At 48.2% G+C, this 109,126-nt stretch overlaps 6 protein-coding genes and 2 long non-coding RNA genes across 8 annotated transcripts; 4 read left to right on the top strand and 4 right to left on the bottom strand.

Moving 5' to 3' along the window:
• The first annotated feature begins 8,723 nt into the window (after positions 1-8,723).
• LOC150065176 (uncharacterized) lies at positions 8,724-9,518 on the top strand. The gene is made up of 3 exons (XR_016534913.1): positions 8,724-8,812; positions 9,023-9,106; positions 9,439-9,518. It is a non-coding gene; the product is annotated as an uncharacterized LOC150065176 (long non-coding RNA).
• Positions 9,519-9,523: 5 nt separating this feature from the next.
• On the top strand, positions 9,524-13,608 carry LOC150065175 (serine/threonine-protein kinase PAK 1-like; the record flags this gene model as incomplete). Its single annotated transcript, XM_090329027.1, has 4 exons — positions 9,524-9,655; positions 9,839-10,039; positions 11,249-11,363; positions 12,241-13,608. Coding segments are annotated over 4 exons (1,611 nt in total), but the record flags the coding sequence as incomplete, so codon positions are not given.
• A 23,374-nt stretch (positions 13,609-36,982) lies between these two features.
• Positions 36,983-39,344, bottom strand: LOC150065174 (serine/threonine-protein kinase PAK 1-like). The gene is made up of 2 exons (XM_090329738.1): positions 39,194-39,344; positions 36,983-38,313 (listed from the first exon to the last, which is right to left on the bottom strand). The coding sequence occupies exons 1-2, from the start codon at positions 39,312-39,314 to the stop codon at positions 37,151-37,153; spliced, it is 1,284 nt and encodes a 427-aa protein (XP_090185864.1). The 5' UTR covers positions 39,315-39,344; the 3' UTR covers positions 36,983-37,150.
• A 1,010-nt stretch (positions 39,345-40,354) lies between these two features.
• Positions 40,355-48,415, bottom strand: LOC150065173 (uncharacterized). Its single transcript, XM_090329323.1, has 13 exons — positions 48,296-48,415; positions 46,524-48,197; positions 45,652-45,867; positions 45,250-45,350; positions 44,766-44,850; positions 43,041-43,106; positions 42,496-42,582; positions 41,981-42,010; positions 41,730-41,851; positions 41,440-41,523; positions 40,891-41,107; positions 40,507-40,707; positions 40,355-40,414 (listed from the first exon to the last, which is right to left on the bottom strand). Exons 1-13 carry the CDS (start codon positions 48,413-48,415, stop codon positions 40,355-40,357), a joined length of 3,063 nt encoding a protein of 1,020 aa, XP_090185449.1.
• A 244-nt stretch (positions 48,416-48,659) lies between these two features.
• On the bottom strand, positions 48,660-51,936 carry LOC150065172 (ral guanine nucleotide dissociation stimulator-like). The gene is made up of 4 exons (XM_090329322.1): positions 51,787-51,936; positions 50,440-50,633; positions 49,848-49,943; positions 48,660-48,937 (listed from the first exon to the last, which is right to left on the bottom strand). Exons 1-4 carry the CDS (start codon positions 51,934-51,936, stop codon positions 48,661-48,663), a joined length of 717 nt encoding a protein of 238 aa, XP_090185448.1. The 3' UTR covers position 48,660.
• LOC150065169 (semaphorin-4D-like) lies at positions 51,519-108,404 on the top strand. The gene is made up of 22 exons (XM_090329737.1): positions 51,519-51,602; positions 52,337-52,435; positions 52,756-52,958; positions 54,484-54,597; positions 58,007-58,182; positions 58,265-58,421; positions 59,777-59,998; positions 60,936-61,051; positions 89,145-89,427; positions 91,334-91,479; positions 93,293-93,355; positions 94,978-95,076; positions 97,526-97,619; positions 98,779-98,892; positions 99,746-99,897; positions 102,031-102,206; positions 102,291-102,438; positions 103,711-103,933; positions 104,755-104,870; positions 106,210-106,382; positions 106,455-106,498; positions 108,050-108,404. Exons 9-22 carry the CDS (start codon positions 89,322-89,324, stop codon positions 108,364-108,366), a joined length of 1,971 nt encoding a protein of 656 aa, XP_090185863.1. The 5' UTR covers positions 51,519-51,602; positions 52,337-52,435; positions 52,756-52,958; positions 54,484-54,597; positions 58,007-58,182; positions 58,265-58,421; positions 59,777-59,998; positions 60,936-61,051; positions 89,145-89,321; the 3' UTR covers positions 108,367-108,404.
• LOC150065171 (semaphorin-4D-like) lies at positions 53,000-64,379 on the top strand. Its single transcript, XM_090329321.1, has 8 exons — positions 53,000-53,006; positions 55,445-55,596; positions 58,007-58,182; positions 58,265-58,421; positions 59,935-59,998; positions 60,936-61,051; positions 64,080-64,252; positions 64,328-64,379. The coding sequence occupies exons 1-8, from the start codon at positions 53,000-53,002 to the stop codon at positions 64,377-64,379; spliced, it is 897 nt and encodes a 298-aa protein (XP_090185447.1).
• LOC150065170 (uncharacterized) lies at positions 64,620-72,424 on the bottom strand. Its single transcript, XR_016534920.1, has 3 exons — positions 72,215-72,424; positions 65,244-65,424; positions 64,620-64,992 (listed from the first exon to the last, which is right to left on the bottom strand). It is a non-coding gene; the product is annotated as an uncharacterized LOC150065170 (long non-coding RNA).
• Positions 108,405-109,126: the final 722 nt, after the last annotated feature.

Below are 109,126 nucleotides of genomic sequence, written 5' to 3'. Positions count from 1 at the left end.
CCTGGTGCTTGCCCAGCTGCTGGACAACTCCACCTTCATCCACACCTTCTTCAACAGCTACAGAAGGTGTGCAGACACCCTTCAGGTCCTGGACCTGCTGTTTACAAGGTGAGTGCCAATTCCAACAGCACAGGATTCCTGAGCTGCAGTGGAAGCCTTGGCAGTGGAGCCTGCAACGTGGGCTGCTCACACAGACTTCCTCTTTGGCACTTGCCACTGCCTGAGGAGCAAAGCAGGGAAGTCCTCGGCTACCCTGGCACAGGCACACATGCTGCACTGTCCTGTCTAGGCCTGCAGGCTCTTCTCTCGGGCTGTGTATCTCTGAGGCCTCCAACAAAGCACTGTCCCTCTTCAAGAAGGCAACCCGTTTTCTCTGCATGACCTCGTCCACCTAGATAGAGACAGAGCAGGGCTGGCTGGGGCAAGTGCCAAGGCACCTGTACTCCTAAGCTCATCACCCAGGGGCTACTGTCCTCATGCATGGCACCAATGGGAAGTAGTGCTCATGGAGGGCCAATATGCAGGCAATGTGCTTGGTGGTACAAGAAGGGCAGACATGGACTGGCTGACCTGGGCTAGCCAGTGATGCTTCAAATCCTCAACAGGCTCAGGACTTTGGAAGCCCCCATGGGCTCCTCTGGACAGACTGACATCCTCCCGCATTCCAGCGAGGATGTCATCCCTCGAAACAAGCTCTACAAGTGAGTGAGTGTGATGAGATCTCCAGCTAGGGCATGCTCCACATTGGAGAAAAATCCATGGGTGTGTGTTTGTGTGTATGTGTGTGTTACTCTCGTGCTCATCTTTATGTGTGTCTGCATGGTTGCCAGTGTGTGCTTGATTTCGAGTGTGAAGGTCTGCGCGTGCACGTGGGCGCACTCGCGCCCACTCCTCTGTGTGTGTGTGCTGGAGTTGGGGCTGTGAGTGAGACATGGACCAATCAGGAGCTCTGAACACCTATGATTATCAAGGGAGTCATGGGATCTGGGCATCCTTGGCAGCAGAGGGAAAACCCCAGGCAAGGGCTACTCATATGAGGACCACTAGAGGCTGGGTCCACAGCTGAGCCCCAGGAGAAGGCATGCTCCCCACACACCTTACTAAGCAGGTTTGCTCAGCTCACCATGAGCTCCAAAAAAGGCCAAGACACATCTTTGCTTGGTCAGCGGGCCTGACATGCTGCTAGGGGTGTGAGGGAGAGCTCAGCGCCACGCTCAACGGTGTTCTGGAAGGCAGACAGCCCTGGTGAGCATGCTAGGAAATGAGGCAGCAGAGCTCCTGAGGACGTGTGTCACACCCCTCTACATATCAGGCCGGATAGCAAGCCATCTTGGAGTCTAGCATGGAGAGAGTGGCCCAGGGGGGAGAGGAGGAAGGCACTGGAAAGAGCAGAAGGGGCAAGAACTGCTCCCAGCATTTGGTCTTGGATCCCTCCTTGGAGTTCCTCTGCCGGCCTAGCTTAGGTTGGCTGGGCAGGGGTGGCACAGCTCAAAGGTGCCCCTGTTGGGATGTGCTGCTCTCTGAAAGGGCAGCCAACATCACAGGGGTGTGAGGATGACCCCGGGAGGGGCCGGCCTTCATTCACACTCTGCTTCCCACCCATTCGCCTTCAGGGCCATCTCCTGCCTCCTGAGCACCTGGCTGGACTACCACCCGCAGGACTTCTTGGCACCATCGCAGCATGCCTGCCTGCAGCGCCTGCGCGCACACCTGAGGCTCTACATGTGTGGCTCTGACCTGGAGCGCCGGGTCTCCCACATCATTGCACAGTTGGGGATCCGGGAGCCCAGCCAGACCGAGGCTGTGGGTGCGCAGCCTGGGACTGACCCACAGCCTGGGAAGGGGTGGAGGTCGCAGGGCACCACTGGGTGGTGGAGACCCCGGAAGTAGCCATGGGCTGGGAGCAAGAGAAGCCTGAAGCCTAGCGTGGGTGCTGGCTGCTTGAGCAATAGGCTAGGTGGAAGTTCCCAGGCGGGCAAAGCTCAGGGAGGAGGGGATTGTGGCGCTTCTCCAAGAGTCCCAAGCAAGCAGGCACGGAGAAGCTCTTGTGTCGTCCTGTCCTGCAGCTCCAGCAGCAGCCCGGCTGGCTGATGATGCCATACCATCTTGGGATCTGGACTCCCGGCCACCAGGGAATGCGTGCCCCAGCCCAGTGGGAGGAGCACCAGCAGGAGCCCAAGCAGAGGCCACTTCAACCTGCAAGATGGCCTGCAGGCCTGCGGGAGCAAAACCATCCTGTCAAGAGGAAGGGCCATGTGCCGGGCCAGCTCTGCTGCCCAGTCCTGAAGGGGCAAGAGCAGCCAGTGCTCAAGTGCCTCCAGCTCCCACTTTGGCTTTGGCACCCTGTGCCAAGGGAGCTGCGCTGCCCAGTGCTGAGCTGGAGCCCTCTTGGCCCTTGGCTCCGGAGCCAACTGGGGCAGGAGAGCCAGTGCCAGGTGGGGAGATGGAGCCATGCTCCAGCTTTCCTCCTCCTCCTCCTCTGCTCAGCAGCCAGGAAGAAGAAGCAGACGCCATTGCTGAAGAAGAGCCAGTAGACCCCTTGGCTGTGCTTCCAGGTCTTGAACAAGCAGCGTTCTGTGCTAAGCTGCAGTGGCTTCTGAGCTTGGCCCTGCTGCTCTGTGCCGTGGGAGCCCCAGCTGGGCTGCTCTCGCTGCTGGGAGCACTGACTCTGCTGCTCTGTGCCAGGACAGCACTAGGCTCTTGTGTCCAACCAGAGCCACACTCCAGCAGAGCTTCGGGGGGTGGTGCTGCTGGAGCAGCTGCCTGGAGTGCTGAGCGGGAGCCAGGTGCCAGCTGGGCTCCAGGTCTCAGCCCCAGACGACTAGCCATCGGTGCAGGGCTGCTAGTGTTTCTCATGCCAGCTCTGCTGCTGTTGCTCTTAGGAGGACCCACTGCGGTGCTTTCACTTCTAGGACTACTGACTCTGTTGCTCCGTGCAGTGAGAGCCTTGGGCTCCTGGGCCACATCCGTCCCATCTGCCTCCGTGGCTGCGGAGCACGGGGCTCAGGGAGCATCAGACTGGGGTACTGACAAGGCTTCTACCGGGGCCCCGGTCCCCGACCCCCGAGGACCAGCCTCCAGTGCAGACCTGGAGGTCTTTGTGACCGTCAGCATCTTCTTCTACCTGCTAGGAGCACCCTGGGTCGTGCTCTTTCTTGTTGTAGCACCGACGGTGGGGCTCTGTGTTGTGAGAGCTACAGCACCTGTGGCACCATCACAGGCCTCTGCCAGCTTGCGAGTGATGCTCAGTGCTGATGGAGCAGCCGCCTCCAGGGCTGCCACGGAGCCACCTGTCAGCTCGGCTCCACCTCTCACTTCTGGAGAAACAGCCTCCGATGAGCAGCCACATGTCATTCTGCCCTTGGCTGCTATGCTATCTCTGGCCCAGACACCGGCTCTGGCCCTCTGTGTGGGAACAGCACTCTTTGGGGTGCTCTATCTCTGGCGAGCGCCAGCCTCCAAATCCACATCATGGAGTGCTGCCATGGAGCCAGGCTCCACCAGGGCTTTGGAGCTCAGGCCAGGGGACACAGCAGAATGCAGGGATGACGGGGAGTCGAGTTGCAGCTTGACCCCGGTGCTCCTTCTCCAGGACGCACGGGCATCCCCTGCGGAGATGGAGACGTCTCGCCTCTCGGCTGTGGTGCTCCAGGCTGAGGAGGCAGCAGTCTCCACGGCGGCCGTGGAGACACCACACACCTTGGCTCTGCCTCTGAGTGCGCAGGGCACACTGGCTTCTGGGACTGAGCCAGAGCCTCCTGCCAACGTGGCTCTGATGCCCAGGGAAGAGAGGGCAGCTGCCAGCCTTCCTCACCTGCAGGCCTATTCCACCCTGGCCGTGGTGGTGGACAAGGCTCCCTCTGCTTCTGGGGAATCTGAGCCGAAGGACACATCACTTCCTGCCCAAGAAGCTTGCCATCCTCCTAGTGCCACCAGACAGGGTGGGCGCAGCCAAGAGTTGCCTCCTGCCTTGGCTGCCCTTCCTCACCGTGTGTCAAAGCAGCTCACGGCAATGGATGTGGTGAGGGGCTGGGCTGGGCTGGAAGTAGTGGAGGCGGGCTTCCCATCCCCAATGCCACCCTGTTTCCTTGCCCCGGCACCCGTGCGTTCTTGCCCCAGCTTGAGCCCTACCATATCTAGCCATTCCTCAAGTGCAATCTCTCAAGACGACATGACACCCCACTCCACTCCCAGGAACTTTGCACAATCAAGCTCGGGGGCAGAAAGTCAGGCAGCCAGGACTTTGGGTCACCCTCTTCTGTGAGGAGCCCAGAGCAGCCCCAGCACTTAGAACGCACACCCCTGACATGAAGGGCACCTGATGTGTTGCCACGCAGCCTAAGGGGCTGGCCATAGTTTGGGGTGGGTCCTATGCCAGCACTTATGCCAGAGACAGACGTGCGCTAGCTAGGACAGGGCCCAAGCAAGGTCCTGCCTGGCCAAGCATGCTTCAGGAAGGACTGAGAATATTTGGCATACCACGGCCCTCCCTCTCCCACCCTTGTATCCTGGCAGTCCCTGAGGGCTTAGGTGTGCTGGGGGATGGCACAGCACATCCAGGTACTCCCACAGGGTGGGGGGCCTGCTCCCTGTTCTGAGCTCAATCTTCTTGTGTGGGGGACAGGGATGCCGCTGTGGTTTGTGACCGAGCCTGGTGGCCCTGGCCCTCTTCCCCAGGCACTGTTGGAGAAGGCAGAGCCCAACAACTGCCGGGGCTGCATCTGGTCCCAGAGGCACAAGAAGGGCAATGAAAACTTGGCCCCCACCATCCGGGCCATAGTCACCCAATTTAACAACGTGGCGTCCTGCGTGATCACCACCTGCCTGGGCGACCACAGCATGGAAGCCCCAGACAGGGCTCGCCGAGTCGAGTTTTGGATTGAGGTGGCCGCGGTATGCTACACCATGTGCTGGCACTTGCCATTTCTCTCCCGGGCATCTGGGAATTGAGCTCAAAGCTCTCTGTGGAGCCCAGTCCCTCCCTGCCTAGCACATGCTTCCAGGGCCAGCCATCCCCAGCTCACTCACTGCCCATTCTTTGCACTGTCCTGCTCTCAGCTTCTGTGGGAGCCCAAATCCTGACTGGGTAGGCCTAGGGCCCTCTCCAAGCCCTGCCATTCCCAGCAACCCTCTCCTGTCCAAGACCAGAGGTGGCAGCAGTGCCAAGAAACACTCACACAATCTTCATCTTCAGGGTTGCCGAATCCTGAGGAACTTCTCCTCCCTCCATGCCATCATCTCTGCGCTGCAGAGTGCAGCCATCTTCCGACTCCACAACACATGGAGGCTGGTCTCCAGGTGAGCCCCTACCACAAAGGAGAAGCAGGCATCAAACTCACTGTGCTCCAGCCCCAAACAAACATTCAGGCTATGGACTTTGGATGGCGCACTCCTGGCTAACCCCAACTTAGGCAATCCTGCTCAGGCCTCTGGAAGCTCATGTCTGTCTTCCTCGAAACACACACACACACACACACACACACACACACACACACACACACACACACACACACCACTGTGTCCAGTAGAAGTAGAAAATGTAGCACTCTGCCAGCAAGAAGAACCTGCTCTTGCACCATGGGTCATTGGGGTTCAGCGAAATCATTTGTGGAGACGGGGGAGGCTTGATCCTCCACAAAATGGCGTCTACACACTCTCAATTCTCACCTTCTCTCTGGCCTCCCTGCAGGATTTCCCTGGTAACATTCCACAAGCTGGAAGCCATCACTTCGCATGAAAACAACTACAGCAAGAGCAGAGACCTGCTGGTGAAGGTAGGAGACTAAGAGGAGAAGCCACAGGCCAGAGGCCCGAGGGGAGGGGCTCACGCAGGAATCAGTACTGTCCTGAAAGGCTTTGTTCAACATCACTTGGGCTTCTCGTTGGAGAGGAAGGCCAAAGAGGAATGTGTGAGGCATTCATGCAGGTCAGGACATGTGGAGGCCTAGGAGGCCTCTGGGGACGGGATGTTGCTAGGAGCCCAATGGGGTCCAGGCATGCACAGGATTGTCTGTTTGGGGGACTCCCAATTACCCAGAGCTCTAGCATTAGGCTTGGGACCACATGTGCTATAAGCCCAAAGGAAAATGGCTGCCTCTCCCCAAACCATGTACCCCACTCTCCAGATGCCTCCCACTGACTCCAGCCCAATGGTTTAGGGGCACTGTCCACAAGAGGACAGCTCTACCCTGCTTCCTGTGGGGCTTCTGAGGATTCAAGAGCATGGAGGACTCACTGGGCTTGGTTGCACACATCCAGACCCACTGTGTCCATCTGGAGCCACTGTGTGGCTCTCAGCTCATCTACACAGATGCTGCTCATGCTCACATCACAGCTGAGAGGTACCTAGCACACAGCTGCAGCTGTGAAGGACCTGAGAAATACTCCAGGACAACCACCACTATCTCCCTAAGAACAGAGAGAGGACAAGTGAGGATGGCTGGTCACAACTAGCCTGGCAGTCAAATCAGAAAGATGGACCTCCAAAATGGGAAATGGAGTTGTAGCTCAAATGGCAAAACAGTAGCCTCAAAGTGCCAGTGTCAAGGCCCACACACAGTCGCCGAGTTCTGTAACTAGAAATGACTTGAGGAAACTAAGCCACCACCCTGTCATCTTTCATGACACTCTTGCCACTGCCTCCCAGAGAACAACCCCTTCCATACAACACTCATAGAAACTGACCTGGGCCCAAGGAATCTGCTCTCCAAGCTGCACAGAGGCAGACTTTCCTACCTGGGCCTTGAGGACAGGGTCAGCAGACAAAGGAAGTTTTCCCACTTCTCTGGAAACCTACCCTATTCAGCTGAGGAAAGCCAGGACTTTGAGGTCAGCAGGAAGGAGTCTGATATTGCATATTCCCACCTCCTCATACACAGAGCAAAGCTCCCTGACTGGACTCTGATCAGTCTCCTGCTCACTTCCTTGGCTGAATTTCAGGGCACTCGACAGGCCATTGCCGCTCTCACCACCTCTTCTTCCTCCTCCTCCTCCTCCTCCTCCTCCTCCTCCTCCTTCCCAGGACTTCAGTTTTCTCCTACTCCTCAGAGACACATAGCACACAGGCCACACCACCAAGACTGGGTTTGGAGTTGCCCAGAGGGGACAAGAAATGAATAGGCAGAGTTCTGAGAAGTCCCTGGTCCTTCATGTCAATCGGCACAACATCTTTGCTGGCAACCAGCAGGCAGGAGAAGCTGAGTCTCCCCACAGACATAGGGACATTCTCCAGATTAGGAAGCAGACAGAGGAAGCCACGCCCCCCAGGGAAATGCCACAGCACTCGGGGGGGGGGGGGCAAGAACAGAGCCTAAGCTAGATTTCACCTGCCAGTTGGTAGGAGCTGGGGTACAGCCCACAAACCATGACACTCCCAAGACAAAGACAATGAAAGGGAAAATCTCGCACACGCAACAGTTCTGCTCAATTCTGGCAGGAGACCTGCAAGTTTACCACCAAGGAGAAGCGCCTCAAAGGAAGTCCCAGGTGGCTGCAAACTATGGTGAGTGACTGGGATCTGGGCCACTTTGCCTGAGAGAGAAGACATACAGCCTAACCTTCCTCTGTGCCCCTTTGACCTCAGTCCAAAGGGTACCCAGGTAGAGGGGTGATTTGCAATCTTGAACACGCTCACCTCGCTGAGCTATCTGGCAGTGTGGAAGGGGGAACTGGACTCAGCTGAACCAGGGCTTGGCAGAGTCTGCAGGCGGGGTTGGTAGGCAGGGATGGGCCTGTAATATTTGAATTCTGCCTGTGGGGCAGGGGAGATTTTGTCGGGGGGTGGAGGGGCAGTTTGGAGTGGCAGCAATGGGGAATGTGCTCTGCACAGACCATGTCGCCAGTGCCCCCAGGACACTATGCTCTGGGAGACCCTGTGGGGCTGAGGGCTGGCCGAGAAGCCTTCGGGGATGGTGAAGGACTGGGCCCTGGATCTTGACCATCACACACCCAATACTACAGGTGCAGACCAAGGGCGTTGTTCCTTACTTGGGCATATTTCTAACGGACCTCATAATGCTTCACAGTGCCTATGAGGACGGCCACGATGTGAGTAGCCAGGGCCTCGCTGGGATCCTTGAGCCGCAACTTGAAGTTCTCCCAGACTCTGAGCTCTGGCATTCCTGGCAACCCAAGGCCATGCTCTGAGCTCAGTCCTCTCCCCCTCTGACCAGGGGCTTCCAGGGCCTGCCTAACCACTGAGCTGTGTGTATGCACAGAGCCCAGCTGGGACTTCAAGTCCCTCCACAGGAGATCCTGGGGCACAACTGAAGCCAGGCTTTCCTAAAACAAGCAAGCCCTGTACCCGGAAAGGTCTTTCTACCTCAACACACAGTGTCTGTCCTCAGACAGTAGTGTCAGATACCACAGCACCTGAACTCGGGTTCATTCACCCTGTTCCCCAGCCTCCGCCAAAAGTTCGTCCTACTCGTGTGTGTGCACGTGGGATGCCCAGGCTACAGGAGGCCCTGAGCCCAGGTCCAAAATGGACAGGGGCCCCTTTCAAACTGCATTCATTCCCTTCTGTCTTCTAGGAAAGAACAAGGATGATGAAATTGCTGAAGGTGAGCGGCAGCTGAACAGACAAGACAGGGAGGGTGGAGAGCACAGCTCTGCTCTGGAGGGGCCCAACCCACTGTGGCCAGCCCAACCCCCCCTAGCCCTAGCACTGCCCTTGTGCTCTCCCTCACCAGGAAGATGCAATCATCCAGCAGTTGAAGGTGCTGCAACACAGTTGCAGCTACTATAACATCCAAGTGGATGCCACTTTTCTTGCCTGGTTCAGGGGCCTGGAGCGGCTCAGTGAAGAGGCCAGGTGGGTTGGCAGACACTGCTCAAGGACAAGGGCTGGCTCTGGAGTGGGTGCTGGAGAGGCTGAGGTGTACACCTGGGTGCAGGGGAGCCAACAAACTCCTTGGAGGGACTCAGGAGGGGGGGGGTGGCCAGCAGGCTCTCAAGTCCAGGCCAACTATGGCAGTGGCATGAACAGGGCACTTGCTGACCTCAGCACCATGCCTTGTCTTAGCTACGAGCTCTCCTGTGCACTAGAGCCCCGCAAGCAGAGTAGCAATCCCAGCCTACCCAGACACAAGCTCTCAGGCAGCAAGAAGTAAGTGCATGGGCTGTGGGGGCAGGAGCCAGCAAGATGCTGGGCAGGGACTGGGGAGCCCCAGAGGCAGACGCTGACTTGTCCTTGCTGGGCTCAGAGGCAGCAGCTCTCTGGGACTCGCTGTGCTCCCCTTGCTTGTCTCTGCATCCATCCCTCCAACCCAAAGGGGGGTGGGGGGACCTTCGGGAAATGGGGATTGGAAGGATCCTACAAGGGAGCAGCAGGCAAGCAGGGTCGTGGGGAGCAGGGTCTGGGATGGTGTGGGGGAATTCCCTCCAGCAAGCCAGTCCTTCTCTGAATCCCCTTGCCCACAGCACTCACTTCCTTTTCAGTGCCGGCTCTCACTGCTCATATCAGGACCAGGCCCAGCCTGGCCCCAGCACAGGAAGCAGCAATCGGGACACAGCTGAAGTGCCCTCACGCAGCAGTGCGCACTGCCCTGGCCAGGCCCCAACCCAACCACACGCCAGCCTCCGGGGAGAATCCTGTCCACACCAGGAACAGGCGACACCCCGCATCTCCACTCCAGTCCTACCTGGCCAACTAGAGGTACATGTAAGGAGACCTGAAAGTGCAAGCTGCTCGCCTACACAAACCCGTGTGGGCACATTCACCCACACAGACAGACACGCACGCATGCATGTACACACTGTTTGGAAGGTCCCAGACATCCTTCCAGTCTCGGGCACCCGTCGGGTTTCCACCCCTGTCCTGATGTGGTTGTTTCTGCAGATCGGGGCCTGTGCCTCCCTGCCATCTTCAGGGACTGCACGCAGACACGTGACATGCAGCAGCCCAGCCTCTTCTTTGGCCTGCAGCACACCTGAGCCCAGCACAGCCAGCAGCCAGAGCTGGGCCTTAGGAGTGGGAAGCAGCGGCTCCCCACAGAGACTAGTTACCCAGAGGCATGGGGGAGACTCCTGTGTCATCAAGGTGAGCCTGCCTGAGCACACAGGAAATGTGCACAGAGGCATCCTGCTGAGTGGGGCACAGGGGCATTCCGCTGATGTGATGTCTCCCACAAGCCAGTGCACAGCCCTGGGCCCTTCTCCACGTCCTTACCCTTCCTTCCACAAGACAGATGACTTGGAGTGCACAGTAAGAAACCCACCATGCTATGCTGGAGGCATTGGACAGTGCCTAGGGCCCCTGCTGACAGGGAGGAGGGAGGAATGATGCTCCCTCACCAGGCAAGAATAAGAGCACACTTGGGACCCTGAGGAGTCCTGAAGCAAGAACAAGGGATAAAGCACAGGAAGTCCTTGGCTGCCTAAGGCACAGTCCACACCTGACCTTCTTCACTTTCCTGAGAGGAAGAGCTATCTAGAGCCTGGAGTCGGGAACAGGGCCTTCCCAGGCAATCTAGTCCATTTCCCTTAGACAACTGGCTGTCTCTCACACACAGGGAGGGAGCAGGGCTAGTAGGCTGCACAAAGAAATCCTGCGTGGTCAACCTACCAGAATCCACCTGGTGGCCTCACAACTAGTCAGGAGGGCAGGAGTCTGGCTGCTGACGACATGGAAACAGCACAATCTGGATTGTTTCCAAGTCAACTGGCCCAGCTTAGGAGAAGCCCCTTGCCTCTACCAAGTGCTCAAGTGAGCAGGAGTCCTGGCTCAACTCTGCTGCCTCATGCTTCCTCATCAAGAGTCCATACCACTCCACCCTGCCAGTCCTCTCCAAGCTACAATGACACTAGCCATCTTTACCAACAGTTGGGAAGCTGTGTCTTCCTTTCTGCTCAGCTCAGAGCCTCAGGAAAGGGAGACAAGGATCCAGGTTGTATCCTCTACCACTACCTCCTCCAGAGCACAGCAGGCCGGCTGGTAGGAGGAACTGGGGCCCTGGATCTGGGCCTCCTCCCTCTCTTGAGTTTCCATGAGTGTGTCTGATGAGTCCTCTTGAAATGCACACTTGATTCCTTAGCCCAGAGGCAAAAGAAATAAAGGGGTTCAGGCTGACAGGTGCTCAGATGGCACACTACTGAGGAGAGTGGGCAAGGCCCATCCTCATGGGGGAGTCCTCTGTTGTGCACTGCAAGGCTTCCAGAGAATCCTTGGACACTGACTTGAGGGAAGACACACACACACACACACACACTGGACACTGCACCTGATGATTTCTCTGCTATTTGGATGCAGGTGACCAAGCAGGAGAAGCTTAGTGACGACATCCTGGAGGCCACAGGGGAACACTGGCCGCGCCAGCACAGGCCCAAAGACTTGGAGCTGGTACAGGACGCTTCTGAGGAACTGAGTGAGTCCCATGCAGACAGCCAGGAAGGGAAATGACAGGAGGGGATGCAGGTGGGGGTCATGGCTCATCCGAAGTGCTGGGGGCAGCGGCACAAGGGTGGCCTTTGGGCACGCTAAGCCCAAAGTGGGTACTGCATGCCCAGGGGTTCAGTACTGCCCCTCTTCTGCTGGATATGCCAGCCCTTGCACAGTCCTGCCATGCCCTAACTTACCTGGAGAGGGAGCCGCCCCACAGAGATACCTCAAGTCGGAGGGCAGTGCTTACAGCTGCCAGCGGAGCAGCTGGCCGCTACCCTCACTACAATACACTTTTCTACATCATGCTCACATGGGAAACAGGGCTTCAGAAAAAAGAAATCACACAATGGAAAACAACTAGCCAAATCCCTTGATCTCTCTCAGCTGACCGGGGAAGAAAGATGCCCCGCCAGACCCCCAATAGCCAGTCTTATTCCACCAAACATCAGAGCAACAATCCATCCAGTGGCAGCCAACAGAAATACACTTGCATGACAAGATTTAGTGATGTGGACAGAGAATTCATAACAGAATCAAGCCCAGGTGCAGGCCCAGAATGAACTAGAGAGATCTCAGAGATCTCTGGAAAAGTTCAAACCACCTCTGTCACTGAGATTCACATCCCATTCAGTGCAGAGTACAAAATGTCTTAGGAGGAGGACAGACACATAGCCAGGTACAGACACAGAAACACAGACACACACGCAAAAATACAGACAAGGCACATCTCAGCCTCCTGAGTAGCTAGGATTACAGCATGAGCCACCATGCCCCAGTTACTGCCTTTTACTTTGCTGCTATGGTCTTGCTTGATTTTTCCCATCTGGACTGGTCACAGTCTTCCTATTTATGCTTTTCAGCTCAAATGAATGTGAAGACTGTGTCTGAGACCCCTGCGGGGCCTCTAGTTTTAGAAGATGAACATGATGATGACGATGCCTCTTCTCCAGTGATTGCTCCACATCCAGAGCACACAACGTCTATAGATACACCGACTGTGATTGAACCACTTCCTATCACTCCAACTCGGGCCGTGGCTACATCTCCCACTTCACCTACTGAGAATACCACCACTCCACCAGATCCATTGAACCGGCATATTGAGAAGCAGCAGAAGAAACCCAACATGTCTGATGAGGAGATCTTAGAGAAATTACGGAGCATAGTGAGTGTGGGTGATCCTAAGAAGAAGTATACGCGCTTTGAGAAGATTGGACACGGTGCTTTGGGAACTGTGTATACCGCCATGGATGTAGCCACAGGACAGGAGGTGGCCATTAAGCAGATGAATCTGCAGCAGCATCCGGAGAAAGGGCTGATTATTAATGAGATCCTGGTCATGAGGGAAAACAAGAACCCAAATATTGCAAACTACTTGGACAATTACCTTGTAGGAGATGAGCTATGGGTTGTCATGGAATACTTGGCTGGAGGTCCCTTGTCAGATGTGGTGACAGAAATCTGTATGGATGAAGGACAGATTGCTGCTGTGTGCCGTGAGTGTCTGCAGGCCCTAGAGTTCCTACATTCGAATCAAGTCATTCACAGAGACATCAAGAGCGACAATATACTGTTGGGAATGGATGGCTCTGTCAAGTTAACCGATTTTGGATTCTGTGCACAGATAACTCCAGAACAGAGCAAAAGGAGCACCATGGTGGGAACGCCATATTGGATGGCACCCGAGGTGGTAACGCGAAAGCCCTATGGACCCGAGGTTGACATCTGGTCCCTGGGCATCGTGGCTATTGAAATGATGGAAGGAGAGCCCCCATACTTCAATGAAAACCCTCTGAGGGCCTTGTGCCTCATTGCCACCAGTGGCACTCCAAAACTTCAGAACCCAGAGAAGGTGTCGCCTATCTTCCGGGACTTTTTAAACCACTGTCTCGAGATGGATGTGGAAAAGAGAGGCTCAGCTAAAGAGCTCCTGCAGCATCCGTTCCTCGAGGTTGCCAAGCCCCTCTCCTGCCTCATCCCATTGATTGCTGCAGCAAGGGAGGCAACCAAGAACAAGCACTGAGATGCTGCCCACCCCAGGGTCGGGGACATTCTCCCACGCCCTGAATTCTTAGTGTAAGAACGCGCCTGCATCTTGGGATTACGTCACGTAGCAACACGTGCCTGCTTGCAAACATCCTACCACCTGGCCTCTACCCCGAGCAAACATCCTACTACCCGACTCCCTACCCCAAGCAGTTCCTATACCCCACCCCCTCCTGCCTCTCCTGAAGAGGCATATAAACCCTGGTGTGAAAAATAAAATCTGCGGCTTAATCAGGACGCTTGTCTTGCTTTTATCTCTAATTAACTCTCTGAAAAAGGCCAAAATGGATCTGTAGATCAGGTGCTAGTCTTGACGGCACCTGAGCCCAGCACTGCTATGGCATGCGCAAAAGCAGGTGCGGATAGGCACACGGGCAAAGGCGCGGGCTCTTCCCTCAAGTTAACTATTTCAAAAAGGCCAAAATGAATCTGTAGCTCAAGTGGTAGTCCTGAACAACAACAAGAAAAAAATATTCAGGGACCGAACCCAGGCTTTGTACCATACGGCACCCGCACAAAGGCCTGTGTGCAAATGTGGGTGGGTAAAGGTGCTCAGGCCAAGGTGGGACCTCTTATCTCCAATTAACTATTTGAAATAGGCCAAAATGGATCTGGAGCTAAAGTGGGACTCTGACAACAAGAACAACTAAGTCCGTAACACTCCACCATGCCAGTCCTCTCTGAGCTACAGTGGACACTAGCCATCTTTATCAACAGTTGGGATGCTGTGTCTTCCTTACAGCCGCCAGTGGGCAAGATGGCCACAGCCATCTTGCTCACATGGGAGACAGGGCTTCAGCAACAATCTCACACTGGAAAATGACTTGCTTAGCAGCCCCAAATCCCTTGATCTGTCTCTCCTGACCAAGAAAGAAAGATGCCCCTTCAGACCCCCAATATCCTATCCTACTCCACCAAACAGAGCAACAATCCATCAAGTGGCAGCCAACAGAAATACACTTGCGTGACAAGCTTTAGGGTTGTGGACAGAGGCTTCACAACAGAATCAAGTCCAGGTGAAGGCCCAGGACGAACTAGAGAGAACTCAGAGATCTCTGGAAAAGTTCAAACCATCTCTGTCACTGGATTCACATCACAGGTAGTGCCGAGTAGAAAATGCCTTAGGAGGATGACAGACACAAAGCCAAACACACAAACACAGAAACACACACAAACTCAGACAGATGCACACACACAGACACACAGAAAGACACTCAGTAGCAGACATGGAAAGAGGGACATGGAGAGAGACAATCACATGGGCAGCAAAACGGAGAAAGAGAGACAGGCAGAGGAACAGATCATGGATTTCAGGAGTACAAGGGAAATGTACATGGAGTCAGTTGTGTAGTTGTGGATGTGCAGTTGTCTTATTTTTTTTTTGCCATTCCTGGGCTTGAGCTCAGAGCCTGAACACTGTCCTTGGACTTTCTCAAGGCTAGAGCTCTACCACTTGAGCCTCAGCCCCACTTCTGGCTGTTTTCTACATATGCAGTACTGAGGAATCAAACCTGGGTCTTCGTGCATGCTAGGCAAAGCACTCTACCACTAGGCCAAACTCTTGCCCCCCCACCACTGGTTTTTTAGTGGTTAATTAGAGATAAGAGTCTGGAGGGCTGGCTTTGAACCATGATCCTCAGATCTCAAACTCCTGAGCTAGGATTACAGGTGCCACTGTGCCCAGCTAATTTTTTGATGATGTTGGTTGTGGGGCTTAAACTCAGGGCCTGGGTGCAGTCTCTGAGCTTCTTTTTGCCCAAGGCTAGCTGTGTACTACTTGAGCTACAGAGCCACTCTCTCCCATGATTTGTTTTTTTTGCCAGTCCTAGAGTTTGAACTCAGGGCCGGAGCACTGCCCTTGGGGTTTCTCAAGTTTGGAGCTCTACCACTTGAGACACAACAACACTTTGGGCTTTTTCTATGTATGTGGTACCAAGGAATTGAACCTGGGTCTTTGTGCATACTAGATAGCATTTTACCAGTAGGCCAAATTCCCAGCCCCTTCCATGAATTTTTTTTAGCCCATTTCACTGTCTATTGGTGAATTATTTCATCTGTTCAGGACACATGGATTGTTATTACCTAGACAATGAGCTAGTTCATATGCTGTTTTTTTATCTGATTGTACCAGGTGTGTTCTTTTCCTTTCCTTTCTTCCATTTTTTCCCTTTTCCCCCCGTTCTTTCCTTTCTACCTTTTCTTCTTCTTCTTGCCTTCTCCCCGGTCCCAGTTAGGGAAATAAGAGCCAACATATAGACTCTACCATTAAACTGAATCTCCAATCATACCATCTTTTCTCCTCCTCCTCCTGCTCCTCCTCCTCCTCTTCCTCCTCCTCCTTCTTCTTCATCCTGGGGCTTGAACTCAGGGCCTGGGTACTGTCCTTGGACACTTTTTGCTCAAGGCTAGCACTCTGCCACTTGAGCCACAGCGCCACTTCCAGCTTTTTCTGTGTATGTGGTTCCGGGGAATCAAACCCAGGGTTTTGGGCATGCTAGGTAAGCACATTACCACTAGGCCCTGCTCCTGGCCCCACAAGTTCAATCTCTCTTCTAAGCTATGGTCTGTTTCCTGGAATGAAACCAAACAAACATATCTTTGTCAGGGACCTGGTTCTGGGGAAATCCTTAAAGTTAGAATAAGACTCAGCCCCTGACCTTTGACATTACAGCCTCCAAGATGGCAGGCTAACATTCTGGACCCCCTTCCTTCCTTCTTCTCTGGTCTTATCAGTTAACACATCCTCTGCCAGCTAGAGAAGCAGTTAGTACAGCTATCACTAAGGGTAGAGCGGGGGGAGGGGCTTCTCCAACTCCTGTGTTCATGAAGTCTCTCCTGTTTGTGCTCTTTTCCTTGTGGAGTGTGTGGTTTCTACCTCCTGAAAATTCCAACACATGGATTGGGAAAAATCCCCTACCATCCCTTCTTGTCTCTGTCCACTCTGGCTCATATTTGTGCTGAACACACAGAATTGAGGATAGATAGATAGATGCTTTTTTTTTTTTTTTTTTTTTGCAAGTCCTAGGGCTTGAACTCAGGGCCTGGCACTGTCCCTGAGCTTTTTTCCCCCCAGGGCTAGCACTTTACCACTGAGTCACAGTGCCATTTCCAACCTTTTCTGTTTAGGGTACTGAGGAATCGGACATGTAAGATCCACCCAGGAAGGCCCCCATAGAGCCCCCACCCTTCCCTTCAGCCCCTAGTGCATACACTTCCCCATCCCCTGTAAGCCTCCATCCGGTACCTGTGTTACCTAAGTAACTGGTACACCTGGAGACAGGTACCTTCCCTTTTTCACTTCCTAGACCACCCTGATCACATCTCCTCCCATCCATTCCCTACTCAAACTTGGAGCCAGGGGTCAGCCCTTTTCTGTGGACCTCCACTGTGGATGGACTTGCAGTTGGCTCTCTAATAAATTTCTGCCTGGACCATGTGGCAGTTTACTCTTGGCAAACCTTAACAGAACCCAGGGCTTCATGCATGTTAGGCAGGTACTCTATGGCTAAGCCGTTCCCAGCCTGAGGCTTGATTCTTAGAGGAAGGCCTCAGGCTTCAATAGGTTCCTCTAGTTTCCTCTTTGTCCCATTGACTTTGTACTTTTAACTCTACATCCATCTATCTACATCCAGCTCAAGGTTTTATTAAAAGAGCAGAATCTTCCCCCATAAGCCCCACTGTGAACTGCGAGTGAGGCTACAAAGGAAGTACAGCAAAACTCAGAAGAGGACACCAGTGGCTCATGCCTGTAATCCTAGATACTCAAGAGACTGAGGATCATCATGGTGCAAAGCCAGCCCAGACAGGGCAGTCCATGAGATTCTTACCTCCAATTAACCACCAAAAAGCAGGAAGTACAAGTATAGCTCAAATGGTAGAGTATCAGCCTGGGTAAAAGACATGAACAGTACCCAGGTCCTGAATTAAAATCCTGGGACCAGCCTGCCCTCGGCAAAAACAGACAAACAAACAAACATGCTGATGCAAGAGGTTCATGAGTTCAAGGTTAGTCTGGCCTACATACTAAGAATGACAAGAAACTCCAAAGATACATGTCCTGGGCTGAGGCTGACACTTGTTAGCTCCAAGTGGCCAGATGTACTTATCTTGGGGCCCTAGAACAGAGGCTTGATTCACTAATACCCCACCTTGCCATCTTTCCCAAACCAGATAAACTCATAAGGCAGGCACCAGTACAATACTGGGGCTCCCTTCCTGACCCTACTTGTGACCTATTTACCACCATTTTGTGCCTTTTGTCCCTAGTTACATTCAAAACACCTCTACTAGACAGTGTTAGCATTCTTTCAGACCCACGATAAATACTTGAGATTGTGAGCCAGGAGGGAGTCTCTAGATTTAACTGAAGGCTCCCCCTTGCAGGTTTTTACTCCTCCTAAACTTGTGCTGGTGTTGAGCTGTTCTTTTTGTCTACTCTTTCTCTTGATTTTTCTTTTTCCTTTTTCTGAACTTGTCCCTCAAAGGCATGAAACACAAGCTAAACTTCAGGCTCTGCCTTGAAAATCAGAGGAAGGAAGGAAGGAAGGAAGGAAGGAAGGAAGGAAGGAAGGGAGGGAGGGAGGGAGGGAGGGAGGGAGGGAGGGAGGGAGGGAGGGAGGGAGGGAGGGAGGGAGGCAAATGAACAGGCAAAAGATGGTGTGGTGACTCACGCCTGTAATCCTAGCTACTCAGGAGGCTGAGATCTGAGGATCAAGGTTCAAAGCCCTCCAGAGCAGTAAAGTCCAAGAGACATTTATCTCCAATTAATAACCAGAAAACCAGAAGTGGGGACTGTGGCTCAAGGGGTACGGTAGTAGACTTGAGCTGAAGAACTCAGGGACAATGCCCAGGCCCAGAGTTCAAGCCCCACAACCAAAAAAATGATGATCAAGTCCTGCCTATTCCTTCTTCATTCCTAACATTTAGTGCCAAAACCCAAGAGAGGAAAAGTGCCAGTAGTAACTGGGTCCTCTCCACTCACCTCCTGGTTGCGTCTCACCAGCTCTTTTACCTTCTTCTTCCAAAGCCTTTCTCCATCAGGAATGCAGAACCCTTTGAATTTACTTTGGGCTAAACAGCCTCCTAAATCACCTTGTGGCCTTTGCTTACATAAGTGGTGCATGTTCTCATAGATGGCCACCCTGAATGGCTTCAGATATTATTGGTCTCCTCTGTTAACCCCTATTCTCTCTACTCTACCTCATCCGATCTCTGGACTCTTGCTCTCCAAGCAAGAGGCTCTTGGCCATTTGATGATCAACTCCACTCATCACTTAAAAGCCTTCAGGACAAGGTAACCAGCCTGGTCTGTTTCAGGGGTGACCTGACACAGACCCAGGGACTCCAGGCTTAAGATGTTCAGGCTGACTGATTTATAGTCAAAGGAATTGACAATTTGTCTACTGAAATCTGTCTGCACTATCATGTACACAATGGCCACCACTGGCCTGAATTTGGAACCTTCCATTTTATGCTTATTTATTTAAACAATCCTCCAGTGAAATGGCAAGGGGTCAGAGGCCACTATACCCAAGTCCTCCTCTACCTCCACTCTAGAGACCCCTGCCCTATTTTGCCAATCAAGTTTTTCCCTGGCCTCCATTCCAAATGCCGCCCCGTCCCGCTGTCCTGCCCTGCTTACCAAGTTCTTTTCTGTAATAAGCCTTCTAGCCATCTCCTCTAGGAAGGGAACTTTCCTTGCCTTATAGCAATGTCTATCTCTCTCCCCCTTTGCCTCCCCCCCCACCCCCCGACAACCCCTGGTCCAGCAATTATTTACTATTACATCACTTCTATTCCTTCTGACATCCTTCCAATTGTGTCCTTGATACTGAGACAAGGCAAGTCCTGGGGATACCCTCTAGGTTCCCTCTGAAAGGCCAGCCCTCCTGGATCAGGGATTCCATAAGCCTAAGTCTTTTCCCCATCCTTGCTCTTGTAATACATTCTTCCTCTCTGCAGCTGGTCTGGATTCTCTAAGTGAAAACGGTCTGCTCCAAGCAAGCTTCTCTGTTGACCTTTGCCCTCTCTTCTCTCCTTTTTTCTCCATCCAAAAGCCCCATAATAGGGGCAGAAAGATAGACAGCATACGCAAAACAAACCTCTCCTTTTGCCTTCATATTCCATTTTCATATACATAAAAAGATTTGGCATGGGAAGAGATGCAAATCATATAGACCCTATATGAAGGACTGATTCCTGCCTCATTCCCTCAGGTCAAGCAAGACACCAGGCACACATGAATGGGCTTCACCACGTGCCTGTCTTCAGGCAGGTTATTCCAATCTAGGCCAGGCCAAAGACACTGGCCTTGGCCCCCAGGAGATAATAGCCCCCCATCCCTCGTGGCCCATTCTACTCTTGGCCTTTCTAAGCATTCCACCATGGGACCCAAAGAAACCATATCTGGGTTTTTTTCTTCTCTTTTTTTTGCAAGTCCTGGGGCTTGAACTCAGAGCCCGCGAGCTGTCCTTGGGCTTTCTCAAGGATAAAGGATAGAGCTCTACCACTTGAGCCACAGTACCACTTCCAGCTTTTGCTATGTATAGGTGGTACTAAGGAATTGAACCCAGGTCTTTGTGCATGCTAGGCAAGCATTCTACCACTAGGCCAAACTCCCAGCCCTTAGTTTTTAATTTTCTGCTTCCTTGTTAAACCCTATAAAAGCCCACCTCAAAATCCTCCTTACTGAACTCTATATAATCCCACCTTAAAATCCAGTCCCTCACACCTCTAATCCCATGGGAAGGTCCATGCCCCTCGCTGCTTTTCAATAAACAGTCCTCCCTGCTGATGATCAAGTCTAACCTACGATTTTTTCATTCTCCTCCATTTTCCTAACATATGATGCCAAAACCTGAGAAAGGAAAAAGTGCCAGGAGTAACAGGGTCCCTTTAGCCTGCTTCCTGGCCGCTTCTCACCAGTCTTTTTTACCTTTTCTTTTCAAGGCCTTTCTTCATCAGGAGCACAGAGACCTCTGAGCTCGCTCTGGGCTAAACAGCCACCTGAAACAATGGCCTTTACCTACCTAAGTCGGCATGCCCCATGGATGGCCACCATACATGCTCTTGGGGGGGGGGGTTGAACTCAAGGCCTGAGAGCTGTCCTTGGGCTTTCTCAAGGCTAGAGCTCTACCACTTGAGCCACAGCACCACTTCCGGCTTTTTGTTTGTGGTACTAAGGAATTGAACCCTGGTCTTCCTGCATGTTAGGCAAGCACTGTACCACTAGGCCAAACTCCCAGCCCTCACCATGCATGGTTTGAGGTATTATTGGTCCCTGCATAAACCCAGAAAAGGCCTTATCTCTCTCCTTCACTCTGTTCCCAGACTGTCCACCTCCAGGCAGGAAGTTCTTTGCCATTTGATGACCAATTCCATCCACCATCCAAAAGCCTTCCAGCTCAATCTATGGTGGAGGCAATCCACCATGGACCTGCAGACTCTGAGAGTCCCCCCTTTCTGTCTCTGGGGTCCCCATAGTCTCCTGCTGACACCCAAACCCTGGGGACACCTGGAACAGTGGGGCAGGCCCCTAATCCTACCAAATCTAAGGTCTCAGAATCAGCTTGTTGATTAAATCCCCACCCTGTGTCTCCACCTGTTTACAAAAATATGTTGTTCTTATTTCTCAATGCTGTATTTTTTTCCTCAGTTGCAACAGTGTTGTTGCACAGCTTCTGGAAACTGACTCTCCCCACAATTCCTGTAGCCCATGAAACCTTCACAAGACCTTCTTCTCAGAGCTGACTCTATCTCCCAAATTCCCATGATCCAGGTAATATGATCCATGACTGCTGTTTGGAAAATGGAGCATAGAAAAGGAACAGGCCAGACTTGATCATCAACAGGCGAGGACTATTTATTGAAGAATAGCTAGGGGCACAGACCTTCCCACAGGATTGAAGGTTGTGCTCATGACAGGATTTGGGGTGGGAGTAGATATGGTTTAACCAGGAAGCAGAAAATTAAAAACAGGTTATGGTCTCTTGGAGGCCCAGGGCAATATTCTTGGCCTGGCCAGTGGTGGAATGTTCCATGTGGGGTGTGGGAGCTATTGTCCCCTGCAAACCAAGGTCGGAATGACCCGCCTGTGGACAAGAACATGAGCATGTGCCTGGTGCTTTGCTTGACTCTGGGGAACAAGGCAGGACTCAATCCTTCAATTGCCCCCTAAATTTTTGTTTAGATTCCACTCAGACCTGTCCATTGCTGTTGCCTCCATTCGTACTTAGAGAAGACCAGCAGGTCTGTCCCCCAATAAAGCTTTGAGCTCATATTGGTCACTTGCCTCTCATTTCTTATACCAAATTTTCCAAATTGTCTCTCAAAGATATCCCATTGGCTTCCCCACATTCTAATCTTAAGACTCTTGCACTGACTGCCTCCACTCCACAGATTCCCCCCACACCCTCTTACACACCCCCGCGCATCCTGTTCTGTCTACCAAGTCCTTCTCTAACTTCTACACCAGAGGCCTCCACCAACTGCTTTCCTACCCTGCTCACCAAGTCCTTCTCTGCCATAAGCCTTCTAGCCATTTCCTCTAAGAAAAGGGAACTTTCCTTGCCTTGTAGCTGGAAGATTAGCCAGAAGGGTTCAGGCAGGAAAGAGTTTATTGGGAGGAGAGGATACTGCGGGCCTGCACAAGATGCAAGCATGTGGAGACAGAGAAGGAGAAAGCGAAAAGGAATAGAGAACAGACTTGTGTTGAGCTGGGTTATATAGGGAAAGGCAGGAGGTGGGACCAGAGTGGATGCAGAAATGATCTCAGAGCCTAGGGAATCTCTCATGGTCCGAGGGAAGTGTGGCCAGGATGGTTCAGGAAAACCTCAGAGGATGAGGAAGGGACCTCAGACTAGGATCCTTTGCTTACTCACAGTCAGGTGACTACAGTTAGGTGATTCTAGGCAAGTGAGGACCAAAATGAAGAAATGCTGTCCTCCCAGCAGACCTAACAGAGTGGATTCTCTAAGTGAAAACTGTCTGCTCTGAGCCTGGAAATAGTTAGACAAATAGAATACCCCCAAACAAACCTATCCTTTTTGCCTTTGGGGACTCACCACTAATCCATTCTTTTGCTTTTTCCGGAGCCTACTCACTTCAAAATCAGGGTATTTGGTTTCTCCCTTAAAACTCGTGAGGTTGGCCAGGAATTTGGCCTAGTGGTAGGGTACTTGCCTAGCATGCACAAAAACCCAGGTTCAATTCCTCGGTACCACATACATGGCAAAAAGCCAGAAATGGTGCTGTGGCTCAAGTGGTAGAGCTCTAGCCTTGAGAAAACTCAAGAACTGTGCTCAGGCTCCGAGCTCAAGCCCAAGACTGGCAAAAAAACCCCAAAAAACAAAAAACAAAAAACTCCTGAGGTTGCTATAAGCCCCTAGAAGAACTCCTCCCTCCCCCAATTTTCTGAAGGTCCTAAAGACATACACCCACCTAGGAAGAGACAAAGGCCACAAGGATCACATTTCATGTGATCTCTATTCTCCTTGTAATCTTTTTTTTGCCAACATTGTTTTAAGGTTTTCTGTTCTTATTATCAATGGTCATTTAAGAAGGGAGATTCTGTTAAATTCTGCTTGTTACAGGTGGGCGTGTTGGCTCATGCCTGTAATCCTAGATACTCAGGAAGCTGAGATCTGAGGATCAAGATTCAAAGCCAGCCCAGGCACAAAAAGACCTCAGACTCCAATTAACCTCTTGAGCCAAGCCCCACTTCCCATTTTCTAGAGGTTAATTGGAGATAAGAGTCTTGGGTCCTTTTGTGCCCAGGCTGGCTTTGAACCTTGAACCTCAGATCTCAGCCTCCTGAGTGGCTAGGATTACAGGCATGAGCCACCAGGCCCGGCTCCAATGAACGCCTTTTAATGTAAGCTGCCTTGAATACAGAATTAAAAGGACACCGACTCCTGCATTTTTGTTGCAAATTACTAAGGCTTAGTGACACATACATTGTCTTAGCCTCAGTATTCTAAGGGGTTATATGTAATTCAGAATAACTGTATTTCTGTTTGATCTCCTTGTGGCTTTAATCAGAAATAAAAAGCGTTATTTTTATTTATTTATTTTTTTGTGGCAAAGACTGCAGTTCAAAGCCAGCCTGAGTAGAGCAATCCTTGAGACTTCATCTCTTCATTAACTAGCCAGGCTGGAAGCATGACTAAACAATCAGCAAAATTCTAGAAGTGGTGATGTAGCAGATTCTGGAAATGGCACTGTGGCTCAAAATGGTGGAGCGCTAGACTTGAACAGAAGTGCTCAGGGACAGTGCCCAGGCCTTGAGTTCTAACCCCATAGAGATGCCAACTGGGAAAAGCCATCCCGGCAACAAGCACCTAGACCCCTGGGACAAAAGCCTAGTACTGGAGTAAGAGGAGATGGTGTTACTTCCTAAATGGAATTACTCTTTCAAAACTAACCAGAAGCCATGCTCAGTGGCACTTTCAGTACCTTAGTTGGACTGCATCCTTCCCTTAAAATGTCTACAGGTTAAAAATGCTAGCCACCCGTGGAGGCTCCCACCTGTAATCCCAGCTACTCAGGAGGCTGAGATCTGAGGATCGTGGTTCAAAGCCAGCCCTCAAGACTCTTATCTTCAATTAACCACTAGAAAATGGGAAGTGGGGCTGTGACTTAAGGGGTAGGGTGGTAGCCTTGAGCTGAAGAGCTCAGGGACAGTGCCCAGGCCCAGTGTTTAAGCCCCATGACCAACAAAAAATCTAACCAGAGCCAGGAGATCAAAAGAAAATAGTTAATGCCCATCCAATTATGCCCATTAATGCTCATCTAATATTCATATTTGTCATCCTTCTACCTAGACAGGAACTTACATTCTTGCCTTTGTTACTTGCTACTTACAGGAAATGATCAAGGCCTTTTACCAGGCCTTAACCAGCCCAACCCAGCCCTAGCTCCTGACTGGTTATGGGCTAATGCTCCAAATGGAACTTTTCTGGCTTGTGACCATGGTGTGTTCTATGTCATTCATATCAATCAGTCCTGCCCTGCTACCTTGTCAGCTATTTTCCTGATCCCATCATTTTAAAGTTTCTCTTTAATAGCCCTACCTCAGGACAAGTGGTTCCTTCTCTAGAAGGATAAAAGGAAGGACACAACTAAGGGAGGCATAAAAACAGGTCTCTCCCACCCCCTCAAGTCCTTCAACTATTATCCCTATCAATGTTTCTGTAAGTAAAAATCACCCCTGTCCCCTGTCCCACTGTCTCCTGCCAGTTTTGTAAGCTAACTCTCAACCATTCCTTCCCAATCATATCCCAACGTCTGTTATCTGTATTAGGGAGGGATCTGCTTTCTAAACTTAAAGTTTCTTTAGATATACCCCCTTTAAAATCTACTATTTTCTTCCTCCAAATGAAATAGGACTTGGATGAGCCCTCGTCCCCAGCGTAACTCTTTGCTTTCCCTGCCTTCCTGCCTTAAGTTAACCCCATAATTGGGGACACTTTGTGCCCTGTTGTGGCCTCTTACCACGAACCTGTCTTTAAAAGATCCCAGGACTTTCAAAGCCCAAGACAAATACCCAGTTCCCCCCACCACCCACTGAGGGCTAAAATCTATTCTCCATCTTCTCTCTGCCTCTCTTTTAACTCCTATGCATTCTCACCGTAACACCCCAATCCTAGGAATCAAAAACCAAATGGCTCCTATTGCTTAGTTCAAGACCTCTGTAAAATGAACCAAGCAATTGTTCCAACATGTCCTATACATCCTTCTCCCCCAGGTTCCCTCCAATTCCTCATAGTTTTCCTTCTTTGACCTAAAAGATGCTTTCTTCACTATCCCGATACACCCCTCTTCTAGGCCACTTTTTTCCTTTACCTGGGAATACCTGGATACCCTCCAGGTGCAGCAACTAACCTGGACAGTGTTCCCCAAGGACGTCTCGACCGCCCATATTATTTCTCCAATACTTTTCTATGAGACCTCTCCTCACTAAATCTCTCCTCATATCTCCTCCAAATGTAGATGATCTCTACAGCCAAATACACTACTCTCCCTCACCTCTTGGGGTTACACACCCTCCAAGGACAAAGCTTAGATATGCCAAAAAATCAGTTACATATTTGTGACTAATTGTTTCCCGACAGAGCCAAGCAATAACTCCCCATAGGGTCCATGAGCTCCTTAATTATCAATTAGCCCAATCCAAAAGACATTTCCTGGCCCTCGTTGGCCTTTCAAATTTTTCTGTATATGGATCCCCAACTTCTCCCTCATAGCCCACCTTCTACTACCCTACCAAGTAAGGAGTCCCTCAATGAGCCCTGCCTGTCCCCTGACTCTCGACTTCTCTCAGCTTTAACTCTTATCTGTCCAAGGCCTCTACCCTCTCTGTCCCCAACTTTAACAAACCCTTTTTTTTTCTTTTCTTACACACAAAGGGCAGGCCTTAGCTATTCTGTCAAAAAGGAGGAGAAATCTTTTAGTCCTTGGCATACCTATCCAAGCTTTCTTGTCTGCCTCAACCCAAGAATATGAATCTCCACTTCATTCCTGCTCTAAAACCCTAGATCTTTCTCTAAATCTGTTCTCCCATATCTCAGACCTGCCTATCCCAGGAGCCCCTGACTGCTTTATTGATGGCAGTAATTAGATGTTCCCCTTATACAACAGGATATGCCATTATTCAAGGAAATCCAGAGGAGCCTGGAATAGTCCCAACTTTCACCTACCAGAAAACTTTCTGTCTGCTCCAATCCTGGAAGCAGTTAGACCTCAAACAAAACTTTTCCTTTTCTCCTTCTTGAGTCCACTCAACTCATAATCTGAATTCTGAATCTCTCCCTTAAGGCAAACTCCTTGAGGAGGCTACAGAAGAAGAAATCCCTCTCTCTAAGCTCTTCCCTATCTTTATCCAGTTGCTCAAACATTCACTTTCAGTGCCACATCCTCCATTTTCCTAACACCCTCTCTCAGTCCTCTACAGGCTTTGGAAACTAACACCAAGAAGGAGATAAGGACACATGGCCTGGGTTTTTCTGAACCCCCACCCCTCTGCAGCCAGATTACTTTTCCTTTTGCTCTTCTAGATGTTAAGATCAAAGCCTTATACTAGTTTGCCTCATGATCAAATTATTTTAAAGATTTTTGTTCCAGTTATGACTGTTGCTTAAGCATGAAAATTGTTAAAATCTGTGAGGGAGCTAGGAGGGCTTGGCTTCAGAAATGCAAATGTCACAGCCCCTTCTTCATCTCCTGATGGGCATACCCTGGGTCCTGGAGACAGGGACAAGCATTGAACTTGGCTCTTAGGCTGCTGGACCGTCTGTCAAGTGCCTGGGACTGATCCTGCCCCCTGACCTTATCCTAGTTGAACCTCTTAACAGCCCAGGTGCCAGGACACCATGCCATTTGTCTCCATGTTCATACATTTGCCTACATGCTTGTGTCCTCCTGTCAACCATGGCATCCCACTTCAGCTTCTCATTGGAGCCAAAATGGTTGGTTGGTACTGTTTTTGTTATTTCCTTCCTCTCTAAAGGATTCCAGGATTCCATCCTTACCCACTGGCTGGTGACCTTGGTGGGAAGGCTGCGTAGTGGGGACAGAAACTCCTACAGGAAAGGCATGCCCCTTGTGAAATTCCAGGGCCCTGTGGTTGTTTCTGCCACTCTTGACAGCCACCTTGCCAACACCAGACATGCTATCTAAACATGTTTTTGGAGTTACTCAAAAATCTTTTGAAAGTAAATCTCTGTTTCTCTGTCCTATTTTATATTTATATATATTTTTTTCGGGGGGGGGAATCTGGAAATCAATCCCTCTAGAAATTAGAGGTGGGGGTAGCAGATCTATTCCAGACTACCTTTCTTCCTCCCATGCTGAGTGGAAGTGGCTCACTCAGTGACATATAGAGTTAAGTGATACGGTTGTGTTGGGGGGTCCCACTCCTGGTGGGAGAGGCCCCATCTCAGCCCACTTATGGGGAACATCAGAACAGAACATCACAACAGAACATCAGGCAGGCAGGCAAGCTGCCTGGTGGGCTAAGAGATCAGTTTCAGTCAAAAACTCCCCTCCTCCAACTAATTCATATGCTAAAATGTTTTGCTAACACCAGCAAACCCTAAAAAGATAAGACTGCTCTGTTCCTAACCAACTGTGATATAGCTGGTTCACCAGCAGTACACCAGCTTGTGAACGCCAGTGCACGCAGAGAAGGCAACTGGGAGATTTCAAATGTCTTAAACCAATCTCTGTAGAAAATTACAGGCAACCCTGCAGGAGATGTGACAATCCATCCAAGAGATACTGGAAGATGCTACTGCAGCCTAACCGAGATCCAGCCCATCTCTTCTGCCTAGACCATCCTGACTTCCTCCACTGTGGTAAAAGTGGATTCCTGCCTGGCTCCATTACATACGACTAAAGGCTTCTGACTCAGGATGGGGACACAACTCAGATAGATCCACTGAAGCTGGGACTTTTACATCATCCTGACTCTTTGCCCTCTTAGCTGGTATTCATGTCTGTTCTCTTTCACCTATGGATAATGGTAATCCTCACAAGTTAGATCAAGAGGGCTGTGTGAGCAAAGGAAATAATGCGATTTTATTTCTATGCTATTTTACAATCAAATACATTTTGGTAAATAGCAACATTTGCTGAATATGCCAAGTAGCTCACTGTGCCAAGTTTGGATTTCTGGCACAGCACTCGTGTTTATAACTCTTGCAGTAAGAAACTGTCAGTATAGTCAAAAATCCTACTCAGTTGCTGTTTATCTCTACTGAATTTTGTCATTGCAAAACTCGTTAACAAGTACTTGTTGATCAATCCTTAGCAAGTTGCAGGTAAGCTCTATTCCTATTGGTCTCCTTGTTTAATTGGAAATATAACAGGGCTTCTATGGCAAAGACTCCTTTGATTGCCAGCCATCCTGGGCAGAGAAAAATCTCTCTATAAAACTCCATCTCAGGGCCGGGAGTTTGGCCTAGTGGTAGAGTGCTTGCCTAGCCTGCACAGAGAGCCTGGTTCAATTCCTGGGTACCACATACATAGGAAAAAGCCAAAAGTGGTGCTGTGGCTCCAGTGGTAGAGCTCTAGCCTTGAGAAAGTCCAAGGACAGTGCTCAGGCCCTGAGCTCAAGCCCAGGACTGGCTAAATAAATAAAAATAAATAAATAACAAGTTAATCAGAGCCTAGAGATCAAGAGAAGTAGTTGCTAACCACTCCTGTCCAGCCCTAGCATTTGACGGGTTATTTCTAGCCAGTATACTACATTCTGCCCTTCATAATGGGCCCCCACCTCCTTCACCCTCTCCTTAATTACCTCCCTAGCACTGGTGGCACTACAGAATCGCTGAGTCCTAGACCTCCTAACTGCTGACAAAGGTGGAACCTGCCTTTTTTATTTTTTTCTGTGGGTCATAGGGCTTGAATTCTGCCTGGGCACTGACTCTGAGTTCTTGAGCTCAAGGCTACCGCCCTACCCCTGGGCCTGGGCATTGTCCCTGAGCTCTTCAGGGACATTCACCTATCGACTGCCCCTCCAAGTGGCACCCTAGACCACCGGCATTTAGCCCCCACCACGCCCCTGTCCAGCAGCAAGTAGCCAGATCACTATTGTTGCCCTATTAGCCAAGCAAAAATGCTGAGATGTCAGGCCACTGGGCTGCCTATATCACTCCCTAGCCTCGGACCCTGATCTGGAGCTGCCCCCCTGTAAGAATGCCTACTGATTAACAATTCCCTTTTACCCCAGCCTTAAAAGTCCTGCTACAACCAGCTAGACCTGGTGTAACCTCTCTGGGTTCACCCAGGGAGTTCGCCTAGGAACATACTCCAATCAATTTTCCTCTACTTGCCTTACTTCTCCCGGCTCTTTTCTCACCTAAAACCTAACCTTATAGTTATCAATGTAGAATCAGAGCATTCTCTATATGCAAAGATTTCCTAAGGCTATGACATCTGCATTTCTCTAAAGCATCTGCATTCAGTGAATAATAGCCTTTCTTACCTCTAGACATTTCAGCATTAAGTTGAGAACTCCCTCCACCTAGCAGGAGGCACCAGGATGGCTGCAAGAAGTAAGTAGAGTCATGCTCTGGTGACTCAAGCCTGTAATCCTAGCTACTAAGGAGGCTGAGATCTGAGGATCAAGGTTCAAAGCCAGCCCAGATGGGAAAGTATCTATGAGACTTTTTTGTGTGTGTGCCAGTTGTGGGGCTTGAACTCAGGGCTGGAGCACTGTCCTTGGACTTTTCTCAAGGACAGGGCTCTACCACTTGAGCCACAGCACCACTTCTAGCCATATATATATATATATGGTACTGAGGAATCAAACCCCAGTCTTCATGCATGCTAGGCAAGCACTCAACCACTAGGCCAAACTCCTCCCCCACCCATGAGACTCTTATCTCCATCTAACCACCAAAAAACTCAGAAGTGACGCACTAGCATTCGCTACAACTCGAAGTGGCAGAGCACTAGCATTGAGCAAAGGAGTTGAGGATTAGTGCCCAGGCCCTAAATTCAAGCCCCAAAACTAAGAGAACAAAAAAAGATCCAATCCTCTTTATTGCTCAAAAAATTACAAGGATTTGAGAGGCCTGGCTAAAATAGAAGACCAAAATACATACTTCTTATTCTATCACCAGATCAAGCAGCTTTTTTGAAATGTCATTTCAGAAAACATCAGAAAAAAATCACAGTCATTTCTATCATCAGCCATCTTATCAGCAAAGTTTTCAAGTAATGGGAAACTGCCAAGTTCACAGGGATGGATATAAACCTCAAATTTTAATCTCTTAAAATTATGAATGTTATCTCTAGTAGCAAAATACAGTTATTTCCCTGCAAAAGAGAGTTATACATTGTTACATTTTGAGAAAATGTTGGTAAGATTCCCAACTCTGAATTAGTGGTAGTCGTTCTTTTTTTCCCCCATTTTCTTTTCTGTCCCTTACTTCTTTCTTTCCTTTTCTTTCTCTTATTTTTTGGTACCAGTCCTGGGAATTGAACTCAGGGCCTGACCACTGTCCCTGAACATCTTTTGCTCACGGCTAGCACTCTTACCTTTGGGCTGCAGTCCAATACACCTGCGCAATGCTTATTGTACCTGCCTGGTTGATCACAATCCCCGTAAGGTGAAAATATTTTCCTTCCCTGCCTATCAAAACCCCAACCTGCTTAGGTTCCAGCGCAACCTCTATGGTCCCAACCAGGAGGTTCACCCAGGAGGTACTCTAATAAACTTTCTGTTGTCTCCACTTACCCTCATGTCTTTCCTCTTCCTCAAACCCTTACTCTTACCACTTGAGCCACAGCATCACTTCTGGCCTTTTCTGTTTATATAGTGCTGAGGAATCCACAGGGCTTCCTGCAGGTTAGCCACATTTCCAGCCTGAATCATTCTTTCTATAATGCTTTCCCCAAAGACAGACGCTAAATCCACTTACTGAACCCAGACAATTACACAGGCTTTTCCTCAAGACAACTGTGTTTCATGCACAGCTCCATCTCATTATTAAAAATAATAATAGATAGAGAACCAGGAGTGTGGCCTAGTGGTAGAGGGCTTGCCTAGCATGCATGAAACCCTGGGTTCCATTCCTTGGTACCACATACACACACACACACACACACACACACACACACACACACAAAAGAAACCCAGAAGTGGTGCTGTGGCTCAAGGAATACAGCATTAGCCTTAGAAAGTCCAAGGACGGTGCCTAGGCCTTGAGGACTGGCGAAAACAAAATAACAACTGTGTACTTGAGACTCTACATAAAGCTGATACATCTTTTTTTTTTTTTTGCATGTATATGTGTGTGGGGGGGTCTTGGAGCTTGAACTCAGCCTGGGTGCTATCCCTGAGCTCTTCAGCTCAAGGCTACCACCCTGTCCTTGAGCCAAGCCCCACTTCCCATTTTCTAGAGGTTAACTGAAGATGAGGTCCTTTTGTGTCTGGGCTGGCTTTGAACCTTGATCCTCAGATCTCAGTCTCTTGAGTAGCTAGGTTTACAGGTGTGAGCCACTGCTGGCTTGGGTTTTTGTTTTGTTTTGTTGATCCTGGGACTCAAGGCCTAGCCTCAGTCTTTGAGCTTTTATGCTCAAGGCTAGTAAAGGACTGATTCGCATCCTATTACCCCAGGTCAAGCAAAGAACGCTCTGTGTACTCACCTGCTTGCCTTCAGGCAGGCTATTCTCCTACCTAGGCTCAGCCTAAAGTCCACATCCTTCCAGGTGGGACATTCCACTCTGGACCTAACTGAAAGTACCCATCCCTAGCCACTGGGGAATTCCAATCTTATTTTTACGCCTTTGTTTTCATGTTAAGAGCCATGTAAGCAGGATCCCAAGTCCAGTCCCTCCAAACCCATGGGAAGTCTATGTCCTTTGCTGACAATAAACAGTCCTAGCCTAGTGATGATTGAGTATGGTCTATTCTTTTTCTGTTTTCCTCTATTTTTCCTAATAGCTAGCACTTCACCATTCCAGCCACAGTTCCATTTCCAGCTTTTCACTAGTTAATTGAAGAACCAGGGCCTCGTGGACTTCCTGCCTGTGCTGGCTTCACACCACAATACTAACATCGCAGCCTCCTGCGTAGCCAGTGAGCCACCAGTGCCCGGCTTCCAGTTTTGTTTTGTTGAATTTGAGCCCACTGGCTATGGCTAGAGTGGAGCTCAGAGAGGCAGCTGCAGGTTGATGACATGTGTGAAGAATCATCCCAACGGCAAAGGGCGACCCAAGCTTGTGGAGCTGTTTGCCCGTAACACCCGTGTTTCTTACCTCTCAAGGCACACGCACGCGCGCACACACGATTTCCCTGAGTGGATCCTTGCGGTCCTAGGTTGCTTTTCTCCTCCGACCGCAAGGGGCAGTCAAGGTTTCGAGGCGAGCTAGCCGGCTCTCTCTCTGGTCTCCCTCCCAGGCCCCTCCTCCCGTTCACCGAGGTGCCTCTATGGTTCTTCCTGCCATTCGTCGGGAGGGGGCGCCACGCGCAGGCGCGAGTTGAAGCTGGAAGGAGCGCGGAGGCGGCGGCGGCAGCAGCAGCAGCAGCAGCAGCAGCAGCACCTTCTGGAAAGCCCGCTGAAGGTGCTTCAACGGCCGGTTGAGGGGTGACGGCGCTCGTCTCTCTGAACGGTGAGTAGGTGTCCAGCACGGGCGGGCTGATGTGCGGTCCCGGGGTCGCGAGGACCCCTCCGGTCTGAGGAGGTGGGCGCGGGCCGGGCCGTGAGGCCGCAGGGGCTCGGAGCTCAGGGGCGCGAGCTGGGGTCCGGGACTGAGGTAGGAGCGCGGTGCGGAGGCACTCTACCACTAGGCCAAAATCCTGGCCTTTTTTTTTTAATCGTGGGACTTGAACTCGGCCTAAGCACTGTCCCAGAGCTCTTCAGCTCAAGGCTGCCACTCTACCCTTGAGCTAAGCCCCACTTCCCATTTTCTAGAGGTTAATTGGCCATAAGGGTCTTTTTGTGCCCCGGCTGGCTTTGAACCTTCATCCTCAGATCTTAGCCTCCTAAGGTTTTGGTTGTTGTTGTTTTTTTTTGCTATTAGAGTTTCATGGACTTTCCTACTGGCATTTGTCTTCAAGATTCTTAGATTTCAGTCTCCTGAATATTTAGGCATGAGCCACTGGCACCCGGCATGTTTGCTATCTTCTTGGTTTTGCTGTGTTCTAATATTTTCTGGTAGGAGTTTATGGGGACTGAACCCCATATTAGGTAAACTCTTTCCTATTGTTTCTTTTTTGTCTTTGAGATCTCACTAACTTTACTCTGCTGGCCACAAACTCAGTATCCTACTACTTCCACCCCTTGAGTAGTATTAATACTTCAGCTTTCCAGACATCTAAGCCTATTCCATGTATTTATTTCTGTTTTGAAATTGTTATTCTAGCCAGACGCAGTGGCTCACACCTGTAATCCTCACTATTCAGGCAGCTGAGATCTGAGGATCACAGCTCAAAGTTAACCCCAGGCACTAAAGGCTCTTACCTCACGTTATTAACCACTAGAAAACCGGAAGTGGTCCTGTGGTTCAAGGGATAGAGTGGTAGCCTTGAGCTGAAGAGTTCAGGAACAGATCCCAGGCCCCAGAGTTCAAGCCCCACAACCGACAAAAAATAAATAAGTAATTTAAAATTGCTACTGCAAAGGTGATGTACAGAGGAGTTAGTTACATCAATCAGGTGAAGAGTATATTTCTTGCTGGGTGCTCTTGTAGCTCACACCTGTAATCTGAGGATCATGTTTCAAAGCCAGCCCAGGCACTAAAGGTTGTGAGACTCTTAAATCTCCAAATAACCACTGGTTTTCTTACCTGAAGTGGATCTGTGGCTCAAAGTAGTAGAGCGCTAGCCTTGAGTTGAAGAACAGGCCCAGAGTTCAAGCCCCACAACTGACACAAGTTCATTTCTTTACCCACACATAATAGTAACTTTATACATCTTTTTCAATGTGGTGGTTCTGTTATTCACTTTATCTTTTCTTTTGGGAGGGGGGAGGAGTCTTGTGACTTGAACTGGGGCCTGAACAGTCCTTGGACTTTCTCAAGGCTAGCGCTGTGGCCACAGCACCACTTCTGGCTTTTTCTATGTATGTGGTACTGAGGAATCAAACCCAGGTCTTCGTGCTAGGGAAGCAACTCTACCACTAAGCCAAACTCCAGCCCCTCAGTTTATCTTAAAAGAGATAACAATGGGATGTTGGAAAAGACTTTATCTGGTCACAAAACTTGTAAGGCGTAGAGCTGCCGCATGAGTACAAACTTCTTACACTTAATTATCCTGCTACATTTGAACATGTTATTTATTCAGAAGTACCTGTGAATCCTCGGTTTGTACCTGGTGTTGGTGTGGGTCCTGAGGCTGTGGAAGTGAATAAAGTTCGTGTTCCTTCCTTCTTCAACTTAAGTTCTAGCAGAGGAGATAGATATTCAGCTTGGTTTTCTAAATAGCTGTTAATTTAGTGTGTGGTAAGCACTTTTCACAAAATGAGGGATATGTGAGTTAACCTGGTAGAGGTTATCTAAGTGTAGATACTCAAAAAAGGTTTTCCTCTCGGGGATGAAGAGCCTAACGATGAATAGAGGTAATGGGGTTGGTGAGAGGGAGTAAAAAAGAGTAATCCAGCCAGTGAAGAAGTTGGAAGACAGGAGCCTGGCATGGTTAAAGATCCAGTCAGTAGAGAGGAGAGAGGCAGGACAAGGGAGGACAGCATGCACAGTGCTTCAAACAAATGGCCCCTGTTCCTTTCCAGTCAAGTGCAGAGGACACTTCAGGCACTGAGAGGGAGTCCCTGGAGGGCTGGATGGTATGTCCAGTATCAGTCCTCATTCTGGTGGAAGTAGAACTTTGTGGATTGAAAGATCCACATTTGGATCCTAGATTTGTTGTGCGAGGAAAGGAATGCGTGGTAACCGTCTTCTGTTATCTGGGGAGGGTTTTCTAGGAAGGATGGTGAGGTTATCCTGGATGGAAGGGCAAGCGAAAGTAACATGTGGCCCGGACATTGTGCCACAAGCATGTGTAGCTCAGCGGGGATCAGCTAGGAAAGATCTGATGGGATCCTGGATTGAGAACCCAAGGAAGATGGCTCCTGGCTTGGTCCACGGTGCCACTGCGGAGTGGACTGTGTGGAAAAGATTGTGTTTTGAGGCTGGAAGGTCAGTGGAGGGTAGGGTGTGGCCTGGGCCAGCCCAGTCCAAGGGGAGGCCTTCTTAAGTGTCTGGCCCCCTCTCTTGGTGGGTGAAGGTGACTCGCTTGTTCTTGGTCCTCCTCTGTGGGGAGGTCCTCTCCTGAAAGACCACATCCCATTGGTCCAAGGACTTGCTTATGTCTAACCCATTGTCATCTTCAGGAATCCTCAGCTCTGCTGGAGGAGGGACAGTGAGATAGTCAGCAGTCCTGTTGTGGGCTGCCACACACCAAATGTGTGAGAAGCTCCTGCAGGGCAGAGGCGTGAGCCGGGATGTCGCCATCCCCTCAGTCCAATGCCAGGAGCTCTCAGGACCCGGGACCCCTGCCTGGGAACTGAGTCTCTTCCCATCTCTTGTATGTGGCCCAGGAAAGATGTTGGGACTCCAGGTCACGCCAGCTCTGCGTGGGGGTAGCACAGGGGATTCCCCTCTTCCCCCACTGCTGTCTGGATCATCACCTCCAGGCACAGCCAACATTGCAGAATGCACAGCACCTCCCACGAGCACTGTCCTCCTGCCAACAAGGAGCACCAGAGGCAGGACTATGCTCAGGCCCCCTGAACACTCTGCATTCTGAGGCCCTCCGTGCAGGGAGCCCCAAGCACTCAACTAGCCGTGCCTCTACTGCTGACTCTTCTGCTCCCCAGTTACCTGTGTCCACGGGTGTCCTATCAACTAAGTCTAGAGTGTACTCAGCTCTTGCCCACATTCTGGTTTCTCTTTCACATTCAATTGCCTCCCCAAGGCTCTGAGTTGGTTTCTGGCAAGAAGGGAACCCATGCCACTGTGACATAGGAAAAAATTTTGGGCGGTAGGCTTCAGGACTCCTCCCAGAATATCGTTGAGGGGCAAAAGGATATTATTAGGCAATTTTAAATAAGGCCTGAGCCATTGAATATCTACTAGAAGATTTGGAAATCATTAAGGGTATGGAGGCAGTCAACACGAAATTGAATGTGAGGTGTTAAATCTAATTCCTGCTGCAATTTTAAACCCAAATAGGTCAAGGGATCTTGTCACTGGACTTTTATCAGGAGTTACTTGCAAGCCAAGGTTAAGAAAGGCTTTAGAAAGTTCCACAAAACAATTTTGTAGATCTGGCCTGTCCTGAGCCACCAACAAAATATCATCAGGGTGTAGGAGAATTGTATAAAAGCAATCTTTGAGATCAATGATCATTTCAGCCACCTAAAAACAATTCCTTGTCAAACACATTTGGTAAAGGCTATTTACGCTGTACATGGCCAAGTACAAGTGTGCACTATTTATAGTTTGAAGCAGAAACTGTTCCTTATGTGACCACAATTGCAATCATTACATGAAAATTCTTATAAAAACATGAATCTTCTTAATAAACAATCTCCAACTCTCTGCCAGGTAATCTCATTAATGGTTCCCTCCTTGGGGAACCAAGGATATAATTCTTCCCCATGATCAAAAAATGCCTTTAAATCTTTCCTTTTAACGCGAGTTCCTTATGTCTTGAGGGCCTCTTAAACCTGAGATGAGCAATTCCTGTGACGATGATACCTGTGCCATGGCCAGTCACTTACCTTGCGCCGTCTCCACTGCTCAGCGTTGACCGAAACTGACGTCTTGGGTGGGTAGCTCCGAGCCGGTCACACAATCACTTGGATCCAAGTTTTCCTGGAAGACAGTGTTCCTCAGCCTCGCTGGCTCCCAGGCCCCATGTTGGGCGCCATTTGTCCCATCCAGCGGGACGTCGACTAGGGCCAAGAACCTAGAGGGAGGAATGAAAGGGACAGGAGACACGAAGAAGGCAGCAAGACAAGCGTCCTGATTAAGCCGCAGATTTTATTTTTCACACAGGGGTTTATATGCCTCTTCGGGAGAGGCAGGAGGGGGTGGGGTATAGGAGCTGCTTGGGGTAGGGAGTCGGGTAGTAGGATGTTTGCTCGGGGTAGAGGCCAGGTGGTAGGATGTTTGCAAGCAGGCACGTGTTGCTACGTGACGTAATCCCAAGATGCAGGCGCGTTCTTACACTAAGAATTCAGGGCGTGGGAGAATGTCCCCGACCCTGGGGTGGGCAGCATCTCAGTGCTTGTTCTTGGTTGCCTCCCTTGCTGTAGCAATCAATGGGATGAGGCAGGAGAGGGGCTTGGCAACCTCGAGGAACGGATGCTGCAGGAGCTCTTTAGCTGAGCCTCTCTTTTCCACATCCATCTCGAGACAGTGGTTTAAAAAGTCCCGGAAGATAGGCGACACCTTCTCTGGGTTCTGAAGTTTTGGAGTGCCACTGGTGGCAATGAGGCACAAGGCCCTCAGAGGGTTTTCATTGAAGTATGGGGGCTCTCCTTCCATCATTTCAATAGCCACGATGCCCAGGGACCAGATGTCAACCTCGGGTCCATAGGGCTTTCGCGTTACCACCTCGGGTGCCATCCAATATGGCGTTCCCACCATGGTGCTCCTTTTGCTCTGTTCTGGAGTTATCTGTGCACAGAATCCAAAATCGGTTAACTTGACAGAGCCATCCATTCCCAACAGTATATTGTCGCTCTTGATGTCTCTGTGAATGACTTGATTCGAATGTAGGAACTCTAGGGCCTGCAGACACTCACGGCACACAGCAGCAATCTGTCCTTCATCCATACAGATTTCTGTCACCACATCTGACAAGGGACCTCCAGCCAAGTATTCCATGACAACCCATAGCTCATCTCCTACAAGGTAATTGTCCAAGTAGTTTGCAATATTTGGGTTCTTGTTTTCCCTCATGACCAGGATCTCATTAATAACCAGCCCTTTCTCCGGATGCTGCTGCAGATTCATCTGCTTAATGGCCACCTCCTGTCCTGTGGCTACATCCATGGCGGTATACACAGTTCCCAAAGCACCGTGTCCAATCTTCTCAAAGCGCGTATACTTCTTCTTAGGATCACCCACACTCACTATGCTCCGTAATTTCTCTAAGATCTCCTCATCAGACATGTTGGGTTTCTTCTGCTGCTTCTCAATATGCCGGGTCAATGGATCTGGTGGAGTGGTGGTATTCTCAGTAGGTGAAATGGGAGATGTAGCCACGGCCCGAGTTGGAGTGATAGGAAGTGGTTCAATCACAGTCGGTGTATCTATAGACGTTGTGTGCTCTGGATGTGGAGCAATCACTGGAGAAGAGGCATCGTCATCATCATGTTCATCTTCTAAAACTGGAGGCCCCGCAGGGGTCTCAGACACAGTCTTCACATTCATTTGAGCTGAAAGGCATAAATAGGAAGACTGTGACCAGTCCAGATGGGAAAAATCAAGCAAGACCATAGCAGCAAAGTAAAAGGCAGTAACTGGGGCATGGTGGCTCATGCTGTAATCCTAGCTACTCAGGAGGCTGAGATGTGCCTTGTCTGTATTTTTGCGTGTGTGTCTGTGTGTGTTTCTGTGTCTGTACCTGGTTATGTGTCTGTCCTCCTCCTAAGACATTTTGTACTCTGCACTGAATGGGATGTGAATCTCAGTGACAGAGGTGGTTTGAACTTTTCCAGAGATCTCTGAGATCTCTCTAGTTCATTCTGGGCCTGCACCTGGGCTTGATTCTGTTATGAATTCTCTGTCCACATCACTAAATCTTGTCATGCAAGTGTATTTCTGTTGGCTGCCACTGGATGGATTGTTGCTCTGATGTTTGGTGGAATAAGATTGGCTATTGGGGGTCTGGAGGGGCATCTTTCTTCCCCGGTCAGCTGAGAGAGATCAAGGGATTTGGCTAGTTGTTTTCCATTGTGTGATTTCTTTTTTCTGAAGCCCTGTTTCCCATGTGAGCATGATGTAGAAAAGTGTATTGTAGTGAGGGTAGCGGCCAGCTGGTCCGCTGGCAGCTGTGAGCACTGCCCTCCGACTTGAGGTATCTCTGTGGGGCGGCTCCCTCTCCAGGCAGGCAAGTTAGGGCACGGCAGGACTGTGCAAGGGCTGGCATATCCAGCAGAAGAGGGGCAGTGCTGAACCCCTGGGCATGCAGTACCCACTTTGGGCTTAGCATGCCCAAAGGCCACCCTTGTGCCGCTGCCCCCAGCACTTCGGATGAGGACCCCACCTGCATCCCCTCCTGTCATTTCCCTTCCTGGCTGTCTGCATGGGACTCACTCAGTTCCTCAGAAGCGTACTGTACCAGCTCCAAGTCTTTGGGCCTGTGCTGGCGCGGCCAGTGTTCCCCCGTGGCCTCCAGGATGTCGTCACTAAGCTTCTCCTGCTCGGTCACCTGCATCCAAATAACAGAGAAATCATCAGGTGCAGTGTCCAGTGTGTGTGTGTGTGTCTTCCCTCAAGTCAGTGTCCAAGGATCCTCTGGAAGCCTTGCAGTGCACAACAGAGGACTCCCCCATGAGGATGGGCCTTGCCCACCCTCCTCAGTAGTGTGCCATCTGAGCACCTGTCAGCCTGAACCCCTTTATTTCTTTTGCCTCTGGGCTAAGGAATCAAGTGTGCATTTCAAGAGGACTCATCAGACACACTCATGGAAACTCAAGAGAGGGAGGAGGCCCAGATCCAGGGCCCCAGTTCCTCCTACCAGCCGGCCTGCTGTGCTCTGGAGGAGGTAGTGGTAGAGGATACAACCTGGATCCTTGTCTCCCTCTCCTGAGGCTCTGAGCTGAGCAGAAAGGAAGACACAGCTTCCCAACTGTTGGTAAAGATGGCTAGTGTCATTGTAGCTTGGAGAGGACTGGCAGGGTGGAGTGGTATGGACTCTTGATGAGGAAGCATGAGGCAGCAGAGTTGAGCCAGGACTCCTGCTCACTTGAGCACTTGGTAGAGGGAAGGGGCTTCTCCTAAGCTGCGCCAGTTGACTTGGAAACAGATTGTGCTGTTTCCATGTCGTCAGCAGCCAGACTCCTGCCCTCCTGACTAGTTGTGAGGCCACCAGGTGGATTCTGGTAGGTTGACCACGCAGGATTTCTTTGTGCAGCCTACTAGCCCTGCTCCCTCCCTGTGTGTGAGAGACAGCCAGTTGTCTAAGGGAAATGGACTAGATTGCCTGGGAAGGCCCTGTTCCCGACTCCAGGCTCTAGATAGCTCTTCCTCTCAGGAAAGTGAAGAAGGTCAGGTGTGGACTGTGCCTTAGGCAGCCAAGGACTTCCTGTGCTTTATCCCTTGTTCTTGCTTCAGGACTCCTCAGGGTCCCAAGTGTGCTCTTATTCTTGCCTGGTGAGGGAGCATCATTCCTCCCTCCTCCCTGTCAGCAGGGGCCCTAGGCACTGTCCAGTGCCTCCAGCATAGCATGGTGGGTTTCTTACTGTGCACTCCAAGTCATCTGTCTTGTGGAAGGAAGGGTAAGGACATGGAGAAGGGCCCAGGGCTGTGCACTGGCTTGTGGGAGACATCACATCAGCGGAATGCCCCTGTGCCCCACTCAGCAGGATGCCTCTGTGCACATTTCCTGTGTGCTCAGGCAGGCTCACCTTGATGACACAGGAGTCTCCCCCAGGCCTCTGGGTAACTAGTCTCTGTGGGGAGCCGCTGCTTCCCACTCCTAAGGCCCAGCTCTGGCTGCTGGCTGTGTTGGGCTCAGGTGTGCTGCAGGCCAAAGAAGAGGCTGGGCTGCTGCATGTCACGTGTCTGCGTGCAGTCCCTGAAGATGGCAGGGAGGCACAGGCCCCGATCTGCAGAAACAACCACATCAGGACAGGGGTGGAAACCCGACGGGTGCCCGAGACTGGAAGGATGTCTGGGATCTTCCAAACAGTGTGTACATACATCCGTGCGTGTCTGTCTGTGTGGGTGAATGTGCCCACACGGGTTTGTGTAGGCGAGCAGCTTGCACTTTCAGGTCTCCTTACATGTACCTCTAGTTGGCCAGGTAGGACTGGAGTGGAGATGCGGGGTGTCGCCTGTTCCTGGTGTGGACAGGATTCTCCCCGGAGGCTGGCGTGTGGTTGGGTTGGGGCCTGGCCAGGGCAGTGCGCACTGCTGCGTGAGGGCCCTTCGGCTGTGTCCCGATTGCTGCTTCCTGTGCTGGGGCCAGGCTGGGCCTGGTCCTGATATGAGCAGTGAGAGCCGGCACTGAAAAGGAAGTGAGTGCTGTGGGCAAGGGGATTCAGAGAAGGACTGGCTTGCTGGAGGGAATTCCCCCACACCATCCCAGACCCTGCTCCCCACGACCCTGCTTGCCTGCTGCTCCCTTGTAGGATGCTTCCAATCCCCATTTCCTGAAGGTCCCCCCACCCCCCTTTGGGTTGGAGGGATGGATGCAGAGACAAGCAAGGGGAGCACAGCGAGTCCCAGAGAGCTGCTGCCTCTGAGCCCAGCAAGGACAAGTCAGCGTCTGCCTCTGGGGCTCCCCAGTCCCTGCCCAGCATCTTGCTGGCTCCTGCCCCCACAGCCCATGCACTTACTTCTTGCTGCCTGAGAGCTTGTGTCTGGGTAGGCTGGGATTGCTACTCTGCTTGTGGGGCTCTAGTGCACAGGAGAGCTCGTAGCTAAGACAAGGCATGGTGCTGAGGTCAGCAAGTGCCCTGTTCATGCCACTGCCATAGTTGGCCTGGACTTGAGAGCCTGCTGGCCACCCCCTCCTGAGTCCCTCCAAGGAGTTTGTTGGCTCCCCTGCACCCAGGTGCACACCTCAGCCTCTCCAGCATCCACTCCAGAGCCAGCCCTTGTCCTTGAGCAGTGTCTGCCAACCCACCTGGCCTCTTCACTGAGCCGCTCCAGGCCCCTGAACCAGGCAAGAAAAGTGGCATCCACTTGGATGTTATAGTAGCTGCAACTGTGTTGTAGCAGCTTCAACTGCTGGATGATTGCATCCTCCTGGTGAGGGAGAGCACAAGGGCAGTGCTAGGGCTAGGGGGGGTTGGGCTGGCCACAGTGGGTTGGGCCCCTCCAGAGCAGAGCTGTGCTCTCCACCCTCCCTGTCTTGTCTGTTCAGCTGCCGCTCACCTTCAGCAATTTCATCATCCTTGTTCTTTCCTAGAAGACAGAAGGGAATGAATGCAGTTCGAAAGGGGCCCCTGTCCATTTTGGACCTGGGCTCAGGGCCTCCTGTAGCCTGGGCATCCCACGTGCACACACACGAGTAGGACGAACTTTTGGCGGAGGCTGGGGAACAGGGTGAATGAACCCGAGTTCAGGTGCTGTGGTATCTGACACTACTGTCTGAGGACAGACACTGTGTGTTGAGGTAGAAAGACCTTTCCGGGTACAGGGCTTGCTTGTTTTAGGAAAGCCTGGCTTCAGTTGTGTCCCAGGGTCTCCTATGGAGGGACTTGAAGTCCCAGCTGGGCTCTGTGCATACACACAGCTCAGTGGTTAGGCAGGCCCTGGAAGCCCCTGGTCAGAGGGGGAGAGGACTGAGCTCAGAGCATGGCCTTGGGTTGCCGAGAATGCCAGAGCTCAGAGTCTGGGAGCACTTCGAGTTGCGGCTCAAGGATCCCAGCGAGGCCCTGGCTACTCACATCGTGGCCGTCCTCATAGGCACTGTGAAGCATTATGAGGTCCGTTAGAAATATGCCCAAGTAAGGAACAACGCCCTTGGTCTGCACCTGTAGTATTGGGTGTGTGATGGTCAAGATCCAGGGCCCAGTCCTTCACCATCCCCGAAGGCTTCTCGGCCAGCCCTCAGCCCCACAGGGTCTCCCAGAGCATAGTGTCCTGGGGGCACTGGCGACATGGTCTGTGCAGAGCACATTCCCCATTGCTGCCACTCCAAACTGCCCCTCCACCCCCCGACAAAATCTCCCCTGCCCCACAGGCAGAATTCAAATATTACAGGCCCATCCCTGCCTACCAACCCCGCCTGCAGACTCTGCCAAGCCCTGGTTCAGCTGAGTCCAGTTCCCCCTTCCACACTGCCAGCTAGCTCAGCGAGGTGAGCGTGTTCAAGATTGCAAATCACCCCTCTACCTGGGTACCCTTTGGACTGAGGTCAAAGGGGCACAGAGGAAGGTTAGGCTGTATGTCTTCTCTCTCAGGCAAAGTGGCCCAGATCCCAGTCACTCACCATAGTTTGCAGCCACCTGGGACTTCCTTTGAGGCGCTTCTCCTTGGTGGTAAACTTGCAGGTCTCCTGCCAGAATTGAGCAGAACTGTTGCGTGTGCGAGATTTTCCCTTTCATTGTCTTTGTCTTGGGAGTGTCATGGTTTGTGGGCTGTACCCCAGCTCCTACCAACTGGCAGGTGAAATCTAGCTTAGGCTCTGTTCTTGCCCCCCCCCCCGAGTGCTGTGGCATTTCCCTGGGGGGCGTGGCTTCCTCTGTCTGCTTCCTAATCTGGAGAATGTCCCTATGTCTGTGGGGAGACTCAGCTTCTCCTGCCTGCTGGTTGCCAGCAAAGATGTTGTGCCGATTGACATGAAGGGCCAGGGACTTCTCAGAACTCTGCCTATTCATTTCTTGTCCCCTCTGGGCAACTCCAAACCCAGTCTTGGTGGTGTGGCCTGTGTGCTATGTGTCTCTGAGGAGTAGGAGAAAACTGAAGTCCTGGGAAGGAGGAGGAGGAGGATTAGGAGGAGGAGGAGGAGGAAGAAGAGGTGGTGAGAGCGGCAATGGCCTGTCGAGTGCCCTGAAATTCAGCCAAGGAAGTGAGCAGGAGACTGATCAGAGTCCAGTCAGGGAGCTTTGCTCTGTGTATGAGGAGGTGGGAATATGCAATATCAGACTCCTTCCTGCTGACCTCAAAGTCCTGGCTTTCCTCAGCTGAATAGGGTAGGTTTCCAGAGAAGTGGGAAAACTTCCTTTGTCTGCTGACCCTGTCCTCAAGGCCCAGGTAGGAAAGTCTGCCTCTGTGCAGCTTGGAGAGCAGATTCCTTGGGCCCAGGTCAGTTTCTATGAGTGTTGTATGGAAGGGGTTGTTCTCTGGGAGGCAGTGGCAAGAGTGTCATGAAAGATGACAGGGTGGTGGCTTAGTTTCCTCAAGTCATTTCTAGTTACAGAACTCGGCGACTGTGTGTGGGCCTTGACACTGGCACTTTGAGGCTACTGTTTTGCCATTTGAGCTACAACTCCATTTCCCATTTTGGAGGTCCATCTTTCTGATTTGACTGCCAGGCTAGTTGTGACCAGCCATCCTCACTTGTCCTCTCTCTGTTCTTAGGGAGATAGTGGTGGTTGTCCAGGAGTATTTCTCAGGTCCTTCACAGCTGCAGCTATGTGCTAGGTACCTCTCAGCTGTGATGTGAGCATGAGCAGCATCTGTGTAGATGAGCTGAGAGCCACACAGTGGCTCCAGATGGACACAGTGGGTCTGGATGTGTGCAACCAAGCCCAGTGAGTCCTCCATGCTCTTGAATCCTCAGAAGCCCCACAGGAAGCAGGGTAGAGCTGTCCTCTTGTGGACAGTGCCCCTAAACCATTGGGCTGGAGTCAGTGGGAGGCATCTGGAGAGTGGGGTACATGGTTTGGGGAGAGGCAGCCATTTTCCTTTGGGCTTATAGCACATGTGGTCCCAAGCCTAATGCTAGAGCTCTGGGTAATTGGGAGTCCCCCAAACAGACAATCCTGTGCATGCCTGGACCCCATTGGGCTCCTAGCAACATCCCGTCCCCAGAGGCCTCCTAGGCCTCCACATGTCCTGACCTGCATGAATGCCTCACACATTCCTCTTTGGCCTTCCTCTCCAACGAGAAGCCCAAGTGATGTTGAACAAAGCCTTTCAGGACAGTACTGATTCCTGCGTGAGCCCCTCCCCTCGGGCCTCTGGCCTGTGGCTTCTCCTCTTAGTCTCCTACCTTCACCAGCAGGTCTCTGCTCTTGCTGTAGTTGTTTTCATGCAAAGTGATGGCTTCCAGCTTGTGGAATGTTACCAGGGAAATCCTGCAGGGAGGCCAGAGAGAAGGTGAGAATTGAGAGTGTGTAGACGCCATTTTGTGGAGGATCAAGCCTCCCCCGTCTCCACAAATGATTTCGCTGAACCCCAATGACCCATGGTGCAAGAGCAGGTTCTTCTTGCTGGCAGAGTGCTACATTTTCTACTTCTACTGGACACAGTGGTGTGTGTGTGTGTGTCTGTGTGTGTGTGTGTGTGTGTGTGTGTGTGTGTGTGTGTGTGTGTGTGTGTTTCGAGGAAGACAGACATGAGCTTCCAGAGGCCTGAGCAGGATTGCCTAAGTTGGGGTTAGCCAGGAGTGTGCCATCCAAAGTCCATAGCCTGAATGTTTGGGGCTGGAGCACAGTGAGTTTGATGCCTGCTTCTCCTTTGTGGTAGGGGCTCACCTGGAGACCAGCCTCCATGTGTTGTGGAGTCGGAAGATGGCTGCACTCTGCAGCGCAGAGATGATGGCATGGAGGGAGACGTTCCTCAGTATTCGGCAACCCTGAAGATGAAGATTGTGTGAGTGTTTCTTGGCACTGCTGCCACCTCTGGTCTTGGACAGGAGAGGGTTGCTGGGAATGGCAGGGCTTGGAGAGGGCCCTAGGCCTACCCAGTCAGGATTTGGGCTCCCACAGAAGCTGAGAGCAGGACAGTGCAAAGAATGGGCAGTGAGTGAGCTGGGGATGGCTGGCCCTGGAAGCATGTGCTAGGCAGGGAGGGACTGGGCTCCACAGAGAGCTTTGAGCTCAATTCCCAGATGCCCGGGAGAGAAATGGCAAGTGCCAGCACATGGTGTAGCATACCGCGGCCACCTCAATCCAAAACTCGACTCGGCGAGCCCTGTCTGGGGCTTCCATGCTGTGGTCGCCCAGGCAGGTGGTGATCACACAGGACGCCACGTTGTTAAATTGGGTGACTATGGCCCGGATGGTGGGGGCCAAGTTTTCATTGCCCTTCTTGTGCCTCTGGGACCAGATGCAGCCCCGGCAGTTGTTGGGCTCTGCCTTCTCCAACAGTGCCTGGGGAAGAGGGCCAGGGCCACCAGGCTCGGTCACAAACCACAGCGGCATCCCTGTCCCCCACACAAGAAGATTGAGCTCAGAACAGGGAGCAGGCCCCCCACCCTGTGGGAGTACCTGGGTGTGCTGTGCCATCCCCCAGCACACCTAAGCCCTCAGGGACTGCCAGGATACAAGGGTGGGAGAGGGAGGGCCGTGGTATGCCAGATATTCTCAGTCCTTCCTGAAGCATGCTTGGCCAGGCAGGACCTTGCTTGGGCCCTGTCCTAGCTAGCGCACGTCTGTCTCTGGCATAAGTGCTGGCATAGGACCCACCCCAAACTATGGCCAGCCCCTTAGGCTGCGTGGCAACACATCAGGTGCCCTTCATGTCAGGGGTGTGCGTTCTAAGTGCTGGGGCTGCTCTGGGCTCCTCACAGAAGAGGGTGACCCAAAGTCCTGGCTGCCTGACTTTCTGCCCCCGAGCTTGATTGTGCAAAGTTCCTGGGAGTGGAGTGGGGTGTCATGTCGTCTTGAGAGATTGCACTTGAGGAATGGCTAGATATGGTAGGGCTCAAGCTGGGGCAAGAACGCACGGGTGCCGGGGCAAGGAAACAGGGTGGCATTGGGGATGGGAAGCCCGCCTCCACTACTTCCAGCCCAGCCCAGCCCCTCACCACATCCATTGCCGTGAGCTGCTTTGACACACGGTGAGGAAGGGCAGCCAAGGCAGGAGGCAACTCTTGGCTGCGCCCACCCTGTCTGGTGGCACTAGGAGGATGGCAAGCTTCTTGGGCAGGAAGTGATGTGTCCTTCGGCTCAGATTCCCCAGAAGCAGAGGGAGCCTTGTCCATCACCACGGCCAGGGTGGAATAGGCCTGCAGGTGAGGAAGGCTGGCAGCTGCCCTCTCTTCCCTGGGCATCAGAGCCACGTTGGCAGGAGGCTCTGGCTCAGTCCCAGAAGCCAGTGTGCCCTGCGCACTCAGAGGCAGAGCCAAGGTGTGTGGTGTCTCCATGGCGGCCGTGGAGACTGCTGCCTCCTCAGCCTGGAGCAGCACAGCCGAGAGGCGAGACGTCTCCATCTCCGCAGGGGATGCCCGTGCGTCCTGGAGAAGGAGCACCGGGGTCAAGCTGCAACTCGACTCCCCGTCATCCCTGCATTCTGCTGTGTCCCCTGGCCTGAGCTCCAAAGCCCTGGTGGAGCCTGGCTCCATGGCAGCACTCCATGATGTGGATTTGGAGGCTGGCGCTCGCCAGAGATAGAGCACCCCAAAGAGTGCTGTTCCCACACAGAGGGCCAGAGCCGGTGTCTGGGCCAGAGATAGCATAGCAGCCAAGGGCAGAATGACATGTGGCTGCTCATCGGAGGCTGTTTCTCCAGAAGTGAGAGGTGGAGCCGAGCTGACAGGTGGCTCCGTGGCAGCCCTGGAGGCGGCTGCTCCATCAGCACTGAGCATCACTCGCAAGCTGGCAGAGGCCTGTGATGGTGCCACAGGTGCTGTAGCTCTCACAACACAGAGCCCCACCGTCGGTGCTACAACAAGAAAGAGCACGACCCAGGGTGCTCCTAGCAGGTAGAAGAAGATGCTGACGGTCACAAAGACCTCCAGGTCTGCACTGGAGGCTGGTCCTCGGGGGTCGGGGACCGGGGCCCCGGTAGAAGCCAGCTCCTTGTCAGTACCCCAGTCTGATGCTCCCTGAGCCCCGTGCTCCGCAGCCACGGAGGCAGATGGGACGGATGTGGCCCAGGAGCCCAAGGCTCTCACTGCACGGAGCAACAGAGTCAGTAGTCCTAGAAGTGAAAGCACCGCAGTGGGTCCTCCGAAGAGCAACAGCAGCAGAGCTGGCATGAGAAACACTAGCAGCCCTGCACCGATGGCTAGTCGTCTGGGGCTGAGACCTGGAGCCCAGCTGGCACCTGGCTCCCGCTCAGCACTCCAGGCAGCTGCTCCAGCAGCACCACCCCCCGAAGCTCTGCTGGAGTGTGGCTCTGGTTGGACACAAGAGCCTAGTGCTGTCCTGGCACAGAGCAGCAGAGTCAGTGCTCCCAGCAGCGAGAGCAGCCCAGCTGGGGCTCCCACGGCACAGAGCAGCAGGGCCAAGCTCAGAAGCCACTGCAGCTTAGCACAGAACGCTGCTTGTTCAAGACCTGGAAGCACAGCCAAGGGGTCTACTGGCTCTTCTTCAGCAATGGCGTCTGCTTCTTCTTCCTGGCTGCTGAGCAGAGGAGGAGGAGGAGGAAAGCTGGAGCATGGCTCCATCTCCCCACCTGGCACTGGCTCTCCTGCCCCAGTTGGCTCCGGAGCCAAGGGCCAAGAGGGCTCCAGCTCAGCACTGGGCAGCGCAGCTCCCTTGGCACAGGGTGCCAAAGCCAAAGTGGGAGCTGGAGGCACTTGAGCACTGGCTGCTCTTGCCCCTTCAGGACTGGGCAGCAGAGCTGGCCCGGCACATGGCCCTTCCTCTTGACAGGATGGTTTTGCTCCCGCAGGCCTGCAGGCCATCTTGCAGGTTGAAGTGGCCTCTGCTTGGGCTCCTGCTGGTGCTCCTCCCACTGGGCTGGGGCACGCATTCCCTGGTGGCCGGGAGTCCAGATCCCAAGATGGTATGGCATCATCAGCCAGCCGGGCTGCTGCTGGAGCTGCAGGACAGGACGACACAAGAGCTTCTCCGTGCCTGCTTGCTTGGGACTCTTGGAGAAGCGCCACAATCCCCTCCTCCCTGAGCTTTGCCCGCCTGGGAACTTCCACCTAGCCTATTGCTCAAGCAGCCAGCACCCACGCTAGGCTTCAGGCTTCTCTTGCTCCCAGCCCATGGCTACTTCCGGGGTCTCCACCACCCAGTGGTGCCCTGCGACCTCCACCCCTTCCCAGGCTGTGGGTCAGTCCCAGGCTGCGCACCCACAGCCTCGGTCTGGCTGGGCTCCCGGATCCCCAACTGTGCGATGATGTGGGAGACCCGGCGCTCCAGGTCAGAGCCACACATGTAGAGCCTCAGGTGTGCGCGCAGGCGCTGCAGGCAGGCATGCTGCGATGGTGCCAAGAAGTCCTGCGGGTGGTAGTCCAGCCAGGTGCTCAGGAGGCAGGAGATGGCCCTGAAGGCGAATGGGTGGGAAGCAGAGTGTGAATGAAGGCCGGCCCCTCCCGGGGTCATCCTCACACCCCTGTGATGTTGGCTGCCCTTTCAGAGAGCAGCACATCCCAACAGGGGCACCTTTGAGCTGTGCCACCGCTGGCCAGCCAACCTAAGCTAGGCCGGCAGAGGAACTCCAAGGAGGGATCCAAGACCAAATGCTGGGAGCAGTTCTGGCCCCTTCTGCTCTTTCCAGTGCCTTCCTCCTCTCCCCCCTGGGCCACTCTCTCCATGCTAGACTCCAAGATGGCTTGCTATCCGGCCTGATATGTAGAGGGGTGTGACACACGTCCTCAGGAGCTCTGCTGCCTCATTTCCTAGCATGCTCACCAGGGCTGTCTGCCTTCCAGAACACCGTTGAGCGTGGCGCTGAGCTCTCCCTCACACCCCTAGCAGCATGTCAGGCCCGCTGACCAAGCAAAGATGTGTCTTGGCCTTTTGTGGAGCTCATGGTGAGCTGAGCAAACCTGCTTAGTAAGGTGTGTGGGGAGCATGCCTTCTCCTGGGGCTCAGCTGTGGACCCAGCCTCTAGTGGTCCTCATATGAGTAGCCCTTGCCTGGGGTTTTCCCTCTGCTGCCGAGGATGCCCAGATCCCATGACTCCCTTGATAATCATAGGTGTTCAGAGCTCCTGATTGGTCCATGTCTCACTCACAGCCCCAACTCCAGCACACACACACAGAGGAGTGGGCGCGAGTGCGCCCACGTGCACGCGCAGACCTTCACACTCGAAATCAAGCACACACTCGCAACCATGCAGACACACATAAAGATGAGCACGAGAGTAACACACATACACACAAACACACACCCATGGATTTTTCTCCAATGTGGAGCATGCCCTAGCTGGAGATCTCATCCCACTCACTCACTTGTAGAGCTTGTTTCGAGGGATGACATCCTCGCTGGAATGCGGAAGGATGTCAGTCTGTCCAGAGGAGCCCATGGGGGCTTCCAAAGTCCTGAGCCTGTTGAGGATTTGAAGCATCACTGGCTAGCCCAGGTCTGCCAGTCCATGTCTGCCCTTCTTGTACCACCAAGCACATTGCCTGCATATTGGCCCTCCATGAGCACTACTTCCCATTGGTGCCATGCATGAGGACAGTAGCCCCTGGGTGATGAGCTTAGGAGTACAGGTGCCTTGGCACTTGCCCCAGCCAGCCCTGCTCTGTCTCTATCTAGGTGGACGAGGTCATGCAGAGAAAACGGGTTGCCTTCTTGAAGAGGGAAGTGCTTTGTTGGAGGCCTCAGAGATACACAGCCCGAGAGAAGAGCCTGCAGGCCTAGACAGGACAGTGCAGCATGTGTGCCTGTGCCAGGGTAGCCGAGGACTTCCCTGCTTTGCTCCCCAGGCAGTGGCAAGTGCCAAAGAGGAAGTCTGTGTGAGCAGCCCACGTTGCAGGCTCCACTGCCAAGGCTTCCACTGCAGCTCAGGAATCCTGTGCTGTTGGAATTGGCACTCACCTTGTAAACAGCAGGTCCAGGACCTGAAGGGTGTCTGCACACCTTCTGTAGCTGTTGAAGAAGGTGTGGATGAAGGTGGAGTTGTCCAGCATCTGGGCAAGCACCAGGTGGTCCACCTGCTCCTGCAGTGTGCCTGCCGCGGGGAACTCTGACCCGCAGGCATCGGGCGTGCCTGGGGACAAGTCCCCTTCAGTCTGGAGGAGAACCACACAGGGACAGTTCAAGTGCCATGTGCAACACTACAGGAACAGTCATGGACACACACAAATTTGACCACTCACAGGAACACACACAGGGACACTCACAGGGACACCCCCCCCCCCGCACACACCCCTGCCCCCCCTCCACACACGCGGGAAGGAAAAGTGGTGATGCACAGGGAGATGAGGGTGGAAGGTGTCCTAGCCGTTTCCTGCCCTGGTCTGTCCCATGTTACCCTAGAATTCCTCCGGAAAAATCTCCAGAGGCGTCGGTGGCGGAGGCCAGGGCGCACAAAGCATGGACGCAGGCGCCCCAGGAACCCTCTCCGCCCATCACTCAGGCCTGAGCCTCGACCAGTTTGCCAGCAACAACTAAACATCTTTGCAATGGACACGATCCACACAAGTGCACTCTCCGAGGCTTGTGTGGACTGTGAATTCCTGGGAGGACCCCGGGGTTCTGAGTCCTCTGAGCCATTGTGATGTCACCTCTGCACAGCTCTTCCCTTGAGCCCTTGATTATGACCCAAGCTTTGCAAGGTGCCCTGTTCAGGCCTTTTTGTGCCTTGCCCAGGCCGACCACTGGCCATTGTGACCCAAAGCCCTGGACCAGTGGCCCCTCATAGAGCTAGGTCAGAGGCTCTGGCTGAAGGGGATCTATCAAGGTGGGGTCTTAAGCACACAGCCTTGCCCTATCCAGATGTGACCCTGGATAGGAGAGGATGACTCTCACCACTCCAAAGACTCCCAGAACTCTCAGGGATTCAACCTCCTGATTCCTTGTCTCACCAAAGTGAGAAAGTGACACACATCTCTGAGGGACTGCCTTGACAGGGAACACTTGCTAGGAGATCAGATGCACTGAAACAAATGCAACTCCAACTCTTCTAGTCCTGCAGAAGGGTTCAGAAAATGCTACTTGATGGTTGACCACGTGCTCCTCTGCTCCACAGATAGATGCAGGTGACTGAGCCTCAGAGAACATGCCCTGGGTCCTAGAACCTGCCCCAGCCCTCCCACGACCCACAGAACTGAGCCCTCTATGTCCTTTCTGTAGACAGCCATGGAGCTAGGGGTCAGACTCACTGGAGCCTATAGGTGCCCAATTCTGAGGAGCCCTCCCGTGGACCTAGCCTAACCACAGCACCTGACTTCGGAAAAGTGAATCCCAGTGTGGGAGCTCCATTACCCAGTAGATTGAACTTGTGACTTGGGGAGACTCTGTGCATTCCACGTTGCTCTCTCCTTCTAGCCGGCCTCCCCTCACAACTCCTAATGACTCATCTGACACAGTCATGGCTGTCCCCTGGACTGGACTCTGGTTTAAAGGTGCACCAATTCCATCCAACAGACAAGAGAAAGAAGAGAAAAGAGACTAAAGGAAATAATAGGACTGAGATTCAGCGAAGCGGGTCACTCTCATTGTCCCCCTTTCTGTCTCAGTACTATCAGTGCCACCATGAGTGCCTCCTCCAGCCCCAGTGAATGTATGAACTGCGGAAATGGCAGAGATAAAATTAGACTAGTGAACTTACAGTTTATGCATATCCAGTTTATTATATCCTTAAATAGTCCAACACTACTTGTTCCACAGTCTGTGGAAAAAATAGGCCATTGTATGAAGAGGTCAGGGAGAGAAGCTCAGAACAGACTTTATAATTTGGACAAATAGCCAGGTGATTTTTATTTCCCCCCAGACAGATTGCCTCAACTACATTCAGGTGCTTCAACCTCTCAATGCCAGCTTCCTGTATGTGTGTGGGACCAGCGCGTTCCAGCCCACTTGTGACTACCTGGTAAGACCATGGACTTTCCCTGTGGGTCAGTTGGGGCTCACAACAGCCTGAACAGTGATTAAAGAAGAATGGAGAACTCTAAGGAGGCATAAGATCATTTGTACCCCCAAAACATGCGGGTATTATGAGGTCAGCCATGGAGACATCTCTCCGTGTGTGTGTGTGTGTGTGTGTGTGCGTGTGTGTGTGCGCGCGTGTGTGCAGGGCGGTGGGGGGCCGGGGGGACTGGGGCGTGGTTAGTGATGCTTCTCTGTAAAGATTCACCACTCTGTGAAAAGAATGTACAGCCCACATGGCTCCTTTTTGTTCTTTGTCCACAGCTGAAGTGTGGCTCAAGGCAGGGTTCGGGGGATTCATGGCACTGGTGAAACACTCTAGAAAATGAACTGCTGACAGCTGCAGCTGTGTGCTTAGACCCCAGAAGCCTGGCTGAAAATCCAGATGTCTTAGGATGCCTTTGCTTTCATTCAATTGTAGAACTTAACATCCTTTGAGCTTCTGGGAAGAAATGAAGAAGGCAAAGGCAAGTGTCCCTACAATTCTGCACACAGTCACACATCCGTCATGGTTGGTGAGTCCTTCTCCTCAGGCTTTCTCCCTGGAGTTTATGGCCAAATGTTCTATGCTCACATAGAATAATAAGTCCAATTCCTTCTTTTGTCTTTCTCCCCTGGTCTCATTTCTTTGTGTGTGTGTGGATGGGGAAGGGAAAGGGCTAGTACTGGGGTTTGTACTCAAAGTCTGGGCACTGTCCTTGAGCTTTATTGCTCAAGACAAGTGCTCTCCCACTTGAACCAGAGCTCTACTTATGGCTTTTTGATGGTTGATTGGAGGTAAGAGTCTCACAGACTTTCCTACCTTGGCTGGATATGAACCATAGCCCTTAGATCTCAGCCTTCTGAACAGCTAGTGTAAGCCACTAGGGCTGGCCCCCTGATCTCAGTGTGTGTGTGTGTGTGTGTGTGTGTATGTTGATACTCTGGCTTGAGTTCCAGGGCCTGAGCACTCTCCCTGAGCTTCTTTTGCTTAAAGCTATCACTTTGCCACTTGAGCCACAGCTCTACTTCTCGGTTCTCTTCCCCCCCACCCCCACGTAGTTTATTGCAGATGAGAATCTCATGGACTTTCTTGCCTAGCTGTCTTAGAACTCTGATCCTCAAATCCTAGCCTCTTGAGTAGCTAGGATTACAGATGTGAGCCACTGGTGACTGGCCCTGGTCTCATTTTAATATCAGCTGCCTCAAAAGTAGGTATTTATCCTTTGGCACAGACTCCTGAAGAAGAGTTGAAATCATCATTCAAAGGGATAGCCACCACTGAGGTAGCAATACTACTTTACATCCATCTTTGCTAATCAGTGTTCAGACATTCCTCTTTGGGAGAGAGGTTAGCCCCGGAAACATGAGCTGCCTACAGTGGTCTCATGTTTCAGCAGTGGCCTGTAGCTCTTAGAGGTGTGTACTACTATACAGTGCCTAGATTAGAATAATTCCATTCACAGTTTTTCCACTCTATGATGAAGGGAGGTACATTGTATGGCCATTCAACATTTTCCTTTAGTGCAATGTTCAGTGCATTGCACCAATTTCTCAGCACCTGATTTCAAAACAGACCTTGAGTGAGGAGCTTTGGCCCTCCGTATAGACTACATAAGTGTTCTGAGCACAAGTATGATTGGCAAGGTAAACTATGTTGTTTGAATGAAAGTGTGTCTCAAGTGACAGTGTTTTCAACTTGGGATGGTTCTGTAACATATGGTATAGAAAGGTGCATTTGTCATTCCTTCATTGGATGTGAGAAGTGGTTGCTTGCATCCAGTCACTGCTTGGAAACCTCAGTGATGCAATTGAACATGGCATCCACTGTTATTCCAAAGAAAAGACATGGCTGCAGGAACTAGAGGGCATCTCCGAAGTTGGGAAGCTGCTTTTGTCTTCTACAGTGGTACTTAATTAAGTTACAAAGAAATTTATCTTGATGCCACAAAGGAGGGGTTGTTCTAATTATTTTTTTTAATCTCCCTCTTCCATGTTCCTGGGGTATTAAAGATGGAGAGCTATATTCTGGGACAGAATAGAATTTTTTAGGAAGCCAGTACACCATCTCTCGAAATCCTTCCCACAATGTTTTGCGTGCAGAAGACAACATCCAATGGCTGTATGGTAAGATGCTCTGTAATGGTAAGATGTTACAGTGCACTCTGGGTGGCCACTTCTCTTCTTGTTTTCCCTGACCTTTCAGCATCCTGGACTGTTTACACCTTAGAGGCAATGGAACTTTTCAGAGACTTGGCCAGAAACCAGGGCATCCTATTTGGTTTATTCGATGCTAACAGAGCACTATGTTAAGGTCATATTAACCTCCTATGCTGAGAGATTTCTGTAACTGACCCTTGACTTAATGACAAACTCAGATTTGTCACATTAGGAGTTATTTTGGCATGACAATAAAAGCTCAGGTTTTATGCCACACCTCCAGCGCCTGCTACCTCCAGATGACAGCTGGCTTATGTGTGACTCTGGGAACAGGTGGTAAGGTGCTGGTGATTGGCTTTTTCCTGTGGAGAGGGGAGTGGCCAGAGATATTCTAGGACTCCTTAAAACCTCTAGACAACCTTTGGGGATGGATACTGTGGTCTGATATGCAGAGGCAGCTGACTTCTCTTCAGAGTTGGCCAGAGTCTTAGAGGAACTGCTTCGTTTGGCCAGGGTCAATTGGTTTGGGTCTGTACTTTATAGCAGAAGAGGCTCTGCTTTCCAGCAGGAACATTGTCTTGTAGGGCCAGAATCAGGGCCATCTTTCTGAACTTGAGGACAGTGAGGCAGACATGACTGGGCATGGTACTGTCACCATTCCTGGCTCTGTAGTTTGATTCCAACATGGCACACACACTCCAGATATATTTGTAGGGAAGTCCCTGACCCCAAAGCTGCACTGACTGCCTGTGACACCATGGGAGTAGGTGGTGACACACTCTGTGTAAGGACAATCAGTCTCGTGTCTCTGCAGAGCCTAGATTCGTCTATTCGGATGTGATCCGGAAAAGCTCTGATAGTCCTGGGCATGATGATGACAAGGTTTACTTCTTCTTCACTGAAGTGTCTATGGAGTATGACTTTATTTCCAAGTTAAAGGTCCCCCGCGTTGCCAGAGTGTGCAAGGTGAGCCCTGATCTCCCTGCTGACCTAGAAGTTCTTTCCATTCTGTGGGAGCAGGCCTGGAAAAGCATCTTTTCCTGCCCCCCCCCAATCCCTTCCTGCCATATCATTCACTGTTGAGAGGCCTGGCAGGTTCCATATATTTGTTATCAGAACCCCAGCTCTCTTCCCTCCTCCCTCTCCCTCCACCAAGTGTCCACGGGAACTAAGATGACAACGGCACCCAGGCTGCACCCCTTAGCACTGTCCTTAGACCTCCCCAAGGCTGTAGGAAAAGTTAGGCTTTGTTGAGTGTGCCAAGTAGATTCTCTGGGACTTAGAATCCCACTATTAGGAGCTCTTAGTCAACTCAAGAATGAATCACAAATTAGTAAGGGAAGGCTAAGAAGTGAGAACTACACTTCAAAATGTTTATCAGGCCCAAAGCTTGAAGTATATGTGTGTGGAGATATTGGTGGCAAGGATGTATGTTCTTTTTAATTTTTGCCAGTCCTGAGGCTTGAACTCAGGGCCTGAGCACTGTCCTTGGCCTTTTTCAAGGTTAGAGCTCTACCACTTGAGCCACAGCACCACTTCTGGCTCTTTCTATGTATGTGCTACCATGGAATCAAATTTGGATCTTTGTGCATGCTTAGGCAAGCACTCTACCACTAGGCCAAACTCCCAGCCTGGCAAGGATGTCTTAAAAGCAGATGCATAACACCAGAGAACTGCCATGGGTAGAGTTAGCAAACCTCAAGGTAGCTTAGCTGGCATTTTAGGAAAGGCAGGGTGACATCAGGACTCACAAAAGATGATTAGCTGCAGCTAATCCTCCATGGAAGTCATTCAGTTCCCAGTTGCCCGGTGACCTTTCCATGAGGTGATCATTATTGGAACCTCTCCAGTCAGTAAGAGTGATCTCATGCCACCGATACACACAATTGGAGGCTTAAGTGTGCTCTCCCCTTAACAGCCTAGCACACGAGGCAGAAAGTGGGTGCTGTGTGTATCTGAGTTGTTTGTCTAGCTCTTCTCTAGCCAGGGCTCACTTAGTTATCAGGTTTCTCTTAACCCATGGCTATCTCACTTCCCAGCTTGCAGAGCAGTGAACCACCCCTGTTCAGGCCAGGATGGTGCATGGCAGTCCTAGTGGATGGTTAATGCAAGAGCAGGGCTCCCAGAAGGTATTTGAGCCACTCTAACAGCAGCCCAGCCTGAGGTGTCCGTGCCTTCACTCTCCACCACCACTGTAGTTCCATAGCTGTCAGGATACGAACAATGGACCTACTTTGGCTAATCGTGACACCTAGCCCTGGGATAAGGGTTTGCATGGCATCCATGACCAAGATCATGCAATATACCCCACCAAATTCATGCTATGAGGCTTGGCCTAAGGACTTCTGTCGTCCCCTCAGAATCCTTTACTTGTCCTGTATCTTGTCTCACTGCCGGTCTGAGATGTGCACTTATCTCCCCATCGATGCCACGCTGTACACACAGACCTCAGATGCCTATGAGTCTGCTAAAACATCAGAAGGAAAAATAAAGGCTTCTTACATGCTTCATCATTTGCCTTCCTATGATTACATGGTAGACATGAGAAAGGAGTAGGCTTGCATTGTGTCCCAGATAAAAGAAGACTCTTTCATGTTATATTCTTTGGCAAGCCTGCCTTCTGTTTTTAGTTCACTGGTTTCCAGGACCCATTCATTCTAAGAATTCCCAGTGGATGCCTAAAACCACAGACAACGCTGAATCTTTATGCACTGTTTTCCTATACACATATGCCTTAGTCTATAAAGTAGATAAAATAAGGCATTAGCTGTAATAAATGATAAATAGAACAGAATCTCAATCTCTGTAACTGAAATCATGGGGAGGTAACCATAGAGAAGGTAGATCAGTTTTATTCTCTCCCAGCCATGAAGTCCTGAGAGTTCACAGTTGACTCCTCTCAGCCCTTGGCCACTGCACAGTGTTTAAGGACCACCTAGTTGTCAGCATGGAATCAGAAATTTGGATCTGTCAAAGAGGACATGCATCCATTTATCCAAGAGAAGTCTCATGTCTAGAGGCTGCCTGCCACCAACCAGGTCCATATGGTTCACTTACAGGTTATTTGGAGATGGACAGGAGCCAAGAAACAGTCTCGTTGAGTCAGAACCCAGTGGCATTCAGAGTGCTGTGGAACAGTTGTAATTAGATGAGTTATCATTAGATGAGTTTTAAGAGAGAGGATTGTTATTTGTTTTATTTTGAGCCAGAAAGCCTGATCTGAGCTAGCAGGAAAGTGTCTGCTTTCCTTTTACTCAGCAAGGCTTGTCCAGGTCATGCTATAAACTACTGAGGTTGGGTATTACACCCTGCATGCAGACCACATGCGGATGGGACATCCAGGTTCCCTTACCATGTCTTGTCTCTGGGGTTTCAGGGAGACCGAGGGGGTCTGAGGATCTTACAGAAGAAGTGGACCTCTTTCCTGAAGGCTAGGCTGATCTGCTCCCAGGCAGACATAGGTCTGACCTTCGACATATTACAAGATGTCTTTATACTGCGGTCCCCAGACCTCAAGGAGCCTGTGTTCTATGCACTCTTCACCCCACAGCTGTAAGTGCTGCCCTGGGAAAATGGCATCTGTTCCCCAGTGCCCAGCTTCACTTCATGCACTCACATGGCCTCTCCTTTGCAGGAACAACGTGGGCCTGTCAGCAGTGTGTGCCTACACGCTATCCACGGTGGAGGCAGTGTTCTCTCATGGCAAGTACATGCAGAGGGTCACAGTGGAGAAGTCTCACATCAAGTGGGTACCCTACTATGATCTGGTGCCCACTCCACGGCCTGGAGAGGTGAGCAGGGCAGGGGCTCTAAGGGAAAGGTTTTTGTCCCTGTTCAAGAGTCTAGGACCCACAAGTGCAGGGCCTCCTAGAAGGTGAGTCTTCTGGCCACCATGCGTCTATACCATGCCCAGCATCCACTGGGCCTGAGAACTAAAGAGGGCAACTTTACCCTTTTCTGTATATTGTGCAACAAGTCTCAGAACACTCTTCCCAAAGGAATGTGCTACTGTCTATTTTTGTGGAACTGATTTTGCACAATGCAGTTCAGTTTCCTGCAGAGAAACACATAATTTCTCTACCAGTGATTTTCACTGTCATGAACTATTCTGTCTACTAGTCAATAGGAGTCCCTTTTTTTTCTTTGCCAGTTCTGGGCTTGAACTCAGGGTCTGGGCCCTGTCCTTGGACTTTCTCAAGGCCAAAACTCTACCACTTGAGCCTCAGCACTACTTCTGGCTTTTTTCTATGTATGTGGTACTGAGGAATCGAACCTGGGTCTTCCTGCATGCTAGGCAAGAACTCTACTACTAGGCCAAACTCTGGGCCCAATAGGAGTCACTTTTTATTTTCTTCTAAGACAAAAAGAATAAAAAAGAAGTTTTAAGCTAATTTGGATGCCCCACTCATTGTTTGTCATGTAGTAAATGGGCCCTAACCTGTCTCCCCCACCCCTCCCCACCAGCTCTGGATATCTGGCCCTGACCAGACATAATCAGTTCTTTCTTTTGTGTGCACTGTGTTCAATAAAAATTAGTTTCTTGTACTCACTAACTTTGGGAAGGTCCCAAATTTTAGGAAGCTGGCACCATTTTTCCTCTTTCTCTGTTATTATGGTGGGAATGCCCAGTCTGAGGGTCATATACAACCTGAGAAATTATTTGGCACATGATGGGGCAGCCATGAAAACTTCCAGTCGGTCTTATTGGTTGTCTCTAGCCTGCCTGTCTATTATTGATAATATTAAATGGCTGGAGAATGATGTTATAAATATCCAAAATGGCCTCTAGAAGAAAAAAGTTGCTTACCCTTATTTAACATTAGACTGTTTTTTGTCAGTGTTTGTTAGAATCCTCATCTTTATGGGAAAATTATTATGACAACATGCCTTTAATTTCCAAAGTTTGGAAATTTGTTCACTGGTAGTTAATTCTATACACTGATGATCTGTCAAAATCAGTCACATTGTATGGACGTGAGTTGCATCCTCTGGCTTCTGGGAAGAAGTTCTTTAGCTATCCTCTGTCACCATTCTTTGGAGACTAGTCAGTGTGGATCCCTCAGTGCTATACTTTACATGATTCCCAGCGCTGTCCTTGATTGGTGATGGACAGGCATGTTCACCAGGGAAACTTTTCCCTTCACAGTGCATCAACAGCGAGACACATGCAGCCAACTACACCAGCTCTTTGAATTTACCAACCCAAACACTGTTATTTGTTCAAGACCACCCTTTGATGGATGACTCAGTGACTCCATAGACAACAGGCCCACATTCATCATAAAAGATGTGAACTACACCCAGATTGTGGTGGATAGGACCCAGGCTCTGGATGGAACCATCTATGATGTCATGTTTCTCAGCACAGGTAGGTTCTGGGGAAGTCACAGTCAAAGTGTGTCTGTGTCCTTGGGTAAGAGACTGGAAGTGTACTTAAGATCCTTTGTGGGTAGATCTGACATCTCTCTTCAGGTAGGCCAAGTAGTTATAAAAGCATGAAAGAATTATGGCATCTGGGCTTCCAGATCTCTGTGACTAGAGAGCTTGTTTGAACATTCAAGGCTTGGCCTGCATCTGGGATGGGCTCCTGCAAAGAAGTCCCTGTTGTGGGAATGGAGTGATACCCTTGAGTGCTGCAATTGTGAGCACTGAGCATCCTGGCATTTCCTGAGTGCTGCTGAGAGGCTTTTTTCCTATCCCTGGAAGGAGCCAGGCTGAGATAGGTCCTGATCTGTGGCTGGGGATGGGGGGAATACACTTCCTTTAGGACCAGTACTCTTGCCACAGCAGCTGACAGAGCCTTAAGCCCACCCTGAGGACTTCCCAGCTGATTTGTATGCCCTAGGAATAAAAGCTTATGCTTTGTGTGCCAGGAGTTTGGCCTAGTGGTAGAGTGCTTGCCCAGCATGCATGAAGACCTGGCTTCAATTCCTCGGTACTACATATATATAGAAAAAGCCTGAAATGGTGCTGTGGCTCAAGTGCAGAGCACTAGACTTAAGACAGCCCAAGGACAGTGCTCAGGCCATGAGTACAAGCCCCAGGACTGGCAAAAAAAAGCTTATGCTTTGTAAGAAAATCAGAATAACCTGTAACTTGAGTTTCGAATAGATTATTTGTCAGAGGCTTTCTCTTTTAGTTCTTGTGCAACACTGTCCTCTTAATCGAAGCATCTAATTGAGGGAGTAATTTGGGAGTGCAGAAGGGGGAGTATTGGCTCCTGAGTGACCTTGGTGACCTTGATTTGGTGACCTAGGTATGTCCCTCTGGGGCTGCCTCACTGACCTGTGGTTTTGGCCTTGCAGATCAGGGCACCTTGTACAAAGCAGTCAGCCTAAAGAATGGTATGCATGTCATTGAGGAGACACAGCTTTTCCAGAAACCTGAACCAGTTCAAACCCTACTATTGTCTTCGAAGAAGGTAACGAGGCCCAGACAGCAGGTCTGGTGGCTGCCTTCCTGGGTGGCTTTGCAGGGCTGTCATGTGATACTGGCTAAGCTAGTGTTGGCCATGCTGTTTTTCCTGGCCCAGATGTACTAGCCTTCAGAATGGAGGAAGGCAGAACTAGGGAGACAGAACTTCACTGAGTTCTACAGCACAAGGCCAGTGTCAAGGTGAAACAGTCCTTGCATCATGGGAAGGAATGTTCTTGTTACCTGAACCAGTGAGATCAGACTGTGTTGGCTCTATGTCATGGTAAATACAGACTTGTCCATGTATGAACTCCTAAGAGAAACAATAGGATACTTAATAGCTCATTATTGACATCCTTCTTCCTCCTGAACTAAGGACTACAAATGTTTTCTCCTAAGAAATTGACAGTGGATTCTGGAAGATGGGAAGCTGGAAGTCTGGCCTATAGGCCCTTAATTCAGCCTGCAGCTCCATTTATCCTGGAGAAGACATAGAATAGGCCTCCTCTTACACTCTGGTTTTAGCATGCCATGAGCTTATTATGGCTAATAATAATAATAATAATCATATTTTTTCTGTTCACCTTATAAAAACTGCAGGGCCAGGCACGGATGGTCCATACCTGCATATCCTAGCTACTCAGGAGGCTGAGATCTGAGGATCATAGTTCAAAGCCAGCCTGGGTAGGGAAATCTATGAGACTCTTATCTCCAATTAACCACCTAAAATCTGGAAGTTTAGCAGTTTCTCCAAGTGGTAGAACATGAGCCTTGAGGAAAAAAAAAAAAAAGCTCAGGGACAGTGCCCAGGCTCTGAATTCAAACTCCATGACCACACAAAAAAGTACAGCAAAGGTATCAATGTATGTGAATGAATGTACCTTCTCTCTGGCAAATATCATGTAACCCTTTTATTAATCACAATAAAAATATTTTTAAAAAAAAGTATAGCAAAACCCTTTACCTGGAGAGTTGTATAGGAATGGCTTAGGTTGGAAGTATTGGATTTCACCCTGCTGATTGTAGCTTACCATCATCCGTCACATTTCCACCTGGCTGTGGGAAGTGTTACTACCCTCTTTTACACCTAAAATGGAGCAGCGAAGAACAGAATGTAGACAAGTCCATTTCCTGAGGGCTGTGTATTGGCCTTGTTTCCCTGGGCAGCCAGCCATGTGCTCTGCACCTCTGATTCTTCCCCACAGACTGGCAGGAAAGGCACCTCCTCTCTGGGTCACCGTGACAGTTCCACAGCCTTGTGAAGCACCACTTCCACAGTGAGAAGCTGTGAGCTGTGCCTATACCTGTCTCTACCAAAAGGTGGCACAGAGCAAGAGACTTGCTCAGTTCTTGTCTGAATGCACCACATACACCATGCATCTATCATGTGTACCCTATATCCTACCACATACTACACACATGAGATCAGACATACATCCTATCACACAACACACTACATACACCACAGACATGCTGTGTGTTCACTACATTACACCATACTCATACAGGCAGTACCCCACCACATACCATACATACATATCATAGTAAACATACACAGACACCATTTGTCACACCACAGACTTTACACTTACCACATGCAAACCACACACATCAAACACCATGCATAACAAAACACCACACACTATACTACATATAACATACATTCTCCAGGAACATCATAGCCAACATCACACAACTACATGCACCACATATTTAGCACACACACACACACACACACACACACACACATATATAAAACTCACGTAGGCTACATAGACACTGCAAGAATTATACTATACACCTAAACACATATATCACATACCACATTATACAACATCCACCTTTATCATGCATACTGCATACTCTCCACCCATGCTGTCCCTGTCTCCTGAGACCTGCATAGGCCCTTTGTGATACATCTAGCATTTTCCTTCACAGTCAAGAGACCATGGATTGGGGAGAACACAATAGAAGGAGGGGCCTCTTAGACATGTGTTTCCTAAATAATGCCTTTAGGCATGGTCTCCATATGTCCTTTCCTTGCCTCATGTATCCATATGTCTGGCCCACATAAAGTATCATGGAGACCAGATCTCACCTCCTAGGGGTGCCATGTTAAAGAATGTATGTGAGTATGTTAAACCCACTTCCATTGATTTGGGGGAGGGGAGCCTTATTGAAACTAGTAAATACAGTGGGCTCTCTACCTCTGGTTTTCCACCTCTGTGGTTCCACATCTACCATTCTACAAACTGTAGAAAGAAAACATTCAGAAAAAATATTGGGTCTATGTAAATGCTACCCCAATCTCTGTGAGGCCACTGAGCATTTCCAAATTGGATATGGAAAGGGGGATCCTAAAAATCAACCCCTGCTGCTACCAAGGGGTGACTGACTGTACCTGTTATTTCATCTAATGTTGGCCTGAGGCAGGTATGTCTCACTGTGGTGTGGAAGATTGTTTTGCCCTCCCCTCCACACTTACTTATTATCCCCTGTAAGATGTGGCTCAGTCATCACATGTTGGTTTCATTGGCACTCCAGCCCTACTCCATCAGGGAGAAGCATACTGAGTGTCCTGAAGGGTAGAAACCCCCTGGGATGGACCGTCCCTTCCTACAGGCCACCTACCCTCCATAGCCACCCACATACATCTCACTGGGCAGAGATTGGGTGAGGTTCCTTCCAGCCTTCCCAATGCCATAGGTTCTAGTCTACAAGAGTGTCCATACTACCTCCCAGCTGATCCAGCTTGTTCTTTTCCCCAAAGAAGTGTTTCTACTCTGGCATAGTAATGAAATTTCTCAAATGGATCCAGGAAGTTAGGGATGTATCTACTACCCAAGAATACCCCGACAGGACGTCTGCTGCTGGGTCAGACCCTGTCTGCTGTCACTGTTATTCTAGGAGTCTCCCTTTCTCCATTTGCACAGCACTCAAAAGACACACTATCCTTGTGTCTGCTGGAGAGGCTTCGTGCCCATCATCTATGATGTCCACCTTATATCTGTTCTGTCACTGTCTCCCACACACAGGGAAGGAAGTTTGTCTATGCCGGCTCCAACTCAGGAGTGGTCCAGATCCCCCTGGCCTTCTGCAGGAAGCACAGCAGCTGTGAGGACTGTGTGCTGGTGCGGGATCCGTACTGTGCCTGGAGCCCCTCTGAGAATGCCTGTGTGACATTGTACAAGGATGAAGGAACCAGCAGGTAGGTCCTGGGTACTTTGAGCATGCAGTCCTGTAAGTACACAATGAGTGATGGGGGGATCCCTTTGTGTTTCAGGGCTTGGATTCAGGAGATGAGTGGCAAGGTGTCCTCGTGCCCTGGTGAGTAATTCCACACTGCGGGATCTCCTGGGGAACAGTAAGGATGTTCTGGAGCCTTTGTGATCCTCTCCTAAGAATACCCTTCTTTGGACTCATTGTGTGAATGACTAGATTCTTCTTCTATCATCCAGTGTGTTCTCTTATAGATTTATAGGTACATTCTAAATGAGAGAAAGTATCCAAGCTATGTTTTTTTTTGTTTTTTGTTTTTTTGCTTAAAATAATTTTAAGAAGTGGGGTTTCTGTTACTGAGCTGTGTAGTTTCCTTATCCCTGAGGGCTGCTAGCTGGGGCTCATTTTGCTTTTTGGCCCTATGTTTTATCCCCTCAGTTCTGAACAGCCATCTTGCTCCAGTGGGTAACACTCTATCCATAGGAAATGAGCTATTTCAGAAATCAGTTGAGGATTGTTGTTACTGTGAACATTTCTCTCGATGTTTCAGAAAAAAGTCAAAGAAGCATCCAGCATCATCGTGTTGCTTGGCGTGGTGGTATGGCGGCACTTCAATGTGACCTAAAATCCAACATGGCTCAGGTGGTCTGGAAGTTCCAGAATCAAACATTGAAAGTCAAGAAACTTAAGTATGGTCTTGCGGCTCGGAAAAACTTGCTCATCTTCCACCTGTCAGAAAAAGACAGAGGCGAGTACCAGTGTCTGTCAAAGGAAAAGACTGACAACAGTACTGTTTCATACCTGCTGGCCACCTATGTCCTAGAGGTGAAGGTGTTCCCTCGGTTTCAGATTCATAAGCTATGTATGCTACACAGATAGAAGATAATAATGTAACCTTTAAAGTGTCATCAGCCTGGACCCATGGGTCTTTCCCCTCAGCTCCTGGTATACCAGTTGCCGCCTCTGGGCCATCATCTCACCTCTTAAGAGCCAAACGTGATCATTAGTATAGCGCTCCAGCTCCACTCAGAGAAGACAACGTATCTCAGGTCTCATGACAATGGCCTTCTTGTGTCCTTTTTCCTCTTTATCTTCTTGACCTACAATGGCCCCAAGTATGACCTGCCCAGACAGTGCTTGAAATTCTTCTCAGTCCTGCTTCTTGGGAAGAAGAAGCTCAAGTCAGATTTTTCTGCTCTAGAGCAGAGCATAAAGGAGACACTGGTGGAGCCTCAGATCTTCTTCCAGCAAAATGGAATTTGGCCCAAACCACCTCTGGTGACTGACAGGGACACCAATCACCACAAAGTTCCCAAGGCAGGGAGGATTCACAGAGAACTGACACGTTATCCATGAAGAAGCCTTGCCCCTTCCCCAGCAGACTCATAGATGACTTCAACCAAACAAAGGAATAGAAAAAAAAATCCAAGGTGAAGCTAAATGTTTATATAGGGAGTAATACCAAAGGCCAGCAGAGGGCTAGTCCTCCAGGCCCAGCTGCTATCCACATGCTGTACTTCTGGACACAGGTGTAAACACACTGCTTCTTTTTTCAGACTCTGGCCAATAGTAGCCTGGTATTTCTGACTGGGAGAGACTGACAGAGACAGGAAAGCCTGAGAAATATTGCTCCAGCCTGTTGTGGGATCTCCAAGTGTGGAGAGGACTTTATGACCACTAGAGGTGGCCACAGGTCCCCAGACCCCAGCTTCAGATGCAAGGTGAGACCAAATGCTTGGCTTGAACCTTTATTCCTGTCCACACTGACCGCAGTAGCTTCCCGCAACTCTTATGTCTTTGGGTAATTTACCTTCCTGTTTGGTTCTTGATCCTTCCATCAGCATTGAAATTAAAACCCTAAACCCTTCTCCAATTCCTGGAACCATTCCTGTGCATAGGACAATAAAGTGAGACTTTCCCAAGCCATCATTTTCTCATTCTCCTTCAAGACCAGCAGTTTGTGTGAGTAGCATCTACCTAACTGGTAACATACAATTGAGAAGACCTGGTTTATCGATATGATGGCTCTTGCCCTCCTGGCTTGCTGTTGTCTGCCAGTGAAGGCATCCTGGGCTCTTTGACATGTCATTTGGACTCAACAGCAAGAACTTTTCTCAGTTCTGAGAAAGTTTCTGAGTGTGTTTGTGAAGGTTTCCACTGCATGCAGGATTCAGGCCCTATGGCAACATGAAAGACCTTTGCATCCTGCTGCCTGATGTAAAACACCTTACCAAAGGGCAATGTATGCGAGTCTAGGTGGGGCTGGTTCTCAGCACTGAGTAGAGCTTGGATCGCTGACCCACAGAAACTTCAGCTACTTGAGTGGCCGAGGCAAGAGAATTCTTGAAGCTCAGCAGTTCAGGACCATCCTGGACAATACCAGACTCCACATACATATTTGTACATTCATCACACCCTTATACGCACATCCAGCATGTTACATGCATGGGGATACATGGCATACATTCCATACTGCATGCCTACATACATCACACCCATGCATGCACATCACTAAACACAACATGCATGTCTGCATGCATGGGTACCACACATGTATAACTCCACACATCACATACTACTGCCCTGAATACATGCCACACGCATGCCTGCACACGACCCACACTTTTGCATGTGTCACACAGTTGCTTACACGAACTACACGTATATAATTGCATGGACCACATGCAAACATACATGTACACTTGTATACATATACCAACACACATGCCTTCACATATCATAAAGGCCCATCTGAGCACTTGCGCCGTATTTTACTATATAGTAAAAACTATACTGTACAGTTTGCAATTCAGTTTGCTGTACCAACTACACACATCCACTTGTACACACCCCATATACAAGTCTGGACACGCATATGGGTCTACTCATATACACATTGACATATGAATACACCTGCCTACACCTGTCATAAAAGGCACATCTGCATGTACACCATGTTTACCTGTGTCGTATGCCTGTACATGCTACTCACATGCATTTCTGTACATCATACTCACATATATGTGTATTGGACACAAGATTATACACTAAACATAAACATATACAATAGCTTAGACACACACATGTTACATCGACATCGCACATGAAATCAGTTGTCATGCATACTATCTTGCTGCCAGTCTCTTTCACTTTCCAGCACAGGAACTTGGGTTTATGTCATTAGGACTGCTGATTCACTAGGCCTGTTACTTGTCCTGTTTCTGGCATGACCTCACACTGTGCTAACTTGTATTTGCTTGTTTTTACCGTAGTTGATTCCTCAATTATTGAGTCCATAACTGCAATTCTATAGCAGTCCAAACCACTTTGTCCCTACTGATACAGCAGTGTCACTGGCCTGCCTAGAACTTGCTGGTCAGTTCTTATCCTGAACCAGGCAAGGTGCTTTCCTGAGCTTGCCTTTTACCTTGAAGCTGATGATAGCTTTCCTGTTGAATCACTTGGTTTTCCAGCTGTGCTCTTCTTGAGCACAACTGTGACGGGGTGTGTGATGGGGTGTGTCTTCTAGCATGCTCACAAGGGTATAGAGAAGTGAAGTTCTGTGAACTATATATCCTTTAGTGACAGCTTTTTCTGGGTATCCAAACTTCCCTGACAGTCACCTCCCTGCCACGTGTGAGCTACTGTTTCATTCTCTTCTGGTACCAGATATTTTGCCCATGGCCTGTTTTCTTTCCCTGAGAGATTCTATGATATCCTCATTTTGTTTTGTTTTGTCTTGAGCACAGTGAAATCTCATCATCACTTTCTCTTTACATGCCTTGGCTGGACTCATTAAATGTGACACCCCCAACCCTCTAATTCTGGAACAGTTTTTGTTCACAGTTCTTCATTCCAACTTCTGTTCATTTTCTGGAAGTTTTTCTAAGGTGGAAGGCTGTCTACATTGGCTCACCACATTCCTTTACTAGTTAACCTTTTCTTATAATCTGTTTAACTTTTCCTACTGCTTCGTAGTTTTTTTTTTCAGTTGAACCTTCCAAATTCAATGATTGAGTTATTTCATTTCTCTCTCTACATATACAAGATCCCTTTAATGTTCTTCAGTGAATTTGAGAGAAAAAAGAATTCCCTCTTAGAGTTCTAGCTGTCTCCGTGCCTGGATCACCCTGGCTTCTCTTCCCATCTGCCACCCCCTAGCTTGGCATCAGAATGACAAGCAGGGGAAAAGGATTTGAAAATGGGGAACACTTACCTGGGAGTTAGAAGCCCCACTGCCAGGCAGTGAGTGTGATGCCTTCATAAGAGGCAGGAGGACACCATGAAGCCCCCTCCTTCTTCACTACATCTTGTGTCCTTGTCTGAGAAGGTGGGTCCCACTCTTATTCTGCTTACAAATGAGGTAATGGGATCCCAGAAAGTACCAAGGAAAGAGCAGGACCCGACTTGAAACACAGGTAACTGAATAGTGGTTATCTAGAGCATATAGAATAACTGTGCAGTCCTTCTAAACCCAGGCAGGGGCTCCGCAAACAAGTTCATTGTTTCAACAGCTCAGTGTTTTCTTTCTAGTTCATGATCATGTTGATGGCATGAGCAATGTTGAAACAGAATGTGATCACAAAGCAAAATGATTTTCTACTGACAAAGGATCTCCTACCCTGCTCACCTCACGTGAGTACCTTGCAGAGCCCCTGAGAACCACTGAAGTGGGTACATGTATTCTTGCCTCACACTCTAGAGGCCTAGATTACAGGATGGAATGAGTATATAGAGCTCATACCAGCCCTCCGAGTCCTGCCTGGCTCTGGACAGCTTCATGCCTGAAGAAGAGCCCTGCTTCATGGAACCTGCTTCTGAAGTCACGGTGTCCTGATACACATCACTTTTGCATGCTGTGAGATTTGTGTCAGGACAGCTCTAGAATGCTTTCAGAACATGTTTAGTAGATCTGGCAAGAGGCGCGATGTCTCCAAGCCCCACAGCCATACTAGCTTCCTGAGATAGCACAAGTTTCTGAAAGAGCTGGGATAGTCTCCCAGGCTCTGTTCCTCTCACTCTGTAGGGAATGAGGATGCCACAGGGATCATGCACTGAGACCTGAGTTCTGTACCCCCTTGTCCAGAAAAATATGAAGTTGTAATGGGATGTGGGTCTTGGAGAGTAGCTGCCTTAGGGAGTGGCCAAGGTAGCAGTGGTTGGTGAATGTTCAGAGTACTGTAGATTAGGAAAGCAAGACCTCTTGTTGCCTGGAGATCTGCTGTGGCCCTGCTTATCCAAGTGAAGTGCCAGCCCAGTGAGACATGGGATAGGGGCAGGTCAGAGCTGATCTTCACCTGCATGTGACCTGTCAAAGGACTCAGTTGCCAGTAGGTGTCAGTGGCGACCCAGAGTCTGCTGAGCTATGCCTTCAGCCCCACTTGTCTGTGAAATGATAGCTTCCTTGGCTACTAACATAAGAGCTAAGAGCAAGCCATCTTCTGAATCAGGGTGCATATCTCTTTGGTCCTATGACCATAGTCTACATTACTTCCTTTTTTCTGCACCTGAATGAATCTGGTAACAACATCCTTCCTATGATGCTGTCATATTCGTTCCAGCCAGATACTTCCGGGATCAAATATGACTGAAGACTCTCTATGTGGGATCTGGGCAAAGACATTCTGTATTTTTTTTACTGTCCTTTTGTTTTGTTTCTGTCAGTTGTGGGGCTTGAACTCAGGGCTTGGGTGTTATCCCTGAGCCCCTTTATTGCTCAAGGCTAGCACTCTACCACTTGAGCTACGGTGCCACTTCTGATTTTTGAGTGATGAATTCAAAATAAGTCTCACCTGGACTTTCCTGAGTTCTGTCCCACTTTTAAGATCGATCACTCGCTACTTTGCAGTCTTCTCTCCCTTCTTTTAGATCCATAGATATGTGCTTCTTGATCCCCTCCCAAATTATCACTGCCCCTTAGGTACCTTTGAATGTCTCTTCCTCCTTCCCATCTTCATCTTCTCTTTGTTCTGCTCTGCATCCTTCTCTTCACCTCTTTAGAGATTATTAATTTTACTAACCCTAGGCTTTTCTCTGGGACTCCCTCCAACTCCTAACCCTAAGCAGGTCCCTTGGCCGCATTCTTCTTCATCCTCTCCCAGACCCTCTTCTATCCTTGTAAATTTCACCAGGATGACATATTTCCTTAGACCTCAGAGATAATTCCACTCTCCTGCCCTCTCAATAAGTGGCAACAATGGAAGAAGCTGTTACTTGTTTCATCTCTGAATTGTCACAAATGGAAATTTAATTGGACAATTTGTCCAAGGACTCCACTCATTTAATTAAGGAATTTGAGTATGTCCTTTCATTTATGACTTGATGAGATGTTCACCTCCTTTTAACAACCTGCCTGACTGGGTAAGAATCAAATAGGATTAAAACAAAAGCCAAAGAATAAGTCAATTACTTTAAGCTCTTCCAACCTGGTGAATAGACAGATGACATAGATGCTTTTAAGATCCCAATTGGGACTACCAGGTACTAGTGGCTCCATTTCTTCTGACCACTGAGCCTGAGATCACATGTTTATATGATTCAGGAAAGAGCAAAAAGATTCATTATTAAACCTATGGCTTTTAGCCAGGGCGATTACTCAAGGCACAGATGAAAACCCCATATTGTTCTTTTCCCGGTTATCTGACAAGTTCAGTCATCTCACCAATTGAGACCTTAACTTAGCAAAAGGAAACTTATTTCAGCCAGAGAACTTCATGATATTCTGTACAAACTCCAAGAACTTGATAAGGAACCAGGCATATCCTTTTCAGAAGTGATTGGTATGGTTTTTTAAAATCTTCAACAGTATCGAGAATGAAGAACAAAAAAGTGACTGAGATGTAACCATATAAATTCACAAAGAAGGCTCAGACTGAATCAGTCTAGTGTATGGCTGCTGTTATTGGCAATTCCATTAGAGGGCAGACTTCCCCCGGGCCAGCAGGACAACCTAATCTATCTGGTTAGGGGGCCAAGGATGGAACTTGCTTATACTGATGCCTATTGGTACTGATTTGTTTGCTCCACCTGTTAAAGAATTAAAAGGCAGGAAAGTGTTTAAAGTTAACAGAGTAAAATTATTTGGAAGTGAACGGAAAGCTGTGAACGTAGTGAGACTCTTCATCTGGAGAAGGGCCCAAAGAGGAGTCCAATGTAGTCCTCTCGGTGAGTGTTTTATAGTATAGGGATCCTCCCTTAGGCTTTGTACTGATTGTTTGATGGTTATGGATGCACCACACTGGCTCTTTTCCTTGGCACCAAGAGCATTATGGGAAAAAGTATGTGAGAGAAACTCACAGAGTTATGGCGAGACAAACTGGAACAGGAGCAGCTCAAGGCACTTTAGGAATGAGAAGCATGGGGGCATGCTGTCTGCCACAGGTATGTCTGCCACTTTTGATCCCCATCTCTCTCATGACTGTCGACACTTGGTCACTAGACTGAGCAATCTTCCCGACCATGGTCCGCAGCTGGATTCTGTCCTCAGTACAAACGAGGTGACTTGTCTTTATCTTAATGAAGGAAGGAACACATCTCTCTGAAGGTCGAATGGCTCCTCCATGGAAACGTCCAGAGTTATCTCATAGTTCCCAGGATATGTGAACCTGAGAGAGCACAGGTTCCGAAGCTGTACCAAGCTCCAAACCTCACCATCTGCATGTGCTAACCTCACTTACGGCTGTCTACAGCAAAGAAAACAGATAGTATTTTGATCGATACTTTTACTCTGCCCTCTCTGGATTATATACTATCGTTCTTCATTATATACTATCATAACAAGAGTAAGAGGACACTTTTTAAGAACCCCCAAAGCCTTATATTAACATGTGAGATGTCTTTACCCACTCATTTTCAGTTATCTCCAGTTGCTGAATTCCGCTCTTGAGCAGGGCTATTGTTACAAAACTAGGCATCGATGATGTATCCCTGACCTCTAAATCTCCCAACTTACTTGCCTGTATAGCCCTCTCCATACCAAGACTTCCTCTCTTCTTCCACCTTTCATGGTTCAGCTATTTCCCCCTGAGGAATGGGATGAAGAATTCCTAGGCAGATGCTCATTTCCACCTGTACCTACTAGCCTAAAGGACACTTCCTGTCTCCTTCTTAGGTCATAATAATCCAACACATGAGACTGTACCACCTGGGGATGGGCCCTTTGCCTCAGACCTCTGCCAGCTCTCACTCTCCTTTCTTCAGAAGCTGGAAAACCAAGCTATCTATCTATGTGTCAAACTCATTACCAGAGGGTCTAAACAATACGGCGTTTTCTAATAACTGCATTATGTAGCGTCAAGCTGTTCTCATGGTCATATGCCACAGCTGCTTGATCTTCAATTCCGAATCCATCGTCATTTACCTTCTAACACTCCTTCAGAGAGACCTTTGAGCTCTCCAGAGAGGTGATAGACATCTGACTTATTAGACATTCTCCACCTTGACCGGACAGTGTTTGGCTTTTACAAGACAGTAGTTTTAGGCCTAGTGAAAAAAAAAGATTTGTAGGCTATGCTATACTACCCAAAGCGTGATTGCCCTCCCCCAAGCCCCAAATATGACCATCAGAGACCGAATATTAATGCTGACTCAAGATATGCATATTATGTCCTACATTCCCATGCTGCCATCTGGAAACAGAGTCTTCTTGCCTCTCAAACAATTTACCATTAGCTGTTCTTCTCTTCTACAACTTATAAAAGCCACATAGTTATCAATCCAGTATAGAGGCCAACAACAGACACAATCTTGATGGGAATCAAGAAAGCAGATCAGGGGACCAAAATGTCTGCTGAATTTTTTACACATTCACACCAGGCAGTGGTTTATACCATATTTCAATATTCTATGTCCCCTATGACCTCCAAGGAACCCTCTCTCTTCTGTCAGGGAGCCCTCTCAGGAAGGACGCTGTCTGATTCTTCATAATGGTTATGGTGACATGATATAAGAGGAAATTCTTTCCTAGGGCTTGTGTTGGGCTTGTTTGAGGTGAATGATCTATCAGTCTGAACACTTGCCTATAGTCTGGATTCTGGCCATTTACCGGTCCTCCCTGAATTGGGATGATATCAGGGGCAGACTGCCCAAGGTGCTGTGATAGGGCACTGGTAAGCACAAGCAGGGAGGAGTTTTCCTGGGCCTCTTTGCAAAGGATTACAAGAGAAAGAAGACCGAGGGCACTCTGGCTTGATTTACGTGAACATATTCTGGCCTGCTGTGACTTGGATCTTTGGACTGGTGCCAGGCCCAAGGTCACTACTGTTGCTACTCCTGAATTACCTGCTGCCCCATCCTGCCTCTGAGCCCCAAACTCCATACCATCTCACTGCCATGTCCCCCTTCTACCTCAAGGAACTCCAGGCCATTCACTGGGGGCTCAGGTTTATCTTTCCCGATCTGTGTTTCTAACAGGCTTGGCATCATGGCCTAAGGGCCAGTGGTAATAGGTTCCATCTATAGCAGGTTTGCTGTGTGCTGAGGCAGTAGCTTCTCTCCTCCATGGACACATTCAGCTTGAGTGAGACCCACCCTGGAATTGTGGGGGAGGGTGTAGGATGCCTGTTCCTGAAGGATGAGCCTCAGTTCCTACAGTCCCTGTCTGTGGAGGGATCTGACTCTTCACTCAGGCAGGGAAGGGTTAATATAAGGACAAGCCCAAGGATGATGACTTCTCAAGAGACCATCTGACACTGCCCCAGGTGAGCTAGAAGCATGCTCTTTCCCTTCCAGGAGACCACCTGACATGCTCTTTCTCCCTGACACTGCCCTAAGGTGAGCCAGAACCATGCTCCTTCCACAGTCATGAGGGCCTCTGGGGCTAAGTTATCTCTTCTTATCCCATGGGCCACTCATCAGACTCATGCCTAGTTACTGCCTGGAGTCTTGCCTAATGTAATCTCTACTCTCAGGAAGATGGTGATACGGGTGTCATGAGCTCCTATTCGGTCATAGGCAGGGATCTGGGGCTCCCCAGGGGGTGTGAAGAGTGCTGCAAGTGCTTAGGGAAAGCCTTACCACCCTGCAGCGTGGTCCTGGACAGCTCCTCCCCCGCCTGAATCAGAAGGCAACAGCAGAGGGTAGTGGCTGTCTTGACAGTGCAAGTGACTTCCAGGTGGGCACTGGTCATGGAGTCCTCTGCCTTTTGGTGAGATCTCCTACTAACAAGGCTCTACCATCTGTGCTGAGGCGCTCTAAGATCTGATGGCTGTGTAAAGCCTTCCAGGGTCCCATAAAGATGGATTATGAGTGAGACATTGAGACCGTGGCTCTTTGGTTCCTGTGCCTGATATTATTGTAGACTCAGACTGCAAATGTCTCTAGCTGTGTGCTCTGTGTTTCTGGGTACCTGTGTGAATGACCTTAGTGACCTCATGGCAGTCTATGTCCCAGTGCCTGGCCCACTGTTGGCAATGAGACTCATCTGGGCATGCATGAGCTCTGAGCTCCTGCTCAGAAGCACTATCATCTGGCTCATTGCTCTTGTTGTTCCTTTTCAGTTTGTGGACTCTCATAACTTTTTTTTACTTTAAGTCCACTCCTAAGTCCAGATGCCAAACACAAACACAGCTAATACTGGAAAAGGCGTTTTCTGTTGTTGTTGACAGTCATACTGTGTTTTCTGAACTGACTTTGAACTCCTAGACTCAATCTACAGACGCTGGGACCACAGACAAATGCCTCCATAATGGCTGGAGACAGCTTTCTGTCTTGAAATTCAGAGAAAGAGGGGGCGAGAGAGGAAGAAAGGGAGAGAGAAAGGAGAGGGGGGGGGTTAGTCAACAGTTGTCATTGTCATTGTGATATAGTGGCAGTAGCTCCCTAAGTTGTCTGGAAGTGCTCAGTGAAATTGGGTGCAAAATTCAGGAAGAAAGTTCAGCTCCTTGTATGCCCACATGGGCCTGTAGGACTTTTCAACCTTCCACAGACTGGCTCTGTGGGATCCTGATTCTCAGTCTGTTTTGTGAGCATCTTCTTCCTCTCTCTGATTGGGAATTTGAACTTAGATCTTTCAGAGATAGTGGCAAGCAGAATTCCATAGTCAGTTGATCTACATACATGAGTCTGGGCTTGAGAAACAACAGTACCTAGGGTCAAAGGGTCCATAGCTGGCCTGGAGAACAGTCTGGGTGAGGAAGGGTAAAGCCCACACCAGCAGCTTGAACATGACCTTGCATTTCCTTCGGCTCTGTATCTCATCAGTTTCTTTTAAGGAAAATAATTGTAAGAAAGGAAAAATTACTTGTAAATAAGATGATTCGATATGTGGAAGGGAATGGGAACCACAGAAAAAACAGGATAAAGGATGAACTAATATAACATGGATACTACTTGATAACATGTTAGATATGAACAATTTGTATGGGAGAAAATAGTCAGGGGTAAGGGAAAAAATGAGGGATGAGGTAACAGTGTTTAAAAAACAAATGCTTTTATTACCTTATTTGTATAACTGTGATCCCCCCAACTCATTACCTTTCCAATAAAATATAAAAGTTAAAAAAGGGCAAAACAATAAAAATTTCCATTTGCTAGAGTTTATTTTATAGTTCTGAGGTTTGAACTCAAGGGTTTGTGCTTCTTAGACAGACACTCCGAGCCATGCCCTTAGTCCATTTTGGTTTAATTTCTCATCAGATAGGATCTCACATGCTTGCTGGCCTATGCCAGGATCCTCCTGCTTATATGTCCCATGTGGCTGGAATAACAAGCACACACCATTTGCCAGAGGGTCTCCACAACATTTTCCCCGGACGGATTCAAACTATGTGGTTCTCCCCGTCTAGGCCTCTCAAGTGGTTGAATCACAGGCATGAGCCATCACGCATTCCTGGGAGAGCTGTTTTTTTAAGTGCCTGCTCTTAAAAGGTTTATTAGATGGTCTATCAGGAAGGTAGGTTAAAAGACGTTTGTTATTCCATGTTACTAAATATTAATTACAGTTAGGCATGTTAGGAGCACAGCTCCAAAATATAGACAGAAGCCAAGCTGGTTTCTTGATGCAGCTGGAACAGGTGAGCTGGATGTATAAGTATGTACACTGAAGTTCTGTGGTCTGTGATTCTCTTTAAGGTGGAACAGAGAGACAGAACTTATTAGAGTGAGCAGCATGAGAGCAAGGCGCAGTCCTAAAGGTGATAATGACCTTGGAAGTGACCTAAAGCTCACACTAGGGTTTGAGGGTACAAATCTGATTAGGATGTGGGAAGTCTGTACATATGCCTTTTGATAGACTGGGGATTCAAGACCCCTGTCCTGTGGGACATGAGGTGGTGTGAACAATGAAAGAGAGAATGAAGATGAGTGATATGGTGGAAAAAAAATAGAATTCATTTTGAAGACAATAGTGAAAAATGGTTCTACAATTCCATGTCTGGTAACTGAGTGTACTCATGTCCAAGGAAGTTTGGATTTGGATTCATTCACATTTAGGGAAGAATCTTTGGTCTCTATAATGCTAAGAATGATTTATCTTCCTAAGAGTCAAAGAAGGGCATTTATTGGGCCTCATTTCTCAGCATTTACAGGTCCCTGCGATTCCTCCTTTCTTATTATTTGTGACAGCATGATTTTGGTTTCTCTCTGAACTACCATATGCTGGATGCTAGAAGATAAACATTTAAATAGGCAAGGAGCCAGCAGAATGATTCCTATTATGGAAACTACTGGGCTCAGAAGGGGCCAAAGCCAGGAAAACCATTCTGTAAGACCCCAGTTATTACTGATGTTTAACTTTCCCAACTCCTTTTTGAGCTGCTCTAGCTGGTTTTGGATTTTTTGAGAATTGTCAGTAATATTAAAGCAACACAATCCTTCAAACTGTTCACACCCTAAGTGGTTTTTTAACAGCAAATAATCGATGGCAGCTCGATTTTGTAAAATTCCTGTTCTTAACTCCTTCATTTCCTGATTTATTTCTTCCAAAATTATAGCTGTGACATTTGTCACCTTGCTGAAAACACAAGCCAGCCTGCTGAGTTCTTTTTGGACACCGACTACAAGTCCAGGGACAGGCAGAATAAAAGCTGCAGCTACAGCCATATCAGCAGTATTTAACAGCACAAGGTTGTCATCGCAGTCTGCAGGAAGATCACGCCTCACACGTCTCTTATTCTGATGGATCAAGTTACTAAGTAAAAGAGGTACTATTCTCCCAACATAACAGAGTCCTGAATAATCTCTCTTTAGGGCACGGTATGTTTTTCCTTCACAGAAGAAAGACCAACCAATGCCAAGTCGTTTTCCTTTAGGTACACTAAGTCTTGTTACAGATGAGCAGTCGCTAAGGTCATGCACACAGTTAAAACACAAGCACTCATGGTGGACTATAAACTCAAGATCTAAAGTTAATTCATTTTCTAAGATCTCTTCTTCTTGCTGACTAATTTCATCTTGGGTTATATTTTTGTACCCATTTAGACTAATAGCTAGTCCTACTAAATTCTGTGTGAGAATATTTTGCACAGAAGTGCCTTCCTTGACACAAAAGGAAGTCTTATTCATGGTATTAACAGCCAATTGAAGCCATAAGTTTGGAGAACTGGTCAATTCTGACTCAGGGGCCAAATGCACAGTGACATTTTTTCCTGTAAGAACTTTATCTTGTGGATAACCCTTCTGTATTTTGGAACAATTATATTTTCCTTCATCACTGGGAGAAGCCACGCGTTTAACTATACCAAACTGGACATTATCTGTCTTAGACTGATCAGAGGTGTTTATCCAGGGTCCCCCATGCTCTTTTTGACTAAATATTTGAACTCCATCTTTATACCAATGGACAGGTCCCATTTCTGAGTTGTTACATATCACAGTACAATTTAAGTACAAAGGTCTATCCAGCATAGGGACCCCCCAAATGGAGGCTTGTATTGAACAAGAGGCACTGGCAGTGTGGATAAGAGCCATCATCATTACAAACAAAGCGATTGTATTAATCTTTTGTCCATTTTCCTCTAAGTGTCTCTCAGCTTCTTGAGAAAGCCTGTTCACTTGTCCCCAGGTGGGAATGGCCACAGAGCTGGTTCTTGCAGTTCTCCCCAGGCTTTTTGGTATCCTCATCTTCTTGAATGTTTGATCCAGGTGCTCCTCGGTGTTGGGTGATTTTCTCTTCATCTCTGGGTTTTCATTTTCAGGCTGGCATCCAGATGTCTGCAGAACCTGTGGACACACGAGCATAATCATGACCCCATACTTTGACAGTCCCAGGTTTCCTGTCATTATCAGTGTCATCCTTCCACTATACAGATTGACATGAGAACTGACATTTTCTCAGATCCTTCCGATGTTTATCTGCTGCTGAAGTATTGGATGGAAAATTTAAATGTTCAGTATTAAGGGTATATAATGCCCTTTGGGGGCCTTTTGCCAGATATCTCTGGTGTTTAAACCTCTGGAACTGGTTCCAGGGAAAATGAGGACTGGCTAATAGGAGCACAGGTAGAGTAGGCTGCAATAATAGATTAGCCTGATTACAAGTTAAATGATATTTGGTCTTTAAAGCACAGGCATACATTGAATTGTGCTCCTCTGTAGCTTGAATGAGTAAAGGACAAATTAACCTATCAACAAAATCAGGTTATGTCTGTGGCCGGTAGGTTAGCATTATAAGCCGAGGAGCCCATGTCATGGTAGGACTTAATATCATAGTTCGGAGTTGTTCAGCCACCTGCAGTCACAACTCTTGTCCAGTTAGCTGATGTGCCTCAGTTTTTATGAAAGGCTGGGTATGTTGGTTTTTTAGGCCTTGGCTATGAGCTTCTTCACTCCACCATATTTTTAAATTATAGATATTGATTGGATTCTAGACAGATTTTGACCAAGTTTTCCCAGTTTTGGGGAATTAGATGCTCATTCTCTGCTAGTCCCCTGAGAATGCCCATAGTGTAAGTAGAGGTGGCTCCGTGGGTGCTTATGGCCTGTTTAAGCTCTCACAGGTGCTTATAAGATAGTGCATCATACACGATATGGAACCAGCCTTCCTGGCAATGCCACACTCCCCTGGGTTAGTTGTTTCTAATCTAATCGGCACCACCAAAGGCGTAGAAACAAAAGCTTCCAATTCCCCTTGCAGTTGAGCCCACCAGATTCAATGAGAAACAAGGAACCTGCTTGGCCTACGACAGTTGGGCAGATGGCAGCGCTGGAGGGCGCTGAGGGGTCTCTCTTCACTAGAGTGGCAGGAGGAAGATTTTTTTTTTCTCATTATCCTCCAAGGGTTCACATTTCCCAGGTTCCTTGTTATCAGATCTAGAGCCTTCTGTCACATTTTCCTGCCCTTTTCCCCAAGGTTCAGAGGTTTTAAGTCACATCTTTTTGCTCTTTTCCACAAGACTTACAGTTCCTGGTCACATCTCCCTGCTCTTTTTCACAAGATTCAGAGCTTTTAGCTACATCCTTTTTGGTTGCACAGGAGCCTCCTGCACAGGCCCATACTCTGTGGGCTGAGGAACCTGAAAAGACTCCAACTCCGTTGTACTTAAATTGCCTGAAAACTAAACTTTGAATGGGATTTTCCTCCAGAGGCTTTGGGCCATAGAAAATGATCATACAATCTCCCTCTACTGCTGCACACACAGCCAGCACTCCTTGCGGAGGCAGCAGATGACCGACCATGCTTTCCTACGTTCCAAGTCAATTTCTCAATTTCTCCATATCCCTTTTCTTTAATTTCATCCCTGACTTTGTCAACAACATGCTCAAGATAGCCGGTCCTTTTGCTCTGCGTTAACCCTACCCTGGCCGTCCTGAAGCATGTCCTGGCGTGGGTTCCTGGACCATGAACTCTTCAGTGTTCTGAGGCTGACCTCCCAAATCCTTCGGTTCCCCTTTTCTTCACCTCTCCTCGAGCCCAACAGATGTTGCAAACTGCCACGGCTGCCTTTTCCCACCTTGACTAGGTGCAACACAGGGATGGAAACTGGACCATGGAATTGGTTTTCAGGGCACCAGAGGGCCTGTGCCTCTTGCCAGCAACAGACTGCCCAAGGTCCCACTAACAAGGTATTTATTGAGTATCAGACAGGGAGTCATGCAGGAGGTAAAGTAGCAATCTCTTTGAAGTTACAGATAAAGGCAAGTCAAACAATCTCAGGATGAGTGATGTCCTTATCTTAGGAGGTAGAGGTAAACAGAAAACAACCACATATATTATTTTTTGTCAGTCCTGGGGCTTCACTGCACCTAAATCTGAATCATCTTGAGCTTTAAATCAAAGAGTGATTTATAAGCAATGAGAGTGAGAGAGAGAGGGAGATAGGAGAGAGAGAGAGTTTTATAAGGGGGGAGAGGTTTGGAAATCCTTTTTACAGAGCAAAGTGCAGGTGGATGAAGATTCTGAGCTATGCAGGGCCATGAGTTGCAGTGACAGCAAACTGTAGGCCAAATAGGCAAGACAAAATACCTTCTTGTCTTTCTGTGTTTTCTGGGAAGCCTGGCAGGTACCCGCTCAGTTTGGAAGGTCCAGAGAATAAGGCAGACAGACTTTAGAAGCCATGTGACTTGCCACCCCTGAAGCCATGGGTGAGGCCGTTGTGTGTCCTGAGTAACATGCAGCTGGGATGGCCTCATTGCAGCTGACTCTGGAAATAGACGTATACACCTGGTATCTTGTCTTGATGGCTCATGTATGGGCACGTCAGAGCACTGTGGGGCAGGCACATTGGCCAGGAATAAGGGGGAAGAGAGAAGGTCCAGAAACAAACCAGAAAGGTTAGAATCTGCCTTAGAGCCCAGAGAGAAGATGGAAACATCAAGGTTTAAAAGTTGCCTAAGCGTCCCATGATCGGGAAAATGCCATTACTGAACGTCCAAGGCAGCTCTAAGTCACAACTTGTGTACTTTAGGCACTGGAGAGTGTAGGAAGGGGAGAGCTCAGTGGATTGGCATTCCTCAGCTAGTCAAAGGGATAAAGAGTTAAGGACAGGAGGATGTGGCACAACTGGGAGGGGTAGGTATATGAGAACAGCATGGCAGGACAATATCTTCCTAATGGAGACCCTGCAGGAGGAAGGCACATTCAAATCCAGCGCTGCAAGGAGTTCCCTTTAGTAATGTCCACTGATTGTCTCAGCTACTCTGGAAATTAGGGGAGAAGAATTTTTTGAACACATGAGTCCATGGACAGGCTGGGCAGCATAAGGATACCCTCTACCCTCAAAAGGTGAAACTACATTGGCAAGATAAAAGAAGGGCCAAAGACTGGGTTTGTCTCCTTTCCCTCTATCTAACATCATGTCTGTTCTCAGAACTTGCAATGGGCATGAGTCCTCTGTGTTTCTAAGCCTACTTCCTGGGCTTTCACAATGATGGGAATGAACAGGGTGCTAAAGGAAACCTTTCCCTCATGGTTGGGTTGGGCTAGTCTAAGAGACTGAAGAAACTAGCAACCTAAACATTTGCCCGTAGTCTGGATTCTGGCCGTTTTCCAGTGCTCCCTGGGTTAGAATAGATTGAGGGGCAGAGTTCTAAAGATGCTGTGACAGAGTACCAGTAAGTACTGGCAGAAATATGTTTTCCTTAGGTCTCTTTGCAAAGAATTATAAGAAAAAGGAGATTGATTTGCATGACCATTGCTGGCTTACTGTAGTTTGGATTTTTGGGCTGGTGCCCTGGTCCAAGATGTCTTACTGCTGCTACTGCTGAATTATCTGCTGTCCTTCCCTTCTCAGGCCCCACGAGTCCAGAGTATCTCAGTGTCTCCCACCTCTGCCATTTCCATGTCCATCTTCTACCTCAAGGAACCATTTACTGGGGGCTCAGGTTCATCTTTCCCGATCTGTGTTTCTAACAGGCTTGGCATCATAGCCTAAGGCCAGTGATAATAGGTTCCAGCTATAGTAGGTTTGCTGTGTGCTGAGGCAGTAGCTTCTCTCCTCCATGGACACATTCAGCTTGAGTGAGACCCACCCTGGAATTGTGGGGGAGGGTGTAGGATGCCTGTTCCTGAAGGATGAGCCTCAGTTCCTACAGTCCCTGTCTGTGGAGGGATCTGACTCTTCACTCAGGCAGGGAAGGGTTAATATAAGAACAAGCCCAAGGATGATGACTTCTCAAGAGACCATCTGACACTGCCCCAGGTAAGCTAGAAGCATGCTCTTTCCCTTCCAGGAGACCACCTGACATGCTCTTTCTCCCTGACACTGCCCTAAGGTGAGCCAGAACCATGCTCCTTCCGCAGTCATGAGGGCCTCTGGGGCTGAGTTATCTCTTCTTAACCCATGGGCCACTCATCAGACTCATGCCTAGTTACTGCCTGGAGTCTTGCCTAATGTACATTCTACTCTCAGGAAGATGGTGATACGGGTGTCATGAGCTCCTATTCAGTCATAGGCAGGAATCTGGGACTCCCCAGAAGGTGTAGAAAGGGTCTGAGGTGTACCCCTGCTATCCTGCAGTGTGGTGCTGAACAGGCTCCTGAAGAATCATAAGACAACAGAACTGGGCATTGGCAGCCTTGCTAGTGTAAGGGGCCTCTAGCCGGGCCAGACGGTCTTGCCTTTTGGAGATGTCTCCTCCAAACAAGGCTACCTACCACCTGTGCAGAGGTGCTGTAAGATCTGATGGTCACGTAGGGCCTTCTAGGTTCTCATGAAGATGGAATATGAGCAGGACATTGGGACAGCTTCTCTTGGGTGCCTGTACCTGCTGTTTTTGTATCCTGGGAATGCACGTGTCTCTGGTTGTGTTATCTGTGTCTCTGGGCACACCTGGGAAAACCTCCTAGAAATCATGGCAGTCTATCTCTAGTTCTGCTTCCCCACACTGAGCTCCCAGTGCTTGGCCCGCATCAGGACTGGAATAAACCTGAGCATGACATGAGTTCTGAGCTCCCGCTCAGAAGTCCTAGTGTCTGGCTTGTTGCTCTTGTTCCCTTCCATTCAGTGAACTCTGATGGTTGTATTTATTTTTTGCTTTATTTGAAGTTCACCCTACACAAGTAAGTAATCTAGATGTCAAATATAAACCAAACTAATATTGGAGCAGGCCTTTTCTATTGACAATCTTACAATGTTCCCCACTCTGGCTTTGAACTCCTAGACTCCACTCCTCCTTCCATCTTCAGAGTCAGTGGGACCACAGACAAATGCCTCCATAATGGCTTGGAGATAGCCTTCTCCCCTGATACTCTCTGGGAAAGAATGAGTAATCGTATTGATAACAAGTACTGGCTCTCCCTCATTCCTGAATATTTTATATGAAGTATATTTTATATGAAGTAACCACAAAGCACAGGTGTGTGTGTGGTCAAAAGCCGTCGGGTGGGATATCAGCAGCAGCTCCTTGAAGTGACTGGAAGTGCTCAGGGCCAGGAGCGGTAACATGAAGTTGGGTTTTCTTAGGCCCCAATGCAATCTCTTCCTGTTGCTCATCAGTTTCTTTGAAGGAAAAGTCATTTAGAATAGGTAAAATTATCATTTGGAAGAGGTTTTTTTTTTATAGTACCAAAGTCTCTTCTTAAGTCTGTGCTTGTTAGGCAGGCACTCTGACACTTGAGCCATGCACCTACCCCATTTTCCTTTACTCACCAGACAGGACCTCACATTTTTGGTGGTCTATGCCAGGATCTCCCACTTACGTGTCATCTGTACCTGTGGTAACAAGCACACACTTGCAGTTCATCTGAGATTTCCCCAGGTTGATAAGGTATAGTTCTCCTAATCTAGGCCTGTCAAGTAGGTAAAATTACCGGCATCCCTATGAGAGGTGTTTCTTAAGTGCTTGCTCTTAAAAGGGTTAGGTGCTCCATTTGAAGGCTTAGTCGATGAGATTTATCTTAGCAAGCCCATGGTGGTAAATCTTAACATTTTCACAAGTGGGCATGTTGGGACACGAACTCAATTATAGAAAGACACTGAGCTGGACCTTGGCTAGAGCTGGCAACATGTGAACTGAGTGTGTGGACCCCTGGGTTGTGGTCTAATGAATTACTTTAATGTGGAGAAGAGCTTAGCAGAGTGGAGCAGCTCAGGACAGCAGGTAGACAAGGTGCAGGCCCAAGAGCGTAAAGGACTTTGGAAGTGGACTCGAGCTCACACTGGGGTTTGAGGGTGTAGATCTTGTTAGGCTGAGGGAAGGTTGGACATGTGCCTTTGTGGAAATTGTGCTGTGGATTCAAGGCCATTGCTCCTACTCTGTGAGACACCTGGTGGCCGGACCATTGGAAGAGAGAAGGAGGGTGGCTGATATTATTGAAAAAATAAAATTGATTCTGCAGACAATACTGGGACATGGGCTTCCAATTCCAAATCTAGTAACTGAGTGAAAGTAGCTTTTGGTCCCTCCTTGTAGAGTTTTGTCCACTTGTTTACTTCCTTGGGCTGAGGATGTAAACCAGGTAGAGCCCAGCAGGCTCCTTCTGCAGCCAGCATCAGTTTCTTCCTTTCTTGGTGAGCCATGAGTCTCTGCTGGCTTCTTCCTCTGCCTAGGAAAGTGTTGCCTATTTGTCTTGACTCCAGGCGGCAGGCCTAGGCAGCCTCGTGACAAATGGGCTCCTGCTGGGCACCGAGATGCTTTGAACTGCCTGTATGATATGCTCTTCAGTCCTCCCTGCAGGGAGGTGTGTGAGGTGAGTCATGTGAGAGGGACACCACTCTTTAGCATTTTGATGGAGAGATGCTCCTTATGGAAAGGAAGGCACATTTTCTTTCCTACCCGAACAAACACAACCAGGTCAGTGAGTACAATGTGCAGACTTCCAAATCCTGTAAACACTTGTATTCTTTTTTCCATATATTTTATTGTAATTAATAGAAGGGTTACATTATATTCACCAGAGAGAAGGTGTGTTACTTCACAAACATTGATACCCTTTCTCATGTCATGGTCCCCATTTCCCTCCCCCCACCCTCACCCCTCATCTTGTTCCCCTCCCTTCCCTATCCTATTTCAAACAACCAAATACACATATATACACTGTATCAGTTAACAAGGTGAAATACTGTAACAATGTGAGATAACCAAGGGACAGCAAAAGAGATGAGAGATAACACAGTACATTAAGAACAACAATCACTCATTATATGGCTTTTAAGACACTTGTATCTTTACAGAGTGTGATGCCCAGTCTCAAGCTTTATCTTCTTATCATTGCTGTGTCAGTTTTGGCCTCTGGAATAGCACCATTTAAAGAGGGTTCTCTTCAACAGGATATGTGGCCATAGTCTGTTGGGGACTGACTGTGGGGTCAGTGACCTTGGACCCGCACAATTGAGTACACAAGGAAGTAAGCTCTTATCATGATTTTGGGCTGTGTCCATAGCTTCTCATTTAACCTGTTTGGGACTTGATAGCTTCTCATTCAACCTATTTGAGACTTGATACTGTTTGTACGAATATAGCCCCTGGCAGTTCCCTAGTTTAAAGAAGTGTATTTAAGGTCAGAACTGGAAATAAACTGGGCTACGGTCTTGGGCTACAGGCTTCTTAAGCTGTGGCTCCTGATTTGGGCTGTAGCCCTCCTGAACCCCATCTGTTTGTCTCTCTTCTATTTTTTCCTAGTCCTTGCCCCCTATTTCAGGAATCCCAATCTGCGAACCCTGGTTTGCTGCCGGCTGGCCCCGGCAATAGTCCATGCAATGTACTAGCTTTCTGAGTGAGCATTGAGGTCAATAAGTGCCAGGCCTTGTCCTGAGTAAGAGGGGAGGCAGTCAGGCCATCCGTCCAGCTGTAGATGAAGTCTAGCTGATCTTAGTATAAGAAATGTTCTAGATCTAGTTTGAGACCTTTTGGGGAAAATATCTCTGCTTTGTTTATAGGTCATTGCTATCCCACTCTTGACATTTTGTATACATTCCTGGTGTCCTGAAGGTATCAGCAAGGGCTAGATGACCCTGATCATGGTGGAGGACTATGTAGGTGAATGTGCATTGGTATCTAGTGACCATGACTCACCAGCTCCCTTTTCTCAGCTTCACACTTTTCTTAACCAATTGGAAGGAGAAGATAGGAGCTGAGTATAGGAGGAGCCTCATCCATGGTGGCACTTCCGGCTTGGAGAAGCCACACTACTTATTCAGACCACAGGCTCTGAATTCATCCTACAGAGTTCCAAGTCAGGTACCATCGCCGAGGAAGCAGAGTTGCCAGGACTGGTAAGTGATGCAGGAAGACAAGTATTTGCTGAGTATGAGATTGGGGTTCCTGTGGTTACAGTATTAGGGGGCTTGGAGTGGCTCTGTTTCCTATGGAGATGTTAACACAGCTTGGCCCTCTTTGTTACCTCAGGTTCACACAGGTGTTTATGATAGAGCTCTCTGCCAGGACCTTCTTTCTTCCCACCTTCTTTAGCACCCGCAACAGTGCAGGGTCAGACAGACTCCTGAGCTCCACAAATTTGTGATGTTATGATCTTAATTTGTCTTCCATATTTATGACTCCCTGGTGTGGGAGTCAAGAAGAATGACTATCCCCATAGTCTGCAGCGAGGATGGGGTGGGTAACAAGATCAGATAAGATGACTCATTACACTTCACCAACCTTAAATTCAGTGTTGAGTTTGCCACCACAGTGTTCCAGAGAGTCATTCAAGTATTTGGAAACTAGAAATGGGTAGGAAATCTGTCTGCTAACATGGCAGTGATTGCAGAGAAATTTCATCAAGAGTAAAGGGAACCCTGGTGTTCTCAGTTGGAAAAGACCTAGGCCTTCCAGGGAGATATATAGCCCCAGCACAGCTCCACCAGTCCCAGGCAGGTGGAAGATTGTATTGTTTCATTTTTATAATTCCTTCATGTTGCTACTAATGAGATATGGGTCATTTTGCTTTGAATATGAAGAAGTACAAGAAGTATGCTCTAGAGCAGACTTCTGAGAAGTCCCAGTTTCTCAAGAGGCTGAGGCTGAAAGATTTCCTAAGGCAGCAAGCTCGAGGATAGCTTGAGCACTAGCATAAGTTTTGAATAAGGATCCGTGTTCAAGCTGCTTACTTGATAATGAGGATCAATGTGCAGTTCCTGGGGGTTCTGCAGGCTGAGGACTGAATCCATGTGTGTGGCCTGAGAATAGTGTCACTGTTCTGCATAAAACACTTTGATCAGTAGCCTGGTATGGGAGGAAGTGGCTATGGGGTTCAAAAGAATTCTGTGACTATGACCCAGGAACTACTTTATTCCCTCGCCATGACAAGAGAAGAGAGTCTCAAGTAGTGGACACATTTGTGAGCTTGTCCAATAGGGCTCAGGACCCACAATGTCTTAGAGAAAAGTTTTACCTTCCTCTGTCTCCTGCTTTGGTCCTTGGTTTTGTATTGTGTCTGGTGTAGGGCTGTTGTGTCCTCTTGTGGGACTTGGGCTGTGTCATTGGGAGACCCTGTGCAGGCTAACTCCAGGTTGCCCTCTTCTCCTGTGAAGAGTCATGTGTAACCGCCAGGGTTGGGACAGCAGCAGAAAGTGGAAGATAATGATCAGCCCACTCTTCACAGAAAAGATGGGCTGGCCCCAGACTTAGAACATTCTAGTGCCTGGAGGAAACAGGGATTCAGGAAGTTCCTAACTTCGGGGCTCTAATCACTGTGATTGCATCAGGATGGACATAGAACAGCCTCTTGTCAATGTGGACATGAAAGGTATGGTCAGTCCTGTGTCCCCACACCAAGCCATTCCCACCCTTCCTGCCCAATCCCAGCCCTCTGCAGTTCCACTGAGATGCATACAAATGCTCAGTGCCGGTGCTGTGGTAGCTTTGGGAAATCAGAGCTGAACACTGTGGTAAGCCTGAAGGTCAGCTGGTCTACCTGGATAAGGTATGTTCTCCGTGGAAGGTCGTCTCTCTTGTATGGCAAGATCTTGTGAATATATGAATATACCATATCTATAATTTGTATCTGTGGGGCACCTGCATGTGTACTTATTCTTATGGGTTGTATGCCTGCGTATGTGCACTTCATCTTTTTTCTATGAAATATAAATATATTTTATTGAGTTGAAAGCAAAGAATTTAAGTACTGTATAATGCCTTAGTTTCACATAAAAATTAGCATAAAGGTGGCATATGGAGGGGTTACAGTTACAGAAGTCAGAGAATGAGTATATTTCCTTTTGAGAAGTGTCATCTCTTCCCTGGTTTTCTTCCAGTTTTTCCCTCCCCTCTAAGTTGTATGGTTCATTTTAAAGATAATGTCTAGTGAGTATCACTGCTGCGTTTGTTTACCTTTTATCCACCATTTCTCTGCTCTCCCTTAGCCTCCCCCAAACAGATAAATTAGCATACAAGATAAAAGGTAGAGAAATAAAAAAAGTGACAAAGGAAATAAAAAAGAAAAAGAAAAAAGCAAAATGACAAAATAACAAAAATGATTTTATATGGTCATATGCACATAGCGATTGAGCCTTTGTGATCCTCTCCTAAGAATATCTTCCTCTGACCTCTGTGTGAATGTTTAGCATCCTGTATAATTTTTCATTTTCAAGATGCACTTTATCTTTCCAGCTCTCTAGTTTCTCTGGCCATTTTCCTTTGATGGCCATTATAGAACATAGAAAACCTACATCTTTGGTGAAATAAACTCTAGCTCTGTGTCCTTCCTGTGTGTCTAGTTATACATTACCCACTGAAGGTAGGTAGGAAGGAAGCCAGTGAAGAACAGTTCCAGTCTGCCTACATCCCTACAGCCTCAATTATGCCTACTACCATGTCTGACACAGTATAGACTGGCAAAGTGGAGGTGGGAGAAGGTCCTGGAATCCCGTGGCTCCAGCATTGTCCTGTGCCTTTGTGCAACTGCCCTCCAAGTGCTCTATCCAATAACTTCTGCTCCTCAGCAGGTGGACTTGGGCAGAAGAGGTGGCAGAGGGAGATGAGGGATCACAGAGAAGCAAGAGCTGCATGTGGCTGCACAGTCTGATGGGTAATCTTCCTTTTCCCCTCTTCCAATGATGTGTCTGCAGGCTGCAACGAAGCACCAGTGGATTTTGACACCCAGAAGGTGAGAGTGGCCACTTCTCAGGTCTCCAGGAAGTAGATGTGGGTTCCTGGGAACTTTGCTGCTCAGTAGCTCTGAACAAAGCTGTGGTCCTACAGCTGTGAGCATCATCTCATCAGAAGCAGCACCTGCTTTCTACCCTATGAGGATGCACGGCCTCAGTGGGGAGCTTGTCACAGCCCTGGTGGTGATGTTTGGGACAGTGATGTCATATGGACCAATGGCACGGATCAACTGGAATCTTGAAGGTGAGGGGTAGGACTATGTAGACATGGGTGGTGCTAGCTGGGATGCTGGGGTGGCTGGCTGTGTACCCAGCACTTGACCTGCTGGGTACTCACTATGGTCTTTGTGTGATCATGTGATCCATAGAGTGCTTTGGTGTTTGGAACTGTAGTACATAGAGCTTGCTCGGGATTTGGGGAGCCCTAAAAGGAAGCCTCCTACTTAGAACTGAAATGATGTCTCTCACAGGCCAGTGCCTGCTCCAAATACCTGGAGAGACAAGAGAGGCAAGGACAGCTCCTCAACAGGCACAAAGCTTGAATATTGACTGTGATGTCTATATCCTGCTCATTGGTCCCAGCTGTGATTGTTTCCTGTCCCAGGGCCTGTTTTGGTCCCCTCCATCCTCTGGCTCAGAGGATGGAGAACATCCATACTGAATGCTGAATAATTGGCTGCTTCCACACAGGGAGCAGAGAGTCTTAGCCATGTCTGGGCTGATACTTTTGAGAGCTGGCACTTGTGTCTGGAGTGCACTTTCTTCTGCACTAAAAACTTAGAGCAGGGAGCCTTGTGTTTTTTCCTATTCTGTGTTGTTTTCAATTGTCATAATTTATTTTTCATGTGCTGGGAAATATGAAGGGTGCTGGGGATTTCAAACAAATATTGTTTGTGCTCTCTAGGGATTAATAAGAAAAATCATATGATAAGTGATAGAGCTGCAGTGAGATAACAGCTATTAAAATTTGTCACATTTTTGGCAAACAGATATTGGAGATTGGGATTCCAACCTCAAATGAACACGATGCAGGTCATAAACAGCTGTCCTGGCAGAGAAGATGGCATAGGGCAGAAGTAATGTGCTATAAGGAATTGGAGACAGTTCCTGAAGCCTTGTTTCTAACCATGTAGACACTGTGTTACAAATATGTGGAAGACAATCTAGAATTGACTGATACAAGGACAGAAAGATTGAGCAACTCTTTACTAGAGCATAAACTCAGGGCCTTGCACTCTTACTTGCCTTTTTCCACTCGAGGGTGGCATTCTACCACTTGAGCCACACCTTCACTTCTGGATTTTTGCTGATTTCTTACTCAGGGACTATTTTTTGCTAGCTTTTAACTGGCATTTTCAGATCTCATCCTCCTGAGTACCTAGGATTACATGCGTGAACCAGTACCTCACTAAGCAACTTCTTTTTTTGGTTTTAATTATCTGTAATTGCATAGAGGGCTTGCAATTCAACATGTGAGTTTATGAGTACCATATTTAGTGCATTCTCTCCATACTCATGTATTTCAACCTCCCTCAAACCCTTCCCTCATGGTAACACCTCTTAAGGCATTTCTTAGGTGTAAACAGCTTCTTTTAAAATATTGCTAAGCTGGGTATGGTGGTACACACCTGTAATAAGCTCTCAGGAAGTTGAGGTAAGATGTTTAGGCTAGATTGAGTCATGTACAATCACTCTGAGCTACGGGTATGGATATAGTTATTTCAGAATTGAGACCTTGTCTTAATTTTTTTTAGAAAAATTGTGAATCCGTATGTTTTTTTTTCCCTAGACCTAATCTGTAGTAATTAAAGACACATAGATGAAGAGAGAAATGTCAGGCGAAGATATCTGGCCTGTGATTCCCTTGAGGAGCCACTGAATTGGGAGCTTGGAACTTTGTAAGAAAAATAACAAAGGTACACAAATTAATGTTACACACACGCACATACTGCAGAGATCAGCTATAGGCTGACTATTGACAGACAGGTGATAGCCACATTGCAAGCTGGAGTCTTTCCAGTTTCCTCTGTGAAAGCAACATATATGAACACAGCCTTCCATCACGGTCACTGCATGGACTGTCCAGACTCAACATGTCTGGACTCTGGCTTTTCTTCCTGCCTCTGATCACTTCCCCTTCCCTTACACAGAGGTAGATCTGATGGAGTTTCATGAACCAGACATCTTCAATTATTCACTCTTGCTGCTCAGTGAAGACCAGAATACACTGTATGTGGGCGCCCGGGAGGCTGTCTTTGCACTGAATGCCCTCAACATCTCTCAGAAACAGAATGAGGTGAGCCCTAAGCCCCGTTCCCCCAACTCTGTCCAGTGCTACTGCAGCAGGAGGCCTTTCCCATCCTCAGAACACCTTTCCTCTCCTGTCATCTTACAACACAGTCTTAGGGTATCCACCAAAAGTCATCAGGCTCCCTCCATTTCATCTTTTTATCTTTATGGATGAATTGTCACCATGCCCATGAGCAATGACTGCTTTGCTCAGTCCTCTACTTGTGTAGCATCCACCTACCAGACTCCATTCCTATCTGACACACTTCTTGCCACTGATGATATTGAGACAAATTCCAGTCCTGCATTCGCCTGAGCAGTTCTTAAAATACTTCTATTATCTGGAAGTAGTTGAACAAAGGGTTTTCAATTCAACATGTCAACTTATGAGTGCAAAGCGTGATGATCCATGTCTCTCCTCAGCACTACCCTCCATTAACAGGAAGCTCACCCAGCCAGGCACTGAACATGCCTAGAAGAAGAATGCCTGATTCCATTTTCAATGTGTCTTTTGAGTACTGTGTCTGTATTTGCTCACTATTTGTCCCCTTCCCTCTAGTCCTTCAGATGAATAAAAAGTATTTCAGCGTCCTGATATCCATTTTGTTAAGCTGTAACTATTCATTTGGTTAAATTTTGGCTATGATAAACAGTATGCAACACACACAGTTGTGTATCTTTTTATTTGTTTATCCGTTTTACCTTTTAGTTGTACAAAGGAGGTGCCTTCTAACGAAGCAGTTTATGAATACAATGCATCTTGATCCAAGCCACCCTTTTCAACATCCTCACCCGTTGCTCCCAACCTAGCTCTTCTTTTACATTTCTTACTTTTGTAGTATCTAGATTGCTTTCTTGACCGCATTCACCCTTCTCTTCATTCATTACTTTATAGCATCTTGACTTGTTTTGAAAAATTCCCCAGAAGGATATGACTGAATCATAGCATAGTTCTATTTTTATTTTTATTTTTTGAGGAATCTCCAAACTGACTTCCATAGTGGTTACACTCATTTACATCCTTACCAACATTTATTGTTGTTTGTGTTCTTGATGATGGCCATTCTTATTGAGGATGGAATCTCAGAGTGATGGTTTTTTTTTCTTTCAAAAATAATTTTTATGTAGTACAAGGGGGTTTCAATTCAACATGCCATTTTATGAGTACAATGTGTTTGTATCCATTTCTCAGTGTGGTTTTGAATTGCATTTCCCTTTTGGCCAGAGATGTTGGACATTTCTTCATGTGTTTATTGACTTACCTTTTTTGAACTTTAAAGACATTTATCTTTAGCTATTTTCACTTTGAAAATGTCTGTTTTTAGCTCCATTTATTAATTAGGTTATTGATTGCTCGAGGGTTTACTTTTTTTTTTTTTTTTTGCCAGTCCTGGGCTTGAGCTCAGGGCCTGAGCACTGACCTTGGACTTTCTCAAGGCTAGAGCTCTACCACTTGAGCCTCAGCACCACTTCTGGCTTTTTCTATGTATGTGGTACCGAGGAATTGAACCCGGGTCTTTGTGCATGCTAGGCAAGCACTAGGCCAAACTCCCGGCCCCATCGAGGGTTTACTTTTTGAGCTCCTTGTTTAGTCTGGTTATTAGGCTTCAAATACTTAAGTTTCAGCTATTCTTTCACAGTGAACCAGAGGCTGCTGTTCTCAGAATGTTCAGGTGGGCTTTCCAGCCCTCTTTCCAAATCTGAGTTGCTTGTTTCTTTTGCCCCAGTTCAGAAACTTCTGGAATCTGAATTCTCTTGTGCGATTTTTAAGCTGGGCATTTTTATCTCATTTTTAATTTATTACTCATTCTTTCTAACAGGTGTACTGGAGGGTCTCAAAAGGCAACCGAACAGAGTGCCTAAGAAAGGACCCATCAAAAGAGGTAAGTGCTTTTGCTGATTACAAAACCCCACATGAATGTCTTAGTTGTTTAATGCTGTGAAGGCCGCATGTTCTGCATGCAGCTGGGTAGAGTGCATGGTTGAATGATCCCAAGGGCTTGTTCCTTCTGCTCCTGACTCTTCAGGGAGGGGGTTTGCTCTCACAGTAGACACAGATTTGGTAGGAATTTAAGAACTCTGCTCTACTTTATAGAAATTAGCTTTATGCTAATATCTGAGAGTCAAACTGTGGAAAATGGTTTCAAATGCCCATTGGCCCATCATGTAACATTTAAGGTTCCTGGTCCTCATCTGGGGTCATTGCCAAGATTTAGAGATTTTGAATAGAAGCCCATCCCACACCTCAATATAACGATTCGTGGAACCCCCAGGCAGACGTCTATGTTCCCAGATTGAGTGCTCAGTCAACCCTGATCATTGCTTGTATGACAGCTTAATTACAGCAAATTTCAAATTAGTACTGACTAATTGCAGAGCAGATTTTTTTTGGAACCCCAAAGGTTATCTTTTCAACTTTTGTTTTTCTGGTCCTGGGGCTTGGACTCTGGGCCTAGGCACTGTCCCTGAGCAACTTTTGCTCAAGCACTTTACCAAGTAAGCCACAGCTCTATGTCTGGATTTTTCTGTGATTAATTCTAGATAAGAGTCTCACAGACTTTCCTGCCCTGGCTGGCTTCAGACCTCAACCCTCACAGCTCAGCCACCTGAATAGCAAAGATTACAGGCAGGAGCCACTAGCACCTGGCTTCTTTAACTTCCTTAGAAAAGTGCTAAACACTTTTTCTCATATATTAAACTTAGCTCTCCCTGAGGAAGGGAGAGTACAATGGGCAGTGATGAAATCTTATACACAGCAGGCTCTTTAGAGAGAAGTGAAGCAGCTACTCAAGACACCCTCAGAGTGTGGAGGACAGAGTGATCGGCAGCTTCTCCTCATTCTGTGGAGTGGAGCTGATTATGAATTACACCCCACCGGTTTGAAAATGGTCACAGCCAAAAAGTCTTTCCTAATTTGAGGTAATTTTGGACTAGAGCAAATACGATCCAAGTACTATTCTCCCTGAAATAGTTTGTGTGCTCCTGAATGGCATCTTGGTTTTCCTACAGGGGCCTCTATGATGAAGAGCTGAGCAGAGCTGGTCTCAACCCAATTTCTCCTCTCCAGTGTTCTGGGCCCCTAACAATGCTGTTTCTAGCTTTGTGTACAGGAATGAAAGCTTGGGGTTCCCTGAGCAGCAGGGGTCTTCTGTGTAGGGTACACTATGACAGGTTTGGTCATCAAAGAAATATTTGTGTATGTAATTAAGAGAATAAAATACATTTTTTCTACAGTTGTTTCTCTAGAACACTTTGGAGGTCAACTCGTTCATTTCTTGGGTTTCCAGATCTTTGTTGGGCATCAATTAGAGAATGCATTGAAATTGTGCCAGCTTAAAATCTAGGCAGAGTGGCTATGGTATCAGACCCTGCTCAATGAGAATGGGCAGGCCATCGTGTGAAGAACAAGTCAGAAAGAAAGGGAGGATCACAAAGAGTGGATTTTAGGTGAATACATGGAGCTCATCTCCATAGCTGGCTATTAATAGTGTTTCTCTCCCCACAGGCAGAATGCTTCAACTTTATCCGGGTGCTGCAACCCCTCAGTGCTAACTCTCTCTACGTGTGTGGAACCAATGCATTCAAGCCAAAGTGTGACCACCTAGTAAGTCCACACACTCTTTGTTATTAGTGGTGCTCACAGAAGTGTGGACAGGGTTTAAAGCAGAGTAAGCTAGGGGAAAACATAAAGCAAACTCCACCACAAAACCACTAGCATTGTCTCAAACCAGCAGCCTGAGGGCTGGGACAGCTCAAGACTCCTTTCTCTGGAAAGCCTCACCAAGTTGTAGAAGAGTAATGCAAGGCATGTGATACCTCTGAGCTTTCCTGTCCTTAGCCAAGGGTATGACTTGAGACTGGGTCAGGGCATAGAACGTCCTTGAAATTGTCAGAAGGGCATTCTAGAAAGTGAACTGCCAACAGGCACCCATGTGCTTTGACCCCAAAAGGCCTGGTTGCGGTGGGCTCTAATCAGTTGAAGAAAGAACTTGCTCCTTTGTGCACGGGTCCTTGGCCAGGGCATTGGTGGGGTTTGAGCTGTCCTCACTTGGTGTCAGCTTTCATGTGATCTTGTACACTTGAGTGCCCATTCTGGGAACATATGCTCTGAATGGGTTGAGCAGATCATTTACTGTCCTTCCTCCAGTCACATCCTTGACATCTTCTACATTTTGCTATGGGGGAGCCTTGCACCACTCACTTCAACATTCAGACAGCTGAGGATTCTTCTGAAAAACTACTGAACTGAAAAGCTGTTTGCTAGGATCCTTAATTATTGAAGAGTTAAATGTATGTATGTATGCATGTATGTCTGTATGTCTGTATGTAGTCTGTGTGTGTGTGTGTGTGTGTGTGTGTGTGTGTGTGTGTGTGTGTGTGTGTGTGAAGCACTGGGCACTGGTGGCTCATCCCTTTAATCCTAGCTGCTCAGAAGTCTAAGATTTGAGGACTGTTGAAGCCAGTTGAAGCCAGCTTCATCAGGAAAGTTCACAATAATCTTATTGCCAATTAACCACCAAAAGAAGAAGAAAAAGGAGAAGAAGAAGAACGAGGAGGAGGAGGAGCAGGAGGAGGAGGAGGAGGAGGAGGAGGAGGAGGAGGAGGAGAAAAAGAAAAAGAAGAGGAGGAGGAGGCGGCAGAGTGGAAGCAGAAGCAGCTAAAATGGAGTTGTGGCTTAAGTGGTAGAGTGCTAGCCATGAGCACAAAAGCTAAAGGACATACCTAGGCCCTGAATTCATGACTGGCACACACGCACAAAAGTTATTAACTTCAGATCAGATACTTAGTATGTAAGAGACCCCGGGTTTGGGCCCCAACCCTGCAAAATGGCAAAGGAAGCACAGTTTTGTGTGGAAGGTGAAGCCATGGCTGGGTAGAAACTACTGAAATGAAAAATTCTTGTGTAGTATGCAAGACATCTTGTGTTTAATCGCTAGCACTGTGAAACAGACAAATAGAACAAGTAAACAAATATCAATTCAACCTGGGGTGAAAAATGGCAAGAAAAAGTACGGACGGGCTCACTAGAAATTAACTTAGGTCAGCGAAACTGTTCATACCTACAATTCCAGAATTCAGGAAGCTGAGGCAGAAGGATCATGAGTTGAAGATCAGGCCTGTGCGACATGTTGAGACAAGAAAAATCAAAAGAGAAATTTACTTAGGAAACCAGGTACTTGCAGACACATCTATGGTGTGATCCACAGTATGAGTTTACCTGGTTGTTGGTGGCCTCTGACATTGGACTCTAAAGTTGATATGGGATAGGACAGTGTTTCTCAGATAGAAAGACTTAAGCCCTCAAATAAAGAAGTTTTTTTGCTTAGGTGCAAAGCAAAGGAGTGATACCAGAAATATTTGTGCATCAGAGCATTTCAGGAATGAATATATCACCTATCATTTCTAGGTATTCTCTGCTCTTAATTACCTGTCACTTCAATTTGTCTCACTTTTCCAATATTTTGTACTTGGGTAGTTCCATTTTATTCTATGTACATCTTAGAGTTTCTTGTGTGTAGAAAGAGATTAGACCAAGGTTGAATTCTTGGACTATGCTTTCTTTCACTGTGGCTTGGATTGGCTTGGAGTTTTAAGTACCTGGATCCATCTGGCATATGATTTTGTGAGTGAAAGAAAGGAAAGATTATGCTTCTCGCTTTTAGTTCCACTTTGTGCTCCTGATTGACTGGATAATGTCATTCTCCCTGTGTTTTTTGTAGTAATGTTCTGCACACAGCCTCTGGTCACTGGCTGAGCACGTCCTGTATTAGGTTCTCTCTGGCCTCCTAACAACTCTGAAGTTATCAGCATCTAGGTCTCCGTTTTCCAGATGAGGAGACAGTGATCTTGAGTAGCTGAGTCAGGGCTTGAGGCACTGATGCATGCATGGGGCACCAGTGGCATACAGCACAGCAATGTGGTCCAGCATCCATTTCCTCCACTTTATTCGTCTTCCAGGAACAAGGAATCTGTAAAGTTAGACGGCACAAAGACACACTGTAAGAATGGAAAATCTGATTTTTATGAAGCTCTTTCTCTTTATTCCATCGTAGAACTTAGTATTCTTCAAGTTTCTGGGAATAAATGAGGATGGCAGAGGAAAGTGTCCTTACAGCCCTGCGTATAGCTCTACATCTGTTATGCTGGGTGAGCTCCCCTACTCAGTCTCCTTCACCCCTGAAGGTCATGGCTCCATGTTTCGTCCTGCATGGGAGTTTTGGCTTCCATATCTTCCTCCATTTTGTCTTCCCTGGCATACTGTTAACATCAGCTGTCTATGCAGAAGGTGGTATATTTCTCAGTACAGATTCTTTAAGAAGAGTATTGAATGCATTGTTGAAAGTGCTAGCCAGTCACTACCATAGTAGCACACAACTCTGGCTTTCTTTGGTACACAACTTATGTATGATCCTTTTTTTAAAATTTTAGTTTTTAATTTTTATTTTTTTGCTAGTCCTGGGCCTGAGCACTGTCTTTGGGCCTTCCTCAAGGCTAGAGCTCTACCACTTGAGCCATAGCACCACTTACGGCCTTTTCTATGTATGTGGTACCAAGGACTCGAACCTAGGCCTTCGTGCATGCTAGGCAAGCACTCCACCAGTAGGCCAAACTCCCGGCCCCTGTATATTCCTTTGTGCAAGGAAAAAGAGCTGTGGAGTTCCATGCTGTCTGCTGTGGTCTCGGACATCTTCAGTGAGCAGGCTGTGTACATTGTCTGCACAAAGGTTTATGCTCAACTTTTATTAGATCCATGTACAGTTTGTGGTTATGTGATATCCATCCTACATACACACGTTAGTCTTCACCTTCAAAGCAATATTCAGTTAACCACATCAGATGCTCAGTACATTCTTGCAAAAGAGGTTTAGGACGAGGCAATTCTATCTTCTTGCAGATTGATGCATGTATTCTAAGCATGTTTATAAAGTTAAGTTACTAAAGAGAAGATGTATTACATGCGTTTCACGTGAGAATGTTTTCAACTTAGAAATGTTTCCTCATATGCAACCTATGGTAAATTGAGGGACATCTGTATTAGCAGATGTGGGAAGTTCTCACCTGTGTTATATTTTCTTATTGCCCTTTAACTTGTAAAATGCACTCATTGTGGCTACTGACTTTAACCCCACCAAAGAAAAGACATAGATGTAGGCAGCTGCAGCAGCATTCAGAAATTGAGAAATGTCTCTTTTCTTGGAGGGGATGGCAGGATTTAATTCAGTTCTGAAATAATCATACTTAGTGCCACAGTAAAAGATCTGATCTGATTCCTTTCCTTCTCTCTTCTGCCTCTGTGCTGCTACAGATGGACAGATTTATGCAGGGACATCAACTGACTATTTTGGAGAACTGCAGGTCATCTCTCGATATTCTCACATACATCCTCTGCGGACAGAGTACGACACTAACTTGCTATATGGTAAGACACAATGAATCTAACATGGTGGCATGCACCAGGTCTATCCTTGTAGGGTACTGAGCTTTAGTCAGCCACTAAGCAGTGGGATATCTGGAACCGTTTGGTATCCCAAGTGTAGTGAGGGATTTGTTGACTCTTTGTCCATAGATTATTGTTTGAAGACCGCCCCCCCCACTTGAGAGATTCTGTAAGCCTAACAATTGGATGGAAAATGTAAAACTAAGATTGCTCACTTTGGGAGTGTGGTGTCATTTCGAGGTGAAATGAAGGATGTAGTCTTTGTGTCATGCTTCCATATCCTGGTCAAGTAGAATCAGAGGGTGCCCTGATGTTCCTAGATAATACTCTGTGGATGTCTGACTTTGATGAGTGGGTGTTAGGAGGAGATTGGCTGTGTTTTTGGTGGTGGTGGGGAGCACTGGCCAATAGGACTTTGGGTCCCTTCGAAGCCTCTTGGTCTCCAGGAAGAATTTAGTATGCAGGAACACTGCTCATCTCATAGAGAAGCACTTATTTTGGCGGCTGGGGTTAACTGGTTTGAGTCATTTTATGAAGCAGCATATGGTCTGTCTACCAGCTGAGATGTTCCAGTAGGTTTCTTTCATGACCCTGGGACATTGACTTGCAGGGCCACAGCCTAGAACACTTCTCTAAGGCTAAGAAGAATGAGGCAAGGCAGGCTTGGCACGGTCGTCATTCCCAACACGAGCAAGCATTTGTTTAGAATATGGCACACACAAGCCAGATATCTTTGCAGGAAGGTCCCCAGCACCCAAGGCTACACTAACTGCCAATATGAGGATCAGGCAATCATACATCTCTGTATATAATGACAATTGTCACCTTTCTGCAGAACCTAACTTCGTCTTTGCTGATGTGATCCGAAAAGGCCCCGATGGTCCCGAGACTGATAATGACAAGGTCTACTTCTTCTTCACGGAAGTGCCTGTGGAGTATGACTTCTTTTTCAAGTTGAAGATCCCCCGGGTTGCAAGAGTGTGCAAGGTGAGTGCTGGGCTGCTAGTCTAGGCCTTCTTGTCCTGTGAAAGCAAACCTGGAAGCGTGTTTCCCTGATACCCAATCTCTTCCCGTTACTGCTGCCGCCATAGAAGGGCCTGGAAAATCCTTTTGTTGTCAGGAACCCTTCATCAGCATCTGTGGATACTAAGGGGAGGGTGACACCTAGCCTGTAGCCCAGTAGCTTGTGATTCTTAAGCACCCTCCTCAGATCTCCCCACGCTAGAAGTCCAGTTTTGTTGCCTGTGCCTGCCAGATCCTGTAGGAATTACAATCTGATTGTCTGAAATTCCCAATCAACCTGAGAGTGAACCATGAACCAACAGCTAGAGGTGAAGAAGCCAGAACTACATTGAAATGTTTGTCAGGATCAGTCTTGACATTTGATACATGAGGAAGGGCTTAGCCTGTTTATAAAAGTGGGTTTTTAGAAGAAAAATACTGGAGTTAGAAAACTTCAAGGTACTTAAACTGGCATTTCCGGGCAGGACAGGGGATGGGTTTTAAACCATCAGGATCAACAGAACACACAGCCAGCAGTAGTCAGAGCCACATTTTCACCCTCCCCCCGACATGGAAAGGCACGCAGAACCATGCAGAAAACACTGTACACACCCAAGTGTCTGCCTGGCACCATACCGGCTGCCTGGACCTCTACCCAGTCCCCGGTTGTCATCACCCCATGGCAGCCTCAGCCCTCACCTTGTAGAGCTGAGTACCATCGGCGTCCAGGCCATGCTGTAAAACATGGTTCAGGTGATGAGTAAGCAGAACTCTGCACAGAGGCCAGACAGATGATCTCCATGGTTTCACTGTGTTTCTCTCCTGCAGGAGGAGAGAGCCAGTCTGGCCTTGTCACTGACCTTGAGACCTGGCTCTGGGGTAATAGGTTGCAAGGACGTGCATGGACAGGGTCTGTAACAGATACTGTAGCCTGCCTTCCACTTACTCCAAATCAAACATGAGCTGCAGGTCTGAAGTAATTTTTGTTGTTCCCCTGAGTCCTTTTCTTGTCCTGAACTTGTTCTTTCTGCTGGACTGGGGCCTGGATAATCACAGCTCTTGGTACCTCTTACCCTGTGCACACAACTGCTTCTGAAGAGCTGAAAGCCCATGGGAAAAATGGCCACAGACATTCTGGAAATTCCCTCTGCTAAACATCAGAAGATGAAATCCTCTTAGAAGAACAAATGTATCTTTTGTTCTTAACAGTAGAGAAGAGAATCGGATGGGTCTTTATTATGCCCACGGTAAATAAAGCTTCCAGCTCATACTCTGTGTATCCATTTTCTTCAGTGATTCTCCTCTGATGGATAGGATATTCATAACATAAACCCCATGGATGCCTGAATCCATGGGTAGCACAATATGCACATATGCTGTTCTTCTAGGCCTATAATACCTATAGTAAAGTTTAATGTATAAATTAAACTGGATAAGAGGTTAGCAATAGTAACTAATTGTAATCAGAACAATGATAAACAATATACTACAAAAAGTTATGTGAATATGGTTTCCATCTCAAAGGAAAGTCTATAGTCTGAGACTGGAAAATCACTGGTAATCAAAACTGCAGGAAGAAAAACATGGACGTGGGTTGGAGTCTCAAATGAGTCCTCTGCAGATCACAAGTCACATACATTTTACAGTTGTCTCTCAGCCAGAGGCCCAAAGAACAATGTTTAAGAGAAACCCATTGTATCCACACTACTTGAGCCATCATTTCACGGTTAGAATAGAAGTAGAGGCTTGATTTCTCAATTCACATTCACATCTTCACACAGGTAAGCTTCAATTCTGGAGGCTACCTCTTATTCCATTGTCCTTGACACATACATTTGTTGATATATCATGGTTGTAACATCACAGGAGACAAGAGCCCTCCCAGAATGGAGCCAGAGCTCCATTGGTCGGCTCAGCTGCCATTCAGATACAGGGATTTCATATTTTGTTTTATTTCATCCAGATTCTGATTCAAGTCAGTATGGATCAGAAGAGAAAACAAAGCTAGGTTGGTCATGCTGAGTACTAGCGAGAACAAGAAGGCAGTGGATTTTACATGTGGACTACATGCTTTGGGATCAATGTGAGCTCTGCAATGTCCTGTTTCTGGGGTTTCAGAATGACATTGGTGGCCAGAGAGATTTACAGAAGAGATGGACCTCCTTCCTGAAGGCCAAGCTGATCTGTTCCCAGCCAGACCTGGGCCTGATCTTCAACACGTTGCAAGATGTTTTTGTGCTGCGAACCCCAGACCTCAAGGAACCTGTGTTCTATGCCCTCTTCACCCTGCAGGTGTAAGTGCTTTTGGCATGTGGGATATTTCCTTCCCTCACTGACCTGCTGCTCTGTGAACACTCAATGAAGTCTCTTCTTTGCAGGGACAAGTTGGGGCTAGTGCAGTTGTCAGCTGTCTGTGCCTACACACAGTCCAAAATAGAGGAAGTCTTCTCCCAAGGGAAGTACGTGGGGGTTGATAACAAATGGATGCCCTACAGTGGCCCAGTACCCACTCCACGGCCAGGGGCGGTAAGTGAGATGGGGGCTTCAGGAGAGGGCTCTTCTTCCCATTCAAGTATCCAGGCCAGAGGGTAAAATTAAACACAGAACCCATGCAGCATTGGCTATTGGCTGGGCCTGAGATCTGATGAGCCCAGCTTGGACCTTCTCTTTTCTCTTTTGTGTGCTGTTGAACATATCTCACCATACTATCCTGTGAAATTAACCCTATATAATACAGCTATGACTATTTCAAGTTTCTATCAAGAACCATACAATTGCTAGGTGGCAGAGGCTCACACCTGTAGTCCTACTTACACAGGAAGCTGAGGTCTGAGGATCCCTGTTTGAAGCCAGATCCAGTAGGAAACTCTATGAGACTCTTATTTCCAAATAATTAGCAAAATTCCAGAATTGAACGTGTGTCTCAAGTGGGTAGAGTGCCTGCCTTGAGAAAAAAAAAGCTAAGCCTAGGTCTTGAGTTTAAGCTTCTATACTGGCAAGGAAGGAAGGAAGGCAGGCAGGCAGGCAGGCACAATTTTTCTGAAAAGGCTTCTCCACTATCCTGAGCTATCTTGTCCACTAGTACGTAAGAGTCATGCATTTTCCTATTAAATGGAGTCAATTTTAGATAAAGGGAATACAAATTTCCAGGGGTGATTTGGATGCCTGTTTCTTGTTTCCCAAGTAGCAAATAGGTGTTTGCTTCTCTATAACTAGCTCTCTCTCTTCCCCCCCTCTCTCTTTCTCTCTCTCTTTCTCTCTCCCCCAACCCTCCATCTCTCTGTCTCTGTTCTGTCTTTATATCTGTCTCTCTGTCCCTGTCTCTGTCTCTCTGTATCTCCCCCAACCCTCTATCTCTCTGTCTCTATCTCTGTCTCTGTCTCTCTCTCTCTGTCTCTCCTTCCCTCTTTCTTTGTCTCTCTGTCTCTCTGAATGTCTGGCATTGTCACTGATATTGTCAACTTTCTTCTGTGTGAATTGAATATTTTTAATGCACATCAAGAAGCTGGTACCAAAGAAATCCTTCCTGCCATATCTTTTATACTATTTAAAACTATGCTGTTTTCATCAATGCCTGACAAGAAAGGGCTATCGGATGATGTATTTTCAATCTTGTCCATTTTTTATGTTGATAGCTATTTCCTTCCCTGACTACGTCTCAAAAGCACAGTTTTGTCTTGTAGATGTGTTTAGAATTGTGTTCTTCGACTTCTGGGGAGAGGGCACCTCAGGTTTCCACTGTCATTCTTTTGTGATAATATTCAGTGGCTTGCTAACCAGTCCTTTCATTCTTCACAGTGCACCAACAGAGAAGCACATGGAACCAAGTACACCAGCTCTTTGAATTTACCAGACGAGACCATACTGTTTGTCAGAGACCATCCTTTGATGCATGACTCAATAACTCCAATAAATAACATGACTGAGTTTATCAAAACAGGTGTGAACTACACGCAGATTGTGGTAGACAGGACCCAGGCCCTGGATGGCAAGTTCTATGACGTCATGTTTGTCACCACAGGTGAGATCCCAGGGCTTCACAATTACTGGATGCTTCATCTTAACATAAGAGAAAGGAGATTCACATAAACCCCTTATGGATAGATGCAGTGTTGTTCTTCCTGTAACCCTTGCAGCTTGTGACAGTGTGAAAGGATTGCTGAGATATTGCAACATCATGTTCCCCGGGGGGCTTGTTAAACATGCAAGTCTGACCTGTGTCTGAGATGAGCTGCTGCGAAGAAGTCCCTATTGTCTTGGAAGAGGAGTGATACGTGTTTATATCACAACGTCAATTGTGATCACTTAGTGGCCTGGCATTTCCAAAGTGCTCTGCAGTAGGCCTTCTTCCTGCAACCTGAGAAGAATCAGGCTGATCCAAGTCCTCACCTGTGGGAGATATACCTCCCTCATCTGTACACTCTAATAATAATGGCAATAATGGCAGTGGCATACAGCCTTGGCAGGTGGCAAGGCACAAAGCCCATCGCGGTGCTTCTCTACTAACTTGTGTATCCTGCTCTCAGCTGCCTATAGTCCCAGCAGAGTGGGGTCTTTGGAGAGCCCCTTTACCTGGAATCTGCCTTTCACTGTCTCAGTGTCAACTTCACTGGTGAATGATGTTGGAAGGGGCTTATGCTTCATAAAAATTAGGAAAATGTGTAAAGTGATGTTCTAATGTATTGGTTTTGTGAAGGGCAATTGTTGCAATGCTCTTCATTGGACAAGTAAGCTGGGAGTATGGAAGAGGGAACTTTGCTTCCAAGATCAGAGTTCATGGTGTATGTCCTCCCTCCCCAACTCTGGGGCTGCCTCACTGACCTATGGCCTCGAACCTTGCAGAACAGGGCACCCTGCACAAAATTATTAGACTTGAGAACATCGTGTACATGATTGAGGAGACCCAGCTTTTCCAGAAATCTGGACTTGTCCAAACCCTGGTGCTGTCTTCAAAGAAGGTAAAGTAGTTGGGAAAACAAGATTGGCTGGATACCTTGCTGAATGACTTTTCATGTCTGTGATCTGAGTCTGATTGTTGAACTTGACCACTGAAGTCTGCCTGGCCCAGGTAATCCAGTCCCTAGGACAATACACAAAGCTACACGATGAACATGGGATTTAAAGTTTAGGAAAGGAGGCAAAGCAGAACTGGAAAGACAGAACTTCAGTGAGTCCTTGTGCATACGGTGGCAGCCAAAGTTAGACACTCCATCACTATGAACAAAAATGTTCTTATGTCCTTAGCCTGTGAGATCATAGATTGTATAAGTGGGATGTTATGTTGTACAAAGACACATCAATGTACCAACTGGTAAGAGAAATGATAGGTCAATCTATAGTTCCCTCTTCTGTCAACACCCTGCTTCCTTCCTAACCAGAGGCATATAATGTTTTTCATTAGGGTTGCATGCTCATGGCTGGTGCTATGCCACTTGAGTCATGCCCCCAGGCATGGTATTTGGCTATTTAATTGCAAATGGAGTCTCACAAGCTTTTCTGCCCAGCTGACTTCCAACCACATGTTCTAGTTCTTATCTCAGTAGTTAAGATTACAGGTCTAAGCCACAGGTGTCCAACTAGTTATCCGTTTACTAGGTCGTTCAGGTGAAACACAATTCCCACTCCACAGGCAGAAACATGGTATTGCTGTCATCATACATGTACCTTCTGTCAGACTATGTTTATTAGATATAACCATCAGTCCTGATCACCTGTATTAAGGAGAGCCACTCCAATTAATCTGGAATCAGTGATGTGACCAGAATCTGAAGGCCTTGGCTTTGAACGGGTCTGCACTGGGGCCTGGCAGCTGATTTCTTCCTTACAAAGGTGGCTGAGTAAAAAACCATTGGTTTGGCTTCCAACTGTGATGCTGTCTCATAGGCAGTGTTGCCAATAAGTCAACCTAGGGTGTAAGGCTAGGGGATCCCTTCCACCAGTAAGGACAACGGAAGGACAAGTCAAATGATCAGAGTTCTCCTAAAGAAGCTAGCATTGGAGAAGCTGCAAGCTGTCAGGCTGGCTGGCAGGGGGCGCTCAGGATGGAGGGAAGGCAGGATTCAGATCAAAGGCCTGGTGAGCCTTTGCCCTGTTGGACACCAGACACTGCCTTTCTTTTCGCACAGCTATAAGTAATCCTCGTTTTGGACCTCAACAGCCTTATGTGCCGACTGGCCCTGACATAGAAAGGACATTCCCCCTCAACGCAGCACACACTCAACTCCTAAAAATGCTCAGATCCTCAGCCATCCATGAGATTTGCCTTACGCCTGTTCTGTCTCTGCCTCCCACACATAGGACAGCAAGTTTATCTATGCCGGCTCCAATGCAGGAGTGGTCCAGATCCCCCTGGCCTTCTGCAGGAAGCACAGAAGCTGCAAGGACTGTGTGCTGGCACGGGACCCCTACTGTGCCTGGAACCCAACTGAGGGTACCTGCGAAGTTCTACATGAAACTCAAGGCCCAAGCAGGTATGGGCAGTGGGCCTCAAGCAAGTCCCCCCATAAATACACAGTGAGTGACTGTTGTCTGTTGTCTTCTAGGGGCTGGATTCAGGATATGAGTGGCAATGTGTTCTTGTGTCCAGGTGAGTTTTTCTCATTGTAGCATCTGGTGTGTGTGTGTGTGTGTGTATATGTGTGTGCGTGTGTGTGTGTGTGTGTGTGTGTTTGTGTTCTTTCTCTACTCTGAACAGAGGTCACCTGTCATATGCCAGACCTATGACCTCCTGAGTCCCTTTGATTACAGAAAGAATATTTTTGCCAGCATTGGTTATATTCACCAGAAAGAATTTTCTGTCTCCTATTGTCTTCTTTTCTGTTCTGGTCTGCTGGAGCTTGTTAAATAAAACTATCTGGGAAGAAAGGAGAGCTGCAGACTGAGCAGCTCTCATCCAAAATCCACAAAACAGAAATGTTTTTGAGTGGCAGTTGATGCCACAACTGGAAAATTTCATGTATGGCACAAATGTGCCACATGTAAGATTATTAATGATGGGTTATAAATTTATCTTCAGTTTGTGTTTACAAGCTGAAAATAGTTAAAACACAAATAGATTTCATGTTTAGATGCCTGCTCCTTACCCCACCCCCCACAAGATATGTCTCATTACACATTTACAAACATTCCAAAATCTGAAAAAACTTGAAATCCAAAATCTTTCTGGTTCCAAACACCTCAGACAAGAGACACAGAGCACATAATGTGTTCTGGCGTCTACTATATTTGACTTCAGATTAGGATGCCCCAGGCTTGGCTTCTTCTTCTTTCTGAACAGATAGCAATCCTCAGGTTAGGAAAAATTAAAAAGTGTATGACTGGCATTGAATGCAGGTCTCCCTGCAACTGCTAGAAGAAGCATTTTGTATTGGATTCAGGATTCTGTTGCTAGATGCACAGCTGCTCAATGCTTGATCTCCCTGTGTAGGTAAGTTTTCTCTTGGTCGGTGGAGTCGGAAGTGAGAAATTTGTGCCATCTGATTGTCCCCAAGGGCTGCTAACCAGGATCATCTTGCATTTGATCATATATTTTTCATATATTTTAAATTGTAATTAATAGAGGGGTTACAGTTATACTCGCCATATAGAAGAAGCATTATTTCACATACATTGATACCCCTTCTTACATTTTTGCCCCCATTTCCCTCCCCTACCCCTACCCCCCATTTTGTTTCCCCCCTTCCCTTTCCTATTTCAAATAAACACATAAGCATATATACAATATACCAGATTATAAGGTAAGATACTGTAACGTTATGAGAATAACCAAGGGACAACAAAAGAGATGAGCAATAACATTGTACATTAAGAATAACATTCACTCATTATAAAGCTGTTGTTTCCATATCCTGAAGGTCCTTTCATTTAGCCTCATCCTGTATGGCCTTATGTATCTAGACTTTGAGCTACTATAATCCTCTGCTAGGAGAGTCCAAATTTTGTACTAATTATTACAAATGAGGGAAACCATGGAGCCTATGTTCCTTTGGGTCTGGCTTACTTCACTTAATAGGATTTTTCTCTTTTGACCTAAAGTTCCATCTTCCTCCAGCAGGTGATACTCTTGTGTCATCGGCTTTTAAAAGCAGTTGAGGAAGTGAAACAGGGTTAACACTGTACATTTATCTTGCTGTTCTAGGTGAAAAAATATTAAATCTCCAGCAGCATTTTTCCTTCACTGGTAGCACAGCATATCTCAGATGCTCCCCCAAATCCAACATGGCCCGTGTGATATGGAAGTTCCAGAATCGTGTGATAGAAACCAAGGGGGATAAGTATATTATTATGGAGAAGAAAAACCTGCTCATCACCAAACTCTCAATGAAAGACAGAGGGAGGTACCAGTGCCTGTCTGAAGAGTGGGTCAACAACAAATCAGTTACTCAGGTGCTCAACAGATACTTCCTGGAGGTGATGTTATCTCCATCAGTGCCTTGCTCTGCTGATAAAAATTAGTAGGGTAACACATAAAGGGTTGGCAGCATCTATGAAGAGGCCATAGCACCAAGCCTCAGTCATATGAGCCATCAGCATCCTGAAAACCAAAGTTTGTCCTCAACATAATTCACCAGTTCCACTTATTAAAGACTGTGTATCTCTAGTCCAGTGACAACGACTTGCGCTCCATCTCTTTTCCTCTTAGTATTCATCCTCTTTCTTTGTCTCTTGGCCTACAAGTGCTGCAATGGCTACCTGCCTAGGTAGTCCTTGAAATTTCGCTCCATCTGCTACTTGAGAAAAAGTTGAAGTGGGGATTTTTCTCATCTAGATCACAACATAAAAGACACACGGGTAGAGCCTGGTATCTTCTCCCTGAAATAATGGTGAGCAACGGAGGCCAACACTGGAGCCCTGCTACACCGAGACAGGGACGGATACCTTCATCAGACAGAAACCATCCAAACAAACTTTCTGTCACAGACAGCCTCTTGGTGACCAGTATGAACTGATGTTCACTGGCTTGGGTGTGGTTGTTGACCTATCTGTGTTTCCCTATCTGAGTCTTGGAGTCTGTGCTGGGAGAGTTTTGTGTTTGCCCCTCAGTAGTCCAGTCTCAATAATAATAAAGCAGATTCTAGCCTTTGTCACTTTTTTCCTCTTGAGTTGAAGCATCGTTTTCACACATCCTTGTTCCTCTACTCCCTCCTGCTTCCTTTTTCCTTTTGAGGGAGCAAGAAGAGGGGGACTCAATCGGAGAGTACTCTCCCATACCCAC

The sequence above is a fragment of the Megascapheus bottae genome, chromosome 3 (genome assembly GCF_031878675.1).
Source record: "Megascapheus bottae isolate mThoBot1 chromosome 3, mThoBot2.hap1, whole genome shotgun sequence".
NCBI classification, from domain to species: Eukaryota; Metazoa; Chordata; class Mammalia; order Rodentia; family Geomyidae; genus Megascapheus; species Megascapheus bottae.
The sequence above is the reverse complement of the archived record's forward strand: the minus strand, read 5'-3'. Positions and strand labels throughout refer to the sequence as shown.

Coding starts and splice junctions, on each gene's coding strand:
- LOC150065171 (XM_090329321.1), top strand. Junction 58,183..58,264: donor GCACTCTTCACCCCACAGCT/GTAAGTGCTGCC, acceptor TCTCCTTTGCAG/GAACAACGTGGGCCTGTCAG. Junction 58,422..59,934: donor CCACTCCACGGCCTGGAGAG/GTGAGCAGGGCA, acceptor AACTACACCCAG/ATTGTGGTGGATAGGACCCA.
- LOC150065174 (XM_090329738.1), bottom strand. CDS start 39,314: ATGCAGGTGACCGAGCAGGAGAAGCTTAGTGACGACATCCTGGAGGCC. Junction 38,314..39,193: donor GTACGCTTCTGAGGAACTGA/GTGAGTCCCATG, acceptor TATGCCTTTCAG/CTCAAATGAATGTGAAGACT.
- LOC150065173 (XM_090329323.1), bottom strand. CDS start 48,415: ATGCGTGCCCCAGCCCAGTGGGAGGAGCACCAGCAGGAGCCCAAGCAG. Junction 48,198..48,295: donor CTGTCAAGAGGAAGGGCCAT/GTGCCGGGCCAG, acceptor CCCTGTGCCAAG/GGAGCTGCGCTGCCCAGTGC. Junction 40,415..40,506: donor GAGACTCCTGTGTCATCAAG/GTGAGCCTGCCT, acceptor GTCTCCCACAAG/CCAGTGCACAGCCCTGGGCC.
- LOC150065172 (XM_090329322.1), bottom strand. CDS start 51,936: ATGACTGTGTCAGATGAGTCATTAGGAGTTGTGAGGGGAGGCCGGCTA. Junction 50,634..51,786: donor ATTCACTTTTCCGAAGTCAG/GTGCTGTGGTTA, acceptor GTTCTCCTCCAG/ACTGAAGGGGACTTGTCCCC. Junction 49,944..50,439: donor CTGGACCTGCTGTTTACAAG/GTGAGTGCCAAT, acceptor AATCCTCAACAG/GCTCAGGACTTTGGAAGCCC.
- LOC150065169 (XM_090329737.1), top strand. CDS start 89,322: ATGAGGATGCACGGCCTCAGTGGGGAGCTTGTCACAGCCCTGGTGGTG. Junction 98,893..99,745: donor CGACACTAACTTGCTATATG/GTAAGACACAAT, acceptor ACCTTTCTGCAG/AACCTAACTTCGTCTTTGCT. Junction 103,934..104,754: donor CGTCATGTTTGTCACCACAG/GTGAGATCCCAG, acceptor CGAACCTTGCAG/AACAGGGCACCCTGCACAAA.